Source organism: Mya arenaria, chromosome 11, assembly GCF_026914265.1.
Source record: "Mya arenaria isolate MELC-2E11 chromosome 11, ASM2691426v1".
In the NCBI taxonomy this organism is placed as follows: Eukaryota; Metazoa; Mollusca; class Bivalvia; order Myida; family Myidae; genus Mya; species Mya arenaria.
The window spans coordinates 58,043,065-58,187,243 of NC_069132.1; the positions used below are offsets into that span (position 1 = coordinate 58,043,065).

Consider the following 144,179-nt stretch of genomic DNA (forward strand, 5'->3'; position numbering starts at 1 on the left):
AATCATTGGCAAGGTCACTGCGCTAAAACACATCACCGTTACATTTAAATACCCTAGATTCTTCCTTGTCAAGGTCAAGTCCCTAAAATACATCCGAATTGTAATTGTCAAGGTCACCTTCACATTTAAATACCCTAGAATCTTCATTGTCAAGGTCACTCCTCTTAAATGCATCCAAAGGTCACTCATTTAACATTTAAATACCCTAGGAGCCAAGCCCAGTAGTCAAATATTAAAAAAAAAACTTGCAAGGGGGTAAATGACTATGAACTAGAGACGCAAGCATATAAACACCACATAACATAATTATGTATGTATTTCTTAAGACCAAGGGGTCAAGGATTAAACCCGTGAAAGTGCAAGCACTTATTTCCAACGGGGTCCTTTGCTTTTGCTGAAGGGACAGCACGCGGAAGAGACAGTGGTGGGATTCAAGGAAGTCCGGGTGCGATACCCTAGTTCTTTTTTAAAGAGACCCCTTGGTTCTTTTTCATGCTCAGTATATAGCACCGATACACGGGGTACAACTTTCCTGGGTTAAACCAGTACTGAGTACACCATTTCTCCAAGCACTACCCTTTAAATACCGAGCACCAGGCAAGGGAGCTACTTGTACCAACTTTTAACATCTTTAGGTATGACATCCCCAGGGATCGAAACCACGACCTCCCGTTCCGTAGGTGGACACCTTAACCACTAGGCCACGGAGACGGTATATGTTTCTATTAATTGTTGTTCAGCAAACGTTTGCAGCAACAAAAGAAACAACAACACCACCAGGATTCAAGACAAAATATTTATTCAATTTTACATGTACTTGGTACTTTCAGAAATGACATGCACACACAAACGTAAATACATAAAAAGCATAACTAGTAAACGTGAACGCATCCAATGCATTCTACATAATAAATAAGGCACATCGAAGGACTAGGCTTATTATGTTGCCTTCTCTCCATTTTATGGTTTCTCCAATACCAAATATTGTTATAATGTAAATATTATGGAGCTCCTGTGTTAAAAAGTAACAATATCGCTAACAATAGATATTTCAATACATTGTATGTTAATGAATGAGCTGTTGTAATTTTTCAAAGCATAAATATGACACTTCTGTTTTAACAATAAAGATTTGCATATGATTTGCCATGATGTAAAAATATAATTGGCCTTAACGAATGAATTATATGTAAGTACGTGTTTAAGACATATTTTTTCTCATGGAGATCATCCTAAGTCCCTCTTGTGCATGAAACATAAGTGTAAAAATAATATCTATCAAATATATGGCACAAATAAATTGCTTACTAAGCATGGAAATGTAAGGAGGGGGTCATGTGATTTCTAAAAATAGAACAGGTTACATTACACCAAATCACCGGGTTGTCATGAGTCACCTGTACTGGATGTGATATCATGACATGTTGTGACATCATAGTCACAAGATTGATGATGTCACCATGTCCTTATAATTCCTCACACTGGCGTTGCTTGTTCATGAACAAAACATTTTATGGTATAACATGGTTATGATTTTTTTACGTTACTGGCAAATCAGTAATAATTTCAAAATACGAAACAATAACTAAATGTAGCTCTTACATCTAAGAAAGCATATTCTATGGCACTGCAATTAATGGAAGAGCATTTAAACTAAGTCTTCAGAATGGCACCAAAGACATTCTTGATGTACAAGAAAATGGCACAAACTTGTATATTAATAATTATGTTCTAACAGGTATGTAAAAAGTCTAGAACATGTTTTTATTTCATGGTATGCCATTGTGGAGGAATTATTCAACATTATGCATCTTATAACCACATGGCCCTGACACTCCCTTAGCTGGCCTTGCTTAGCACTATCAAACTTGGTAGAAACATAGAAAATAGGTCATGAACTGAGACAAGAGTTCGAACTTCAAATTCTACAAAACGATTCATCTCCTTAGTGCAAGAACTGAATAACTGCTTCTTCTTCATTCGCAGTTTTTGAGTTATTGTACTAGGATGACAAATAATTATATTTTATAACATTTTCTGATATTTTCAGAAAAGATACAGTAATAGTTTACCATCAATTTTTTTAATTATTTACATTAAATGAGGTTTCTTAACCATTGAACAATAGGCAATCCAAACTAATGGAAAAAAAAATATTTCATAGTACATGCACTTAAAAAGTAGGCTAAAAAAACAATGTTATGTAGCCTCACTTAAAGTTTAAAATTACTCACGTAAAAAAAGAAAAACATATGATTTAAAACGAAAATGCTATTAAATTGAAAAAGTGAACTTATCATAAATATTTTAAAACTATTTTTGTAAAATATTTTAATAATTCTTTAAACAAATGTCCATATAAGCTACACTAGATTGTTTTTTTGTTATCACAACCAAAAAATGAGATATAATTTACAATTTTGACAGAAGCCAAAAACCATTGGAACCCCTGGTCAGAAGAACAATATAAAAAACCAATACCATCTTAGCAAATTCAATTTCTCAGGTCAGGAAGTTTTTGACAGTTACAGATCTTTTACTTCGTTTAATTAATTCCAGGCCTTCTGTGGCCGTTTTCCATTGCAAACATCTTAGATCGGACTTAAAGATATCAGAGAAATCTGGCTGTTTTGATTGGACTATCAGGATTAATTGACCAATTGGAAAGATATCAGAGAAATCTGGCTGTTTTGATTGGACTATCAGGATTAATTGACCAATTGGACTATCAAGATTAATTGACAAATCAGAATACTAAGATTTTGCTCCTAAGATTAAGACCAATATAAAGTGTATATTTAATATGTTGCATTTTCAAAATCAGACTACCAGTTTCTATTTCTTTAAAACGGGTCGTATTTTAAGTCAGAAAAATTAGAAACCTTATGGCCGTATCATATCAACAATTGTTGTTGTTATTAAATGATATTTCAGGATAGTAATAATATCTATTACCAAGAGAATGTGGTACTTCTTAGTTAACACATAAAATCCCACAAACTTTAAATCTTTATATCTTGCTTATTATTGCATAAAAACGGGAAACCAAATTTGGTTTTAAAAGTTATTACACTTGCTAAATTATATATTAAATGCAAATTATACAAAAAATGTCCGAATTTCCTGGCCCGAAATTGTACTTATAATAAAAACTGAGTCATAAGTTGAGTTCATAAAATGGCCTTTCATATTTGGACTCTTCTTTTTTCAAAACTTAAAATCATATGTAAAATTTAAATCATTAATCAAATAGCTCTTTGTGATAGTTTTTAATATAGATATTGTCTTTAACTTTGACATTTTATCAACAGTTAAAACTAATTTCCAATTTCCTACAAAAAATAAACATTAATGATGTAAAACAGAAAGAACATGATAAATAAGGTAAAACAACAATATTATTTGCACCAAAATTTGCATGGAAAATGAAAAGTTGTAATGAGTACAAAAATTGAAATCACACTTATCTGTAGTAAAACATATTTTGTGTCACAAAAAATGGAATTATAAATTGCAAAACTAGAGAAAAAAACACCATGAATAATAAACGTTGAACATTATATGTATCATGTACATAAAGCACCAAATAGCCAGGTTAAATAGTTGTCATTTTCACAGAAAAATACCTATAATAATTCAATGTGTTGGAGGGTTTTAGCTAGTGTTATGAAAGGGTGCTGCGCCCTGCTAATTTTTTGTAGAACCCTTTTGTCCTCATGGGGACCAGCATGGGCACCATTATGCTGTCCTAGAATGAAATATTTTCTATTGTTTTTGATAAAAAGTTAAAATATGATTAGAATTACATACAAACTGAACATATTTGGCAGTTGAACCCTAATATTAAATCTTACCTTACCCTAACCTTAAATTAAACAATTTCTAACATTTCCAGTCAAATTCATAACTTTCATATTCTTCACAGCCCCATCAAATTTTCTCTTTTCTATCCTAGCCCCTAATGTCCCTTTTTTGCAGCACCCTGCCCTTTTTTAAAACTTGGCTAATTACCTATCACAATATTACTTAAAAATCCCAATTTTGAACAAAATTTACATGTATTAATTTTTTCATTATACATTGTAAATATCAATTGAACTTAGCATTGTACAATTCTTTAAACAATTTCTAAAACAAAAAGGTAAATTTCTGTGAAAAAAAAACTGAGATATATCTCGAAAAAAGAGGAACATTTATGGCAGCCTTCAATAAAAGCAATGCGTAGATGAAACAAATGACAATAATATAAAATATGGCACTCTAGATTCACGGAAAGTCCTCTTAGAAACTTTCAAGTATAATAATATTTATGTTAACAATAAACACTCAATATAATCTCACTGGAAAGTACAGGTATTATGGGGGGGGGGGGAATGGAGAAAAATACAGGTTTACATTTTTGTAAGTATTGACTTGTTGTTTCTTGATAATCATTAATTTTATTATAAACAACACATGAATAAGGTTGATCTTGTATTAAAAATTACCTACTGTAAACAGCTAGCTCACTGGAGATAAATGACCTTCTTTGGTCTCCATTTTGACTAAAAGACCCTGATGACCTTTTCAATATCATTATAAGTCTTGTCCTAAATAGACACCCTGCAGCCATTGGTCAATTACTTTTACAGTTTAATCAAATCACTTTGGATTTGTGTGTATTTTAAACTTGCATTATTAGAGGAATAACATAAATTTCAACAGAATTTTCAAAAAGATTTATCTAAAATTTGTCAAAAAACATGAATGTTTTTTAGTATTTAAGTTATCATTTCTGAAAATATTAACTTTCATTTAAGTCCAGAAATTTGTCCATCAGAAAAAAAAGTTTTAGTCGAGTCTGCTACACATTTTGAATTTGCCTCCAGGATGATAGACAGGCACTGACTTGACACACAGTCGAACCCCATAGGCTCAAACTCACTTTGCTCAAAATCCTCGTGGGCTCGAACTCAATGAAAAGGACAGATTTCTTTATTCTGAAGGTAAGCATTCTCGCTTAGGTTGATTTTTTTGAGACTTGGAAGTATTTTTATCGGTCCCTGGGAGTTTAAGCCAGAGGTTCGACTTGAGCAACATTATAGATCAGTTCTTGTGGATCCCTTACTTTGATTCTGTAACAAACATGTAGGTCTTGATCTTACACCAAGGAACTTTAACAGTCATAATAAAAATAATAATTATGTAATTGCTATTTCCAAAGTCTGTAAGATACATATAAATACAATATAAAGGTTCACTCAATCATGAGACCGCTAGGTGTTTATCTGTAACAGTTCAACAAAACTGGGTTCGAAAAGAAATTATAATCAAAATTAATCATTAACATAGCAATCATTTACACTATTCAAATACACTGACTTTTACATCATCATTTTGTCAAATAACATAGCTAAAACACAGTACAATCTAGAAATGTCTAACAGTTTATCAACATCAACAATATAATGAACTAAGGTGTTTGTAGACACAAATCTAAATTATTTAGTGTGGCTAGTCATTTTCTCATATAGAACAATTTATTAGACCACAATTAGTAAAATGTTTGTTTGGCGGTTCCCTTCCCACATATTTAGGTGTGGGTAGGTTAGTTGGTTGGGGTTATTTCTTTTGTTCTTCCTAACTAACATGATGAAAACTAAATTATTACCCCCAGATGGCTAAAAATAATTTTGAGTTACATGTATTTTTTTTATTTAATTTCAACTATTTTGGAAAACGTCAAACAAACTTTTTATCAATTGTAGCCTTTAAAGTTTCTGATTTTACCCTTTGAAATAAGTATCATTTAAAAAAAAAATCAGAAGAAAACAATTTTTTAAGAGTTTTCGAACATTCAAAAAATGAAAAAATCTGTTTGAATTTACACATTGTGTGTACGATTATGCTGTAAAAGATATGTCTGGATTTGTTATATACATTTGTTTTCATATCCTATCAGTTCAATTTTTTTTTTAACCTCAAAGCATTCAAATGCGGTAAAGTTACTTAATTTAACAATGTCATCAAGTTGTACGTATTTTTACAATAAGAATTACAGATAATGAGCACGGTGATGAATGTCTTTCATTAAGTGCTGTATTATAATGACCAACGATGATAATATACAGTATGTATTCGTTTTTTGCTGCCCTTTGTCCGCCATGACACATTTTGTTTTATTCATAATTTGCATAAAAATAAAATTTTATTTTTGTATATTTTTTCTGATGCAGACACATTCCAACATTTAGATGCAAAATGATTTCATCAATTTGAAATGTTATCATAACTTAGTTAATTTGTACTTTATTGACATATTTGATTCGTTATGATGTTAGACTGGTCAAAAAAGAAAATCATGTAAAACAAATGTGGAAATTTCTTGTATCAATTAAACAGTTAAAATGTGTCTGCATGTCGCCAAATAGTTTTTGTTTTTCTTCAATCACATGAATATTTTCTCATCTTCAATAAATATTCAACAATTTTTCTCCTCTATGTATTTTTTGTAAAGCACTGAAAAATATACGGTGTCGTTCTGCCAAATAAATAATATAATGCACTTTCACAGTAAAAATATTGGTGTATTTCTTACATCTGTTTATGGCACGGATTAAAGTGTAATTATTTTTTCCTCCAAGAAAAAATGAAAAAAATAATATAAATTTGTATTTTTTCCTCCAAAACCTTTCAGGTAAATACAGTTTTATAATTCTGCTCCAAAATGTCTCAAACAGTTCGATAATACAGACAACAGCAACAATTACAAAGGAAAAAAGTAACGAATGGATTTTGTACACTCCAAGGGAAAAAAAACATGTTTTTTGTTTAGAGTCAGCATTCTCCAAAATGCTGACTTCATGTATTCTTTTCCGCCGAGTATAAAATGGGTTATTCTGTACAAAAATACACATACATGACTTTACATGTAACTAATATTACAATGTGTGAGTGATAATTATGCTGAATTCACATTATTTAGTATCTTATAAGATATACTAAATGATTTAACAAAGCCATTGCAACAGTCGTAAAGTAACAATAGACCATGGGTCAAAAATGCCGTGTGATTTTTAAAAATAAAAAACGATAAAATTTGTTAATTAATTTTGTATGATGTCGTTCCATAAACAACAGAATATTTCGAGGACTGCCTGCAAATCTGTAATATCTACCTGAAATTATAGAGAGATATACTACAGTCTTGCAAGCACCACTTGAATTGTATGTAAATTTGACATGATTAATCATATTTATTCATATTTCTGATTCTGCATTTATTATCAATTAAAATTAAATGTCCGATTTCAAATATTTGCAATAGTAACATATGTTTTTTTGTTTGAAATAACTTACAAAATTCATTAATAAAATATCGAAAATTTTAAAATTCTTCATCACTGAATATTGTTTGATAAAAATGATACACACAAGTGACATTATAAGTCAGCGAAAATGAGTCCCATGGGTGAAAAGTAGACATTTCATTCTCATGCAGATAATTCTCGTTGTCTCTTGTAATTGTAAAAATATTTCTATATTTCTATATTACTCTTTATTATAACGCTTGTTTTGTAATCCCATCTCTTTGTTCAATTTTGTTTCTTTCGTTAACATGAAAATCCCTCAAGTTCAATTTCGTTTCTTTCATTAACATGAAAACCCCTCAAGTTCAATTTTGTTTCTTTCGTTAACATGAAAACCCCTCAAGTTCAATTTTGTTTCTTTCGTTGACATGAAAACCCCTCAATAGCACGCCGTTTTCACTGACCAAGTCACAATAATGTTATACAAACATTTTGGGAAAATATTCTAATAAATAAAGGCAATTATTGACCCATGTCTTAAAAGCCATGAAATTTTAGTTATCAAAGTCTAAAAACAAGGTGAACATGTCTTACACATAACAACAGTGTCTCATTAACTAAAAACGCTTGTACACACTGAACAATTCTAAACTGCCAAGCATACTTGGGTACAAAGTTCGCTAATAATATACACAAGCACCAAACAAGAAAAACTATGAAAAAAAACATAATATTTACACATCATGAAAATATGTGAAGTCATGGGTACAAAACAAATAAGTTTCATGCAAATTGATCCAACTTGAAAGAAAGAAACAATTTTGTGTATGAAAATGTTATAACTTATGGCAAAATGAGAGGACATTGAAAGTGTCTACACCTATCGATTACTGACACACGTAAAACACCCCATGACAACCATATAAATAACTTTGATTTTTTTTTCATACGTAAGTTTTTAAGTAACAAATAAATTCCTATCGACGAAACAGGTAGAAGTAATATCATGAAAACATCACAAGCTTGTTGAATTGTGTTTTTACCCATACTTCACAATTATTTGAACTATTTTCATAAAACTAATCCCTGTACAACAAATAATGTCTTGTCCATAACACCGTCTTTTCCGTAACATTGTCTTTTCAGTAACATTGTCTTTTCCGTAACATATGGCATCTCTATTTCCCATCTTTTCATTGTATGGCACATTAATGTCTGTACATAAACGAGGTTAAAGTGTACTAAATTAGTATACTTTGCACTTTTGAGCACTGTCAGACATCTTGTCGACTATACAATTATAATTTCAGTCTCATGACAAAATGGCAATATGTATCTATATAAATAAAGAAACTGCCCTTTAAATATTTTATGGCACGCTCAATGTTATGAGGACACACAATAAAAATTCTCAATTTCACAAACAAATATGATGTGAAATAATGTGTTAGGAACTGCGCAAGTTTATTTTACTGTTGTTAATAAAATTACTCACTAAAAATGAAGTACAAATATTGAGCAAAAATTTTCTACCTGCTACTTTTTTGTATAACAAAAAAGAGAACAAAAAAAATTGGCCAAAAGCCTGCAGATTATATCTAGATATTCTAATTGAAAAAAGAAAATATCAATCAATTAATTGAAAAAAAAAAATCTTGACCATTTTCAGTTTGAAATCAAACTATATTTTACTACTTAAAATTATAGAAAGCAACAAAATAGAATATATATATTATGCTTCGTATAGTCTCTGAGATTTCTAGCAAAAGAGGTTTATATATTATGTGATGGGGCATTTAGACCCGGCGAGAGGCCAAGTGGTAACCCTGCACTAGCAAGACCGAGTGAAGACGCTAACGAGAGTGTAGGACTGGAGAACGCTAGCTGGTAACCAACCGATGATGACGGCACCTCGATACCGGAAGTGACGTCGTTATTTGAACCCTCATCACCGTCCACAGCATTCTCCACATGTCGTCTGAGATGACCGGCCAGTGAGAATCCCATAGGAAGAGAAAGCGAGGCTGCAGTTAATGGCGTTGATGGGAGCGAGATAGACGCGCTTGAAATTGCAGACTGACTGTCTGAGACGGAAGCAGAATCACTGTTCGACCCTGTATCATCCCCATCACCGGGGAGCAATGGTCCTCGGTTGATATTCTCCACGCATTTACGCATGTGTTTCTCGAGAGTGCTTGCCACAGAGAACGGCATACTGCAGAACTTACATTTGTAGACATCTTTACCAAATCTACCATGGGTTTTCATGTGGCGAGTGAGTTTGCTGGATTGTGCACAGGCATATGAACACAACATGCATTTGTATGGCTTTTCACCAGTGTGCGACCTTCGATGTACCGTCAGGTTGCTGCAATTCTTAAAGATCTTGCCGCAGTATTCGCAGGTGTCATTCCTGGATCGCTCCTTGCTTCGCGGGGGCGGGTTTGGCGTGGAGCCGTTTGTAGGAAGAGGTGTGGACGTGGTGACAGAGCTTTGAGGTGCACTGCTGCTGTAAGAATTGTCATGATGTAAAGACAACCCAATCCCATTCGAGGTTACTTCTGGACTGCCATCGTTGACTAACCGAGCCAATGGAAACCTGTTGAACATCCCTTCTATATTTGGAGGTGGAAACCACATGTTTGGTAAAAATGATACTGGCGGCGTTGCAACTTTTTCTAACTGAGGTTCTTTCTTGATCATTTTTGAGACTGACATTATGCTAGAGTCATCCATAGGCCTTTCCCTCTTTAACCCAAGCTCCCTTTCATCTGTGTGTTTTTCAAAGCCTGGATTCCCTGAAGGTTCTGGATTGCTTCTTGGGCGATAATCACGTGGCAAATTGATAAATGCTTTTTCAGCCATTGCTGCTTGAAGGGCATCGTTGTACTGCGGCAGACTGTTTAACCCAGAGTTCTGGATGACTTCAGACAGAATTGAGCTTGACTTTCGATTACCCTCCTCATCTTTCGCCAACTCACTAGTGATCGTTTTTGCTATTCTTTGTTCAAAATTAAGCCGAGCAGCAAGATCGCCACCAGCTACGTACTTATCTCTGAATTCTTTTTGATCTTTGTTTGGCTTGTTTTCATTACCTGGCTCCTCTTTGATCCCCGGCATCTCCTCCTCCTCCTCTTCCTCTTCTTCCTCTTCCTCCTCCTCTTCATCATCATCAGCATCTTCGTCGTCGCACATTTTGTTAGAGTCCGGAGTACTACTGCTTGAGGCGTGACTTCCTTCAGAGTTGTTGGAGCAGGACATGCCTGGCTTACTGTGGGTCTTCATATGCCGCTTTAGCTTGCTTTGTTGAGTACAAGCGTGTGGACACAGTGGACATTTGAATGGTTTTTCGCCTGTATGGGAACGCCGATGAACTATCAAATTACTTTGGAATCGGAATGTCTTCCCACAGAATTCGCACGATTTCTGATTCCCAGGGCTTCCTTGTCCTTCATCTGATTTGTCAATTTCTGTCGGAGTGGTGGCCCCTTTGCTGGGGCCTCGATTAGGAAAAGGACTGGTACTACCGCCTCCACTGGGTGTGTTTGAAAATGGCGACAAGTGCTTCCTCCCTGGGGAAGGTGAAGTTGATGATGCTAACTGGCGTAAACGTTGGGAGTAAAAGTCGTCCAAAGTCATATTTGGGCGTACTCTGTTTTCAAATGGGTGAAATGGTCCATGATCGAACCCCCCTGGTATGCCAAACAGATTTCGTTGGTAGAGGTCTGGTGGAAATTCTAGACGAAGGTCACCGGGGCTTCGGGAAGAGAACGGACCAATACCGCTCATAGGGGAGAGGGGATGACGGAGGTCAGTAATGCCAGGAATCCTGGGAAACATGAAAGGGTTATGTGGAGATGGATGTCCTGAGTGTGGCCCATCACTACTGCTCCCACTCCCGACCGACGATGTCGCCCGCAGGGGCTCGGTCGAGTCACTACGGAGTCGATCTTTGTTGGAACTGTCATTTTTATCTCGTTTCTCATCTCTTCCTTTATCAGTGTTTCTCATGAGATCATCATACTTTCTGCTTTTCTGAGAATTAGGAGTTGTGTCACGGGGTGATTGTGCAGGAGTATAGGCCTCTCTGTTGTAGGTCTGATAGATGCGGAGCCCATGGTCCTTCTGGGCGTGCTGGAGTAACGACCATGCGGAGCCGAACTGCTTCCCACATGGGTCACACGTAAACTTCAGAGGTTCTGGAAATATAAATCAGAAAAACTGATAAATAATAAAGCAATGAAATAAGTGGCATTCTTATATTAAAGACTGTGAAAGAAATGTTATATCATTAGAATAATTCTTGTTGTCTCCCTTGGAGTGTAAAATTGCATTAAGCTGAAGTCTTGTTAACATTGAAAAGAAAAATATGATAGTTTCAACAAGTTATTATAGATGTCGGTGATTAACAAGCTATTTATGATCTTGTTTTCTATCATCTTTACAGCATGTAGGGCATGTGTCATTGTGTTCAATGTCAGCAGACATCATTGTCAAAGTTAAAATAGCGTCCCGCTGAAACCTAATTATACATAAGCTTTTAAGTGGCCTAGCCTGAGTGACCCTTTAGTTTTAAGGAAACAGCTACAGATAACAGGACATTATCTGACCACTTTGGCGTATGTCCTTCCTTCATGTCCTTCCCGATAGCACTTGAACATAAAGTGCAACTACATTATGTAAGGTCATTACAAGTAGTGTTAGAATTTTGGACTAGCTAAGTGTGGCATGTTTGTCTAAATTTCATCTATTGTAGTTTAATGTCAAGTGTCATTATTATAAAAGTCAATAAGAGTTTGCTACCAATCTGAGTCCTGTGTGTAATAATAACAACAAAATCATGGAAAAGTCATTGACCGTTGGGCAAATATATGCGATTAAACACTGAATATATTCGTTAACTTGGCACACAGCCAAGACTTTACAGTATGAGGAAAAACCAAACAAATACATAGTCAATATTACATTGCTAGCCGCTGGCGACTTACTTAACAGTCAGGTCAACTTTTATGGTCGAATAATGTATATACACCTGAAATCAACCAAGCTTACTGACATTCGCTGACGTTTTTAGGCCGAATCACTTCAACTTATAGCCCTTAATGGTAAATATTATAATAAAATTATTATAAACATCTCATTTGCAAATAATGAAAGTATACTGGTGAGATTTTAAACATCAATACATGATTTAAATAAACACAAGGTCTTATTGAACTAGTGTCTTATATGCTTTACAATTTGACACCTTGAAATTGTAGACTGAAGACTTTAAATTAAACCACATTCATGTAGGCAGAGATAAATAGTGATGATTTTCATTGGAAACATCTTCACCATATAAAGGCACCATAATAAATTCACAGGAATGTTACAATGTAAATAGCCAAGTAAGGTCAATTGTTTGAGCCCTTCTCATGGGAATGGCTAGGATCTAAGTTCAAGACCACAACAGTACTAGGACTCTGCGTGATATTTGGCGCCAACGAAATGTTGAATAAACTAAGCTAAGCTGAGTGAAATTAGCGCCTCATAAGTGATCTTAAACTCAGCTTAACTGATTAACAAGCAGCTCACAAACAAATTCAGCAGATTACCTTAGCCTTTATTTTTCTGTTATACTAAGGGAAGTTACCCTCTTTAAGTTTCGTTTCTCTAGCGTCAAATTCTGGCCCTGATTTTAAAACATTTGCAAACATGTATATTATGAAGACAATTTTTTTGTTTATGATATTAGATAGAAAAAAAATATAAATGAAAGGGAAACCAAGTTCAAACTTAAATAGCTGGCCTGTAACCAGAATTTAACAAGGTAAATGATTTCTGAGGATAGTTTCATTAATCTTACTGTAGCAGCTCAGTACACAGGTTTACCAGGTAGATAATTTGAAGTAACCTGAATGTATCTCAATTAATCACATGTCATTCTGACCAAACAAATCAACAGCAGTAGTGGAGGCCAATTATGCACGAGACTTTGTGCCAGCGATGTCTGCGCTGGGCAGAAAGCTACGATAAGACCACGATATTACCCCGGTTACTGGAATCTCAATTTTTTTTAGCAGAATGCCAACAAAAATAACAGCCATCATGTGTTACGCCATATCATTATGTTTCCCCTTCCAAAAAATATCTACAAGTGCGGAATAAATTACTTGTGCTCGAAAAATATACAACATACTTGCTGTATGTATTCTGTCCAACATACACAGGCAGTCATTGTTAAGTGAAGCGCTGAAGGCTAAATGAACTAATCATTGATCTGAGATTGAATCTGAGGTAGACATTTCATTAACATAATTTGATTATTATGGCATTGAGCGCTTAATGTTCCTACTTACTTTTTCCCACTCTGCTTTGGTCTTTATGAATTCATTAAAATACGATGTATGACCTGTGATCATCAATTATGGACCTAATGTCCCATTAGCGACAAACAAAATATGAGCTGAGGGTATACTTACTTAATTAGTTACAAAAAATAAACACCTTTTCACCAGGGTCGAACCATCAATATTTAATGATGTAATTTACTAAACTGTCCTGATTTCAAACCTCAGACAACAAAATTTAAATGAATGCACATATGGACTGAAAGAAATGCCGAAAAGACTGGAAGCTGCACTCTCACAGATTGACACTTTTGACTTATATTTTTTTGTCTCAGAATCAGCTGATTTTGGTATCAATGCCTTCGATTCAATCATATACGATAACTCACGATGAAACAGATCTAAATTGTTTGGGAAAATGCCTAAAATTTCATTTTTCTTAAAGCGTTAGTAAAGCTTTTAACCATAATCTGTAAAAATAACAAAAAAAACAAAACTTAAATATGGAATATACACTGCAATCTGATCTTATGTCCACAGTTTTATATCACTCAGATTTCAATAAATCAACTCTTAAATTGGCTCATTCCAATACAAAAAGTTAAAAAGTTGTCAAAACAGTCAATCTGTGATAGCGCAGCTTTAAAATAATGCTCTGCAGTCATCACTCTAGGGATGAGTCGCTAAATATTGATACACAAGAGGTTAGTTCACAAAGTTCAATCAGGTACTCAATAAATGGTCAGAGTGACCAAGTTTTACTATATATTGGTCAAATCCACTGATACTGTGGTCACACTGACAAAAATAGCCTACAATATTGGTCAACAGAGGCCAGAGTGACCGGTATGTTGACAAACAAGCACACCTTGACAAATCTGTAAACCTGCAGGTCACAGCGAACTATCATAAGGTCAATATTGGACTTGACCACAGCACTAATGGACTTGACCAGGGCACCATGGGTCAATGTACTGTCCAGTGTGGGTCAATATGAACTATCAGCTGGTCATTTCAGGTCATCTAAGTAAAGCTATGAGAGTAATGGATTGCCAGTAATGCACAGCTAGTGAAATGATTTATAATAGCATACTTTTAGACAAGGAATACAAAATGCAGTGTAGGTATTTAGTAAAAGCTTTTTATGTAATATTAATTATATCTTTGTAAGAGGTTTATTTACATGTGTAAGTAGATTGTTTGCACAATTAAGGGTTTTACTAATTAACTAAAGGCAATGCATTTATTGTAAAAGGATCTTTTAAGAGCTAGATGTACTTTTAACAGTGCAGACGCAGTTCCAGGTGGGGATGGGATGAGGGGGGAGGGGCTGTATAGCATTTATTGTCAATATGGTACAGAATAAATTGCACAATTTTGGACTTTTTAGATTTTTCTGTGGGGAATACAAAAATCCCTCTTGCCATGCTTAGACCCTGTTTTGGTGGATCTTAGAGAAGGGGGGAAGGGGGTCAGCACACTGCCCAAAGTGTGCCCCTTAAAAACACCCCGACCCCACCCCCTTATGTCAAATCCTGGATCAGCACCCATTTCTGTTTCTTAACTAAAGGAATGACCATCCTTCAGTTGCTAAATCTATATAGTTTAATACATTACAGATTCAATGGATATGATGAACTTAAAAACTGATCTGCCAGGACAAAATCTATTTTACTTCCTCCACAAAGGCAAACAATTCATTATGGACACAGGATATCAGTTATAATATTCACAAGTGTTCCTAGATTTATTGGAGACCAATTACCCCAGATTGCATTCACTCGGCCAAGTGGTGGCCAATGATAATTCATGTATTATCAAGAGTTGCAGGCTGATTATCTCTGGCATGAATGACCGCAAATACTTGGCAAGAGTCCAGGTCAAGGTAACAACGGTCATTATCAACTGCGTCCTGAATAAACATCGGTCAGGCTGTCCTCAAATGACCAGAGATAAAGACGGTCAGGCTGTCCTCAAATGACCAAAGATAAAGTCGGGACCTACAATATGTTTGTTAGGAGATGAAGTAATTAGTCATTATCAACTGTGTCCTGCATAAACACCGGTCAGGCTGTCCTTAAATGACCAGAGGAAAGGGCGGGGCTTAGGATATGTTTGTTTGGAGATGAAGTTATTCGGTGTCAGTTTTTCAGGCAAACGTGACCATAAACATGGATAAAAGGCTTTATTGGTCACTCAGGTAAAAAAAACTTAAGTACAGGTCATACACAAAGAACATTTCGCACAATGATTAATGTCAGTGACCAACATATGTGGTAACATGAAGTTTTTAGGGATGAAATGACATTGTAGAATGTCAACGATAATCAATTATGGCTAGCCGGGAGAGCCGAGGTATATTATGACACTTCAAGCGATCAAATTCCAATGAAATTGTAAAAGTTTAATAAAATTTGTTTACATAATATCTTAAAATGTGAAATAAAAAACTATCCTGACTGACCAATAAACTTTTAAGAAGGCTTGGGACTTGAGACATAATTGTTTGTGTTGATTTATTGTATGTTTTTCTTGTCTCATATTTTAGCCCTTAAAGTTTTTTCATGCTTATACTGCTTGCTTTAAATTCATTTTACATTTTATCCATTAAAATGACAAAAGGCTTTCAGACGGAATTAAAATTATCCCATTTTCTCGGGAAATAATTTAGACGTTCCCTTCAGAATAGTCACTTGAGTAATTGTGGTCAGGAGCCAAATATGCAAAACTCCTTATTCTTTCTATAAATCTTGATTCTTTCCTATATTAGGGGGCGTTTTAAATAAATTCTTATTTTACTACGTATAGTTCACATACAGCAGCTGGTCAATCCAGTTTTGAAATAGAAAAGGGAAATTAAATATCTACCATATTAAGTTTTCAGTTATTTCTACTATTTGATGACATTTAAAAGTGATGCAATGCTGCCTTATTTATTAGACATGACTTGCTATTAAAGCTGCACTCTCACAGATTGACCATATTGACGACATTTTTAATTTTTGCCTTGAAACGAGCAGATTTTTGCGTAAAGGTCTAGAAACCAATGATATAAACTGCTGACAAAAGTTCAGATCAAGGATTTTCATATTTCCATACGAAAATTAATGTTTTATGGCTAAAAGCGTTACTAATGGTTTAAGAAAAATGCATAAAACATCAATTTTTTAATTAAATATGAAAATCTGTGATCTAATCATTTATCAGCAGTCTTACATCACTGATTTCCAGACCGTTACGCAAAAATCTGCTCGTTCCGAGACATGAAATAAGAAAGTTGTCAAAAAGGTCCATCTGGGAAGTTGTCAAAAAGGTCCATCTGGGGGAATGCAGCTTTAATCGGAGTTAGCCCAAAATAAATAATACAAGTACGTTATTGCCTTAAACCATTAAATGTCAATTACATCCATTTATTGAATTATTCTATCAGCAAAACCACCAATTATTTCAATGTCACTGCCCTCAACAGTTCAATAACACCAAATATTGCTGGCAAGTGGCTTGAATTTATCCTCAAGTGCCCCCCTGAAACTTGACCTGTGGTGGCCCAAATACTCCACCTTAACTAGGTCAGAGGCTGGTCTGTTTGAAGGTCAGTGTAGTTGATGTATACCTGACTGGTAAAGCTAGTCACTAATTGCCCACATGTGGTGGATATTTTCCAGCCATGCCCTGCCAAACTTCCACATAGACTGGCAACTGTCAGGTTAAAAAAATATGCTTCCAACCCGGAAGAGTATTTTGTTCTTTGGACTGTCAGTTAGCAGATTGGAAACAAATTGCAAAAAACTTTTGTTTACTTATGTATTAATCAGGACCAGAAGAACAAAAACTTTCCTATTTAGCTGAAAAAGAATGCCCAAAATCAAAAGAACAAGTACTTTCTTATCCAATTGAACAAGAACTTTATCATTCAATTGAACAAGAACTTTCTTATCCAATAGAACAAGAATTTTCTTATCCAAAAAAAAGAGAATTATCTTATCCAAAAGAATAAGAACTTTGTTATCCAAAAAAAAGAGAATTATCTTATCCAAAAGAACAAGAACTTTGTTATCCAAAAAAAGAGAGAATTATCTTTCCAAAAGAACAAGAACTTTCTTATCCAAAAAAAAAGAGAATTATCTTATCCAAAAGAACAAGAACTTTGTTATCCAAAAAAAGAGAGAATTATCTTTCCAAAAGAACAAAAACTTTCTTATCCAAAAAAAAAGAGAATTATCTTATCCAAAAGAACAAGAACTTTCTTAACCAGAAGAAAAAGAACTTTCTTATAATCCAAATGAACAAGAACTTTCTTATCCAGTAAAACAAGGACTTTATTATCCAATAAAACAAGAACTTTCTTAACCAGTAGAACAAGAACTTTTTTTAACCAGTAGAACAAGAACTTTCTTAACCAGTAGAACAAGAACTTTTTTTAACCAGTAGAACAAGAACTTTCTTATCCAGTAGAACAAGAACTTCCTTATCCAGAGGAACAAGAACTTTCTTATCCAGTAGAACAAGAACTTCCTTATCCAGAGGAACAAGAACTTTCTTATCCAGTAGAACAAGAATTTCCTTATCCAGAGGAACAAGAACTTTCTTATCCAGTAGAACAAGAATTTCCTTATCCAGAGGAACAAGAACTTTCTTATCCAAAAGAACAAGAACTTTCTTAACCAGTAGAACAAGAACTTTCTTATCTTCGTTCGCTGGAAGAATCAGAATTTTAAGATAAAAAAAAATCATTCTCTTATCCTGATGAAGAAGAACTTTCTTAAAAAGGAGAACAAAAAATTGCGCATTTCTATAATTATGTAATTACTGTAAAACTTCACACAGTACATAATTAATACTATGAGATTGAAAAAAAAGATAAATTGTGGCACCAAGTAAAATGTCATCTTGCATCCGCATACAGCACATTAGGCTTATTAACTTACGGCAATGTCTAAATTGACTGTGTCCATCAATTAACATTATGTACTAAAAGGAAGAGATTGCGACTTGAGCATGCCAGCGGTGACTCACTGCCTCCAAACAACCTATGTCTGTGTAAGCATGTGCCAGTCTAGCCCAGGTCTTAGCCACAAAGACTACCAAGGTCACCCCAGGACATGGGAAAACACTTCACCAACACCAACGGCTGAGCCCCTAGCTGGGAAACTGGGCCCTTAGCCCCTAGCCGGTAAACTAAACCCTTAGCCCCTAGCTAGAAAGCTGGGCCATTAGCCCCTAGCTGGGAAACATGGCCATTAGTCCCTAGCTGGGAAACTGGGCTCTTAGCTCCTAGTTCGGAATCTGAGCCCTAAGCCCCAGCTGGGAAATATAGCCCTTGCACATCCACTAAATAGTCAAAGATGGTCCACCCGACAGATTATATCAAGGTCCAGTATGATTCATTTTGGACAAAACAGCCCCATTCGCAGTACTGTGATTATAACTTTCACAGGTTAACCTTTCTTATTTTCCAACTGCAAACTAACAATTTCCTGAGAAAACTTAACTATCAGGGGTCGACACTAACCATTTTTCCAAGGGATCCCGAAGGGACACCAACATTTGAAACCAGGTGTCCCTTCCTGAAATAAGGAGTCCCTTCCACTGTTAACACTTTTTTCATTAATGTTTTAGTATTATATTTAACATACAAATACAGGGTCTTTTACTTTTCAATTTGTAACTCAAGTATACACCATATTGTATGTTTTCAACAGCATGTAATGACAAGTTTGTAGCACAATGTCAGACATGTGAACCTCTGGCAATGGCAGAGAGGAAGATTTGGGTCTCAAGTCGGTAGATTGGGTTCAAAAGCGGTAGTCCCTTTTGTTTTCAATCAAAAACAAACACTTGATGTTGTTACTATTGTTACTATTTTTAGATTTTCAGAAAATACACATTAAATATGCCATGGTTCAGGGTCTTGTCATATGTCATTGCTTTTGATTCAGAAACAGAAGGAATATTACATCTGGCTTGTGAATCAATCAGACTGCCCAACAAGTGGAGCAGACGACTGGAAAATAGTGTATGCTAATTTTCAGGCCAAAATGTCTAGTTTTTTTACACATTGATTAAAGATAATGATTAAAACTTTTTGAATTTTATTTCTATAATGTTTTGATCAAAGCATAAAACAAAGAATGCTGAATAGTAGGATGCCAGTCTTTTCGGCCGTAAATGTTACTGTAACAACTCGATGGTCCCATCATTAAGGTATCAAAGTCAACAGTTTTGGCATCTTTTTTGGGCGGTTCTGACACACGCAAACTAGTTCACCATAATTATTGTACCGATAATAAATGTCTGTCACCTCTGACCTTCTTGTAAAAACAACAAAGTGGAAGCGTTAACCGGCATGCGCACTGTGAAATGACCTGTTTATTTATAGAATCATGACGTAACTATAGTCAAAAAGTCAGCCATACTTTTGCTTAAGTGTGTGCGACGTATTAATATTAATATCATTTTTACATGCACTGCCAATTTTTTTTAGGGGGAACCAAAATTAGATAATAAATCAATAAAACGCTATTTATTAATTGATATTTAGCTTTTGTCAATGAAAATTTCAGTGTCCCGACAGAATACCGGACTTCGAAGTTCAGGTGTTCCTCCTGAAAAATTGGTGTCCTCGGGATCCCGGGACCCCGTTAGTGTCGAACACTGAATACATTCATAGAGTCAGATGGTACTTATTTATTCAGATATACATCTTCATGTTTTCTGAATAACCCTAACATTACTGAAGTAATTCTCAGGGAGTACCTTGGGCTTGTGTTATGAAGCATTAGAAAACTAGAGGTGTTGTCAAGTACTCAAACTTCCAGAGATTAAACTATTTTCATCTCAGTTTATGAATCTCTTAGAAGTAAACAGTACATAACCGCAGCCGAAAACAAATAAATGGACGATTTCCCTTCCTGCGGTGCGAGTTTCTGGAATTTTATGATATACAGATTAGCCACACAGAACGGGGCAGCATGTTTAGCCATAATAATGATGTATGTAATAACTGGAAAGAAAACATGGCACAAAGTAGTTCCACTACTAGTATTAGGCCTCAAATAATCATCTGTTCTTAACTTGGTAACTATATTGTTATAATGTAATGAGGTCAAAATGATTTGACCTATTTTATCTGACCTTAACAGTGGTCGAAATTAACACAAGCCCACAAGCCCTGCACTGGTAAAATGTCTTCTGGGCTTGTTAAATTCTGAATTTTATATAGCAGGGCTTGTTAAAAAATTTGATGCCAAGCAATAGTATAAGAATTCCAGCTTGTTCATCCCAAAGTCTAATTACGATGACTGCCTTGTCTTGTCTTGCTGCATAAATTCTAATTATGTTCATGGTCAAAACAGTTTGGCCAATTTCACCTGAATTAAACTTTTTGCATAAATTCTAATATGGTTCATGGTCAAATCGGTATGATCTATTACTCCAACCTTCACTTGTTGCATGAATTAATAATGTTCATGGTAAAAAATGTATGACCTATTTCACCTGACCTTTATTTGTTAAATTAATTCTAATAATGTGCATGGTCAAAAATGTATGACCTATTACACCATCCTCAGGGATGTGACTGACCTGGCAACTGGAGGGCTGAAACCATTTTGGCCATGGGTTCTTGGGGTACTTTTTGGGTCAAAAGCACACTGCCGTAGAAGAAAAACAGGCTTTTTAGAAGCTCTTTTGGGGGTTCTTCTGACTTCAAATTTGAAGCAAACTGGAACATCAACACTAACAACCAAAAGCACTCTAGTAACTTTTTAAATCAATTAAATCACATCCCTGAACCTTCACTTGTTACTTGAATTATAATACTGTTCATGGTAAAAAATGTATGCCCTATTTCACCTGACCTTCAATTGTTAATTAAATTATTATTACGTATGAGGTCAAACAGTTGGACCTATTTTATCTGACAAACTTATTGCATAAACTAGAATAGTGTACATGATCAATACCATTTGGTCTATTTCACCCGACCTTAGCTTGTTACATAATTTATTATAATATACAAGGTCGGATGGTATGACATAATTCTGCATGTCCTGATATGGTCACATTGACCTTGGAGCACTCAAGTCTCAACTTACTGCTATTAAGATCATGACACTTAGACCACTCTGAACTGGGAAAACAACAGCAGGCCCTTAAAGAGTTCTGCAATCGGTTCAAAAATAGCCATCCTAAGACTATACTACAAGGAAGAAAGACCAGACACTTACATGACAAACATCACTGATACCACACCAAAAGCTGGTCCTTTATAGGGAGAGTTCTACAACTGATTCAGGCCTTTTCCTCAGCATCTCTCTGGCCAAAATTTCTCGAAAACTTCATTAGCCAATCAAGCTTAAGTAGCTTATTTCAATTAGCCAAAATACATACTTAAATTGAATTTTGATAAATGAAAAATGGTTTATTGTGATTATTATAACAATAATTCTTATCTTGAATATAAAAACTCTTAAAGAAGTAAATATTAAGCAAATAATTTAAAACAAAGGTAGTGAGCTTAACTTAATCCTGTTATAAGGAATTTAAGTCATTTAGAGAAATTGGGGCCAGGTCAGGTATTAATTGGCATGGCAAAATTCTGGGTGTGCCCACTTCGAAGTAAATGGGGCCTATATAGCTTTGTAAGTGTCCATCTGTTGGTTAAAATCATGCAGAAATTGATATTTTGACAGATAACACATGCAATTTTTTATTCCCAATTAAAAAAAAAATCAATTAAATTTGCCAAATTTGGGGGCAAGTTCTCATACCCAAAAAGTCAAGAAAAAGCCCTGGAGACACATCTGTTTACTTAATATTTACAAGCAAGCTTATGATTATTTAGCAAACAAAAAAATTGTTTGCAATTTTCAGCTACTGATAAAAATTACTTTTTAAAATGTTGGCCGTCACCAGCTTTGATAAATATATATATATTGGATATGTGGCCACATTCTTTAAATATTTAACTCTGCCTCTTAAAAGGCAATATTTTAAACAATATGAGTATTCATGTATGTGCCATATTGCGATGTGCAGGCTGATGCATCCGATAAATTATTAATTAAGTTCCATGGTTGTGCTATGAAATGTTGACAGATAGCTAATGAGTAATTATCATTTTGTGGAGCATTTTGAACAGTTTTGACCCTGTAGGTATGTTTCGCCATTGGAGCTAGACATATCGTCATTTGAGTGATATAATTTTCTGGCTATTGACTTCAACCATATGACCAAGGGGATATGAAATACATTGAAATACTTACAAGATAAGCCTCCCTTGAATTTGTTTTCATTCCTATGAGTCTAATTCAGTCATATCCCATTGGCTGGATCTCAGGGAGTGGCCAAACTACTCCAAGCCTTGGGAAATTCGGGCCAAGCGGGAATGCTATCGTTCAGTTAAAAGAAATCAGTCCTTCGCAACCACTTTGAGCCAATGAGGACGTCGAGCCAAGCGAGTTGGAGCCAATTGGGGTTTGACTGTACTTTAAAACGATAGTCATTTGTGTACCAGTTGCATTTGCTGTGTGGATAGCGTATCAGATTATGGATCAGCCCGTCTTGACCTCAATCCGGCCACTTAACAGTTTCTTGGATGATTAATTAGTTCTAATTATTACCCAGAAATGGAAAATGTTTAATAATCACATGAACATATAGCAGATTTTAAAACTGCACATGTTTGTCGCTATAAAAGCTCTACAGAGCTTATGTAAATGGTTCGACATTGCGACATAAAAAAATCTTATCTTTACCTTCACCTTTAAATTTTAAAGTTACTGGAAAGTCATTGCTTATTACAGAAAATATTGGATAAGGTGCTCGTCCAATTGAATGAGCAGTAATTTCTATAGCATCTTGATGTTCCTGTTGATATTGCCGTCTTTCAAAAACAAGTGCATAAGACACTAACACAATATAATTCTATACGCCATTTAGAGACCTAAATGTACAGCACTTAAAGAGCACCATAGATCCAAAACCAACCCTTCTGGTGTTTATTTATCAAAAAAGGGGCATAACTCAACAATTAATAAAGTCAGAATTATGGGACATGAGTTACAAGAAAATATTTTCTCCGGTAACATTTATACCAAGTTTCATTTGAGAATCTTGAATGTTTTTCAAGGTTAACGTTATTGCGCAATGACATCCTCACCAATGACACCAAAGCTAAGACATTAACACAACTTTTTTTTCTTCAAAAAACATGACAAAAAGGCAAGCTTAAAAAACTAAATCTTCACCGTTCATTTTCATTCATTCTTGTAAATTTTGTACTCTGAAGATGCAACTGACCCAGGGCTCTGGTAGTTCTGTGCTTCTCTGCACATTTCGATTTACTTACAGGATAAACACTGGGCTATCTGTTTCTACTGCATGGATGCAAAAAGAATCTAATTATTACAGCAGGTGCTCTGTATACAATAAACTGCATGTCAATTAACAGTCCATTTATAAACATGTACAACATCTGGTGTGTGATCCACCCTCAGGCCCAGTGTAATCACAGAATCACTGCTAGAATACTGAAATGCCCTATATTTGTATATTTTTTTTCAATTTTTCATTTCGAATTGCAATGCCTTGAATTTCATGTTACCACTCTTGCGCACAGTGGTCAAAACTTGGCTCGGAGGTGCAACAATTCTTAATTTGCACTCATGCACACAGTGGTCAGAAATTGACTCCGGGGAGAGCAATATTTTATCAGCATATAGATGGCTGATTTTTCTACATTCTGTACCCTTTGTGTAGGAGTGTAACACATGGTATGTATATGTGTAAGTGCATATATCCTAGGATTAAAGCTGGAAGGTATCAAGCGTCATTAATTTTAATATTATATTATATGAACTATAACCAATTATAGGTTATTGTTAAAACACAGATAATAGGATCAAGTATGATGCAACGGCCTAATATAAGAACTGACACAGTCAAATAAACCAATAACCAAGATAGAGTGAAGGAAACTTGTCTAGACTGTGATTGGCCAGTTTGAAGCAATAAATCGTTATAAAACACTGAAGAAGTCGCAATAATGGTCAAATTCAATATTTTAATCAAGTACTTTCCAAAAAATGCAACATAAAAACTATGATCATTTTTAACCTTAAAAAAAATGACACTACTTCAGTGTCGATCTATAATTCATATCAGAGACATACAGGACAAAAATTCACTACCAGAAAACCTGTAATAGACAAAAATTCACCCTCAGCAAAGTTAAGACAAAATGTTGTCATTTATTTACTCCATTATTTACAGAATGGTTTAAGATTTTCATTAAAAAAAAAACATCCTCAGAGGCGACCATCTTTATAAGGAAAAAATACTCATTTTACACATCTTGTACTTGTATATTATTTTCTCAGCTTTTATTACACATTTTTACAACAGTTTATATTTCCATTGAGAAGCAGTGAAGAAATTCATAGGAAACGAGATTGCTCTGATGCAAATTGTTTGAAGACAGAAGTTCTAACAAAGATCGTAAAGATTTGAATTCCCTGTGTTCCCGAATGACAATATGAAAAAAGTTTATTGCGTTTTCACAACTGCGACTGGTATATGTAATTCTGCGATAATAACAAAGAGTAAAAACTGCTCATTTGCCGTACATTACAATTTTCTCCAATCAAAAAGCATAATTGATTCTCGCTGAAAGAACTTTGAACGTCCACTGTAGGTCAAAGAAAGCGATAATGTCGTCTGCATGTTGCACGATCGATATAACAGTTAGGCCAAAAATAATTAAATAGCAGGCTTCATGTAGATATAGCAAAAGAAGGAGTCCTAACAAAAGCCTTGTGCTTTACCCTTTTCATTTCACTGCCCCAAAATAGGGCAAAATAAAATTAGTTAGGTTAGGGTTACATCCTTTTCATAAACAGGTAGTGTAGGAAGGCTTTTTTATTCTATTTTGATTAGGCTTTATATAGGAATGTTATTGTCAAGATTGGGGGAATGGCGTTTCAGCAATCTTCTGTATAAAGCTTTAAAGGTTTTAAACTGCATATTAAAACACACACTTAATAAAAAAATAAAATAATAAAAAAATACAAACAGACTTTAAAAATGTTAGGTTCAGTGCCTATTTCTTAGGAAGGGTCGGGTAACCCGAACCAAAAGTAAATTTTTCAGGCCAAGGGTGGACAATCAATAACAATAAGGCCAACATAATAATAATTTGCGAGCTTATGATCTCACTGCCCCAAAATAAAAGTTGCAGTAGGGCGGGATTTTTGTTTTACTTAATTTAAAACTTTTGCCTAAACATATCACTTTCAAACTTCAAAACAGTATCATTTGGTCTGGATAAACATTTTCTCATCTCTCTACCATAATAGTACATTTAAGCGTCTTTAGGATAAACTACGGAAAAGTACCCATATGGAGAAAAAATAATGGTCAGATTTAGTCTGGATTTACATTTAATAGAGCCCTCTATAAAAAATAATACATTTAAGCGTCTTCAAGAAACATCGGAAGTACCCAAATGAAGAAAAAAAATAATGGTCAGGAAAAAATAGTCACATGACAATAAAAGTATCACTCGGATGGAGAAAATCAGGATAAGTCGGGAATCCAGAAACAAACATTTTTTTGTAACATCAGTAATGGCCGATCAATGGAACAGTAATGGACAAGTATATTTTCCTTATTAATTAAGTAAGTCCCCTGAGCATGATAATTTTATATCATATTTTACCTGTGTATAATGACTGAAAACATCGAGCATCAACTGTCAAAGTGAAATTCGAAACAAAGGGCACTAAAGCATCAATTACCCTACAATTAAGGACCAAAAAATGCTCAGGCATTGTTTTATGAAAATCAAAACCACCTTAGTTGATTTTCGCCTCGAGTGATTTAGCTGTTACCGATTGAGGCTGCAGTTTCAGTATTGTTTTTAAGAGAAATGCACAATGAATAGTCAGCGGACAACGATCCGTCTGCTTAAACACATTATTAATTAAAATTATTTAATAGCGTGTCAAAATGTTGCGAAGCAGTCAATACATCAAATTAGCATAAATCGTCGTGGTTACTATATCAAATAGACGTGGAGTGGACAGTAAGTGTGTCGCTCCGGCAAGCTGTGACATTGTGTCATTTATTATGTATCAGATTGGGACACTTTCGCTATTAAAATACCGGTTGCCATGGAAACAAAAATAGTCAGTTATTATGCTTATTATAATATCAAATGTGTTTGAATTTATTGTATGAATTATAAGTCTTACTGTATACATGTGTCAAAACTTTTTTTACGTCCACTTAAAAGGGCCATGATATCCAACCCCAAACATGAGAAATGACCTTTGATCTTTACATTAGGACTAAAAAGAGGAAAATGCTTATATAGGTGCAGTAAAAAGCAGGGTGCTGCAGGAAAGGGACAGGGCGCTTAGGATGAATGGGCACATTGTAGCTGGCTGTGAAGAACTTGAAAATCATGAATTGTGTGTTAAATTGAAGAAATATAAGGTTTCAACTGCCAAATATGTTTATAAGTTTTTATGACCATATTACAACTTTTAATCAAAACAATAGAAATAATCAATGACAGTCTTATTCTTAAGCATTTAATTCTAGGAAGGCAGGAGGGTGCCCATGCATGTTGGTCTCCATGAGCGCAGAAGGGTGCTACAAAAAAATGAGCATGGCGCAGCTCCCTCCCATAACCCTTTAGCTATAATAGTATAGGTTTAATAAAGGTATACAATATCAGACTCTACCATAGTGTGACCTTTCACACTCACTGATATAGGCATAATATGTCTTTTTGAAAAAGCCCTATCATTGACAGCTTTGAGCCTGAGCTTTGTCCGTCAATACCCAGTTCATCCATACTGAGTTCATTTATGTCACCAAACCCATAAGGTTCAAACCAATAAATCAAGACATTCAATCCAAAAGTATTGTGCTAACTCACTCGGTCAAATATATAATGGTCCAAGGACAGACATCTGACTATGTTGACATAATATATAACATTAATATTCATAGGTTCGAGTTATGTGAAAATGTTAAATTGATTGTTTTCACAATTCACTGTCTGCCTCGCTTTCATTAAATCGCAAAACAAAGCGACGTAACCATCATAACTCCTGGACATTCAAAATAACAACCCACCGTACCAAAGCCATTAAAGTTGTGCTTCAGTTACATTCATTAACACAAATGCATTTATGTCAATAGCTAAATTAACACTATTTATTATTAATGCAAACTTAAAACCGAGGATTAATTAAGCGACCACTGCAGATTGCAACAAATCATGCATCAACATGCTCTCAAAGATTACTGCGGATGTTCCATTACAACAGATTGTCAGTCCAAATGCATAATGTTGATTGAGAGAACTTTAAGCTGACTCAAATGAACGTGAGAGAAAGAGAATTTCCGTCTAAGAAAACCAGCAGAGCCTTCTCAGGACAAAGATGCCTTCGACTGCTAACCTTTTATTTGAACTGACACTTACATTTCAAACTTGGACCAATCGTTGGATAATTTGAAATTAAAATTCTTCTAGACTGGTTTTTCAATTCCAACCTGTCACAGGCAGGTCTTCTGAGGAGAAAATTGCCTGCCGCAGTCTGGGAATTAAAGTTTGTGAAACTCCAGACCACCTTTTAAAATAAAATCAAAATCAATTGTAATCTTTAACTTTTAAAGTATTGGCCTGTTCCGGACTGACCTGCGTTTTCGGAATTTGTTTTGACCAGTGTTTCAAACAGTTTCTAGAAAGTAAGCAAATATTTAGTGGCATGTAACCAACCAGGTATTTCGTCTGTTATTTTGGAAAATGGGTATAACTTAACAATTATTATGACGGAGTTGTGGGCCTTGCTTATAATGTGCATATTGTCTAGTAACATTTGTACCAAGTTTTTAACAATTTAAATTATTTTTGAGTCATGATCAAGGTTAGGATAAAAGTCTTTCTACAACGAGGACGCCTTCTCAAACGACAACAACACCCAAGGCTAGTACAACACTGCAATTTTTTGCTTATACAGACAAGCTAAAAAAAAAAAAGATTAGTAAAAGTAAGAGGACACACCAAATTGATGCTCAAATTTTTAAAACCTTAGGTTTCTTGCTAACTCTATTAATATCCCAGACACTAGAAAAAATGCAGTTTTTTCTTCTAATATTCCCAGATTTATTCACTTAACAAGGTAAGGAATACTTCAAACGCAATTATGAAAATAAGACTAAGATGACTGAATGATACAAGGGTTAAGCATTTAGGAAATTTCCATATATATTTGAGAATAAAGCCAACATGTTAAAGTTTACAATGATTTCAAAACATAGGAGACAATTTTAGAGTAGCATCTTCCACCTACATTTGTGACCTTTACGAGCTGAGTACAATGTCATTAAAATTGTCAAGTTCTGCCCAATTGCTGAGTCTTTAGGGAAATGAACAACAGAAAATCATTCAAAGGCCACAAAAGACAAAGTTATTATTCCAGAGTCACAGATCATAAAATGGTGCAACGTGGCGAGTTCTCTGCTGGCTCTCCTCCGGAGAATTTAAATTTAACCTTACAGCAGAAGATGATAATTGTATTATTGATAACCAGTAATTATCGGCTGATCATTTTCCACGAAGCCAGCAGTACTTTTTTTGCAGCATTCTGCTACAGGAACTCATGATGCACTTTGCTATAGAAACAATCACATTGCTATGGCGATAATGAAATCTAAGTAGATCTTTAAAAAAAACGTTGATCTGTGAAAAGCAGAACAGGTCTTAAATTTGAACTAGTGCTGCCAAGGAAATGAATGTCGACATGTTGAATGATGTCATAGTCGCAGAGTAATTAGTATATAACAACAATAAAAAAAATCGAGTGAGACATCTGGTTGCACGGCCGACTTTTTTATGCAACTAACCTATCGATAACTACATTTCATGTGTTTAATAAAACTTATCTTTAAGTAGATATTGGTACGCTTTGATTTATTCCAAACAGCTTTGAGTTTTTTGGAGGACAGATAATATGGCAATAAATCTGGCAAAGAATTTTAAAATATATGGCAAACTACATATTTTAAGCCAAAAATTTAAAAATTTTAAATCATATTTTTGTCATAAGCAAATCTATAATAGATATCAAATGCCCTTTTTAAGATTTTTTTACATCGTAAAGAATTAGAATAAATCCATGTCAGTCCAAACTTATGCAGACCCAAATTGATAGCAGGAACGTAATTTTACTCGTCCTTTTTGGGCGGCATTTTTGATGATTATGAAACAGTCATATTCCTTTTATTTATTTATTTATGTGACAACATTTCAGAATGTTTTGGCAACACTAATGGAATGGAAAGACATCATTTGCTTTAATCATTCATGTGCAAGTCAGTTTAAAGTTTTTTGGTGAGTTTATATCTAATTCTTTTTGGATAGATTGTTATGGAGGCTGAACAACTTATAGAATCACTCTTGAAGTCTGCTTCCAAGGTAAAAAAAGAGAAGTGCTGGTGTCAATTTAGAGAGGCCATGAGAAATGTCCCTTGGTGGGGATCAAACCCACAACTTTTTGGGCCAGAGGTGCACACCTATACCATTACATAGACCATGTCTTACACCCTTGTTGGGATCATATTCAACCTCTTAGGCCAGAGGTAGACACCTAAGCCATTAGACCACTTTCACCCTGATGGGGATTGAACCCCCAAACTCTTGGCCTACTGAGGTGGACATCTATACCAGTAAATAAGCCACTTTCACCCTGCTGGGGATCAAAATCATCCTATTTGGCCAGAAGTGGACACCTATACCACTACACCACTTCTCATGTGCACTCTCACAAATTGACGGTTTGACCACATTTTTATTTTTTGTTTTGAAATTCTTAGCATAAAAGTCTTGAACCCAGTGATTTAAGAAAGCTGACTTAATATAAGATCGCAGTTTTTCATATTTATGGTCGAAAATAGATGTTAAATGGCTAAAAGTGTTACTAACACTTATAAGAAAATTGAATTTTTTGGCTGTATTGCAATCAATTTTTAGATCTGCTCTATTGTGAGATATCTTATATGACTGAATTGAAATCATTGATGCCAAAATCAGCTGATTCTGAGACAAAAAATTGTTGACAAATCCGTCAATCTGCGAGAGTGCAGCTTTAAAGGATTGCAAACCCTGGACCAAGTTGATTTATGAAGTTTGGACACAAACATGGATGAAAATGGAAATTTTACGATACATGAATAATAATGACCTGACATTTTAGACCAGTGTGTTATCAGAAAATTCTCATTAATATTTAATATTTGAGACAGCTGTCAAAGATGCTTTTATACGAAGCATAACTTATTTAAATCCTGTCCAGATCGAGAATAATCGGTATATCAAAATTGTCGTTTGGATTTTTTGAATTATGGACACAACACCAAGACATTTTAATACAGACAACTTCCAATAATGCAACACTCAAAATAAAACAGAAAAACTTCATATCACATAACAGTATTGAGGAGGAAATCTTCAAAAGTCTGTTTAGTAATAAAAATTCTGACAAAATATCAGATTTACTCAAGTATACAAAGGTTTGGAGGTTTTTAGTGAATCCATACAATATGTAAGATATCAGATTTCATTATGTATATCCGTTGTCAGGAGGTTTTTAGGGAATGAAACTTTAGATTTGTGGGTAAAAAGCTATGTTACATGTTTTCTTTGTTTTTTCAACACTTGTGAAATGGCCAATGGTCTGTTAAAACAATTAACGTAGTTTATTTGTTGCCAAAACATTTCTCCACACAAGTTTTCCCGTTGTGGATCCTATCCAGATCGCGCCCTGGCCAAAACAAACAGTTCTCATGGTTTTCTTCAAGAAATATATCAATTACGCCACTTAAAATTTAGTTAGAAAGCTTATCTTTGATCCTCATGATTTTTTAATGTATTCATACGCCATTCTGAGTGTTAACAGTCTGACCAAAGCTCTAACAATTAGTGCGATTTTTCGCAGCATTTTAGTTCTTCAGGAAAAGCAATTATGCCGCTAGCTATATGCAGTGCCGATACAAACTTATCATTACGAGGGTTGGAAAAATTCTCGCTACCCACAATCCTAATTACTTTCGAGGTTGCTTCAGACATAATTGCAAAAAAAATAATATATATATAAAAGCACCAGTGGCCCTCAGCCAGGCCAGGTGGTTCAACTTAGCATAAAGACGGTGCTTTTTTTCGAAAATCACCAGTTTTAATAACCAGTCTGGCTAAATACACGTGTGGCTTCACCATTACGCCTGACCTACGGAGGTAAACCTAGCAAAGTAATTTCCTTCAAGTGCTTACGTGATTCTCAGACACATTTGTAAAACTCATAACATCAAAGCGCGCCCCAAGAAGTGGGAAAATTGCCTCGTGCTGTCCACCCTATGTTCAAGTGTTGCCAACTGCCATTACTGCATTTATATCCTAATCATGGTCTTTAGTATGTTATCTCATCTTTGCAGCCAGATGATTTTCCATAATAGACATATTTCCTCATTAACTTATTAAGCACATCAAAGGCAAGAATCTCTGACCAGTGTTAATGGCTCTGAAAAATGAGTTAATTATATTTTTACCTTTATTATTACACATACCAATGTGTATTTAGTATTTGTCATTATTTTTTTTATAATTATCAACATCATTATTATGATAAGTTCAACTTGTATAACTTTTATCATTATCATTAATATCATTATCATTGTCAATATTATTCTAAGTTCTAGTAGTATAACTGTAATCATTATTATTAATATTATTATTAATATATTAGCATTTTTATTATTATTTATTTTATAACTTTTATCATTATTATTATATCATCATCATCATCATCATCATCATCATCATCATCATCATCATCATTATTATTGTTATTATTATAAATCTTATAATCATCATCATCATCATCATCATCATTATTATTTATTCATCATCATCATCATCATCATCATCATCATCATCATCATCATCATCATCATCATCATCATCATCATCATTATTATTATCATCATTATAATTATAGATCAGTTAATTTGGCTGAACAATTCATGTCATCTAGTTCAAAGATATAGACTTTTCCTCTACTAAAACCTGTTATAAACTGACAGCAGAGGTAAATGACCTCTCTAAATGAAACCATCCCAATCTGGATGGTCTGGACACTATAATTGGTCACTGCCAGAGCTGGTCACTATATCAGTAAGATTCCACAAGAAATTCTACTATGTCAACAGTTGTCAAGTATGTCAACATTTTACAAACATTTTTAATGACTATAATAATACTGTTATCAGTTGAAGAGCTAATGGTTTTCAGATGTGAACGTACTGAAGGTCACTGACCAGTCTGTATTATGACTTGAGGACACACTTGTAAATGATTTACCGAAATGAATATCAAATAACTTTGCATTGAAAAGCTTGAAAAAAAACAACCTAATCTTCCCATATGCTTAAACGTAGACACAAGCTGACATTTGCAAAACCTCACAAACTAACAAAGAGTGTTAAGACTTAGCACTTGAAAAGAAGATGAGATTTGCGCTATGGATGCTTCTACAATCTGATATTTGGCCGATTTTGCCACTCAAGCCAGCAAAGCTTATCATGGATTGGTGGAGTACGGAGTTCTGACAAAATCTGATCCTATCGCCAGTCTCAATCTGTCTATATGCTTCCATCCCCTGTCGCTATGCAATGCAGACTCACAAATAAATGAGGTATTTACTTATAGGCGATCCTGCGGGTGGGTGCTGGATTGCTGAAAAAAAATGTCTGAACTTACATAATGGCGAACTGTGTAATGACTTAGTTAAGGATCGTAATAAAATCCAGTGTTTATTATGAATGTTATGGTCTTTAATTAAGTACGATTTTTAAAGAATGTCTGTAATCCAAGAGTATTAAATTCTACCTGTGGTTCACACTCCATGGACAGACTTTATATAAGAATCGCCTTATTCTTAATTTCATCAGCATCCAAGACTTAGTCTAAGAACCCACAGGACCTCTATTTAATCTAAGAATCGAGACAAAGTAAAACAAGGAAACGTCTTTTGAATGTCAGTCTAACATTTTATTTATTTTTATTTATAATACCTACTTACCATCTGAAGGTCAACAAAGTGAAGTAATGGTAAAAATGTTTTATCTGAATCATGTTAGTAATTATCTGTACAGGTCAATGTCTTTGAAGATTTCCTGACATATTCCGGAATAGTTTCAGACAATGCCAACATGATGAACTAACAATACGGTTGGCCACATTACAATTACAGTTGCAGCATGAAATAAGTAAAAACATTTGTATGAATTCTGGCTGCATTATAAGTGGTAAAGATGATAAAAATAGCCAGAGCAGACGGCGCATCAAGCACTTCTTTGATGAAGCCCTCGGCTGGAAAGTGGAGGGAAAAATAATCACAAACTTCCAGATTATGGGATCATTTTTATGTAATTCTTGGTACCGTGCCATTGCAATCATATGTCTAATGTTATCTTCACAAGTGCCCCCTAGTGGCTAATTACAGATCCATGTTGCACCCCGTTCAAATCTGCCGAAAAACAAACCTGCATGGAATTAAGCCGCAAAGCTATTTTCAATTTGGCCCCGAGTCTGAGACCCGGGTTGCTGAGCCAAGGATGGCTTTGCATTCCATGTTTTATAGTCCTTCCGAGCCAACACTTCGTGAGAAAGGTCAGAATTTCTATTAAGAATCTGGAGGGCAAAAGTTTATGGGCGGCATAATTAAAACAACCATGGCGCTATGATATTTTTACAGTCTTTTATCGTATGCTTTTATGATGGTAAAATAATGGAAACACAATTATATATGCTGCATTATATAAGCCATAAACATATTCTTAATTGAGTGATATGGTCGTCAGATTAAGGGTATGCAGAAATGGCCATGGTAGCTAGGGCGATGCCAAGAACGGATTCTTAAGAATATTTAATGTCCTATTCCCTACGTCAGAAGGGGAACGTGCATTGCAAATGCATTTCCTACATTTAATTAATATGTCTTCGTTTTCGAGTATTACCAGACTGTACTCTTTGGCGTTTGGGAGACGAAGACATTAAAATTTTGTTAACAGAACCTTTTTCATGATTAAACCGTAGACAATAAATTGACGGAAAATAACGTATTCATATGTGACACAAAATTCCATATCAAAATTTATGAGTATTCTTTACCCAATAATCCTTAAAATCTACAAGTTCAGTGGAATCCTTAAAACTGAAGAATTCTAATTTCCAGTCCCTTGTGAAATGTAATACTAAATTCAGAGGAGGCCCCAAGTGCATTAAACAGGGATCAGCGGTAATGCTCTTCCATTCAATACAGCCTAATGGACTTAATTTCGCATTAAACAAGTTTCATCTAAAAATGGATTCTGATCACACTCGTTCCCTCAATCCAAAGCATAAGGCATGTCGCAATTGCAAATAAATGCTAAAGCCACTGTAACCAAATGACTTTTAAATTTTGTACCAGGATCACATTATCATGCAGCCGCGTAGCAAGGGACCGCCTTAAGAAAATTAATGCAATAATGCACACTTATTTCTTGTAACCGGTGGGGAAAATGAGGAGAAGGGGGACTGTTTGTATAAACATTTACCCTCAAATTAATAAATCTAGCTTAGAACCAATGCAGTAACTTGGAAATCCCATGCAATTTGATGATAGAATTAAGAAAAATTTACAGATTATTTGATAAATAAGAAGGATTCTTCCTTGCACCAATTTTTGTGAATTCTGATGCATTATTATTTTTTTAGTACGAAAGTTGACTGTAAAAAATATTAAAAAAGCTGACATACAATACAAAAGTTTCGGACTTGTTTCCATTTTTTGCGTTGCGGTCAACGATCCTTGATCCATAATGTTTGTTAAACTGTCTTCAATAGAAATTATGTCTCTTAATTAACCAGACGCTCTTTACATTAAAAGCTTAAAAGTTAGCTTCTTGACACGTGATTCTTGTTGTGGTATTACGATCAGTCGCATAGCAAGGCATTCCATTTTGGAAATGAATAAGATAATGAAGCACTTCAGTTTTTTTAGTTTTTTTTGTAACCAATGAGGGAAATGGGAGAGGCATGGTGTTCCCGTATAAAAAATTGACCCAGAAAATAAAGCGTGCAAGCAAACTGCAACCTCTCGGGACATATCTGCTTCGAACGGCACTTGCAGCCTTTATCAAATTTATGCTAAATATAAGACATACCTTTTGTCATGATTTTCTTGGAATGGATTGAAAATAAAATGCGTAATTGGGTGAAAAATTTACTAAAGACCTTAAGGTTGAAATTTAAACACAAAAAATCAATTGACATCACTCTGATATGCATGTACAATAGTGTCAACTCTTCACCAGTAGCTCCCAGATGTGCAGTTTTCTGCCAGCGCGGATGCAAAAGTTTGTGGCCATAATACGATATTTTGACATTAAGGTCACAAGAGACCAACATAATTGCCTCTCACTCGTGATGTCTTGTCAACTAATCTTGCAACAGTGTAAATTTGTTTTACTGTTTTTTTACAAGTTGCGCAATATGCAAAAACAGGCCAATGAATAATTTGTTGGTGTTGATTGCCTCTTTCACAGTATGCAAGATTAAAGCCTGTTGAACAATTGTTCCTGTACAAGCAATTTAGTTAGAAGAGGGGTCTTGCACGTTTTCTAACTAATGGAACTAATCCATGACTGCAGAAACCAGCATCTTTTACAACCTGAACTTGGATGTGCTTTTCAACTTTTGTTAAGCCATAGTTTAGTTAACACTTCATTTATTTTATAACCATTGTAAAAAAAGTGAAATTATCTTATGCTGTGGCATTCTTGTTTGCATAATGTTGCTAGAGATTGTGTAAACGTCTTATGTTGTGGGGGGAAACCATCATAAGTGCCAGGAGAAAACCCATTTGATGACTGGCTTGATGACCATCAACCAAATTCACATACGGCCAGGCCGGGGAATGGAATCAAGGATGCCTTGGAGCAAAGCGCTAACCAGACAACCCCCTTATGATTTAAAACATTTTATTTTTCCTACCATTTAATTATCCCTTACCATTTATTTCTAGACTACCAAATACTTATTTAATACTGCATTATAAACTGAAAAGGCAGTAAATTGGACATCAAGGGTTTTTTTCAGACCTTTTGGGCCCCATTCCCCCTCTGAAAAAAAATATATCTTTCCATACCCAGAGTCCCATTTAAAATAAAAGGAGCATTTCTGAGGAGTATTGACATCATAACATTTAGCAAATGTAGCATTTTATAAGCATGCAATTCATAAATATCTTGTAGTTTTGTTGAATAAAAGGTTTGAAAACAAGCTGAATGATGCTATTATTTCCATATCAAAGGGCCCTGCCACATGATTGATTCCCTTCAGAGTGGTGGAAAAAAAACATGCAGTCATATTGAAATAACAAGGGCTGTAACTCCTGAATTGTCCACCATTCCCTTCAGAGTGGTGGAAAAAAAACATGCAGTCATATTGAAATAACAAGGGCTGTAACTCCTGAATTGTCCATCATTCCCTTCAGAGTGGAAAAAACATGCAGTCATATTGAAATAACAAGGGCTGTAACTCCTGAATTGTCCATCATTCCCTTCAGAGTGGAAAAAAACATATGCAGTCATATTGAAATAACAAGGGCTGTAACTCCTGAATTGTCCATCATTCCCTTCAGAGTGGAAAGAAAACATATGCAGTCATATTGATATAACAAGGGCTGTAACTCCTGAACTGTGAGTTTTTTTGTGATTTTTCATTGAGAATATTTAAACAGAGCCTCTGGTCCAAGAATAAAAAGTTCTGTTTCTGCTGATAAAAAATAATTACCCTCCATATAATCACAAATAACATCTGGTCTAATTTCTTGTCTCCCAAAAACATTCAAAACACCGAAAATGACAAAATGTGGGCACATACTCATATTTATATGTTGTAGTTTTCATATAACATTTAGCTATACGTCACAAATTTCACCAATAAAGCCTTAAATATTAACAGTTACAAATCTATTTCCTTGGAAATTTCTTCCAATAAATTCCCCACAGCGCTTTTTCAACATCTTTCTCCTCGATGAGACGAGCTTCCCTCTGATATTCTCCCATCATGTTTTAATTTCTCTCGTCTAACTTTCTTACAAACATAGCCTGCTATTACTAACTGCAAAACATGCCATTTTCTAGGTCGCTCCGATGACCAATGAGCATTGGGTGTTAGGAATGATTGGAAAATCAATGGGCTTACATAACGCGCGGCAAAACTACCAAAATAACGGACCATAATAAACCAGCGTATTGATTGTAGTGGCTTTTCTCTCTCTCTCCCATTTAGGGTCATCCTTAAATATGCTTTGTCATCGGCAAATATTTTACGGTGACTTTGAAGCAGAATTAATGATCATAATGAGCGCAAGTCGCAAGAGAGGGGAGTAAACATAGATACAAGGCTGCTGTTTAGTGCATGACAATGTTGGGGGTGAGGGTGGGGTTTGGTAAGGAGGGGGGGGATGCACAACAATGTAGGAGTTGGAGGTTGGGGGCTTTTGGGTGTGCTATAATGTAAAACATAACTTATAATGTAAAAAATAACTCAGAGAAAGGATTTCACAGACCACCTAAATATTTTTGGACCATCAAAATAAAAAATACTTGATATTGGATTTAATCGCTGATAATTAAAACAATATTGATACCAAAAAGAACAACAAAATAACAATATGATGATAACAATATGATGATAAAATAATACCTCATCATAATCATCAAATTTTTGAACATTTTTATCAAAAATATTTTTCGCTAATTTACATATTCAAATGATTTGATTGGTTAACCTTGACGTTTATAAAAATTGGCTGCTGGATATCATTTTCGTTTGGTCAATGTTAGCCAAAATGTTTATTGATTGGTCAATACTTATTCAATAAAAAACTACCAACCATACATATCATTTATATGTGCAAATCAAACTAAAAGGAACCTCGCTGCTGTCCACTTCAAATCAATCAGTATCAATGTCTCATTCAAAAGGCTACACTGCAGCATGATGTCCTAAATTGGTCAAACGCTATGACAACCGTCCATTACGGCCTTGTAAAATTCAATCATTGGTGCTCCGATAACAATGAACAACGGTTTTGTTGACTTTATAATCACATCAATAAAACATGACGAGTGGGGCTGATTTGATGTCCAAGCGGCCCTGTCAGATTTTTATGACAGTATTCGAGACACACACGTTTCGGTTATGGTTTTGTAATTTGTCACATTTTTTTTTACAGAAACTCTTGATGTTATAATGACCCACTGTGGGGTTGAGACAGAAAAATAAACATATGTAATTTCATGGTCCTGATTCGAAATAAACGGGGTTTTTTAACGTATATAATGTATCCTAAATGCACAACTATCTATATTGCTTAGGCCCCTAAAAAAGGGTTTGGTCTAAGGGTTTCATCCTTTTCAAAAACAGGTAGTGTAGGTAGGCTTTTAATTTTTGTATTTTTTTTATTATTAGGCTTTATATAAGAACGTTATTGTCATTATTGAAGAATAGTGTTAAAGTAATCTTCTGTATAAAGCTTTAAAGGTTTTAAACTTCATATTAAAACACACACCGAAAAAAAAAAAATAATAAAAAAAAAAGATAAATAAAGAACAATTTTTTATTTTTTTTTAACAACTGACTTTAAAAACGGTAGGGTCGACGCCTATTTTGTAGGTAAGGTCGGGTAACTCGAACCAAATGTATTTTTTTAGGCCTTACAAGACGTGTGCTTTCACTGCTTAGGCCAATACCTGAACAGAAAGATTTAGTCTTACTATGTTGTTCATAGCTTGTGTCTTACCAATGTTAATTTTGTTTGCTTCTGTTTGTTTGAGTTTGCAACTTAAATACTAGGTAATGTTCAGTTCTCAAAAATATAACAAAATTTACAAATATATGACAGTAAAATAATTTCACTTCATGGCTTACATCTTTAATGAAACTGGCCCCGGATCTTCTCTGATCTTCTTGACAAAGTATTAGCTAGTTTGAACGAGAGTTTTTAAACAATTGCAATATAGACTAATTTTCATACAATATAGACTAATTTTCATATTTCTGAAACAAGATTTCCGTATAGAGCGTAACTGCTGGCATCATGTGAGACTGTTAAAACTTAGTATAGAAAAAGAAGACTTGTGTGGCAGTCTTTAAGACAAAGCCCTCCTGTTACAAAAATACTTTCAATTAAATGGTATGAATATGGAACATTAGAAACAGACATGAAATTATTCGCGTACAAAGTCATATCATGTGTACAATAATAACGCATTGTTTCCAGACAAACTAATTAGAAGCTAAAGAAAAGTAACCCATATTTAAAAACGTCCATGTATACCGCTATGAGATACCAATTTTTCAGAAGATTTTTGAAACTTAACTCCTCTTTAAAGAGATTCGACAAGACAAAACTGTACGTTGCAACTAAATATGCCCCTGGGTGACACAGAAAGACCTGTTATTAAAGAAAAAGGAAGGGCCTGTCAGGGAGAAGACATGAAATAGCGGACATTTCTGGAGTATTGAGTGCCGTCTTTGCAAGGTTTACGCTGAATGAGAGCTTAACAATCACATCTGCCTTACGCAATACGAGGATCTTACAAATTTCAAGAACAACTGGACAAATTAGGCTAGTATTCCCTCCAAAAGTGTCCAAGGAGTGATACATCTTCAGAATGGAAATCAATTTTTCTCACTGCGTGAAGCGTTCCACGGTTAGAAGTTCACGAAGGGAATGACATGCTTTCATTTTTCGTTGAAAATACAGACTTGAAGAAACAAATTGGACGGAATACAGATTAGCCTTCGGAGAAGAAAAGAAATGCAAAAATGACAGAATTATCGTCAGTTGGTGTCAATCTATATAATTCAATCCTATACTGTATGTCTCGAACTTAAGACAAGTTAAAATTTATCTGAACTTTGTTACGAAAGCCGCAGCCTAATTGGACATTTCCATTTATTTTTAGGATTGTTAAGACTGGAATATTTTTTTTCTCCTGAAAATGAATGACAAAATCATGTTGATCCATTGTTGACCTTGAAATTTACCAACAAACAATTTAAGTTTGAAGTTCCAAGTTCTTTTCTGCGGCATTATAAGGGATTATGTAACCATGGTCACAGACAATCTAAGATCATATAATAGCATGCGCCCTGCAACATTCTGGTAAATTATGGTATCGGGGTATAAGACGCCGGGTATATGACATGAATTATGCAGCACAGAAGTATTAGTGCACCTTAACAGCTGAACACTATTATTTATGATCCATTATTAAATTAAGAGCATCTCACTGATTGTCGTAATAAAGGTAACAATGTGCATCGTTCCTATTCATGTGAAGTTGTCGACCCAAGAGTGCATTGACTCACATTATTGAGGGGAGTGAAAGAGCTGGCACGTGAGAATATATTGACAGTACAAAGTGCATATTTATGAAAGAAAAAAAGTTCAATAAATTTTTCTTATTTTTGGCATTGTGATTTTTAGTTTGGAATTGATTATAAGTTTTATTTGATTTTCCAAAAAAATAATTTGAGCTTGAAAATCCAGTGCCTGTGGGTGAAAGTCATGTTGCCAAACTAATGATAATTATTATTTTACTCCTATTGGTATCTGAAATAATGGTACTTTTACTGGAAAATAGAGACTTAATTACTATAAACTATTGTTTATGTATTGTTTATGTCTAGGACATTATTAACATAAATACAGTTCAAAGATATTATAGATAAAAAAATTAGCATTCGTTGAATTTTTCTTGAACATTTTATTTCAACATACATTTCATATTTCAATTCATATTTATTTGTCATTGTTATACACATTTTTTTTTACAAAATTTAAACTTATTACAAATAACACTACTTGTATCTTGGGGTTAATTGATATATAGGTTTATTTTGGCAATGGGTGGACCAAGTGAAATCAAAAAAATCTTTCGCCCCTCTATGAGTTGTCCTTGACAAGCCTCTTTACGAAGTTTCAAGATTCGGTCACCGGAATAAACTCCTGTACGGTTGTCATGTCACATTATTAACATGGAAACGGTTTCCATGGCAACACCATGGATGAAGTAATATAACAATCTCTTCGAAATATTTTTTCGTTGATGTAATCAGTTGCAAACAGTGATTTTGGTCTTGCCCCGCGATTCCATGGACTATATTTTACCGTATGATGTACGAGCAAGCAGTAGCATTTGGTCATACTGTTTTTGCACTATGTTTTATTTGCAGGCCTCCATAATTGGGCAGGATCGAAGCAGGATGGCGGACAAGACTATAAAATCCCAATAACCCGCAGTTATGGTGTCAATTTGGAGGTTTATTAAAGTCATTCTGTGTACCGAACTGAGCAAACTAGAAACTCGGGGTGTTCATCAACGATTACCATATCTCATACCAGGGTATTACTTATTGATCATCAACCAAAAGATTATAAACTAAATTTCCAGGAATTTTCTTTAATGTTGCCCTCGAGCCATGTTCTTGACGAAGTTACATGGAAATTTTGCCATGAATATAAAACATTTAAATTTGAGATAAAAACAATGTTTCAAAAACAAACTTTCAAACCAGTTTTTTTCTCTGATATTTTTTATTTTTCATGTTTTATTTATGGTCAGACAATCATGACGAGAAGGGTTGGAACTTTGTCATAAAATCTAACATTGTTTAAATGAAATGATGAATATAACAGATACAAAAAATGACAAGTTAGATATAGTTTTCACGTTGAAATCGGCAAAAGACGGCTTAAATTTATTGATGTATTTTCTAGAGACGATTGTATGTTTTATTTTATTTTATGATCTGATATGAAATCATGTTTTCTTATATTGAAATACATCATTGCATACATTAAGATATGAAACTACATTTTAAAATTAAATGCTCAAATAAACAAATTGTTATAAAAAATGATATACAATAAATATTCAGTTATTTTTAACTAGAACTTTGCTTTGAAAATGCCCCAAAAGTAGTCCTAACGACATTTAATTGGGGCTGACGGTTATTATTCATATTAAGCATCCATAAAGCATGTAAGTGAAAAAAATCAACTAAGTAGAAAATTTTCTTTTTCAAGTTGAATTTAAAGAAACTGACAATGTTTGTACCTTAAATATATATGAAAATAAGGCAGATAATAGTCTTATAACTATATGCACATGCATAAATTTGATGAAAAAAGAGGGGTTTTAAAACCAATCAAGTTCACTAAGTTGAACAGTTTTCATGCAGATGCTTTATGAATTCAGCCCCAGGAATTAAGTTTGACCTTCTGTGAAAAAAATCAAATAAAACAAATTAAGATCATTAACAACAAACAAACTAGTATTTGCTTTGGTTAAAAAGACCCCCCCCCCCCCGATAGGCCAAAGTAACTCATCGACATATGATCTAGATTCAGTTGTTAACTTTCTGAAAAGCCATCACACTAAACAAATTGAAATCATTGAATAATCATTAACAACTGTGCATCACCACTTAATACTCAATTTCCCTGAAGTTTGCTCAGTCCGTTACCCCTTCCATTGTAAACTGTGAGAATCTAAATTGCGTGAATGGAATCTAAACAAACCCAACATTGCGATGGAAAAAAATGCATGTGGATCGCCATCAACCGCACAAAAAAATGCTTTTAATCTCACATTTCACACTGTCTCTGATTGCAGACCAGATAATGACAAAAAATACCAGTTCTTGCGCCAAGGCAAACAATGATTGACATTTTTCTGCAACAGGGCGATACCAAAACCTTTACAGTAAACCATTTGGACATCTTTGTTTATGCCAAATTCTATTTTCGGTCCAGTATCATTTGAGAAATGACTCTGATGAACATATGCAGACATCAGCATCATCCTGGCTTAGAGATTATCTTGACTGGTTGCAACGGTTTAGAGATTACAAGAGAGGGGGCTAAAATATTTACCTCTCCAAATCATCCTCATCATCATACTTTTTGTTAAGATAAGTCACAGCATCTAGCCAAAGCCCTTCCAAAACCTCTCAGACAAAACATTACGTAAGCTGGAAATATTCTGTTAGCAATAAAGTCAGTATACCTGGATAAAATATAGCAAAAATATGGGCTATTACTGCTTTCCTTCCAGTCAAAATGGCCTAATAACTCTCCAAATTCAAAACTCTGTTTCTGGCGAGGTCAGTTTGCAACAATATTATCACAATGAAGAGGGATATTTTAGACGAAAGATAATTATAATGTAACATCATGTGCTTTGGCGTAATTAACTTCTGCCTAGCGGACCGAGTAATGCATGTGTAACATGAACCTTGTGGAATAGGCATAAACAGGCCAGAGAAATAGCAGTTATCATTCTCTTGTTCCAAGACAAGGTCTCATGGACGTGAAGGAAGTGCAAAATATCGCTGGGCAGAAGTGCCGAGATTATAATCACTTGATTTGTAGCTAGCTATCCCGGGCTGCGGAACGTCTTATGTAATCTTGCGTTAAGTGCCGAAATATACATGCCAGATGTAAAACACATATGGCTGTCCAAGTTGGTTGCAAAAAAAACTCTAAACCAGCCAACAGGAAGCGGTGTAGGTAAATTTGTAAACCAGTCCAAGAAACACATCACCTCTGGGGTATTCTTGCAGGAGCGAGCAGCCGAACCGAATATTGCCGTGCACATATTTGCAGGAATGATGTGCTGCGGCCAAATTTTTATCATTATATGCACCCGTTGTGTGGCTTACTGGAAGGGAAGGGTTTTACAGTAACACCCAAGAGCAGCTTATCAGTTAATAGTGCAAATCTACTGATGAACCATTTTGCTTTTCACTTATAATACTTGAATTTATTACCGAACTATGAAACAAAGAATGCGACAGAAATGAAAGTTGTGTTGTGCCTACAATACTGAACAAATAAGTATGGCAAAGTAACGACTTTCTAATGACCAGCTTTTGTTGTTTTCTTATGATAACTATAATGTCTCTGCTGTTGATAATATATCTTGGGTGCTATGATGGCAAACTATTAATGCTATAATTTCTGTGATTTTCTTTGAAATAAAGTAGGTTTTCTGTCTCTCTGTGAAAGTCCTTGACTGCTCGCAAGACCTCTCATAGAAGAGAAGAATCTTCAGTCCTTTGTTTCTTAGTCTAATTCTAAGACAATTGCTAGTCCTTTGTTTCTTAGTCTAATTATAAAACAATTTTAAGTCCTTTGTTTCTTAGTTTAATTCTAAGACAATTGGTAGTCCTTTGTTTCTTGGTCTAATTATAAAACGTTTTAGTCCCTGTTTCTAAGTCTATTCATATCATAATTTTAGCGCATTGTTTCTGTGTCTTATTTTTAGAAAATGCTTAGTGTTTTGTTTCTTATTCTAATTAAGACAGATTTTTTAGTCCTTTGTTTCCTGGTCTATTTATTGTATAATTACTATAGTCCCTTGTTTCTTGATATATTTATTACAGATTTTTTAGTCCTCTGTTTCTTTGTCTTATCATAAAAAAATCTGTAGTCCTTAACTTCTTAGTCTTATTATAGGATAATTTTTAGTCCTTTGTTTCTAAAGTGTAATTAATATTAGAGAAATTCTAGTCCTTTGTCTTATTATAAGAACATTTTAGTCCTTTGTTTCTAAGTCTTATTGTAAGATAATTTTTAGTCCTTTGATTCTTAAGTCCAGTTTTTTTTTAAATTTAGGCCTTTGTTTCCAAGTCTTATTATAAGAAAATTTTAGTCCTTTGTTTCTTAGACTTTTCATAGGAGAATTTTTAGTCCTTTAATTCTTAAGTCCAGTTTTTTTTTAATTTAGGCCTTTGTTTCCAAGTCTTATTATAGGAGAATTTTAGTCCTTTGCTTCTAAGTCTTATTGTAAGATAATTTTTAGTCTTTTGTTTCTTATGGTCTAATTATAAGATATATCTAGTCCTTTTTTTCTTAGTATAATTAATATATATCACATTTTTTTGAAAATATATGATATTTGAGAGGACAACTGATTTAAGAATGTAATCATTAACGCTCTAGTAAATCATGTATGCCTGCAGTAAATACTAATTACAGTCCATCCGATATCCCTACAAAAAGTTAATAATTGGAAGAGGCAAATCTTCCAGTCGGTGGAGTTTTTTTTATTTCAGAATAAATGGTTGTGCAAGTAATTAATTTCAACATCATACACTGATACCATTCAGTTTTATGACAAGATTTTGAGACGAAATCAAAGAAATATTAGGCCTATGCCTGCCAATTTAATCATAATGATCCGACTTTAACTGTAATTATGTCAGACTTTCATTAATTCTAGTTTATATACATAAGGGAAGTTCTCTGTAAATTAATCTCTCTGATCAGTTCCTGACCGTTCATAATATCACTAAGAGAAACTAGCGTAACTAAGTCCTTTGTTTCTTAGTTGCCTGATCAGTTCCTGACCGTTCATAATATCACTAAGAGAAACTAACGTAACTAAATCCTTTGTTTCTTAGTTGCGTTTATATGACATGAAATACCCACGGTGGCATATTTGACTGCCTACCAGACATGGGGGGAAAAAAACAGAGAGTAAATATTTGCTGTTGGTATTAGTTTATTTGCACATATTTGTCCCTGAGGGTAAATTTATGCTATAGGTATGCACATATTTGTCCATGAGGGTTAATTTATGCTATAGGTATGCACATATTTGTCCCTGAGGGTAAATTTATGCTATAGGTATGCACATATTTGTCCCTGAGGGTAAATTTATGCTATAGGTATGCACATATTTGTCCCTGAGGGTAAATTTATGCTATAGGTATGCACATATTTGTCCATGAGGGTAAATTTATGCTATAGGTATGCACATATTTGTCCCTGAGGGTAAATTTATGCTATAGGTATGCACATATTTGTCCCTGAGGGTAAATTTATGCTATAGGTATGCACATATTTGTCCCTAAGGGTAAATTTCTTCATATAAATGTGACATAAGATAAAATAAGAAAAATGTAAAAACCTTAAATCCACCAGTATTTATAGCTCATCGTTTCAAAAGAACCAATCAGAGACAAGTATTTCATGCACTCTATTTTGGTCATTGGCGTACATGACTCGAGTCAATTCATGAATTGGGTAGTGAAGTCATATTTAATTATCTACTATACGCTGGTCATAATTCATGTATTATGAATTAAATAAACTTCTTTGCCAGTTATCGCTGCGTTCCTTTGGAAAAAAATCATTCAATTTGTAAAACAGAAGCTGTAGGTTTATCTTTATGTATGTATCTTTATTTTAAGGGACTTTTTCATGGTTTGTAAAGCGAATTAGGAGTGTTATAAACTAAGAAAGATACTAAGGGCCAGAATCCTTCAACAAATGTTGATATATTCTAAAATATTGTCTTTGGAGTCAACAATTTTGAAATGCTTTACTAATAGGATTCAACAAAAGACTGTAGCGTGATTGGTTGATTGATATTATCACATGGTGCTACCAATGTTTTAGTAAAGGTTTAAATATCCATCAGATTTGTAGGAGTCTGTGTGGTTCAGTGAATACCGTATCATTTTTATAAAAAAAAAAAGGACTGTACCAGCATTAAGGTTCTCTCAATATTAAACTGTAACAACCAAGTAATTTTTTTTATTTCAATTGTATTTTTTTCCCACAATCTCGGTATCAAAGAGAAAATTATTTATAAAATAAGTGTTTTCAGATGCATTACCTGAAAAATTATTTTGGTGCCAAAAATTGAGCGAGTCCCTTTAAAGAACAAGGTATCAGGTTAAATTCTGATATAAGATACAAAATGACACAAAAAAAAAAAAAAAAAAACTTATCAGAAGATTTGGGAATGTGTGTTAACGCTAGAAACAAGCTTTACAATGATAATTCCAAATACCGTAAGACAAAATCTAATTTTCCGGCAATTTTCAAAAACTGCAAATGTAATTTCTAAAAGCATGTTTCAGCTGATATTTACATAATAAGTTTTCTCTTGGCATCAAATATTTCCTTTACCGCCATCACTCCAAGGGACACTAAATAGATAAACTGACAGCCTCTTTAATTTCTGTCTCGATTGCAACATGTTCATATTCCCCATATTTTAATTACCGGCAATTTTGAAAACCTAATAATCCGACTTTAGTACATTGACATGCGATTTTCTATTACTCCTTGAATTATTGTTCATGGCTTTTTAAGGAAAACATATTTATCCCTCGTTTCTTAAAATGGAAGTAAAACGAAATGTTGTGTCACAAAAACGTGTGAGCACGATGAAAGCAGATCTTTTGGGAATAAATTTGGTGTAATTTATAATATTCATCTAAATCTTCTTAGTCTTAGCCATTTCTTTCTTTGAAAACAAATTTTATACTTAAATACATCATTACAAAGTTGCTGTAACATTTTCAAGACACAGAGATGAGAAATTAAAAAAAACACTCGCAGTAAAAGAAATACTTCCTTAAAATTACAGTTAAATTTTTCGTCCATATTATAAATAAGTACCAACTCTTTTACCATAAAATGATGTTCAGTTAAATTGACAGGAAGGATTTTTCATTATGACTTTTTCCCTTAAAATCACTATTTCCCCCCTATTGAAAATGACGGGACTTAGACTTAAATCTTTTACCCATTTTATACTCAAATAAATTAAATTTGAGAGCAATTTTTTCTCAATACTTTTGTTTAATTTTGCCTACGAGGCCATTACGTAGCTTTCGGAGGACATAGTGGTAAAATCGCCTAATAATCTCGGAAAGAAATTATTTACATTTCCTTCTTAAAGAACCTGTTACTTTTACAGGAGTAATTATCTTTCGAACCATGTCATGCGTTTTCGTATGATGTCTTATAACTGTGAAGGCATTTTATGAGAGCACTTTTTCCCAAGTTAAATTTAATGGCGTTCAAAAATCAATACAAAATTACCAACTGTAAATTAGCCTGCACCACTGGGTGAGCTTGAAAATGAGAAAGAAAGCATAGAGAAACAAAAATGTTCGTTAAAAATACAGGAACTTCAAGAAAATCGCTGGCGAAAATTTAAAAGACAAAAAAGTCGTGGATAGCACGAAACTTGTACCTCGAAAATGTGCCAACTAAGTGCATTGAAAAGAAGTTTTTTGAGCAGTAAAATTAGAATGTTTTCCTAAATGGAATTGCTATGCAATTATAGGTATTAAAGAAACAGAATTATTCTTATAGACTGTTTCGAAAATTTGCAAAAAAACTGCGATAAAACTGCAATATATTCCCTTGGGAAAAATGAAAATTCACGCCAGTGTGATAGGGGGGATATTAGATAAATGTTTACCATGAAATTAATTGTTCTGTGATTTATAAGACAATTTTCCGACTTTCCTAATAAATTTATAATGCTATCACAGAACTAAGAGATGCAGTTATTTGCAAATGTGATTCCAGCTATCACAAACAACAACTTCATCCCATTTTCAATCTATCAGTTTAAATAATTCATGCATTAATGTGACCATTTTAAACTAATAGAAATAAAAATCAATTTCTTACAAAGCCGTAAAAGACAAATATTTGAAGCTTAGATTCAAAATGAAAAAAAAAAAATCAGAGATAAATGTTTCCTTGACGTTCTTAGATCAGTTTCTTAGATACTTTAGTTTTATCCAACAGTTTTTTTTGCCCCCATACAATTACAAGTGAACCGTCAAATTTATTACAAGCTTTAAATTGCTTTTTCATGGCAGAGGTTCAAGAATCTACCATTAGCAGCGTGCACATTTCTTTTTTTAAGATGCACGCTTTAAACATATGATGAAATCCTTGATTTTTTTTATTATTGTCACTCGGAACGCTTACATTAAGCCGCTAACTTAAAATAAAACCCATCCCGTTAACACACAAACCTACACACTACCAGTTGAGTCCACTTTTTTTGTAGGTATCGCTTTCCGGGAATTTAGTTTTTTAGTGGAAATGTTGACATTTTAATCAATCACGGTTCACCCATTTTGCCTCTCAAAGGAAATGCTGCCGTATTCGGCAGCACTTAAAGGGTTCCGTCTTGTAACATACTTTCTGATTAAATCGGAGGAAAGGTGAAAATTAGTTCAGAAATTTAGATCAGTTTCCATTACAATGTAAAACTTAAAGTCACGTCAAACATACCCCATTATACTTGGCTTTTAAATGGATTTTCGCAACTTTTAGCCATCAAGCATTTTAAGGGCAATTAAAATAAGAAAATCCAAATTCTAGATTACCCTTAATTCTGTTATTGATTTAAAGGTCTCGGAAACTGGCAATTCTGAAAGAAATTTAAGATTTCTGCCAATCTTTCCCCGTTTAATACAAAATGTAAACCTGAAAAACGCACCGAAAATCTACGGGCAATAGATAACCTAAGAAATTAGATGCTGGCTTTCTGAGATTCTTATGAATTTGTAATGTTGAATTTTAACTGAAAATATTTGAAATTAGGCAAATATATATCTTGTATAATTACCAGTATGTTCCACGGTTAAAAAGGCAGGCTTTTTTATTTTTGGAAACCAATCAGATGTCTTACCTACATTGTTTGTACTTCTACGGACAGAACTGTGGCTGTTTTTGGTATATAGTATGAAATTCTTAACGGAATATAAACCATGTTAGAGAAAAGTCATAGTTTTTATCTTGTTATTCTTAATAGAATATAAACCTTTAAATAATTAACGTAACATTCTAAATGTGCACTTTTAAATGGGGCCTAAAAAAAAAATACATTTGGTTCGGGTTACCCGACCCTACCTACGGAATAGGTGCCGACCCTACCATTTTTATAGTCAGTTTGAAAAAAAAATGAAAAACTAAAAAAAAAAAAAAAAAAATTCGTTTTTTTTTTAATTGCTTTTCAATATGTAGTTTAAACCTTAAATGCTTATACAGAAGATAGCTTTAACACCATTCTCCAATGATGAAAATGATATTCTTATATAAAGCCTAATAAAAAAAAAAAAATAAAAAAAAAAAATAATAAAAAGCCTACCTACCCTACCTATTTTTGAGAAGGATGTAACCCTAACCAAACAATTTTTTTTTTTAGGCCTGGCCAATATTACTGTCTTATTTTTTTGGGGGGAAAGGGAGATAACATTAAAATACCCAATTCCTAAACATAACAAACAAAAAATATTTGTACTTCTACTATTCATCTTAAAGATCAAGTGGTTTTAATGTAAAAAAATGTATACAAATTACTGGAAAAAATACTTTGTTTTTTTTTTCAAAAAAAGAATTATAAACAGATCTTCTAGTATCTTTTTCTTCTTACCTGAATTTGTTGTATTCGATTCTGCATCGGCCACCTGCTTAATCTTGAACGGCAACCGATCTTTAATGTCTTTAACATCATCAACGTCATTGTCATTTTTCTCTGCCTTGACCTCTTCGAGTTCCGCAACTCGGGGCGACTTAGTGACTCCGTCGAGCGACTCTTTACGGGTTATAGGGGCAGATATGGGTGTACATTTTGTGCTAATGACCGCACTGGCATCACCATCACCATTTTGGTTGAAGCCTTCCCGGTCATTTTCATCAAGTTTATCCTTAGTGCACTTGTTGACCTTGTGTCTGATGAATTTTGTGATCTCCCGCAGCGGGAAGTTTGTCTGGCAGTCGCCACATACTAGTAGATCATTTTCCTGCTCAACTGAAAATACAAAGTATTTATTATATACCCATCATAAATCCACACGCAATACATATCGCAATATATGGTAGTCCCTATTCCACTCCAGTGCAAACAGCCGTATTCCATTCTTGTGACGTCATGTCATAACAAGTATCATTGTGCAATGTTAAAATGATGTCATAAAAATATAGCGAGTCGTTAAAATGACATTTATTATTGAAACATGTGGCTTTAAAGTGATCTAACCAGTAATGTATATGAAAAAGAGTTATTAGTACTGCGTTTTGATCTGGAATGTCGTATTTGAATCTCGTGGATTATGGGCTTGCGCCTCGTGAAATCTGAATCTGCAAAAATCCACTCAAGTCAAATACTACCTCCCAGATCAAAACGCAGTACTAATAACCCTATTATATTGAAATATAATTTTAAGAATCCATTATCTATTTAACTATTCATTGACGTTTCAGCCATAACGCTTTTTTCAAAATACTAACAAAGACATTCTTTTTACATTTTCAGACATAACAGAGCTAATGTAAGATATAGAATGATGTTTTACTGGAAATGACTTTATAATATCAAAGTATGCCAACTTTATAACTTTCAGGTCAGCAAATACATTTACTATCATTTCTTTAAGACCTTGGTCACTATCTATATAAATTTGCCTGTCATATTATACATGAAAAATGAACACAATTACAGGGTTTAAAATTAAGTATGTTAAAGAAACCAAGAATTCATCAAAAAAACTTGGAAATTTGGAAATAACTTTTTTCGTTTTAAATATATGTTTTTATAAACACTTAAGTGTATTTCATAGAAACACATTTTGTAAAAATATTTGTTGATGCAAGGGGGTGGGGGGATGGGGGCGAAGATACTTAAAATCTATAAAAGCTTCCTCATTTTCCTTATCCATCCTACTCAGTGAAAAATCACATTTTTTAAAAATATTTGTTGATGCAAGGGGGTGGGGGGATTGGGACAAAGACTTAAAATATGTAAAAGTTTCCTCATTCATATGACTGATGATGATTCTGATGATTCTGATGATGATGATGATGATGATGATGATGATGATGATGATGATGATGATGATGATGATGATGATGATGTTGTTGACGATGATTCTGATTCTAATTCTGATTCTGATGATGATGATGATGATTCTGATGATGATTATGATTCATCAGATTCTGATTCTGATTCTGATTCTGATGATGATGATGATTCTGATGATTTTGATGATGATGAAAATGACCATGAAATTTGTTGTGTCAGGTTAATTGAAATAATGTATTTTATATATACCTAGAGGCTACAGTTATCAAGTATATTTAAATGAAAAATACTTGTATTCACATGCACTTATGCTTGATGTAAATGCTTGAACCATGCATACTGACAAATAATATTTGATATCTAAATTTTAAACTCCTACACTTTAAATTGAAAAATTACTTTCTGAAACAAAAGTTCTATATTTAATTTTATGCACCGGAAAGGACTCACAATAGCAGATGTATGCAATGTGGCTAACACTTTTAGGAGCACATAATATTGAAAATAGAATAAACAAATCTTTAATTCATTATGTCTGTCGCCCACAGTAACCCTGCTTGGCTAGTATTATTACAAAAGTGCTATGGTCTAGCATGTACAAGTTAAAATATGCTTAATACAGCCCAGTGCAACCCGAGATATTTCCATATAATTGTGGACAAGAGAGCGCGGCTATTCAACGCCTTACTGCCATATTTGCTTTTGCATATCAGTAAATTTGACACCATTTAAAAATTTAAAAACGCCTAAAGTACAGAATTGATTTTTATAATTAAAAGGCAGAATTAAATGTGATCTATTGAAAACATTAAGTTATGAAGTAGCTGATGAAAATCTGGCTTGATTTAACATATAAGAATGACCATACTTGACCATGGGTCAGTTGAAAATTGTGGACATATTTTTATTTCATCATTTTTTTTCTGTCATATTCAAGGAACTGATGGCATCAAAGAGAAATAACTTCTAAAGATAATTTTGTTGAAAAAGTACAAAACCATATTTGTATCAAAATTGCCAAAATCTATTTCTACAATATTTTGCACTTTAAATCTATCAATGCATTTGTAATATCCTATTTAAACTTTTCAGATATTTTTAAAAACATTTGAAACAAAAATTTACATCAATGCAATCATTTATTAATACAAATTATTTCATTTCTTGATTTAAACACATCTGTGTTCACTTAAAAGTCTAACAAGAAATTGTAACTATTTCAATCTGATGAAAAACGGCCTCTTTACTTGAGATTATGCAAATGAGCAGGCCACAAGTCTCTACCATTGGTCATTCACATTTGCATTCTGGGACGCTAAATGATTAAGAGAAGTGCATTTACTTCTGCACTGCACACCCATCTTTTCTGAAGCAATAAAGCTTGCAATTTGATAAAGATAATACCTAACTAAAAGCCTTGATATAAATAGATTCATTAACAAAATATTTTTTTTTAAATTGTCTTCGACACAAGTATGAAAATAGCACTGAAAATAAAAAAAGTATATGAATTAATTTATCCTTACTTTGTGAAAGATTTTCTATCCCAGAAAAATCACTGCAAATTGAAACATCACATCCTTCAAAAATATTTTCACACATAATGTAGCAGGTTTTTTATCTTATTTCATACCAAAGCTGTTTTTTGCAATTTATCACTTGTGCTTCAATTTTTCTTTGGGTTCAAATAATAATGCATGCTCTTCAACACTGAAGTCTCTGTGACAATCAACACATGATGCAAATCTTCATGAATTTGTAAGAAAAAGAAACACACACTTCATTTAACTCAGCAGTCCTTTAACAAGAAGGTTGCGAGCTCTTCGAAAATTTAATACTCTAATTCCACAGTATAAAATTCTAAATCAATATCAGGGCTTCGAAGCACCATAATTCCTTTAAAAATGAAAAAAAAAACAATTTTCAATGAAGGTTCAATTCCTCTTTAAACCCTTTCTTCAGCAAAAGCCTCTGAAATCTGTAAGAATTTCCATTCGAGAGTTCACAATTTAAATCATCTGTGATTTCCAGCCCATATGTCTTAAAGTTATGCTCAATAGATAAAGCTGAAAAACTCATTTTGGACAGATAATGGTGATATGATTAAATTTCAAGGAATAATAATTAAACTAAACCTTTAAGAGTCATTTACAAATGCCATAACCCTTGACACCAACTCCCATTTTCTCGATGGACATTCGTAAACATACATTATCTACCCACTTTCCAATTGTCTCTAAAATTCAATATTCACGGCAGCTTCCTTTAATTTGGGGTTACATCCCACTATCCTATTTTGGCAAAAATAATTCCTTAATAAAATTCCAGATTCTACTGTCGGAATGTCAAAACTCAAACGGCACGTAATAATTACAGTTTTGTGACTGATGATAGCCAATGTTTTTTCGAAAAGCTGTCAATACCCCGTTTTCACTATTGTTAAACTCCACGAAACTGTAAAATATACTTCAGCTTGATTAGGGGGTAACGTAATCCATTTTAGCCGTTTTCACTTTCCACTTTTGTTACAGATCTTAAAATGTCATTCTGCACACACACTAATATTAAGAATAATTTTAATCAAAGTTAATAGCAAAGAACGAAGCTGTTTTATAATACATGTCCTTCATAGATCACAGATTATTAAATGAACCTATTTCAAGAGTAATACAACTCATTTTCCGACTTTTTTCCGCTTTGATATGGAGACAGGTTTCATATGTTGATTTGACAAATTTTAATAACACTTTCTGCTCTTCATTCGCTTGTCATAAAAATATGACGAGATAAAAAATATAAATAAAAACGAAACATTTCTGATCACAGCAAAAAGAGATACATCCATGAAATTAAACTACAATCACATTTTGAATAAACAAAAAAATGTTTGATTCATTTGTACAAGAGAGGATTGTATTGATAATTCTTAAAATTTATTCCTATCGAGGTGTACATTTCAAGAGAATTATTCCGCCAATCACTGATCTTGAAATATTTCTTTTATTCGAGAGCCTTAGCTTTTATTTTCAAAACTTAGCAACTAGCGTCAACATGCAACAAAAGAAGAGGGTAGAGGCCAAAGTGACCACTCGGACTAAAACCGCTGACCAAATCGTGTCACTTTCAAATCTGCCCTTAATTGACACATCATGAAAACGCTGCACAGCAAATCGCCTATATCGAATCTCGCTGTTTTTAATAAATATGCATTTAAAATGACCACTCTTCAATGGAGATAGGGTCAGGTGGTCAGAAACTTATCATGACAATGAGCCACTTTAAGTGCCCATTTAGAAGACCCTTTCACCCCGCAGTAGGTTTTCCCAGGCCAGGATTGACCACTGGGCAGTGGTTAAGCTAGCCACTGGTCATTAAAACATCAACGGGCATTGTTTGACTTTGAATGGCATTTCCTATCAATGAGTACCTTTTAAGAAGAAAAAACAACCCTGCTTTATTGTCTTCTAATATGTTTTTTGAAGGTTTCTAATATTTTTTCTTTGCCAGCGACAAATACCTCAACTTTTTTCTCTGCTTAAAACAGACAGGCTTATAGATGGCTCATGCAATAAAAAATTGTAAATTGGAAAATAATGGATATGTCTATATAATAAATCTGTTATAATCTTCTATCAAATTTAATACAAACACATTTTATCTCAATTCATAAGAAATATTAAATGCAAATTTATGGGTCTGCTTGGACGAAACATTTTTCTCGAGGGACAGACAGATTCCTGATAAAAAGATCATAAGGCAAATAGCGGTCAATTCCTATTTTAAATATTTATTGTCAATTCCTATGTCTTTTACCTTATTTTTAATGGTCAATTCCTTGTTATTAATGTTCCATTCCTATTCTTAACTGGGCATGTTCAAGTTCTTAATGGTCAATTTCTTGTTTGTAATGTGACCATTCCTTGTTTATAAGGCTGGCCAACTCCTAGTTCTTAATGGTCAATACTTTGTTCTTAATGTGACCATTCCTTGTTCTTAATGGTCAATACCTTGTTTTAATGGTCAAGGCAAATGCAATATCAAATTGATGCAAGTCTGACATAATTATTGCAAATTATTACCTAAGAAATAACCTAACATGTTCACCAGAAAATATCATAAAATGCTACTTACATTTTGGAACCATTTCAAGTCATTCAATCCATTCCATAACAAACAAATCTTCAGCAGAAAGTATAAAAAGGTCTGTTTAATAACAATATCAAAGAAAGGTCAAGGTTATTTCAAAGAGTCTGTGGATTAGTCATACTAATGACCTTGACCTTAGGAATATTTTTTTGGCAGATTCCTTTTTTGGGGGCATTACCCTTTTAATTCAAGACCACTCAACAGGCTTAAAAAGAAAAATTCAAATTAATTTCCTAAGGTCTTCCTCCATCCAAGCACACAAACTATTTAAATTTTCCAATTTTTTTCGAAGTCATACTCAAAACCTTGATCTACCATTGGTCAGATTATGACTAATGAGAATTAGAAATGGCAAGTGATTCGTAAGGGTATAACACAAATATGAGCAATGTTCACTTAAGGAGACGTCTACTTGTTTCATTTCATTAAGAGGATGTACTTAATTTTAATAAATCTTTAATTGCAAATGTACTGTTTAAAGTGATAATGCTCTTCATGTGGTAGCATCGAGTGGCTGCTGGCTCTCCTATTGTTTTAAACACTTAATTTTGCAAGTTTTTCCTTTAAAGGGACTCATCACCATTTTTTTTTAGTCAGACATTGAGAAAAATAACTTTGTGTTACATTTGAACAAAGTGTGTACTTTAAGTATAAAACATAATCAAAAGGTATAATTAAAGCTTCATTGTTTATAAATATTGAAAATTTGACGGAAAATGCTCTTTTTCAATAAAATGAGTAAGCAACACTATTGAAAATTGGTTTATAATTGCCTTAAAGGCTTAGATTAACGAAATTAAGTTTATTTGAAACTCATTGGCGTGATTTAACGCGAGAGTGTGGTCTTGTGTTGTGGGGAAAATCGTACCCAGTAAAAACCCACTAAAGTCTTGTCCAGCTTGATGACCACAAACCAAACTCACAAGCGGGAAATGAGCTGGGTTGCCTAGGTAAGAAGCAAGTGCGCTGACTTCAATCAAAATTACAAAAATACAAAATTCATTTCGAATGAGTATAGATCTGTGAGTTGCTGTTTGGTGTTTGTTCATGAAAGTAAGTAATGCACCAGTCAATTGTAACCACGGCCCCCAGGTTCGGGGGGGTATACCAGGGATAGCGGGGGAAATGGGCCGTGATTTTACCTTTCAGGTTGCCTCCCAGGGCCGGGTGAATGCTGTAATTTTGTCTTTGCACCCAAAATAGCGGGGATTGGTCCTTTAATACCTAGGGTCCCTGGGGTGCGGGGCCTTTGGCAGGAATTTTACCAGCAGTTCGTCCTCGCAGGGCAGAGATTTTACCGTGCTTGACTGAACCGAAAGTCAAAGTCCCTGCGATTCCCTGGACCTTGGGGGGTTTATGGTTACAATTGACTGGTGCATAATATAAGCAAATTTCAACAAAGTTTATAAAGGTCAATGCAAATATAAAATCTATGAGTGGGTCCCTTTAATGGAGCGCTTAAAAAATGAGTAATCTTAAAATTGGGGATATTTCAATAAAGTGTCATTTTTCTTTTATCCGAGATATTTGGCGACCTTGAAAAAATAAGGAAGCTGCAGATCTAAAGAAGTTGTCTAGTGCTACCATACAACTTCTTTAAATTTTGAAGATGGTGATATTCCAGGGATTTTTTTTTTAATTGTCAAAGCTGTTTTTTAACATAAGATTTCCTTGCATTACTCATTATAGTTCAGATACAGATAAAAACATATTAAAACATTCATTTAGTTTATACTCTCTTCTTTCAGCTCAATTGCGCAAAAAGCTGATAGCTTAAAGAATCTCTCCTTTGTAGAAACCAGTCATTGAAATTAGACTTTCGGATGAACAAGTCCGAATTCTTATACTTTTGCTTGGCATCAATTTTTTTAACAAGCCCTGCTATATAAAATTCAGAATTTGAGCAAGCCCGAAAAATATTTTACCAGTGCAGGGCTTGTGGGCTTGTATTAATTTTGACCACTGAGAAACAAGTACAGGGTCAGTAAAAAAAACATCTTAAGTCATTTCCTATCTTAAGTCATTCTCCTAAGTTAAATACCTCACTGGTCATCTGGCCCAAATTTCTCGAAACTTCCTAAGTCCCTTATAACAGGATTAAGCTAAACCCATTATTTTTGTCTTTCAATATATTGTGTTTTATATACTCCTTTAAAAGTTTTAATATATGAATTATCGTTACGATTACCACAATAAGCCATTTTTCATTTATAAAAAATCACTATGAGTATGTACATGTATTTTGGCTTATTGAAATAAGCAGCTTAAGCCTGTTAAGCTTAAGAAGTTTCGAGAAATTGGGGCATGATGTAATTACTTAATAATATCTGAAATACTTGAGCATCTTTTATTTTATTATACATACTTTAATTCAAAACACTTATACTTTTCTTGAAATTTGACAACTAAAAAATTAAGAAATCGACTTAAGTTAAGAAATGACTTAATATGTTTTATGAATACCATCCCTGGTCTCCATTTTCAGAGGCTTTGAGAAAGTACCCTCTGTGGGGATCGAACCCATAATCTCTTGAGTGAGAGGCGGACAACTAGACCACTAGACCAATTTTGCCTTCTCTACATTTACTTGTATCAGCGAAAATGGTCGTAGAATAATATAACACTTTTTTGAACAACCATGTTGAATTCATCATAAAAACATTTTTGTAAGAATTATATTATAAAATAGAACACTGGTATAAATTTGTATACTGAACATGGCTTACAAAATGATTAGAAATTCCACAATCAGTCTGGGTTCTTCATTAGTTTGGGAGGAAGGTCAGGGCGGCCTTGACTGGGAAAAATGCTTTGACTTAGTTTGTGTACCTCTGTTTTTCCTAGAAATTAACAATTTGTTATGCTATAAAAAAACTTGAGAAGCAAAAATCTTTAAAGAGGTTTAATTTTAATAATAAACACATGCATTTTTTCTTGCAAAAAAAAATATTCTATTGCAAAACTCTTCTTAATTCTTCAAAAGAGAAATTAAATTTGTTTATTTTTTGTTGAAAAAAGTATCATATGGCATAGGGAATAGAGCCCGATATTTCAGCCTTGGGTAGAAAGAAGTAGAAGTTAACACTTTCAATTAAGAAAGATTATGACAGTAACCCCTGGTCAGGAAATTACAGCAATGTTAACAAACATAACACAGAAGGTGAAAGCACTGGCAAAATATGAGAAAATATCAAGTGTCCATTAGTTTTTTTGAAAGCCGCAGACGGAGGGGACGAGTGGCAAATGGCCTTCATCGAAAGTCCGCACTTGAAGACGAAAACTTCTGGTCATTTCTGGAATAATTCCATCCCCGAGGCTAAAATCAATGGACATGGGTGTGTTTAAAGGTGGCTTTCACATCATTCACCGTAACGAGCCATCAAAACAAACTGGATTACGAGGGTCACCGTTGGTCTGGACGTGACAAAGTGTGATAATTAATGCCTGACAAAATGTCTTTTTGCTTTTCAACGAGATTGCCCAATTTTTAGCCATTGAAAAGTCCACTATGTCCTCGACAAATGAGTGGTCACCATGTAATCATATCGGTTCCAGTTGGAAAATTAATTTTTTAACGGCATTTTGACCCCAAGTTACCCTTTTTCAACTGCTCAAATTTCATTGAATTTCAATACTTAACTTTCACTGACCATTGTTAGGAAAATTAATTAATTTTCTTGCCTTAATCGAATGGTCAAGATTTGCCATGCTCGATTTATTGAACCACAATAACAGGACTACATTTAATGAATATAATTTATGAAAAGTAAAATTTTCTATTATTTTAATATTATGATTTTTCCGTCAAATACAATGAAGCGGTCATTGTTTATGAATATTTTGAATGGTCAATGATCGTATCGACACCAACTAATGTCCGATATAATTGACCATTACTGGCAGGCAGACTTTTCCCACCATTTCTGGACCAGGTGATGGGGGTCAGTTCAGGTGACCATGAAAAGTGACCAATGAATGACCACTGGAATATGGACATTAAAATATGAAATATGACAAAATAATGATGTTTATTTTCACCATTATAATACCATTATAATCAATATTATTTTTTCATCAAAATAAATTTTCAATCATTCTAAGAAAACTTGACATGAAAGGCCACAAAAATAGTATTACTTGCCTTGTCAAAACTTTGAAAATCACAGGTTAAGTTTTTGTTTTATTATAAATAATTTGATATTTTTATAAAAGCCAAACAAGTTATTCAAAACCATGATCAACACAAGAACTATTGTAGTTTCAATGTGAAAACTTAACAAAAACAAGCAAAAATTTGATTCCTAATAAAACCAAAAAAACATTTAAGTTAAAGTTGTCATGTAATCTTGTCAAACTGCTCAACCCATCCCATCTATTACATCGCAAATTTGTTGAATAATATAAAATTGAATTTATTATGCAGCGTTTCCTCTTGGCTGGCCAAGTGATATTTACCCCCGAGCGAGCCTCATCAATGTCCGCGTAATCATTGACTTGAGGTCAGTGTTATGTATGTTTCAATCGATACTCTTTATCCAATGGCAAAATGTATTAATAGCTGCTATGTATAGGTTTATGCATCAGTGATCGAGATTTACAAATTAGCCTGACAAAATGATGAAGTTAAACGAGCATAAAAAGTACTTAAAATCACTGTCATTGCGTTCGACATTAGAGGCTTTTTACAGTGTCAACATTGCTATTATATAATGTCTAACGAACAATAAAATTGAATCAAAGTTGCAAGCGTGTTCCAATAAAAATGAATATAAAATCGAATTGTTATTTAATTAAGCAGCCAGACACTTGTTTGAATATGATAAGTAAATACTGTTGCATCATAGAAAAAGTTTTATTAAATAAAAAATCAATCGTTGGTTGTCTAAATTCCAACAGTTTGAAGTGTGAGGCGTTAAGAGATAGTATAACGCGGTAAATCAGACCCGTCGGAACAATACATCGACCATTGGACAGGGTTTGCATTCACTTCCTGATAAAGGCTTTTATATTTACAATACCATGAGAGTGCAGTGGTTTGTTTAACTTATGTCGGGGCTAAGTTGACCCGAGATAACCTGTGAGAACTGCGGAGGGTAGACACAAGCATGTGCTACTATCGTGTGAAACTCTAGATGGACAGTCGCATTATTTTAAACCTCCGACTTAAACCTCCCCGTCAAATTCATATTCGGTAATCATTTTGAAATTAAAGTTTAATATTTACTCATGATGGTTTTGAATAGCTGCGGATTGAGAATAATAAAAGAATTTTTCTTTACGACCTGAAAGGATAAATATTGATCAGTTTTGAGGCCGGTTTTACCCATGCTGCACCCCTGTATAGACCAATGGTCCGCCAGACGGTTTTCTAATTGACCTTGACGTACAGAGTACACTGAATGTAGGTCAATAGCTGGTTTGTCACACCTGCCTCGACTACCTTTGCTTCCTTGTACCCAAAAGAACAATATTGGAACCAAAAGAAAGTTATTCATGCCAAAGAAAAATGACCATAATAAATATATATTTTGATAAGATTACAGTAAGCCTGTTTATGTCGATAAACAAGGCTTTCTTATTAGGTTTGATTTCTATTTCTGCACTTTGGATAGCAGACCTTTCTGAAGATTCAACAATCGATATCAAGTTTAAATCCAAACATGCCTGATATGACATTTGAATAGACCAGACTACCATTAAGCATAAACAAATACTCATTTTGACCCAGGCATTTTTTAAACTTGAAACAACGGATATGACCCATCACAATAAATCCTGTAATATTATCTACATGTGCAATGTAAGTGCTCAGGAAAGGATAAAATGACCAGAAAAGGAGAAAACAATTTTAACGAACCGGATCTTGTCGAAAAAGTTATCGATATCTTTATTAAAATGCGTTGCAATTATCTGTGAAATCATCTTATTAACTTAAGACTGCATCCAAGCGAACACCTACACACTTACTCAATCTACTGAGGAACATTAAAGAGAAGACAAGTTCGTAATTAGGTTCCATTTTGCCTCCGTTTGCATGTCATGCAGATGCAAGTGCAACGAAATGTAGGTTATTACAATTTTTCATATTCATACAAATTCATTCCCTGCAGTTAGCTATTCTGGGGAGAACTTTCTTTTTGAAGAAAATAGCGTCATATGTAAAACATAACAATGCAAGGGCCTTTGCAAAGTTTACGGCACACAATATAGGCTGATGCAAAAAAATAATAATATTAATCATAATGCATTAACTCATTCGACTTTTAAAATGATAAAAACAACTATAAAAGTATATAATTTACGTAAACAGATACAAAAATATAAGCCTTTATAACTGTTTTTTTTTTAAGTTATAGCTATGTGGCCACAAAACATCAGCTAAAGAAGCGCCTAAATATCGCTTATATTTTGTTACCTGTAACTAAATCATATGCATTTTTTGTTCTCATCGTTTTAGTCAAATGAGTTTAACATCGTAATATAATTTAGAAATAATTTTCATAGCATCAACCTCTATTGTGCGCCTTTAACTGATCTTTGGATTTTTATGTAACAAGAGTACTACAGAGGGAATGACAATGCCCGTCTGTTTTTTTCTCTTGGTCTAATAATTTGTAATTCTTAAAGAGACGCTCTTATTCAAAATCAATACATACACATGTATAACAAAAATAAATTATGAGTGATAAACCTTTAACTACTTACTAAATAATACATTGATGGAAAATACTTATTACTGACAACAAGACTGTAAACATGTATTTCATAGCTGAAAAGGCAAAAATATTAAATAATTGGTGATTGCTAAAAGATTTACTGATTCATCCCATAAGGTAGAAATACCGTGTTTTCTGCACCTTTCTTAAAATTAAACTCGGTATCCTTCATAAGACTAATTGTTTCGACATTTATTCATCCTTTTTTATTTATTAAAACAATTGTATTAATTGTGTTAACTATTTGGGAGTAATTTTAAGAGTGCATCTTTGACTATAATTTAAGCCACAGTTTTTGGCCCTGCTTTACTGGAGCCCGTTTTAATGAGATAGCTTAGTCATAATTCTTAGGCAGTTTAAGAGTACCTAGATACTAACGTAAATAACAGGCCGAATCTATGCGATAACTATCCGAACAATATATTTATTGAAACACAGTTTACGCCAATATGAGGTTACACCTGGAAATTTACAATCTGAAGCCTAACGATCTTTTGTGAAATGGAGCCCAGAAGTGTATTATTTCTGAAAACAAGTATACCAAGTTTCATTTGAATAGCTTAAGGATGGCTTTTTTGAGTAATCGCCAAACCCAAAGTTTTTTTGCAGAATGTCGATGCCACAGTTGCTGATGACACAATGGCCATCACAATCTTCCAAAAACATTCATGCAAAAAATTCAACTGAACCTTACCGTTCAGTCAAAACATAAGGATTGTTTCTTGCATATTTTTCTGACCATGATTAATTTACACCGCTAAAACCATTCTTCTTCTCTCCCTTACATACCATGAAAATTTAAGACGCCCAAAAGGATATACAATAGAGTTATGGTGGTGTGGTATGGACAAAAGAAATCAAATTTTCCATGGACAAACCAGACAACATTTATGATGATAAATTGATACTAATTTGCATTTCAATACGAGAATATCACACTGCAACATTTTCCGGTAGTATGTAACTCAAGATACATTAATTTTGCGCCAGTTTGTTACACCAGGACAGTTAATGTGAACAGGTAGTTATGATTGGCTAATATGCAAATATTGTCACCGAATAGTCTCGTGGACGTAAAGTTACTGTCTAAATAGCCTTGCGAATATCGAGGTCGCGAAAATAGCAAAAGCAGAAAATGAGCCATTAATCTTACCATGCAAATTCACCAAAGGTGTCTCACAGTCAAAACGATTACAAATGCATGTTTTCACAACTTCTTGCATCAATTGTTTAATTGTTGTTTGCGTTATGATGCAAAGAAGACGTTTGATCGTCATAATAAATATCTGTTTACTGAAAGCTCATTCATTAAATGCCCAATTTGAAAATTTTGAAGGAGTTTTAGAGGTCCTTAAAGGGTTAATAAACTGGAATTAACTTGTTAATCTTATAAAATAAGTTTTTTTTAAGTAGTATTGGATATAGAAATGTTTAATTATCAATCCCATAAGATATGAGTTTAAACATTCAAGAAGTCACGCCTTCTGATTATGGTCGGTCACCGTGAATGCAATGTCTACTTTTTACGAATGTACGCATTTAGTTTGCCCACAAAATGGTCGGATGTGTCAAGTAAAAATGTAATATATACAGCGCATGATGTTAAGGTCACCTAGCCATTAGAAGGTGTCAAGTGTTGAGGCTACTAAACAGGGAAAATATAAATGGTAATTAAATATATATGGAAAAATTCTTCTTCTTTTTGTAGAACAAAGAGTAATGACCGAAGCCATGACAAATTAGTTCAGTATTGATAATGTACTTTGGATCTGCATACTTTTTTTGGAGTCAATGTCTTTATTCAAGGAATTAAGAACGAAAAGAATACCGGTAATTGCACACAAAAAAATGGTTAATAGCTGTCTGGAAAAATATGGTCACTTTCAACAGCATTATCAACATGAATTAATAGACTTCCATGGTAAATCATACCATTAATTGTCTGTCACACGGCCATCATAATATCATATTTAGCTTGACTGTCAAAGAAAAAAATATGAGATATGTCAAAGTTCTGATGTTGTCAGCGGATGCAAGTCGTGTCAAAGTGATACAAAAAACTTCAGTAAACAATATCTTCAAAAAAACATTCAACATATTCCCATGAAACTTTTTACACATATTACCAAAGCAAATGCACATAATTATCTGTAGCAAGGGCACAAACTCTAGCTAAAATATTGGTCAAGTTTTGCCCCTTTCATCAACTGAAATCAAATGTGCGAGCTTTAGCGTTTGCTGGCGGTGATCCTCTTGAAATTACTCTGTAACAGAATTTGTCTAAACGTTGGATTAAACGTCATTGATTTAAAAAAAATACTTGATACAAAGAACCAACCATCATTTGGTGTCTAAAAAGAGCTAGCTTGATAACAAGACAGCCAGTCCTTCCATTGACAGAACTAATAATTTGACGGCCCGAGAACTTGACGAAAATAATCTTTGTATTTTTTTGTTCTGGTGTCACAGCCCTGCGACATTTGAATAAGGTGATTACAAAATCTTTTAAACTCACTTTTCAAAACTGCCAGCCTTAAATTAAAAAGTCATGACCTAATATGTGCAGCGGGATTTCTAATCAATTATCAGAAAATTAGCTTGAATTTTTCAAAACTACTTGAAACATTGAATAATTGTTTTATTACAAAATAAGTTTTCACACAAGAATCAATGCTGTATTGTTTCCTAGGCTCAAAACTGTCTGAAATTCAAAATCTCATCTTTTGAAATTTGGGGTCAAATTTGCCCAAACCCTTTGTAACTTGGGAAGATCAAGTTATCCATACATTTAGCCATTAGCCTTTGTTAAGTTTCAAGTCCCTTTTCAGTTGCGTCATCAATAGATGGGACGATAAGGCCTTTTTTGTAAGACATTACCCCACCCACTATCCCCTAAGACCTTTCGCTTCACGCTAAGGATGATCCCTAGAGCATTGTCCGAGCTGACAACCGGCTACTGTTACGCAGCTGAAGATATTTTAATTCCCTGAAGTTCTAAACTTCAAGCCTGCTACCCTTCAACTTCGTTACATCATGGTAAGATCTCCACAACCATTGTCATTTAATTCTAGCCTATGTCCATAACAAATGTCTAAGGTGACGGGATTGTATCATTTTGTTTGTTGAGGAAATTTATTCCGCAATGTCTCGCCTGGGACAGCTGCTTTGGTTTGAAACATCATCTTTCATTTTTAATCAGCATTACGTATCTTAGGGCCTGTTATTTCGCGGACAGAAAATAAAATTTTAATTTGTTGGACACGCGGGACAACGATTTTAGGGCATAATCTTAAACTGCATTTGATTGGATAATATTGGACAATGGAGTTGGTGGGCTTACACCTTATTGAATATCACCCTATCAGACAATGGTCCCCAAATTAAAATGGCTAGAAATTTGACATAACTTTCCCTGGTGTAAAACCTCTTTAAAACCTTTAGAAAAAAATTGATGGTCCGGCATCTGCAAGTCATATCTTCTGGGGAAACCAATACCTCTCAGCATTGTGTAACAGTGTAACGCTGTAATATCAAATAAATTGAATACCATTGTTACAAAGTCGTCTTATGGCGCAACTGTCCGTGTAATTACTAAGCCCTTGTGCCAAATAGTGCTATTGTTCAACTTCTCAACAAATAAACTGGCTATTTTAATTTTTCTTCACCACTGTTCATGGCTAGGTCTTTTGAATATTAGTTTACGGCCAAAGCAGTGTGTCGATCCTTTGGTAAAAATTCAATACAAAATTCATGTTACCAAAAACACTTTAGGCTATTGTATTCTGTGGCGTAACTCTGCAAAATCAACGACCCTATAGAATTGTCATCAAATAAAGGAAACCATTGCACGCTTCTTTTGAATTGGTCAGGACCGTTTTGCATTATAGAAAAGGCCAAACAAAATTAAATATTCTGGTTCAGGCTACCTTTCCCTACCTACAAAATAGGCGACAACCCTAACATTATAGTTCATCTGAAAAAAAACACACACATTCTTTTCGTCTAAAAAAATAAGTAAAAAATGGAGTGGTTTACAATGTAGTTTAAAAAACTTTATGATACTCAAGATTACTTCAATACCTTTCCCCAATGATGAAAAAAAATATTCTAACTTTGAAGGGGTTATCAAAGCCATATAAATAAAAAAAATCCTTCTCATCCAACAGTCATTGAAATTAGACTTTTGGAAGAACAAGCCCAAATTTTTAAACTATTGCTTGGCATAAACATTTTAAGCACGCCCTGCTATATAAAATTCAGAATTTGAGCAAGCCGAAAAGACATTGTACCAGTGTAGGACTTGCGGGCCTGTTATAATTATGACCACTGTTCCAACCTAAATTTTTTGGAAAGGATGTAACCATAACCACATATTTTATCATTTTTTGTCCTTATTGATAATTCACGCAGCTAAGGCCATGTCATAAGTTTGTGCCGATCGCCATAAAAGGCCTTTCTGTCTGGTATATAGACTTTCAAAGGCTACTTATTATATAAAGTATTGATTTTACTATTCATCAAACAAAATACAGATAGAAGGACAGTGCAATTTTTTTAATTACTCCCCTAAGGAGACATCACAATACAAATTCCTTTGATGTGGTATTAAACGGCTCGAGAATTTTTCTTGTATGTATACCTGAGCATTCAGTTGATATACAACAATTAAATAATAATATTTCTGCAATAATCTTTATCTGGAAATTCATAATGAATTGGTGATGATAATAGATCATTTATATTGAAATAATATTCTCCGGAGAGCAATCACATAGCGCAAAAGAAATTGCCGACTGCTGTACAGAGAAAATAGCATGCATCTTCCGTGCAACGGGAAATAACAGCATCCTTCGAGCCTGTACACTTGTTTTTTGATCACTGTACAGCAAACCTACTGTTATGTCAAGTTTCTGGAAATTAAGACCATTCAAGCCTTTTATGTATTCCTAAGGCATATCCACTAGTTTGTCACAATAAAAAATCCAAGCCAGTTTCTACGAAAGCAAGCTGTAATTGGTCCCAGCTTATCAACCCCGAAGAAACAAGGCAATCAGTCGACTTCGGAGGAAAACGAAAACTGGTTGCCTAATTTAGTGAAAATTTAATTTGTTTGCAATCAAAACTCACGGCATGTCCCTCGGAAAGAAAGAAAAGTAGCCAAGGCCTTCCGTCGTAAACTTAAATTCAATTACAAACTCTAATTTACTGATATATAATTTTGTCAGGACCAAAATTCAGTTTTGGACATTGAAATTCTATTGCTTATTTCCCTCCTAGCCAAATTTATCGGGAGCCACATATTTAATATTGGAATGTCCCCGTCACTTGTAATGGCCAATTGCTTGTCTCCGCAAAGAAAATTGGAACTACGCGAAAACTTTAGACTCAATTAATTTCCTTCAAAAATGCAATTAGAGATAGATATTTTTCTTCATTACTTTGCCATCCATGTACAGACAGAAATAATTTGGACTAATCAAAACCATAGACAAATTAAAAATACAATTATTTTTGTTCTCGATATTTTCACCACAGTCGCTAAACAGATTATAAATTGACTAACGAATTCTATCCAAAATATTTTTACCACAGTGGCTTAACAGATAATAAATTGACTAACAAATTCTATCCAAATTGGTCGATGGATGAGAACCATATTGCTTTTGTGACTGCAAGAAGTAAGTTACAAAGAAAAGACAACTCTTCAGGAACTGACCATTTACTGACCACTGCATTATACAAGAGAGACAGAGTTATCTTTCTGTATGTTTCTTAAACATGCTGTACATAAATTGCTGAAAGTCTCTGGTTGTAGTAACGTGAAGGGTTAAACACGTCAAGGAGTCCAGGAAAGCTAATTTAGACCAGGGCCCATACTTAAGAACATTCTCAAGTCCGGGTTTAGACTCAGTCTCAGATAAGCAAAACAAATCGTCTAAATTCCATTTTGTTTTAGAAAAATGAATGCCAAAAATTGTGCAATTTCAAATACTTTTTAATTTCAGCAAATTTCATTTACTTATTAACATGACGTAAAGTTACAATGAAATGAACGTCTTGCAGTTTGGCCACTTGAGTCTAAACTTTGTCAGTCTGTTAGAAATAATGGCCCCTAAACTCCCAGATTTTAGGGTTTGGGAATCAGTCAGACCCCTACTAGTTGACATGCAAAAGGTTGATTTGCTGTAACAAATGCCATGCTGCATGTATAAAACCGTCTGAAATATGGTATTAAGTTAAATCTTGCTGAAATTGTACATCAATTTTTATTTTTATTTTTTAAAAATATTTCTTGTTTCTGTTTGACGAAGAATTTATCTTCAACTGCTGGACATCTTGAAAATGACTCTGACTCCCTAAAGTTTGCAATAAGTAGCGAGTCCTTCTGTCACAGGCTACATTGCAATAATAGTTTGCGCCCAACACTGAGTAAGGCATTAATGTTTCTATTTTTGATAATAAAGATTTTATTACGAGTACCTCAGCTTTGACCTACAACATTTGTGACCCATTTCCGGCTTAATTTCGTAATTTCTTTTGAAATGTGCCCTTAAAAATAACCTCACATCTTCTCCGAGATTTAATCCTCGCTGGGCAAAAGTCCTGGGCATCTTTTTATTCAACTAAAACTTATTATTAACTTTCATTCAAATTGATGCAAATTTGATGTAACCAGCTCTGATCGGTGAAATTCAAGCTTAAATTATTACAGAAGAATAACTTGCAGACCCTACAAATGGATGTCCACAAATTAAACAATGTATCTTATATCTTTGCCTGAGGTGTTGCCTTACCAGACAGCCTTGTTCGCTCTTTGTCCGCTCTTTGTCCGGCACATTTATAAGTATCGGGTTGATATTTATTTGTTACGACACTTTAACTACTACTGCGAATTCACTATAATCAAAAGAAAGCTAACAATTGAATAGCCATGATTATTCAAGCAAGTGAAAAGAAGATTCAAAGTTATCATCTGTGTGATAAAAGAAACTTCGTTTTTTCACAAAAAAAAAAAGGAAAATTGGAATGGATGCGACTTTCACTTCATTAATGTTTAGGCTAAGTTTATTCAAGTAAGAAATAAATTATTTCATCCAACCTTTAAACACCGGTCATATATTTTGGACGAGGTTTCTCTCATTGGCTAATACCCAGTCAGCTGCTTTTCAAAGCTTTGACTTATGGGTAGATACAAAATGGATGATTTAACTTTCGGGATCATAATGAGCTTGCGAGTCTTTGGTGTTAACAGGTAAAGGTCGGGTGAGGTCAGGCATGGCTTTATTCGCTTGAAGTATCAAAGATGTCACCACGATGTAATCAGTTTTCCACAAGTGCAGACATTTTAAATCTGAATACAAAAAAATAATGGTGATTCAAATTTACGAAATAGAATTGGCTATTACTGACAGTTAATTTTTTTGACAGCACTTTTAATTTAATATTTGATCTTGAACTGATGATGCCAGGTTGCAAAATATGCAGAATGTCCATAAAATAGAACCCTTACCCTGAACCAACCCCCTTTCTAAGAACAAAAGGCTACACTACACTATGCTTATATTTCCTCAATTACATAATTATGCAAGTTAATCGTAAGACAAAAGTCAAGGACCCTTTTAGCAGAATTTCATCCCAAACCATGATATCTTACGTTTTTCGTATTGTTTGGTCAAGACTGTACTGTCTGTCCTCATGCATTTAAAAGACATGCATCAGCGTAAGGGTTGTTGATTTCCTAAACAAGCCTGCGGTCAGAGACACAAAAACGGACCTCATTAATGAGACAAACGATTTTTAAATAACTGTGCTCTGCAATACAACATGCCCCTAGAAGTCTGCAGGGGCCATGATAACTGCCCCGTGTCATGGCCAAAACAATTGAGTGGACGCTTGCCTGGACTGACCCCCAGATGGCCAATGGTCATTTATGATTCAAGATGTGACAGCAAGAACAGCTGGAAATTGCAGGATTAAACAAACATGGTCAAAAAACCTCATAGATGTCAATATCTGAGAAACTTCGACCACAAATGTCCACATTTGGCCTCAGTGGTCATCTAACATTATCGCACATTAGATCATGATAAATGGAGCACGGCTAGCCAGTGGTCAATAGGGCAGATGGGATTCAATTGAGAACAAGTGCATTATGGGAAATACAAACCAGTGAATTATGGGTAATATGAGTCACAGAAATAGCATCATAGATTCCTGCAGAATTTTTTTTATGAATTCTTGGTTCAGTAATATGGGCAACTACTGGTATCAAGTTTTTGTTAACGAGAATGTTTTTCGGAAATGCAATTTGGCCTAGAAATTAACAACACTCCTCTAAAAAACAAAAGACAGAAAATATAACATATCGTGATCAACTCTTCCATTCAATATCTATTAGGGTCCAATTTTTATTTTCAAAACATAAAATTGGGAACATTGTTTTCGGTTTGGAGAAAATATAACATATGTTTTAGCGTAGTGAATTGGGCCAAATGACGGCCCCAAATTAGTTGTAAAAACAACAACACTGGTACAAATGCATTAAAAACAATACTGGCTTAAACAAAGAACATATACACTCAAACAAAGCATGTCCTATTACGCCTGGACATAACCAAATCATTTGACTCTGTAATATTATTCATTAAAATCAGTAGTGAGAGACATTAAACAAAATTGATGGTCATTCACTCGGCCCTTTTTATGTCCAGCGATTGGTCAGAAATAATGAGGTTTCATTAACATATAAGGGCCCCCCTCAAAACCCTCTGACAAACACAATTATTACTCTTTAATGGATGTCTTTCATAAACCGTTACATGAATTCAGTTTGACTGTCCGAGGAGACAAATTCCTCAAGGGTATAAAAAACTGTCCGGTCTTTTTTCCTACTGAAACCATGTGTAAAAAGCCTTTTTAAGGGTTGGTTCAAGTGCTAATGATGTTGCAAAATATAATTACGGGGAGAGGAAAATGTATTCAGCAGAAAATTATTTGACGTTAAAATGGTCACACTGAAAAAGGCACTGACAATGGACATCATGAAAGGACACTTAAAGGCCTGGCTTAAAATGTTGGCAATATTGAGTACGCAGTGAATTGAGTTTTATAGCTTTTTTACACTTTTATAAGAGAATATTATACCATTGTTTATGAAATTCCTGCCAAAGTAAAAGATTTTTGCTACCCATAGCAATTGAGTTTCTACCACTTTACAGTCTCTAATATCATGTGTAGTCTCTAATGTGTTACTGTCTCAAATGTCATGTTGCAGTCTCTAATATCATGGTACAGTATCTAGTCTCATGTGAAAGTTGGTCTCTAATATCCTATTAAGTCTCTAATATGTTACCATCTCTTTTTCATGTTGCAGTCTCTAATTTCATGTGACAATAACTGTCGGTCTCTTACATCATGTTAAGTCTCTTATATATTATGGTTTCTTATATAATGTTGCCGTCTCTAGCATCATGTTAGAGTCTCTAATATTTGACAGTCTCAAACACAAAGAGGTAGTCTCTAAAGTCATGTTAAGGTCTCTAATACATATGTATGAAAGTGGTTTGAAATGTTATGTTACAGTCTCAGATATGTTCTCCAGAACTTTGTTCAAGTTAACACAGTGATTAACTTTGTCGTTGTTAACTTTTAAACATTAAATATTTGATGATGTGCTCAACTATGCAAATAAAACATTCTTAGCTGATGCGTTTGCCTGTCTAGACCGCCCCTCGTTTTAACAATACAGGGGCAATAACTCCTAGATACAGGCCTACAGCGCTCCGACTCAGTCGAGATATAATGCTAATACGGTAAGCATTGCAGCCAATATAACCTATCTGTCCCCTACTAACACCTAACCTCATGCTGTCCATCGAGGACATTGGTCAGGGCAGATAAGGGAAAAGGTTACACAAATATAAGACCACTGAAAATAGCAGACTGAAGTTATCTAGGACATGGCAATCATTAACTATTTGAGTGCCAGATATATATTATAATCGAATGTACATACAATATTAAATGCTATGACTCTATAACGCAATATCAGAAGTCTCCCAGGGGTTCACATTTTTGGGACTGTTTACATTCAACCATTTTGTTATTTTTTTTGTTTGAATACCACAGAAGTCAATCTATGGGTCTGAGTGGAAGGACCCGGCTGTCCTATTTTTGCAACCTCAGTGCCGTCAGGGTTAACTGATTTACTTATCACAATAACTGAATGTCAAATAAATTTACAATATAGTAATATGCCATCGTTATTAGTCATTTGTATTTCCACAAGTTTGCTCAAAAAGGCAAAACAATGAATAATTTATGCCAGAAAAAGGCAATTGTGAGCAATTTCGTCACACCCGCCATTTCGTCAATCTTTGAAACAAGGGTTTTGACCTCACAATTAACATGCTAAGTCAAAAACAACCAAAAAACACACAACAAAACGAGGAAACATGACGTAATTGCAACAATGTTCTTTGTTTGGTTTTTACTGGTCTGCCATCAAAAATGAGACAGCGTGGACATTTATAGCATTCGCCTTTCAACAAAACTTTGACTTACGAAATTACATATTTTCTGACATGACCTGCAGGATTTACACCGAAAACTCGTTTCAAAGTCACGATGTCTCTTTAATGCACATTTAACCTTCAACATAGTTGTAACATCACCATAAAAATGAAATGCTGTCCATTTTAGTTTGATAATCGAATACGAAATTAGTCAAATTATCAAAAACTGGGAATAATGAATCGTCTTTGAATTTTAATCCTCAGATCAGAATTCTTCCTATTTTTAAGCCGCAAAAATGTCGCATTAAAGCTGCACTCTCACAGACTTACAGTTATGACATTTTTTGTCTCAAAATCAGATGATTTTGGTATCAATGCCTTCAATTCAATCATATAAGATAACTCACAAAAGAAGAGATCTCAATTCTTTGCGAAACTGCCGAAAAATTAATTTTTCTTAAAGTGTTAGTAACACTTTTAGCCATAAAATATCAATTTTCGAATGTAAATATGGAAACTGCAATGTTATCTTGTGTCAACATTCTTAAATCACTGGGTTCCAGTCATTTACGTCAAAAATGGGCTGAAAAAAATGAAAAAAGTTGCCAAAATGGTCAATCTGAGAGAGTGCATTTTTAACTTTCAGACCAGCAATCCTATATATATATATATGCATGAGAATTATATGCTAGCCATATAGACATGTATGGAAAATGTCAAAAACCATGGCACCTCCAAATAGCCTGACACAGCTGACCCTTGGTTGTCGGAGGACAAATGGTAGACAATGGTGACATTTAAATGTTGACTTAAAACCATTGCCTAAAAAGGTCATGGCGTTGACAAACATGGAGTAATAAATCCACAAAATTCTGGGGGTCACTTTCACATACAGCTTTGTTTTTCTTTCCAAAATTGCATCAGACTCCATAGCAGGTTCAAAATGCAAAGATTTCCTGTTAACAAAATTTACTGTAACGGATGGCCATATTTAATAGTAAATGAATTTAGGGTTTTTTTTATAAACACCCTCTCCCACTGTGTCAATTGACCACCCCTTTATTTTCTACCCAAAACCTTTGTAACAAATAATATTCATCTATTTTGATACCCAACGTCCCTTATAATGCCACATGTTGAAATTTTGTGTACAACTAAGGTACCTCCCACTGGATTTCAAAGTACTCTGAAATAAGCACCGTGAATATTGCATATCCAAAGGATGAGGGTGGGAAGGGGGTAGTGGGTCTAGCCAAATTGAGGTTCATTCATGAACTACCAAGAATCTAAACATTACTCTATAGAAATCTCCTCGATCCATACAATGATACATGTTTTATATGTGTTGTTGTGGTTGTTTTTCTTTCTTGTTTTTTTTTTTTTGTTGTTGTTTTTTTGTGTTTTTTTTTTTTTTGGGGGGGGGGGGGGGGGTAACCATTCAATTGACAAATACCTTGGCTGGTATTCAATATTGCCCTCATTAATGGATCTAAGAACGGTGTAGCTAAGCGGATTACTGGTTATTAATAACTGACCAATAGAGTGAATGAAGTCAATGATGTATGACCATAAAATTAACATAAGTTGTATAATGAATACCACCCAATGGAAAACATGATTCCCGTCTTTTTTTGTGCTGCAGTGCATCTACTAAAATTGTATTCATAACTCAAAAAGATGCCTCCCAATACCAGTAGAAATCTCTCACAGGTAACCGGTTTGCTTTGTTTTACCACCCTCTCTACCTGTAGAACTTTCAATAACAAATTAGAACAGAAGGTGCAGAATTCACTTTATTTTTTGCCCCGCTAATCACTTTTTATCAAATGTGTTGAGACAATGAATAAAAACATTATCAAAGAAGAGAAATATTTTTTTTGCAGCAGTCATTCTTAATTCTTTTATATATGTTGTCCTGTTTATCAGTTCGCTTGAATATATTAACAGCCATATCTGTGCATACGGATAAACCATTGTACAGTTGACTGCATGCTGAATTTTTTTACTACGATTTACAGCCTCATATGAAAATGCTTAAAATTAATGTGGCGAAACGTCTGGTTATGGTGTACTATATGTAGTGCAAGTATATACACTGGCCAACTTCATAATGGGTTCACAATCGCCTTTAAAGGCGATGTCACGAAGAATCACTGGCATAGAAGCGACTCAACCATGGCCTGATAAATTTACTTTCTTCATTATGTAAGTATTCATATATACTTTTTCACCTAGACCACAATTAATGAAAGGTTTGTTTAGCGTTGCCCTCACGATTAAAAAAATAACCTGTGTCCCAAATTTTTTCTAGCCTCAGTGGTTATATTTTGTTTTTTGGTCTTCATTCTGGAAATACCGGGTTAGGAAGAAAAACAAAAACATAAAAACTCGTAACCTACCTACCTACGCCTCAAAAGGTGGGCAAGAAATAAACGTCAAACATACTTTCTTATAAATTACACGTCAAACATACTATCTTATAAATGTGGCCCTAGACTATTCATAATTTGATACATTAATAAACTCGTTAATTCACACCATCTGGTCAGAAGCTATTTTAAAGGGGCTCGTTCACGATTTATAGGGCGAGACATAGAAAAAAAATAATTGTGAAATGTGAAAAAATGCTTAATTCAATGGTAAACATCACAAAAGTGCAAATTATATACCATTTACTTCGTAAACATGCACCATAAAATGCTCTTTTTAGCTGAAAAGTGTTTATAAGTTAGAAACTAAGATCATTTCAGGCTTGGATTTTGTTTGGTATTTGTTTAAGTACGCAAAAGAAATCAATTTGAAGAAATAAAAAAAAAATATGTGAATGCATTCCTGAGCTGAACTCTCACAATCGAAAGGTTCTTTTTTACATTTTTATTTTTTATTTTTGTTTTTGTCTCAGTATCAGCTGATTTTGGCATCAGTGCCTTCCATTCAGTCATATATATAAGACAACTCACAATAGAACAGATCTCAATTGTTCAGTAAATTGCCGAAATTTCATTTTACTTAAAACATTAGTTAAACTTTTAGCCATGAAACATCACTTTTCAAACGCAAATATGAAAACTGTGATCTGCTCTTTTGTCAGCAGTCTTACCGCTATATCACTGCTTTCCAGACAATTACACAAAAATCTGTTTCATGCCAATCTGTGAGAGTGCAGCTTTAAAGTGAATAATAAGAGACTTAAAGTTCAAGTCAATACTGTACACCATTTTGAAATGACATAAAAATATATAATAAATGCAACCAATAAACACCTTTAGTGCACTGTTTCTTATATATATTTACTCTTATTTCAAGTAATGATGTATTAAAACGCATGATAATGGCGTTACAAAAATAGTTAATGTTATAAATGATCTTGGACATCAAACGCCAAAATTAGCCCTGTCATTCCATTTAATACGATAAAAATATTCAAATTAAGACCAATCTCTTTCACGTAATGAATGCATGTTACTGCGAAATAAATTGGCCACAATTATGTACATTTTTCGGGCAAAAAAAACCTGCAGAGAAGTGCATGTCTAAAAAAACGCAATTAAATATTACATAATTTTGCCCAGAGTACACATAAGATCTACCGATTCTTAGACAACAGTCCTTACGCCAAATCTAGCAGCCACTTGAATTGAGTGAAGTGTTTTTCGTATGATAAGCAAAGCCCCCTGGATGCCAAGGGATGCCGAGATGAGGGGAGTATCGGTGCGGACACTGGGTGCTCAGTGCCGCCTTATCTCTGGGAAGACTTTGCCAAGACAATTTGCAGAAAATGGCCGACATTAATGTGGCTGCATACACCCAGCTTGGCTTGGCTTGCCAATGTCAGTTACTGTGAGGATTCAACAAATTCTATAGGACGTTCAAGAGTTGATTCATACAGGCAAACAGGTCCATTAAAAACATAACCGTCAGTTGATGGTAATTATAAATAGTCAGATTGGTTACATCTCAAGTTCCCATTAGAGGTCATTTTCATTAACACATCAGATTTCTTTAATAATAAATGCATGTATATAGTTGAGAGATATCTTTCATCTTCGCAGGCTTTAAGATTCTTAAGAATTATTTTCGAATCAAGCTAACAAAATATTGTTTGGTGCCCTTTCTTTCCAGACACGAAACAAAGACAGTCTAAAAATAATCTAAGTTCCTAGAAATTAATTTAAACTAAGGCAAGCAACAGCCAAAGGCTCATCAGCAATGTTTTAATTGGACACAAAATACCCATGATACCTTTCTGCTTTTTGTCGCTCTTTCACACCAGGAAGCTAGCATCCTCAAAGAATCATGGGTAATTCTGGGATAGAGTTATTCCAAACGTAATTCCTACGCCTAATCGTCAAGGCAAAAAGCAGATGATAAGTGGCTTTTCTTTGAATCATATAGTAGCACTCACAGGATTTATGATTACAAACAGTACTTGATTGCCCGGAGTGCACATTTTGTAATAATTTGAAGTTTGCGTGTAATGAAATATTTAATTTTTGTAAAAATAGCTGTCGAGTGGAAATTAAATAGGATGTTGAAAACATGGCTTAAAAATTTACTATGAAAACTAATATTAGCAAATTCTGTATTTAAAAGCAACAGATTTTTAAAAAGTCTTATAAAAGGGCATTTCAGAGCTACTGTGAATGAACAGACGGGAAAATGGAAAAAAAAGCATTCTTAACAAAGCGAATGAATATGAAATATTTGTACCCTTTACAGCATTCTTTGGTGGTCATTTATTATGAACCAAGGCTAATATTCACAAATTGGTCACTTTCAGCTAACAATGAGGTTCAATTATATGACAATTATTCTCTGTTAACTCTTTCTGTTTTACGATCAAACAGAATTTTACAAGCTTTCCGAATGGCGAAAGGAAATTTGTCCAGTTGATCCCTTGTACCTTTTTACAAACGCTGAATAAATTTCACTGAAATCACACAAAGAAACTCATCTTTAATCTTAAAACGAAATGACTGGTCACATCTTAGGGGGAAAAAATCGTTAGTAGTCAAGGGCGACTGTGTTGACACTTCGACAATGAAAATTAAGAATGATGTAAACTATGGACATTTGAGACCACTTAAACGAATGAAAAGAAATGTTTTCTGGACATCAAAGTCGGAGAAAGTGGTCATAGTATCGATCCGAGGAAACGGAAATCAACAAAACATGGAAAGATTTGTCCAAGATCGTCTTTTGTCTGAAAGAATATCTGTATCCAATTACTGAACATCTATTGTTAATTAAACAAATTGTCCCTTAACATCTGATGACCATATAACCAGATCTGGAAATAAAAGGAAAGGAAATGTAGTAAAAACGTCATTGCCTTCTAAGAATTGTGTCATTTTAGCTTTGATCATTAGGAGACAAACACACAATACAGTTTCCATTATGTAATTAGTAATTAGTTTGAAAAACATGACTTTCAGTGGTTGTAATAAGCACTAGTCGGCAAGCACTGACCTGGTAATGTATGCTTGATTTCTTAGCATAACTTTTGTTGAAGTTTTTTATGCTTAAGCACTTAAACTTAAGAATTTGGGCTTGTTCATTTTTTTAGGTCTTACTTCCATTGCAGATTTAGAGTGACTTCTTAAAATGCTACAATAAACTTTAATATGAAAAGCAAATACATTTCAAATTCACTTTTATGGTCCATGTGTTTATGCCAAAAAGTAAACAGATCTTTATCACACAGTTAAAAAAGCAAAATGATATTCAAGTTATATAACAATGATTAGCATTTTGTTGATCAATGGTCTCCAGTTTTATTCATACATAAATCATTTTTCTAACGCCCGTCGGACAATATATTTAACTGCACTATCTAAATATAAATCTTGTGTCAGAATTTTAATCACCGGAGCATTAAGTTTAAAATTTGAACAAGGTCTGGCGGACTTGTCCTATGTCATGCTGTCACTAGGACGCAGTCAATATTTGTCTAGCTGCCAACTGTATATCATAATACTGACCAATCATTGCACAGCTTTCTATTTGCTGCAATGTGAAGGGTGTATTTAAGTATTTGACCCAAAATGACCTCAGCTTATATGGCCGTTCAGGACTTGATGTGTCTACGCAATTCAAGCTGGGTTGGATTCAATATCGGGCTAAAGTCTTTCTTATCTGTGAGGACATAATGGCCTATGATATTACGTCCAGTCAAATGAAATGTGGTGATATTTGATATTGCGCTACTTCGGCAGGTTTGCACAATACGAACCATATACCCGAATGCACTGCGATCAATGCAGGACACAGTAAACTGACAACGATCATGTGCATATTTAACATCGCCTTGCAGAGATAACTTTTACCATTCACTAAACAAAATGAAATAATTGAAAAGCTTTTTAACTTGTCCAAACGTAGAGTGCAGGTTTAATGTGATTTTCAAATTTTAATGAGCTTTATCGATTGAAGTAGACAGTATGGTCAGATTAACATTAAACTTTAATAAGATTTAGACAAGATTATCAATTTCAAAACATGATTTTAATCTATAAAAAAAACGTTAAATTAACAAAAAAAGTGTTTAGTCTCCCTACAAATCCAGTGGTTTTCAGAATTAAAATATTCCATACTTTATAAAGTGTACAAGTTTTTTTTATCAATTTAGACTTTTGTGCCAGAACTACCAAAAGACGATGTTAACAATTGATAAAAAAGAATTTAAAATATTGGTAAAATTATCACCAAGGTTGGGACTGTTTGCTTACTTCATGTGTACATGGGGATTTCATTTTTTTGGGTGCAACTTGCCAATTTGTTTACCCAACATGCATTGTGCACACAACACTCTTTAAGTTTCTTATCAAATAATTCAGCCATAGCTTGAATAGGGGGGATGGCTCTTATAATTCTGCTGCTCTTTTTCTTTAATTTAATATTCTATAAACACATCACTTAAATACCCTATACAGACATATTTAACTGCTTGTTTCTCATAGCTCAGCAAAGGTCACTGAATGGAATGCAAGGACAAAAATTGTTTGGGGTAAAAAATTACAGACATGATGGAAGTAATTCCTCATTAGACAAAATCTTAAATATGTGAGGTTAATGCTAAAAGATACTAAGCAACATTAAAATATAGACATTTTTTTGTATTTCTTACATTAAAGCTTCACTCTCTCAGATTGACCGTTTTGACCACTTTTTATTTTTATTTCATCGAAGTAACAATTTTTTTTGGTGTTAATGTCTGGAAACCAATGTGTTAAGACTGCTGACCAAAAATCAGGTCTCAGTTTTCATACTGACATTCTAAAATTGATGATTATAATGGCTAAAAGCGTTGCATCAAGGCTTAACGAAAAACGAAATTTTTAGCAGTTTTCTAAACAACTGAGATCTTTTCTATTGTGGGTAATATCTTACATGACTAAATTCAAAGCATTGATTCCAAAATGAACTAATTCTGAGACATTTTTTTTTATTTTAAAAATGTCAATCTGTGAGAGTGCAGCTTTAACTCCATGTAAAAACTGTTTCTTCAACCAGACATTTCGGTCCAAAATCTATTCTATATGTCCGGGATGTTATAAATAGCCGCAGCTATTCGGTCATATATCTTCAACTGCTCAAGTTGGGTTAAATTGCCAACCAAAATGCAGGTCACTACTTTACCACACTTAACGATGGTCCATGTCCTGTGTTATCTTTCAAGTATTTCAAGCTTTAAATCACTTTAATGATCGACCAATGCATAATCCCTGCACTGTGTAAATAAAGGGCTTGTTGAAGGAAGAAGGATTTCTTCGTGGGTTTGTAATTACGTGATCGAAGATAAACATGTACTTCATGAATAGTTTGACAATTATATATTTTGTTTGAAGGACACTGCATAAACCAAAGCTGAAGCACTGTTAAACGAGGAAAATGACCCATAGCAAGGCGGGCGCAAAAATCAGTAATCGGAGTCACCGGGCTTTTGTCTGTTTGCACTTGGGTTGCTTGTACAAATCAAAGGCTAATTAGCAAACAATTTTAGACCACAAATAAAAGTAACCAATATACAAATACCATTTCAGATTAAAGCTTCTTTGTGACTCAATGAGCTGATTGTTAAGAATTTATGTTAAAGTTAACAACATGATTAATGACATTATTGTTAACTTTTATTAAACATAAAAAAATTGCTGATATGCTCACATATTCAAATTTAAACATTAACACCTGAAACAGTTGTTTCAAATCTTTTTGGAAATATGTAAAATGCTCTCATATCCATTTAACTTCCAGCCAGGGCAGTAACAATATGAAAGTTAACAACATTGCTGTTACCAATGTTTAACAGAATATTTATGGTGCTTTTTGTGAATATATATAAACTGTTTCCTACTTCTTTGTAAATGGTTGAAATGTTTTGAACAGATTCAACTTTTTTTTTTAACTTAATACTATCTTTACATGGTGGAGATTAAGCCAAAAGCTAACAAAACTGCCTCCATTTTAATGTCACTTAATTAGTACCCCACCAAGTATAATTCCTACATTAACTGTTAAAACTATGTCGATTTTTTTATTCTACCTTATTTTTGCCAACCAACTACTGTCACCAATGACCTGTATTGTGTAAAAAAATAACTACCGACCATCTCTATTTTATCAATCCCACCCTACACATTTTTTAGGTGTAGAGTAGATTCATTTCCCCAAAATATTACCTAAAACATGTGAATTCTGAGTGAACAAATTTGACCATATTATCTTTCAAATTTTCTACAATAGTGATATACCCTCATATAGGTCAATTTGGTACAGAATCCCTCCTTCCCCCCCCCCCCCCGCCCAAAAAATGTACCTGCCCTTTTTTCTGGAGATGTTAGTGGAAACAAAGAACTATATTTTGGCCTAAGAAAAACTTACATTGTATACAAATGTACATGTACAGCCAATAAAGGTCAGTGGCCCATAGTCAGACCAGCCAACGTACAGATATCTGGCCTAAGACACCTGATAGCCTTTTGTTCTTTACAATGTTTGGTCAATTTTGGACAATTATAAAGCAAACATATTGGCAGTGTACTATTGTGTACCTTGTACCATCTCTTTTGTTAAAATGCCAAACATTTTTTGTGTAGAAATACCGTCCAGATTTATATATATATAAATAAGATAGGATTAGATCTAATCAAGCAAATGAAGCCACGTTTTTATTGTAGTTCACACTTTTCAAAATAGAAAAATTACAGAATGTTAGAATGAATTCTCAATACTTATCAACAAAAATATGTTGCTATAATTTATAAAGTAAACGAAAACGCGTAACAGAAATATTGTTCGTTAGTTTTAGGACAATTTCATGTATATAGAAATTTCCAGCGGCTGAATATAACTTTTTCAAACGTTTAATAAAGGAACATGCCATAACATTTCTCCTGGATAGGGATTTTCATTGCTGCCAACATTTGCTCTTTTTTAGCGGGAAAACGTGTCGTCTACTTTACTTTCGTTTTGAGTCACACTTGTTTGACCATAATTTTACTAAACTAGTTCAATGGTAAATGCAGTGTACAATGGGAATAGGACACACACCACTGTTACTTTTTAATCGAGTATTTTTTTCAATGGAGCAGCATATGAACCAGTTTCATTCACTTATGAATGTTGTTGCCACATCGGGGGCTAGTGAGGGGCGGGTTGGCGGGGGGATGGACACACCCAGGGGATTTAGAGAAACTGCAAATTTCGTTGTCTAAATTCCATCGAGAAAGCGGAAAAATAAATCATACTTCTTGGGTCGGAGGTGTTCCAAGCATCCAAAAATCCATGTCCCAGACGGTGGTCTCACCAGGCCTGTCAAAAATCACGCCTGTCGGGAATCACCTGTTGCGTTAAATCCCCTTATTCAGTGGGGTAAAACATTGAAAGGTCCAGAAACTACAATATATTTTTTGAACAGAGAATAAGAAAAAGTGGTGGTCCCCGATAATCGGGATGTTGACAGATCTGACGTTGCCTCCACTGGGGAAATACAGGTTTCGGGTAGAAATTTGGGGTGTATTCGGGTGAGGCGAGGGGGTGTACACCGTTTTGACTGAAATATATCTGTCCCTAGGAAATTTCGATAAAACTCAGCTCTATAATTGGATTAAGACACACAAAACAATTTACTATTTGTCTATTTCTCCTAGTGTACCCCAACATCCCACACCCTCTGATGGACAAAGCATTGCTTCACTAAAGTTAGGTTCAATATTCTAATGAAAGCTGTTCCAGTACTAATATAAAAAAATCACAGATGTCATCAGATTGACACACATGGGAATATAATATAACTATTTTATTTTGTACATGTTAAACTACATTTTGTACATGGTGTAGTCTTCAGTTGTTCAAATATTATCTTGGTCAGCTCTTTTTCCCGAGCTAAGACTGTGCCTCGTAGTTCTGCCAAGTTTCTCAACTGTTTTTGTACTTTACTCACATTTATGATGTTTCCTTCGTGATTAATTACCTTTCCTGCTAAACATTTCTCGTAACCTTGGCTATTTTCCACGTCATGTCCTCTTCCGACCATAATTACAAAATAGGATATAATATACAATTATAATAACATAATTAATAAATTAGCCTACTCAAGTATTAGTGCCTTGAATATCATCTGGTCAATCAAATGTTTACAACCGAAGGAAGAAGAGAAATAGCTTTATCAAATCAAAATAGCCAGGGCTAACAATATCTTACTACTTAGTGGCTATTTGCCAAGCTCTCCTAATGATTGGGCAGTGACCTGAAAAAGGTGAATGGCCGTGGACTAGATTTGCTGGACCAGCGATAAAATACTGTACAGCAATACTCATAAAGGAAACCATGGAGTGGAAAATAATATTTACCTGTGAAAAAAAAATATGGCAAACACATTAAGCCCGGGTACCCAGATACAATATGGAGGCAATTCGCATCTTTGTGAGCAAGACTCAAAATGTTGGTATGATTATTGGGCTGTGTTATTAAAGACACATTCAAAATAGTGTACTCTGAACACCGATTACCATACATCATAATTTATAAATGACATCATTTTAATCTTACAAATCATTCTAAATTCAGTTAAGATATTTAGATCAAGTTATCTTATATGACTGCGATTTCTCGGCAGAACTAGTACTTTAAAAGCTCTTTCCGTACATTTGTTAAAGTTCATACATGCTATTTTAACACGACCATGCAAAAATCCCTTGCACTAAAGCTCTCATGGAATGCCTCATATAACTATATGGAGTGCTAACATCACATAACTCAGCTACCTTCTCGGCCGTATCCCCAGATGTCCAGCAATCCTTCTACCAAGAACTGAGGACTGGCTGTATCGATTTACTAATGGTCAATATTTTATGGCCATGCTTTGTGTTTTATTTCTAATAAAGTTTGTGATTAGATCGATAACCAGGTGAGAAAAGGAGACGTGGAAACATCAGACCCATAATGAGACAGAGAAGTCAATCATTCCTCCCCCTAATTGGACTGAAAGTATTGTCTGAGCCAAATCTATCTTCGGTTGTCTCCTTGTTAGCGAATAATAACATTATACATACTTAAATAAAATTGTAACTGTATTTGAAACAGTAATGTTTTGAAAATGATAAGTCAAGGATTTGTGCGTTTATTTGTGGTCATCCACTGTTATAATTTTCCAAATACAGTCTGGAAAGAGATCATTTGGAACTTTGACAAGCAACAACAGCTAAAGAATACAGAATTAACATTGTTCGATAGGTCACTGTTGTCGAGTTGTTTCTTTTGAACCCCTTGATAAGCCATACTTGGATGGTAGTTGCAACCCTGTAACCTCCTGCAACCGGCTTGGCTATGTTCATTATTGTTACAGATAAGATAAGGTGGATCCATCTTCTTCGTGATTTCGTGTATGTATGTCCTTAAGCTTGTGCCTCTAATAGGTTTAGTGTGTGTAAGCTAAACTTGTGCTTCTGATAGGGTCTTTGAACTTGGCTCGTCCAGTTTTATAATCCTTTTACATTAATGAATACACTTTTTGCCAGATCATGTTAATGATAAAACAACAGTCAACATATTAAGTGATCCAGTCATTCATTCAATTATTATACGTATTCAATATACCAACCTGTATGTACAGAATGTCAACATACATATTTTACGTTGACAGTCAACGTGAAACTCTGTTAAATATAATTATTTTGTATATATTCTTTACGTTTGATTTCACTTAAATGGCGTGAGCTACGATGTAGGAGTTTGGTAGTCTTACCTCAAAATTCATTTAGTATATATTAGACTAAAATAATGTATTTTGGGTTTTCTATGAATATTATTATATAAAGTAAAGTATTTGGACTACCCACATATTTAAGATTCGTTTATTACACTATCCTTGACTTAGTATGTTCATACGGTGACCAATTTTATGTCAACGAACTTTAACAAAACCCTTATACTAGTAATCGTTTATAAAATAAATGTGAGCAGATATGTGCATTCCTTATAAACATAATCAGTTTTTTAAGTAGCGCAAACCTTCATATTTTAGTTTTAATGTATTTGTTTCCTGATTGATAAGTAACATGTAAAAATACAAAAGAAAGTGCATCTTTTGTCAGTAATTTTAATATTTCTTTGACAGATGACTTTCATGTGTACATACGGTACTACCCACGACCACATTTTGTCAACACATGACAGAAGCTTTTGAATAGCGTCATTCAAAATGTGTTTCCAATCTGTGCAAAAACAGCCGCAAAGTTATAATACAGAATGCATGATTCGTGCATTTGTGGTTATGGCTATTTGAACAGTAAATTCATGTTAATAATGACGCTATCAAGAGTTCTTATGGTAGCTATGATATTATTCCAATCTTGATCCTTGTAGAATAAATCATAGGGCCGATTTTAAACAGCGCACCATATATGGATAAATAAATACAACCTGGTATCTTATTTGTAGCTATTTTATATTCATTAGTAACATTTGACATACTAGTTTTACATCATTTATACGGTCGGTGAATACTGGTGCACACTCTCTACTCAATAAGGTGCAACAAAGCACATTAAGGCCTATTTGCATATTCATCCAATCAATTATTTATTTCGAAAAGAAATGTACAAAAAGCAGACCATGACACAATTGGTAGTATAAAGTAATAACAAACACATATATGTGTGTCTTGAATCTTTGTGCACATATTTTTATGATCATACCATGCAAACAACAGGACCAAGTAGTAAATGTTTTAACGATGGCCCTGTTTAGATTTCAATTAATGACAGCACACCAAAGACAACAATCCAGTATAGCCAATGTATTAATATGTCGTTTGTGGATTATTACGATATAGACATATCGTGATGAGTAGAATGCAATACTTTTAATAAGATGTTTTTAAATGTGATGTCCATTAGCTAGTATAGCTCTTGTCTGTGTTATCATCTTCAAGCTTGTGCATTCACATTGTATGTTGTTATAATTCACAGTCTTACAGAGACAGTGTCCTTTAGTCTTTATTTACCGCTTGGCTTGTCCCTGTAATTGTATACTGTAGTATTGATATTCACATCAGTTTTGTCGAGGCCATAAAATGTCGCCACGTACTTATATTTTATGTTGCTGAAAATCACAGTCATACAGACACTGAGTCCGGTAATCCTTATTCACTAATGGGCCTGTCCCTGTAGTTTTCATTGTATCTTAAGGGTCAAGAAATTAGACGAAGGTAGGTGTTTTGTAACTGATTTTATATCTGCAGTTGCTTTTGTCTATGACTGGGAAAAAGGGTTGACAGACCCCACGTTTTTATTAATCCGGTACAAAAGCAAACATGGCAGGCAAGAATTAAAAGTTGATTCCAAACATTTGTTTTTCAGTTTTGGACTTGTTACACCATGTCAAAGAGAAATAGGCAAAGACCCTGTGAAGAAGCAAGGCATGTCATGAGCCCAATTATACGTCCCTGGCACTGTGCCTCCTTGTTTGGTGAAGAAGACCTGGTTAGTCATATCACAGAGATCAATACCCCTCCAATTGGCTTGGAGCGTACCACTGGCTAGCTCTTATGTAATAAGAAACACGCTTTGTCCACAATCCGATACGTGCACTGCGTTCTTGTGTTCAATTAAAACCTACTGTTTACAAAATCAATATGTTAAAACCTTAAAAGTAAAACAAAATCACCATAAATTCCTCCTTACACGAAAATTGTGCGTTTTACACATTCTGAGAGGTCTAACTTTGATGTCAAGACATCGACTGTTGTTCAATATTTATCGCTTATTATAAAGATGGGCTTCTTATGAAAACAATTATGTTACGTGTACATTATTGTGTTTATAATAATAACCATCCCTTTTAAAACATGCATAAGGTAATATAAAGTTGTCTACTCAGTTTTCAAGAATAATTGTCGTGCTTCCTACTCGACATTGAGCTTTTCAACAATACGAATATCAATTACTTTCTAAGAAAGAGCACAATTTCAGTGATGTTTGCTCAAAATGTTTGAAATGGTTTTCAATGCAAATTTGAAAGAATATCAGCAAAACATGCAAACTATCTCAAATATCAACTGATAATTAAAGTTAGCATTATAAGTTAATGAAACAACTCTAGACCTTTTCTTGAAGGATATTACAAATATATTCCACGGATGCTTTTTAGGCAGGAATATAAAGTAGGTTTCTACGATTTGTATGTGTGTAGAACATGCAATAACTTTGTAAAATAAATGTTTGAAACGTATTTTATGCGGTTTATGTATACGAATAAGAGTAGAGATGCCTTTCAGGATATAATTTACATAGAAACATGATTTATTTCAGAAAGATGTAAATCTAAATGGATTTACTGATTTCTAATAAAAAGGGAAATTCCACAAAAATGTGATTTATATTTAATAAAACCTTTTCTTAAATAACTATTACATCGTAGTGTGTTTTTAAACCTTTATTAGAATTTAACACAAAAATATCAACTGAGCTTAATTGTAACATAATTTCTAATGATTTATTTAAATAAAATATCACATATTTAATTTTATAAATATAATACAAAATAAACCAAGAGTTTGGCCATTCTTGACAGTAGCTTTAGTTTATTAAGTAAATATACTACAACCATAGCCATGACACATTTACTTAACTTACACCGTTCTTCATAACTTGACATATTACAGTTTTACCCCCTTGCTATTCCCCAAGTTTCAGGAGTTTCAGGATTTTCCCGCGAAGTGCCTCGCCGTTACAGCATATTATCTCTGACTGCCTACAACAAACTGATGTGTTTTACCTAGATCTCGGCATCAAAATACCCAAAGGTCACCTCCTTCTGGTTTTATGGAGGTCAGAAGCCGAGGAAAGAAAGATGAACATCATTAAGTGTTGTTTAAAATGGGTGTACATTTGCTCGAAAACCTTTTGGGTTTTACAATGCTGTTATAACTTTTCAGAAGTACATGTTTTATTTTTTCAAGACTATAACTTTACATAAGGCATTAAAAATTATTGTTCTTGAATCGACTATTTTTGCTGTTAACATGTCATTTCCTTTTGATAATTAGTTCGGGACAGTTATTTATATTTATCAAACCATTTTTGGTTTGTGTATAATTTCTTACTTTACTTAACTTATTGTGAAATTACATGTATGAATATTGTACTTATATTTAATTTCTTTATTTTCATTGAATTATCCTTGACGATGTGTTTTCTTACTTTGAATACAAGAACAAATAAATATACATATAACTCCTCTTGCAGTCAATTTATATGTACCTTTCTTTTTGTTTGTTGAAGACAAATTTACATAAAAACACAGCCACCCTTACACAAATCCATCTTCAAAAAAGATCATATGAAATATTATCTTACTAAAATGAGAACTGATCACAATTGAAAATTTCAGATTACAACTTTTATTTCAAACGTCATTTTGTATTCATTATTTATTCAAAGGTGGCTACATGGCTATGCTTGATTGATCAGTCTGTTTAAAATTACTTGATATAAAATTCTACAAGACTCTATATTCGATAAACATTTGGATTAATGGATAACCAACACACCTTAGTTCCACTTATTCCGATGTCCTTTACATAGAACTGTCATTTTCAATACCCCATAGATCATGTTTCTGATAGAGACGAGCTCATGGGAAAAATAAACAAAATAGTTGCACAGTTTTTTGTTAGCAGACATACAGAGATAACGTAAGGAAAATGTCAGTTTATCTTGTATTATTTAATATCACCTTTTGTTTCATATAAAGTATACTTTTCCCTGGAACTCTTTGTTTATTTACAATTTTCATGTGCTCTTTGTCATATGTTTTCTACTTTTGTTTTTAATGCAAAAACAAGCAAAAACAAACATAAACAATATATTTGGTTTAACTATTTATATTATATCTTTGATATATATTCATTTTGTTGTGAATTCGAATATAAAGATATACAACTACAGGCGGTGAAAAAAGCAATCATTCAATGATAAAATGATAGTCTTGTAACCCTAGACGCGTGAAGTGTGTACATGAATTATTAAGTTACATGTATTACTTAATATACATGTGAGCACGTGGTAAAAGAAACAGATTTGCCAGCTTCATTCAAATTTTCATTTAAATTTGAAGAAATCATAATCATGATTTTTTTGCTTTCTTTAAGGTAAAATATATTTATTTATTTAAATCACAACATACTTTATCAGTTGATTTTTAAATTTGAAAACAGAAAACAATAACACGATATTTATATGTTAATAAATCTAATTAATATTTAAAAATTCAAATTTATTTTGTTTGTCTATGAATGCAGTTACGTCATAGTTAGTAATTATTACACACTTCGACCAGAAGAACGCTGTGAGCCTATATGGACAGCTAGCGTATTATGACCAGCCTCGTTTGAAGTAGGTCAGGTACATTGAGGAAAATGAGTTTTTCTTTATAATCAGGTGACAATATATCACAAAAATGGTACCAACCGGAGTCCAGGGTCAGTCTCTGCACAGGTCGCCCCTGTTTTCGACGTGACATGATTCTAGGTTAGACATTAAACCTCCGATCACTGCTGTATATCTTCGGACAAAGACAGGCAAGATGGCGGATAGTCGCTCCACTTTCATTAAACTAGCCAAAACATTCGCTTTTCACCATCCAGTGGTCAGTTCCTTTTCTTTCAAGACCGGCGATTGATGTATACTTATACGGTATTTTTCTATCTCTCTCCTTTGGTCACTGACCTACGTCTGGCGGTTCAATTTAGGTCATTCACGTCCACTATCTTAACTGACCACTTCCAATTCCTATTTTCTGACACTTAGTGTTTTGTGATCCCTTGTGTTTTATTTATTTATTAATATTAAATTATCATCACAACCTATTTTCATCCTTATTACTGTTTACAAACAAAGCTCTGAACAAGTTACTCCTGAGTCTCACTCACTGTACTGTATGTATACAAGTTTAAACACCGATTCATATTTACAAATCCATAAACCGCAGTGGACACTGACCTTATCTAATTAACAAACTAAGTACACAACTCATGTCCACTAGTTGGTCATGAAACAAGGTCCACCATTGATTTAAGTTTTTTTAAGTCAGAAAGTTAGCGGTCGCCCTCTTGGCTTAGATGTATTTCCTCTCGCCGCGATCTCTGTCTGCCTGACCACTGAACCTTCTCTCTATAGCTGGTTGTGCGAGCAGCCAATATAGTGATCACTCGTACGTGCTAGCATTATTTAGCCCGTAAAAAACATGTCGTCACTTTGGCCTAACATTGCGCGTCGGACAAATGAACCATGCAAGGAGGCCATTGGTATAAGCTTACCTTTTGTTAAATTGACCCTTGTGAATCTTTTGAAGGCATGGCTGGTAACTCGATGGCGGGCTTCTAGTGTGTTAGAACTTTTCAAAGTTTTTGCTGATACGCGCCTTTTTACAGATCAGTCTGACGCGATATTCTGGAATTGTTTCGCAATGAAATTTTAACGATGAGAAAACTTTGAAAGATGATACAATTATTTGTACATGTACTGGTTTAAAATAAAACAGTTTTGAGCTGATTTTGTATGGGCAATTGTGAAATTTATTATTAAGGCGTTTGTTTTTTAATTATCTGAACCGAATTCCATGGGAATAAACTTCTGTACGCATTATGTATCTGAATTTCTTTTAAAACAGTGGATCATTACCGCTATTCTCCGCCTGCTTTATCTGAAGAGCATCTATGCGTCCTTGTCCCTAAATAACCTCTCCGCGGCCAATATGGTCAGTTCACCTCAGATAACCTCTCCGGCCAACGATAGTTTACATACACCACCGTGATAGCTATAGCCTCACTGGACATAGAGGTCACCTCAGGTGAAAGCTCAGATCAACTATCAATGTTTTCTGTGCGCTAAGAGCTAACGCTATGTTGATTTCATAGGGCCGTTATTGGCGGTGATTTCAGTGTTGGTCAGTCAAAAATCACCATCGACAAGAATTGCTTAGCAATGAAAGTGGACATTAATTTGAACAATTGACGTGACGAGGATTGTTCAGATACCTTTTGAGAGGGCAATAGTGAAATGAAAGGAGAACTGGTCAGGGTTCAAGGGATTCATTTGAATGTGGACACATGGGGTTAAGGGCCAACCGTTAATTGGGTGTCCCCGATTGGACGGAGGCGTTAAACGGACTGCTTGGTATTGACCACGTGCCAGATAAATTATAACCTATGGCTAGCCTCACTTAACAATCTCCTGTGTGTGATTTATTGGCTGGTCGGCAGATATGTTTTGAAGTTAACAGTTCTTTGTGCTCTTATTGATGTAAGGGAGGAGAGGTAACTCCTATTTATGTAATGTTGTGTAACCCAATTGTGACCTTATGTGTTATCTACCTTTTGAATAATGTGTTTTTTCTCATGGGCAAACATATGCATAATGCATTTGAGTATAAAGCTTCCAACATAATTATAAAGTATATGTTATCTGTTCCAAATTCAAACTCGCCCAAATGGGTTTTCTTATACGTAGTGTTTGCATTCATTTGATTGTTAATATAGATTTTCTCAAGCAATTAACAATTGTCTTAAAATTTCCATACGATTTTTAGGTGAGCGCGATTGTTCAGAAATAGACGGAACACCTCTGCCAGTTTCCATCGGTAACAACCTCGGATGTATATGGACGGTTTACAATGTCAGAATTCTTTACATTTAACGACACTGAACATACATCGCGTTGAAATTTCAATTAAGGACTTTACTCTGAGGCATACTATATTAATTGTAAATGTATACAATAATGCACTTTACTGGGAATCAATTTGAACTCAGTAATACGAATCATAAGTTATAACACTACAATGAATTATTATAACAACTTATCGAAAACGCTTTAGCCACGGTGTTTTAACATTCGGAGCTCCTCGGCCATTTTATCGAAAACAACCTCGGATGTATGCCGGTATATCAGTTAAAGTAGTTCGTAATTTTTTGAATTAAATCATTTTAGAAATGTAGTGTTTTAGAATTGTATTTATTGATCTAAGTTTAAACTGATTGCCAGTGAAGTATATCATTGCAAACACAATTAAGATTTCCAAGAGTAAAGTCATAAAGTTTAACTGCTAAATAAAATCACTACGCGATCTACTTGCAGCGGACTTAAACGTACCTCTTTTTTAGTATGTAAACCGTCCAAATACAGGTTGTTTTCGATAAAAATGGCCGAGGAGTTCCGAATGGGTGTTTTAATTGACCACGTTAAAACTTAATATGATCACCTATATACCATTAATTGTATTGTTAAAATTGTGGTTATTGTATGTTTTGGAATGTTATTTGTTGTCTGTCATGCACGAAAGGTCATATATATGTATGAATATTTACATATGTTTTGTACTTGTCGCCATTTTTGTATGATATTCGGCCACATGGGTCTATGATCTTCTGGTAAATAAATGATCTGTTCTGTTCTGTTCTTATTCAGATATCAGCAAAACGAACAAAAGCCACACAATACAGCACAACGACTCATCAATGATAACACCGGTGAAAAAATGAAAATGTATTTCTTGATTTCAGGAGAGCATTTGATTTTAATGTTCACGGAATCCTTTTGTAGAATTTTAAACTGTACTATTTTCAGACAATGCACCAGCGTTTATTTCGTTATACTTAACTTACATAAAACAGATAGTTAAAGTTGGAAATAAAAAATCTAACCTACCTACTCAGTTACTTCTGGTGTGCCTCAAGGGTACATACCGGGGTCATTATTATTTATAATCTATATTAATGGCATTGTTTTATGCAATGATAAAATGAATATAAATATTTTTACAGATGATTCGAAAAAAAAAACATGAGGCGGGCACTAGTTTGTTAGAAATTGTACATAAGCTTCAAATAAATCTAAATTGCATAAACGAATGGTGCAAGATAAACAATATGGCATTTCATCCAGATAAATAAAAATGCATGGTCATTGGAACAGTCTTTAAAACGAAAAGAGCACCCAACTTGCATCTTGCAATAAATGAAACTTCATTAGACATTGCAAATGCCAAAAAGCTACTTCTGATTTATATTCATGATAATCTCAAGTAGCATTCACAGACAGACTTTGTCTGTAAAAGTGGACTCAGAAGAAACATTATGAAAGGAAGTTTTTTTTTAATCTCACTAATGATATGAAATACATGTTCTATAATTCAAATTAATTTCCGTTGTTCGAATATTGTTGTAATATTTTGGACAAAGGTAGTGGTTCCAATATGATTAAAATAAACAATCTATAAAGAAGAGTGGCAAGAAAAATACTTAAAAGACCGAAACGGTCACAATTTTGGTTTGTTGCAAGAGCTAAAATGGTTAAAGATAACAATTTATGAACTTAATATTATTATACTGCCGTACCACGGTTTATATTTTAAAACACTGTATGATATGGTACCATCATACATGTCAGAACGGTTAACATTTTCAAATGATAAATACTATACTCTCAGGTCAGTTATTACAAAAAATGACCTTATCTCTAATATGTTGCCTCGAACAAATTGTTTGTATTCACTAACGCATTGAGTCTGAGTTTGAGACTAACAACGCAAAACTGCTATTAAATCTTTATTTTATTGTATAAGTGGTTTTATATGAGCACTATTTGTTAAGCCCAAGTCCAACCGACCTACCGGACTGTCGGCCGTTCATTGATCAGATCCGTGTTGGATTCGAGTTGGGTCCAGGCTGATCCGGACCAGTCCGGGATAACCCTGGATGGTCCGGGATACCACCCGGCAATTTTAAACTGTTTAATACTGCCGTTGTGATCCGGGAATGTCTGGGACCATCAGGGATAGTCAGGTAAAGTATGTAGTGTTGATCCTGGGCGATCCGGCATGACGTGCTGGACACAGATCACCAATGTGCGCTCCGTTTAGGTCCGTGGCTGATTCGGGCTGATCCGGGATGTCATTCGTGTTGACACCGTGTTGGTACGGGATTGTCCGGGTCATTCCGGAACGGTCCAGGCGCTGCTTGTGTAGTACCGGGTAAATCCGTGTTGGCTCCGTGTTGACTCCGTGTTCATCAGTTAAATTGCCATGTTGGGTCCTTGCTGGTCCGAGGACTTGGGACCGTCAAGGAACCGTCGATTCATTTTAAACCTGGACCACCCCGGATGAAGAGATATCCTGAGTGTTCCCCGTTTGTCCGACGTGGTTCGTGCTTGGTCCGGCTTTTGTGTGACTGTTGCTTTAAACTTGTCAAAGAAAATTTCAAATGCAATGTTCCACAATTATTTACGCATTTCTATAAAAAATACTATATTAAAGATGTCAAATTAATATGGTCATAATTCAGGTCATAATTCAGGTTTTCAACTCGTTGTATCTTGTGTAAATTTAAGGCCACTGGGCTAGACCTTGTAGACTTGATTATTTTTGGGGTGATCATCATTACCAAGGTTGTATTGATCTAATGAAACCATGAGCATATTAGGCTTTTCATGGTTTAACTTAGACTAAAACTCCAATTTTGCAATCAATCGATTGCATTATAATTTTCCAGCAGCTGAGATGCGGTAATCTCAATAAAACAAGCCAAACATTCAAAAATAACCTGTTTAGATTCACAGAACAAGGACCCAAACGACAAACACAAACTTACACACCACAGCCCTACCACCCACGCATCACATTAGTTTTACCGATATATAATGGGTTTAAAGGGACTGAACACCAGATGGTCCATAAATCGGCAAATAGGGTATTCCCTGAAAAGAAGCTTAGAATTGTCATAAACAGCTAGTATGATGCCGATATTACATCATTTTACATGATTAAAATGCTATTTTTGTCGTTGTGTTAGCTGAGTTTACCCATTTTAAAATAGCGCATAATGGTTTGCCAGTTTATAGTGTGTATATTTAGCATGTAACAGTGACGTGCTTAGTATAGATAAATAAACCGACGCCATTTTTAAATTAACTGGGATTTACGTGGTAAACAGACCCAGTAAACTTCAAATTGGAAAAATAAGCAAAAACTGCGAAATATGCATATAATTTATGTCTTAAGCGATGTCGGTACACCATTAAGAAAGATTCCATGCGTTGTACGCAAAGAAATCAATTTTCTAATAAAATCAATTACTAATAACCCTTTTTTAAAATACATTACTGTTAAGATCACTTAAAGCCACATGTTTTCAAAATAAATGTCATTTTAACGACGCACTATTTTGTTTTTATGACGCCATTTTAACATCGCGCAACGATACTTGTGATGACGTGACGTCACCACAGTGATATACGGACTACCGTATTTTGCGATATGTATTGCATGTCGATCTATGATGGGTATATAATAAATATTGATATAAGGCCGCTATATACACATACTGAGGTCACCGTCTTTGCATGGCCAGCGAAGCAACCACTTGGCTTGCAATACAAATAAAAGAATATTTTCCAGAACATCTGAAACAAGGATAGTGTCAACATTTCGGAATGATCAAGCACTAGACTGGAGAAATTGGCAAGTGGCACCAGTTGTTGATTAACTAGGACGGGGATTATCCACATTTATTCTCGAATGCATAAAATGGTGCAGGTTGCAAATTACATTTTCACAAACAGCTACATAACATGGTCATTACCGCCTGCATTGGTGTTAAAACACAATTCCACCGCTGTCTGAATTATTATAGGAACCAAATTAAAGCCAATTTATTTTTACCAGTCAGTAAGGCACAACATTTTCACCAATTTAGCTAGTTCTGAGAACATATTCTGAAAGACTTTAAAATTGATTATTCCCTGCAAGACACTAAATTTAGGAAATTATACATCGGCACATCGTAATCAAGCCTTGCTGTTCGAGGTTTGACGGTCATTTAGTTAGATTAAACTTCAACAGAGGTTAGTGCCTTTCCAGATCTTTAGGCATGCAAAACAGTTTTCGAAAATAAAACAAGTTTTACGACATCAAGAAAATGGAGACTATGTTTTCTGGAAGCTAATTCGAAAATTCTTATTGTTTGTTGTTGTTTTTTGCCTTTAAATCATGACAAAAATACAAAAGTCAACCTTAAATTAAATTAACAATTCTTAATACGCTGGAAGCGTCTTTTATTTCATCACAATAAAGTTTATGTGGTTCACTATTTTGAAATATTACCCACACAAACGTCCAGATGAAACGTCAGCGCCAAAAGGGCAAGAACACAAATTCAACGAAGTCATTTTGAAATGACGTTAAGTTGGCATACTGGTCAGAAAAAAATCCTTAAACAGCATCATGACTGATTTTGGAAAGTTGACTTAACTTTTGACTTATGTAAACAAAGAAAAAAACTTATTTTTTTATAAGATTTTATTAGATTTTTGTTGTGATAAGATTCGTGTTACCTCTTATCTATAAATATATTTATACAACTGGTTATCTACTTATGATATGCGAATTTCACTTAGTAAGTGATAACACGAATGTTATCTAGTTAACCAGTAAGTATGTTACTTATTAAGTGGAATTCGCAAACCATAGCTAGATAACCTGTTAGCGCCTGAATCTGGAGTGCATTTATTGGTAACTGGTAACACGAATCTTATCTAGTTTACCAGTTAGTAAGTTACTAATTGCAATTTGAAAACCATAACTAGATAACCTGTTAGCGCCTGAATCTGGAGTGCATTTATAGGTAATTGGTAACACGAATCTTATCTAGTTTACCAGTTAGTAAGTTACTTACTAATTGCAATTTGAAAACCATAACTAGATAACCTGTTAGCGCCTGAATCTGGAGTGCATTTATAGGTATCCGGTAACACGAATCTTATCTAGTTAACCAGTTAGTAAGTTGCTTACTAAGTGGAATTTGCAAATCATACTAGATAACTTGTTAAAAGCCAAAAAACATCAATAGGTAACTGGTTACACGAGTCTTAACCAGTTAATCAGTTATTGTGTTTCTTATTAAGTGGAATTCGCAAATCATAACTTGTTAACCTGTTAATGTTGAACAGCTAAAAAGGTAATAGGTGGCAGTTCTTGGCACTTTCAAGCCTGTTTTTAGTCTTATGATATTTATCTTACCAAAATCGTATCGCAAAAATTAACTAGATAGCCAGATAATAATCGCGAAAATTAAGTGGTTTACACAAAAAAAATCGCTAACGTTAACTGGCCCCAATATCACGAAAATACTTCTAAAGTCAAATCCGCCACCTGGTTAGACCCATCAATCCTGAAAGTTAGAACCCCTGGTTTCAGGATCAAGCCTGAAAGTTAGAAACCCTGGTTACAGGAGCAATCCTGAAAGTTAGAACCCCTGATTTCAGGATCAAGCCTGAACGTTAGAACCCCTGGTCATAGGAGCAATCCTGAACGTTAGAACCTCTGGTTACAGGAGCAATCCTGAACGTTAGAGCCGCTGATTTCGGGATTGAGCCTGGACGTTAGAACCCCTGGTTTCAGGATTGAGCCTGAACGTTAGAACCCCTGGTTACAGGAGCAATCCTGAACGTTAGAACCCCTGATTTCAGGATTGAGCCTGAACGTTAGAACCCCTGGTTTCAGGATTGAGCCTGAACGTTAGAACCCCTGGTTTCAGGATCAAGCCTGAACGTTAGAACCCCTGGTTACAGGATCAAGCCTGAACGTTAGAACCCCTGGTTACAGATTCAATTCTGAACGTTAGAACCCCTGATTACAGGATCAAGCCTGAGCGAACCCCTGATTTCAGGATCAAGCCTGAACGAACCCCTGATTTCAGGATCAAGCCTGAACGTTAGAACCCTTGGTTTCAGGATCAAGCCTGAACGAACCCCTGATTTCAGGATCAAGCCTGAACGTTAGAACCCCTGATTTCAGGATTATTTACTGAATGTTAGAATCCTTGGTTTCATGATCAATCCTGAATGTTAGAACCCCTGGTTTCAGGGCCAATCATGAACGTTAGAATCCCTTGATTCAGGATTATTTACTGAACGTTAGAACCCCTGATTTCAGAACTAATCCTGAACGTTAAAACCCCTGATTCAAAGTCTAATCCTGAACGTTTAGCCCTTCCCCTCCTCAAACCCCCGAATGATTTTGGACCTAAGAACTCCTGATTCCAGGGTCAATACTAAACGTTAGAACCCCTGGAACATATTTATCTTGATATCATTGTCGCACTTTCAAACACCTACACTAAGTTTGCCATATAAGGCTTTTTCGCGCATTATCAGCCACACTCTTGATCTTATTATCACACACATTTTCTAAATATTAGGGATGCATATATCGAAACAGATAGATTAATTGGGCAGTTAAGGCAATTTGTATAATATTTTTCAAGTACAACGAGACACTCCTTTTACATTTAACAATATTCCACATGTCATAAAGAGAGGTAAACAACGTCCGAGGTTGTCCGATTAGCGCAGTGGTGAGCGCCCTTGCGTCTCATCAAGGTGAAGTGAAAGCACACTCTCAGACGTCGGGTTGTTCGGTTAGCGCATTGGTAAGCACACTCTCAGACGTCGGGTTGTTCGGTTAGCGCATTGGTAAGCACACTCTCAGACGTCGGGTTGTTCGGTTAGCGCAGTAGTTAGCACACTCTCAGACGTCGGGTTGTTAGATTAGCGCAGTGGTAAGCACACTCTCAGACGTCGGGTTGTTCGGTTAGCGCAGTAGTTAGCACACTCTCAGACGTCGGGTTGTTAGATTAGCGCAGTGGTTAGCACACTCTCAGACGTCGGGTTGTTAGATTAGCGCATTGGTAAGCACACTCTCAGACGTCGGGTTGTTCGGTTAGCGCATTGGTAAGCACACTCTCAGACGTCGGGTTGTTAGATTAGCGCATTGGTAAGCACACTCTCAGACGTCGGGTTGTTCGGTTAGCGCAGTAGTTAGCACACTCTCAGACGTCGGGTTGTTCGGTTAGCGCATTGGTAAGCACACTCTCAGACGTCGGGTTGTTAGATTAGCGCATTGGTAAGCACACTCTCAGACGTCGGGTTGTTCGGTTAGCGCAGTGGTAAGCGCCCTCTCAGACGTCGGGTTGTTCGGTTAGCGCAGTGGTTAGCACACTCTCAGACGTCGGGTTGTTAGATTAGCGCAGTGGTAAGCACACTCTCAGACGTCGGGTTGTTAGATTAGCGCAGTGGTTAGCACACTCTCAGACGTCGGGTTGTTAGATTAGCGCAGTGGTTAGCACACTCTCAGACGTCGGGTTGTTAGATTAGCGCAGTGGTTAGCACACTCTCAGACGTCGGGTTGTTAGATTAGCGCAGTGGTAAGCACACTCTCAGACGTCAGGTTGTTAGATTAGCGCAGTGGTTAGCACACTCTCAGACGTCGGGTTGTTAGATTAGCGCAGTGGTAAGCACACTCTCAGACGTCGGGTTGTTAGATTAGCGCAGTAGTTAGCACACTCTCAGACGTCGGGTTGTTAGATTAGCGCAGTGGTAAGCACACTCTCAGACGTCGGGTTGTTAGATTAGCGCAGTGGTTAGCACACTCTCAGACGTCGGGTTGTTAGATTAGCGCAGTGGTTAGCACACTCTCAGACGTCGGGTTGTTAGATTAGCGCAGTGGTTAGCACACTCTCAGACGTCGGGTTGTTAGATTAGCGCAGTGGTTAGCACACTCTCAGACGTCGGGTTGTTCGGTTAGCGCAGTGGTTAGCACACTCTCAGACGTCGGGTTGTTCGGTTAGCGCAGTGGTTAGCACATTCTTTCTCACTAAGGTGTTTCGGACTTTCCAGTAAGCGTAGTTATTCCCGCACTCGCCTCTCACCAAGGCCTCCCAGGTTGTCTGTCAATAATGTGTCCAAGGTCGTCAGATTAGCTTAGAGGTTAGCGCATTCTCAGACGTCGAGATATTCGATTAGCGAGGTGTTTAATGCACTCGCCCCTCAATTGGGCGTTCACTAAGACGTCCCGAATTATCCGGTATACACAGTGATTAGCGCACGCGATTCTAACCGAGGCGTCGCGGGTTGTCCGGTAAACGCAGTGGTTAGCGCACACGATCCATACCAAGGCGTCCCGAGTTGTCCGGTAAACGCAGTGGTTAGCGCACACGATCCATACCAAGGCGTCCCGAGTTGTCCGGTAAACACAGTGATTATCGCACGCGATTCTTACCGAGGCGTCCCGGGTTGTCCGGTAAACGCAGTGGTTAGCGCACAAGATTCTTACCAAGGCGGGCCGTGATTTACCTACGATAGCGTAAAAGCCGTGATTCACCTACTATAAGGACGTAGCCGTGATTCACCTACTATAACGACATAGCCGTGGTTCACCTATAATAACGAGGTAGCCGTGATTAACCTACGATAACGAGAAAGCAGTGATTAACCTACGATAACGACGTAGCCGTGATTCACCTACGATAACGACGTAGCAGTGATTCACCTACAATAACGAGGTAGCCGTGATTAACCTACGATAACGACGTAGCAGTGATTCACCTACGATAACGAGGAAGCGGTGATTAACCTACGATAACGAGGTAGCCGTGATTCACCTACAATAACGACGTAGCAGTGATTCACCTACGATAACGAGGAAGCGGTGATTAACCTACGATAACGAGGTAGCCGTGATTCACCTTCGATAACGACGTAGCCGTGATTCCCCTTCGATTACGACGTAGCCGTGATTCACCTACGATAACGACGTAGCCGTGATTCACCTACGATAACTAGGTAGCCGTGATTCACCTACAATAACGAGGAAGCGGTGTTTAACCTACGATAACGAGGTAGCCGTGATTCACATACGATAACGAAAAGCAGTGATTAACCTACGATAACGACGTAGCCGTGATTCACCTACGATAACGACGTAGCAGTGATTCACCTACAATAACGAGGTAGCCGTGATTAACCTACGATAACGACGTAGCAGTGATTCACCTACGATAACGAGGAAGCGGTGATTAACCTACGATAACGAGGTAGCCGTGATTCACCTACGATAACGACGTAGCATTGATTCACCTACGATAACGAGGAAGCGGTGATTAACCTACGATAACGAGGTAGCCGTGATTCACCTACGATAACGAGGAAGCGGTGTTTAACCTACGATAACGAGGAAGCGGTGTTTAACCTACGATAACGAGGTAGCCGTGATTCACATACGATAACGACGTAGCATTGATTCACCTACGATAACGAGGAAGCGGTGATTAACCTACGATAACGAGGTAGCCGTGATTCACCTACGATAACGACGTAGCATTGATTCACCTACGATAACGAGGAAGCGGTGTTTAACCTACGATAACGAGGAAGCGGTGTTTAACCTACGATAACGAGGTAGCCGTGATTCACCTACGATAACGACGTAGCATTGATTCACCTACGATAACGAGGAAGCGGTGATTAACCTACGATAACGAGGTAGCCGTGATTCACCTACGATAACGAGGAAGCGGTGTTTAACCTACGATAACGAGGTAGCCGTGATTCACCTACGATAACGACGTAGCATTGATTCACCTACGATAACGAGGAAGCGGTGATTAACCTACGATAACGAGGTAGCCGTGATTCACCTACGATAACGAGGAAGCGGTGTTTAACCTACGATAACGAGGTAGCCGTGATTCACCTACGATAACGAAGTAGCCGTGATTTACCTACGATAACGAGGTAGCCGTGATTCACCTACGATAACGACGTAGCCGTGATTTACCTACGATAACGAAGTAGCCGTGATTCACCTACGATAACGAGGAAGTGGTGATTCACCTACGATAACGAAGTAGCCGTGATTCACCTACGATAACGAGGAAGCCGTGACTCACCTACTATAACGAGGTAGTCGTGATTCACCTACTATAACGAGACAGCCGTGATTCATCTACGATAATGAGGTAGCCGTGATTCCCCTACTATAACGAGGTAGCCGTGATTCATCTGCGATAACGAGGAAGCCGTGATTCACCTATGATAACGCAGAAGCCTTTATTAACCTCTGATAACGAGGAAGCGATGATTCACCTGCGATAACGAGAAAGCCGTGCTTTTCCAGAGTTGCCACCGAAGTCTTGCACGGCTAGATCATCACGAAAAGCTTCCGATTCAGGCTCAGCCAGCCTGGAAACCTTTTGCATGGTAGGATTGTTTACAGGAATGGCCGGAGTTTTACACAACTAGTTTATGTCATTAAGCCTGCTAGATATGAAGTGAAATTAAATTAACAATTGTAGCTTCCGATTTCGAATCATTATGAACATTTCTTTACAAACATCATTTCCGTTTTCCTTTAATGATGCTGTTTCTTCATTAAGCTAAGCAAATTTATTGTTAAGTTTCTCGGCCACTATACTTTATTTTATTTCCTTCATGTTTGTATCAATTATTTACCCAAAACAGTCAATACTTAATAAACGAACCTTTTCATTAGGTGTTTAAATACTGCAAAATGGTGCTGTATGCGGGACACCGTTACGCGACCTCAATGTAGTGATATATCTGCCGCATACTGTATGCGGCGGCATGGTGCCTCCATGTCGCGCTGTATATGGCAGTGTTTCTGAACTCTTCAAAATTCAAGAGTTAATCTATCATTTTCCGCCGGTATACAACCTACAGTCATATTTTCATTTACGGCCATATTTTCGCACATTTCATTGTGATGGCCAACGGCGTTACTGTATATCATTGTTATTATAATAATACACCTATTTATAGAATAGTTAATAATAATATAAATAGACTGAATAAGCAATAAACGGAAGGCATACAAATAATACCAAATCGCTAAAATAAGGCAATTAACTAATTTTTTGAAGAATTGTCAATCCAGAATAGAGCTCTTAAAATATATATTTATAACATGTGCTGTTTTTTCGTACAACTGCATGAGTTTATACAAATAACATTTCCACGGAAATGTAATATATATCTGCCATTTAAACCTTCAATTATTGTATTATGTCAAAATCCCAGGGTTTCAAATCTTGGATGAATTTGTACGGGAACTAGCGGTGCTGGTTCTCGAGCCTGGCTCTCAGAGCCACCGCTCGTACGTGTGGTCGTGCATGGTACGAGATCTGTCTCCTCTCTTCTGTCTTTCCTTCTGGCTCTTTGAGCCACTATCGTACATGTGTATGTGGTCGCACATGTTTCGAGATCTATTAAATCTCATTACATCTTAGCTTTGCCTCACTGCCCCGCATTTTCTCTTCCTTTACACACCCTCCTCTCTTTTCCTCTTAATCTCTAAAACTTCCTTATGTGCCTTCAACCTCTGAACTTCCGCATTTTATCTCCTTCCTCGCTTTTCTTCGCCTGTCGCTTCACACTTTCGCCTATATCTCTCCCATACCGCCATCTATTTCTTTACCACATTCTCTTCTCTTTCTCCTCTCTCTCAATTCCCTCCCAACTCATACCTCCATCCCCGATCTTTTCACCTTCCCTTTCTCTCCTCTCTTTTCCCCTCCCCTTTCTCTCCTCACTTCCCCTCCCATTTCTCTCCTCTCTTCCCCTCTCTTTCTCACTCCCCTTTCTCTCCTCTCTCCCCCTCCTCTTACCCCCTTCCCTTTCTCTCCTCTCTTTCCACCCTCCCACTCCTCTCCTCTCTTTCTCCCTCCCTTTTCTCTCCTCTCTTTCCCCTCCCCTTTCTCTCCTCTCTTTCCACCCTCCCATTTCTCTCCTCTCCACCCCTTTCTCTCCTCTCTTTCCCCCTCCCTGTCACTCCTCTCTTTCTCCCCTCCCCTTTCTCTCCTATCTTTCCCCCTCCCCTTTCTCTCCTCTCTTTCCACCCTCCCATTTCTCTCCTCTCCACCCCTTTCTCTTTCTCCCCTTCCCTTTCTTCTCTCACCTTTCTCTCCTCTCTTTCCCCTCCCCTTTCTTTTCTCTCCTTCCACCCTCCCATTTCTCTCTTCTCTTCTCTTCCTCCCCTCCCCTTTCTCTCCTCTCTTTCCACCCTCCCATTTCTCTCGTCTCTATCACCCTTATCTTTTTCTCATCTCTTTCTTCTTCCTCCTCTTTCTTCTTTCACTTTATCACCCTATCTCCCTTCTCTCTTCTTACTCTCTAAGCTTTTCCCCCTCCTCTTTCTCTCCCTTTTCTCCCCCCCTCTCTTTCTCCTCCCCCTCTCCTTCTAATCCTTTTTCCATATATATTACAATTTATCTTTAGTCATACAGATTCAATGTTAGAAACGCGGAAAATCATTTTCGTATCATATTGTAAAAGGTGTTGAATACACGCATAACTAATAAATTCTAAAGTATATGGTTTAAAAAGACACTTCAAATATGGACAGATTCAAGCATGAAGAGTTTAGACAGTCAATAATTTAACGTCTTAAATGTAGTTCGTCACAACTTTAGTAAACACTATTTCAATTAAGGATTAACCGTATATCCCTAACAATATAACCGCCAAAATGTGATGAGAATTCTTCTTTTAGCATGTAGTTTTGAGGTTCTTATCAAAATGACTCTTCTGATACGTGTACATATGTATACATGGATTAAAATAAACAAACGACGCATTTTAATGTTATTTCAGTGTGTCAAATCAAAAAGATTAAGGATGAACCTGGGTTGTAAAAATGAACAGAATGAACCAGTAAGCATTTTCTTAAATGTGCCGATCAACTCCAAAACTGGCGATCTGCACTCGGAATACGATGATAATACCCTTCGTTGACCAAAACAATGTATCGGATAAGATTAACACTAAGAGAACGGTATAAAATCGTTATTTTGAAGAATAAAGTGCATTGAATGTGTCTGTAAGCCTAGTAAGAACGTGCATTGTTTTCACGAGATATTTGAATACTGACATGATTTTCATCTTAAACAAGCGTCATCGTAAACAAGCAATTGTTCGGTGCACATGTCCATTCAAATATAATCATTTTAACATATTGAAACCAATGTTTATATTCATCGAATCGAGGGTATTTTAAAACCCAAACAAAGAACCAGGAAACCTGGTCTCACCGGATATTACTGCATTACTGCCCTGGTGTCTTGAAGTGCCATCCTCTTGTCTTTTAGAGGAGTTTCAAAAAATGCACCAAGTTTTCATTGCTTGTAATATTAAGAGAAGCTTCAACGCTACAACTGACATATGAAAGGGAGACAATCCCTACAAACGCATCATAAGTTGTCAATACTGCTTAAGCTATTTTCATTCGGAACTCCTCGGCCATTTTCTTTCGAAAACAACATTGGATGTACAGCAATATAAGTAGTTCGTAAACTTTTGAAAAATATTACTTATTAAATGTAGTGTTTTAACGTGTATTCTTAAATCTAAGTTTAAAATAATTGTCAGAGAAATTTATTATTGCAAACACAATTAAGATTCACATGAGTTATTTAGTTTAACTGCTAAATTGAAATTACTACGCGACCTACTTGCAGCTTAGTTTAATGTAAAGATTTCTGACTTTGTAAACCGTCCAATATACATCCGTAGTTTCGATGAGCTTTTTTTCTTTCTATTTAAGTGTGCTCGATTAATTTAGCGCCAGAGGCCGTTTCAATTCTGATCAGAATTTTGTCGAGATTATTTAGTCGTAAATTGGAATTCTCTAAGTGCCGTAAAAAAATTATTGGGGAAATAAATACAATCGATTTATGTCAATTGTGACGTAAATACATGTTTAAGATAATTGAAAATATTACTAAATTCCTGAAATACCTCCCCCCCTCACACACACACCTCCTTGGTGCGTGCATCGTTTGCCTTTCGTACACGTTAAAGGCCTTTTTCAATCGTTCTTTAAGTGACCCCCCCCCCCACCAAAAACAAAACAAAAAAAACAACAACAACAAAAAAAACCGTATTGTTAACAATTTCTGTGTATTGATCTTAATCTAATTGCCTTATTGTCTTATCAGACCTCCGATCAGAGTATCCTGCTGTGCAGCTTTGGAGATTTTATAATTGAAATAGAGCCTAAATGGCCCTGAGCCAATAAACAAATACACGGGAATTGGCCCCTACTGTGACATCAGTGCAATTTTCAGGAGATGCGCAGCAGGGGATTGTCAAACGACATGCATCGAATAGGAGCTTATCTTTGCCTTGTCAGTTGCCGGAGGTTGTTTGTCAGAGGCAGTCATTGTAATCCATCATTCGGAGCTCCTCCGCCATTTTTATCGAAAACAACCTCGGATGTATGCCGGTACATAAGTAGAAGTGGTTCGTAATTTTTTTATTGTTTTAGCTTGTATTTGTTGATCTAAGTTTAAATTGATTACAACTAAAGTGTATTACTGCAAACATAATTAAGATTCCCAAGAGTTAAGTCATTAAGTTTAACTGCTTTTATTAAATTACTACGCGAACTACTTGCAGCGGACTCAAACAGTACCGATTTCTGACATTGTAAACCTTCTATTTGCATCCGATGTTATTTTCGATAAAAATGGCCGAGGAGTTCCGAATATGTAATCCATGGGATTATTCCACAATTACGTCATTGATTATTATCGAATGTTATCCATTTATTGGTCAATTAAATGTGTGTGTATACCATGTGATAAATAACGTCATATATGCGACGTCGGAAGGCAGCATTTCGCTTTAAAAAAAGACTTAAATCAAAGATAACTTTTCTTTTACTACTCCATTTTAAATAAAACAAAGGGCAGTCTATGCCGCTTAAGAAGCGACGCCTTCGTTTTAGAACCGAAGTTTGATAAGGTGATTAGTTTTCTCAAACACTTCGACAAACCTGTTTCCAAAATAATGTTTGACAGTGCTCCGTCAGACGGCCGTATTGTGAACAGGTTTGTCGAAGTGTTTTAAGAAATTAAACTCTCAATCAACCTCTGGTAAAATACCGAAGGCGGGGCTCCGTAAGCGGCGTAGACTGCACTATGTTTCATATAAAATGGTGAAGAAATAGTGAAGTCATGTTTGTTTAAGGTCTTCATTCGAAGCGACATTTTGGTTTCCGACGTAGCATTTATGACGCAATTTATCACGTGGTATACACACACTGACACACAATGCTGAAATGACAAACAAAACGGACGTTTTTGTACAATCTACAGTGGACTCTACAACAATAAGAAAACTCGCAAGTTATAAGGGCGTTATCCCTCCCCTCTGAGTCCATCGGTATACCTCGGCCATTTTCAATCGAAAACAACCTCAGATGTATATGCCGACTCATAAGTAAAAGTTGTTTGTAAAATAAAATATAATACTTTAATTAAGTGTTTTAACGTGTAATTTGCATTACTTACTTCAAATTGATATCCAGTGAAGTGTAGTATTGTACATTAATATATAATTAAGATTCCTAAGTAATGTCCGGTGGCTTAAAGGTGAACTGAACTGTAATTTCTAGTTCTTAATTTTATTCATTGTTTCTACTAAACGCGCTCAAGTTTAATATACAAAACGTAAATTTTGCTTCTACGGTCTACCGTTACCACGGAATCCGGCCTCTGTTCTGCCCATTCTATGGTTGCTAGATGAATTAATGCCCTTGAAATGAGTGGACACTGTGTTGTCTCCCTTTGTTTTAAGTGCGCATGCCCAGCGAGTACCACAATGCATTGCACCATTTACCACAATGCATTGCTTTAATTTCCCGGAAAATGTAAGATATTTCAGGGTTTCTGATATCGCCTACATATTGATATAAGAAATAAATCTACAAAATCTACGTAGTCGGTTTGAATAGCGATACGAAGGGTTTTATATGAAGTCAGTCTGTATCCTTGCGATAAATATAAACGTGTTACTTCCCTTGGATTGAAATAAGCCATTTAAAATGGAGGCCATGGCAACACTACTTTCAGAAACCATCAATGACAGACAAGTCAGTGGCACAAAATAAGGTAGCGATAATGAAATGCAGACGATCTTAAACTTTTACGACCGTGCTCGTATGTTGGGGCAGCTGGTTGAAATGGATTGATTTACCAAACAATAATTGCAGTGCCATTTAATTAATACTTGCGAGGACTTGGACAGGTTATACACATTGGAGATTTTTTGATACAAGCCGTAACAAGGAAATTGGAACAACCAGCATTCCATAATATTGCTTTACATTTGGCTGTTTTAAGTCAGCATTTTTAATGGAATGCTGTGTTGCACTCTACTTAAGAAGATAAAATTATGAGTGATAAAGGTGAGTGATTTGATAATTACTTGTATTTTATCAAAGAATGACCTCCACCATAACAGTTAACAGTAAATCTGTGAGGAAAAGTGGGCCCAATGATGGGCTCGAACCTATGATCACTAAAACACTAACCGATGCCCCATGTTCTTATAGGATTACCCACAAACTTCACCCCTCTCCCTTTTATCTAAAGACTTACCAAGACACCCTTGCATTTAACATAAAAGTTAACCTTGGATGAACAGTGTGTCCGGTGTTGGACTCTATCCAAAAAAACACTCAAAAGTTAGGATGGAATTCTTATTAACTTAACTAACCAAGCTGCTGCTTCCCCAAATACAATGCACACTACAACAATAAGGCAACTATCAATTCATTGCTGGATTTTCATACCCCGACATCCTTTTTTTTTGCCGCCACTTTCAAATATTGACTCAAATAAAAATGTTGATCTAGTGTACCAGTATGTATTTGCATATCGGTCCAGAACTGTCTAGGAACTGAGTTTATTCTTCAATGTGAAACATTGACTTATAAAAAAGGAGAAATGTTATGATCTTGATTGTGGTTCGTCTAGAAACTCATGTTTATGGCCCCTTATGCATTAAGAAAGAGCATGAACATTCATCTAATGAACAACAAAATACCCCATTTAAAAAAATGGTTGAAAAGCAATTAATTTATATTGGCCAAAAAGAGACTTTGAGATTTTAAAGACCGTCATTCACATTTTAAATACAACAATGGTTGGTTTTCATTTAAGTGATACTCACTTATTTTGCCTATTTATTGAAAGTATGTTGTATAATAAATCTGTAAACAAATCATTGAGCTAGAGTTATGGGCCTTTATCCCCCATAATCACATGATTTAACACTTTTAGGAACCGCTTAAAAGGGAGTTATCCATAAAAATAATAAAACAAATAAAAACAAGAAAGACTGAAAAAAATCATAAATCAACAACTTTAGAGTTTGTGGAAAGTTCAGTTCATAATTCTGGGTGAAAATAAGGTTCAGTGATTTTAATAGAAATTTGTACTATTTACAGTCATCAAAAGGCTGTTAATCCTAGCTAAAAGGCTGTTGATCCTTCAATTGTGCAATTGAGGCTTGATTTACAATGGGAAATTCAAGGGCGGATTCAGTATTTGATACTGGGAGGCATAATTTAGGGGCAAAAACATTTTATTTGCAGCCCTCCATCAGAACTGAAATGTATTTAGTTAAAAGCATTGGCAGTGGTGTTTGAAATTTTCACATTTTCTTGATCGAAATGGTGCATTTTGGGGATATTATTTTATAACTCTTTTTCCTTTTTCTACTATATTGAAACAAAACTGATCTTAGATATTGGGAGGGGGGGGGGGGGTCCCCATCCCACTGGATCTGCTTGTGAAATTCTCTATCAAATTGTGACAAATCAGACTACTTAAAATATTAATGCTTTAAGACAAACTTCTTATCATTCTAAATTTTTGTTGTACAGCAAACTGAAAAATCTTTGGGTTTTTTTCTGAATTATTTTAATTAAACCCCACTTGAAAATATATATGTTTACCATATTTACAAGTATACAAGTCATTTTGTGAACAAAAAGCAATCAGCTGCTATAAATGCATTGAGTAATTTCTGTTGCAATTAATTATTATTAAGTTTGTCAATTTCTTCATTGTCCTGATCATTCAAAACAATAAAAAATCTTTCCTGAAAATTTAAAAAATAAAACTGCTTGTTGAAATGCATTTTTTTTTGCATTTGTTGTATTCATACATAAAATAGAGAATTCATTTGATAAAACTTGTCACAAGTTGTGTATGATTTTTAATAATACTACATGTATTAAATACATTGTATTAAGATACTGTTTAACTTGTGCTCATAGAAATATAAGTTTACACTTTTCAAATAATTAATAATAGTTATGTTTCATGACCATTTTTATGAATGTTGTCAATGTCATTCAGAAGAACTAAAATAAATCAAAGTTTAAGGACATTAAATCTGTATGCTGTATGTCAAATTGTGTGTTGGTGGAGATTCGTTCTTTATGTACATGTTATGACCTACTGTTGCTTTGTTTATGATTTTATTGGTGAAATATTCTGTATTCAGCATTTGATGTTTACTTTTATTTTACTGCTTTTTGTCCTTAAACTGTAATTTTATAGGATTTAAAAAATACTGTAAGGTTAAACACTGAATCAAATTTCAAACATATTAGAGTATTGAAAATCAATTACATGCAATATTTTTATATCAGTATCTTTTTCAACATTTAATATAAGTATAAAAACAAGTATCAGTTATATTGTTTATTGTGTATAACTTTGATTGGATATCATGAAGATGAATCAACCTAAATAAGTCAACATCATAAAATGCTCATGAATACATGGAATACTCATATGGAAAATCAGTATTGTGAATAATGTTTTTTCAAGACATTATCTAGATCTGCGCTAAAAACATTAATCAATGAAATTTATAATCACATCATAAAATTAAAACTGCACTCTCACAGATTGAACGTTTTGACAACTTCTTATTTTTTTCCTTGAAACGAGCCAATTTTTGCGAAAAATGCACTGAAACTAGTTATATGACTGCCGACAAAAAAAAAATGATCTCCGATTTTTATATTTAAGTTCAAAAATTGATGTTTTATGCATTTTTCTTAAACCGTTAGTAACCATTTAACATGAATTTTCGAATGGAAATATGAAGTTCTATGATCTGATCTTTTGTCAGCAATCTTTTATCGTATATTTGCTGATACCTACGCAAAAATTTGCTCTTTCCAAGACAAAGAATAAAAAAGTTGTAAAAATGCTATATGTGTGAGAGTGCAGCTTTAACATGTCTTGACCACTTTGATGTTTAGACTCTAGAGTTGCAAGTTTGTCCTTAATCTTTCCACATGACTTCATTCTTTGAAATCGTATCGCACTTACCTTAATTTATCTAGTTAATATGTATAACTCTGTCAGATTCCGTGAATGGCAGATTGTGACTAAGCATTCCATAGACTACAAATGCACTGGTTTGGAACTGCCAGTGCATAGTACATTCATGGCATACTAATCATGTTCAGATGTTTGTAGTAATTTCACCAATTTCCTATGTAGAGAATACATGTGTTTTGTCAAAGCCAGCATGAACCATGATGAAGTTCTCTCACCTTTAGAATGAACAACATATGCGCTTTTTTGCAAATTTCACAATAGATAGTTTTGCAAAATTAATGTTATAAATAGATGCATACATTTGAAGTTTCTGCTAAATGATTTAACATTTTGTGCAGGTTTTATCTAGCTAACCTTGATGTAAAATTTGGTTGACATTTGAGAACTTTTGCTTAGCAAATAATCTATTCCATGGCTAATTTACATAAAAGGGATGTTACTCTTTAGTCAAGCCGACGGTTACAGACGGCCTTTCTTTAGATACAATCTTTGATAGTACTTCATCGATAAATACCTAGGTTTTTAAAGCCACTTTTGTTGTAACATAGCACGACATTCCTTTTGTCAGTCAAATGACTGCCACTAAATCAGCTTGGCATTGCCATCGTTTTGCGTGTCACTACTGTTATGCCAAGTTTTTCATGAGAATTTAAGTGCCTAAATTTGTAATGGCTGCCAATTTTTTTCTTGGTCTTTCAACATCACATCTGGTCTGGATTGGACAGAGGCAAAGCTGTTGCCTATTTGGGCAAACACACCGATCCCCAATTGAAATTGTATTACCGCCCCTGCATATTATACTGATACTGATACACTAAATTATTCACAGATTCAGACTTCAGCCGGTTCAGGAACACAGGATTTATTGTCAGTTTGAAACTGTTTCAAACTTTCTGTGTTTGACTTGGTTGAACATATTGATTCGTTCCATTTCTTCTGTTAACTTTCAAATTAAAAGCGTCCACTTCGGAAGATTAAGCAAAATCCATATGTTTTACTCGTTATTTTGGTGATAAAACATGTAAGTGGACTGGAAACCTCGGAAAGTCCATGTTTTTTACTGAATTTTCGCGGACGCGGAAGTTGATATGTCGATTGACTGGCTCCCGTTTCATCTTCATTCTCAATCAAAACCGAGAGGCAGTACCAAGGGAAGCAACTACGCATGTATAGCAACGCCAAGGGACGCAAGTCAGTTGAGTTTTTCGGAAAATGCGGAACAGGGGGTAGTTTGTAACAAAATTGCCAGCTTATGAAAATGATTTGAACTGAATAACATATCGTATCAAACTTGAAAATTATCAGTCTTTTATATCGTTATGTAATAATTAAATGTCAAATATCAGTTCAGTTCTACTTTAAATGCGAATTTGAAATTACTACGCGATCTACGTGCAGCAGAGTTAAATGTGAAGACTTCTGGCATTGTAAACCGTCCATATACATCCGAGGTTGTTTTCGATGGAACAGAAATTTATTTTATGTTTTGTCAGGAGGGTTTGGGTGTACTTTCCTCGAAATTTTAATAATTTCTAGAACGAAATGGTGCATTTTGGGTGTATTTTATTCGTTACTTTAATCTCCTATATTGAAATAAAAAAAATAAAAAAGTAAACTTTTTTTCTTTGGAATGAGGGGGGGCGGGGGACGCACCTGGATCTGCTAGCGGACTTCATAACTTGGAAAAAGGGTTACAAAGAGGCATTTTATTTGAGTGTGCGTAGTCAAACTTCATATCAAAATAACAAATATTTCATGAAATATAATTATATATTTTTTTTCAAGCGGTTTACAATATTATACGAAGCCTCGAAATTGTGTTATTTCAGAAAAACTGAAACTTGGTTACCAACTTGGTAAAAAGGCAACACCCTGGGATTAAAACTAAATATGCGCATTTACGCTTGATAAGGCCAAAAATGGCATGACCTTTTTTCTATTTTTTTGGAGAACCCGAATTTCTGTAACAAACCGACCTATATCAGAGTATATCGTTATTGTAGAAATTTTTAAATATAAAATTGTCAAACTTTAACATTTTTGCTCAAAAATGAATATTTTTTAGGAAATTATGAACAAAAATCCTCACCCCGGCAAAGAAACTAACACTTTTGTTTTAGACCTAACAAAGCGGTCCGGAAAATTCTAGAAATTTCAAAAATATTAGCCTTTATTATTTTGTTTTATTTTAATAAATAGCTACGTGGCCAACTATTCCCCAGTTGAAAAAGCGCCAAACTATCGCTTATATTGTATAAATGTACACAAATCGTATGTTTTATTTTGTTTTGATCATAATTTAAATTGTGCTTTTTTTATCGTGAAACCGGTAGGGGACTTAATTACATTTCAGTTTTTTTTGGTTTAACAACAGTTATGATGACGTCACCCTTCTTTAACAGAACCAATGCGTGAAACTCAATTTACTGGTGTGTTCGGTAGGGTATGGTACTGCTTAACAGATCCTTACAAGACTGTTCCAGCACTATTATAAATTACAAATCCTTTTCAACATTTTATTGATACAACAAAACTCTTTGTTTTCTAAGTTCGGTGTCGGGTGCTTATCACAGATGTTCCAACCATCTTGGGTCATAATGACGTAATACACTCTCTAACAGGTCAGAATGGCTTAGGGATAGAGTGTCTGCCTCTAGAACAATACGTCCCGGGTTCGATTCCCGGTCGGGGAACGTTCTTGTGGCTACTCACGTGGACACTAAGTACTGTTGCGATTGACCAAGGAATCGGACCAAAGAATGTTTAAAATAGCCCTTAGTTTTATACACAATCGAGATTAAAGGCCTAGTTTAAGCCTTCTTTAAGTGACCCCTCCCCCCCCAAAAAAAACAAAACAAAACACAACAACAACAAAAAACAACAACAACAACAAACAGCAACAACCAACAAAACAAACAAAACCGTGTATTTGTACACAACCTCTGTTAATTGATCTAAATCTTATTGCCTAATTGGCTTATCAGATCTCCAATCTGAGTATCCTGTTGTGCAGTTTTGGATGTTTTATCATATAAATGGACCCTAAATGGCCCTGAGCCAATAAACGAATACACAGGAAATTGGCCTCTACTGTGACACCAGCGCAATTAGCAGAAGATGCACTGCAGAGGATTATCATGCCGAACATTCCTTAATCTAGGCCTTTAAATGAATTGGTATAAACTAAACTAAACTCCCTATTGGTTACGTAACAACGATTCCCGGTGTGCTCGCACCAGACTAGCGTTTGCCAGCGTGTCAACGTACGAGCTAAGCTTAGCACTGCTTTGTAGAAGAGTCTTGGTATGCGCCTGGTGCTGTCGGATGTTCGCCTTGATAGAGACGAGCTCCTGGTACGTGATGCAAGGAGAACGATAGGAACGTAGACGTTCTTTAGGAGCAATCGTTGAGGTCCGCGTTTTTACGACGTATCCGAATATTTTGGACTTTTTGGAGTAATCTTTGAGGAAAGTTTCAGCTTTTTCCGCAGATACGTGGAGCAAATCAATCTTTTCGGTTTCCTTAAATGGAATTGCACTTTTTGCACCGAGTCTGCTAATTGTGTTATCGTTACCACGGTAACCGGTGAGCTTATTAAGATGTTCATTATCGTCATCAGTTAAGGGAATTAGTTCTTCCTCGATGTGGTCAAAAGATGTGTCCGGACGTGGAGTAGCGCTGTACATACCCCGATCATGTTCCATAGGTGTGTCAGCTACTGTTTGCGTAATTCTTACTGATATCGGCGACTTGTGTCCTGTCGAATCGAGTCTTGACTCCGTAACCACTGTCTTTAATGGCGTCCCAGAACGCCGTTGCGGTAACGTGGAATTTGCACGTAACATTGGTTTACCCGGAACACGAAGTGTTCCATCAGCAGAGGTCGCCTTTTGTTCATGGTGAAATTGACCATCAACGTCATCAAACGGTTCTGTGTTGAGAGATGAAGACACACGTGCCGGGATTACATGTACGGACGGTGTGTTGGCACGGTAAAGATCCACTGATGTCTTAGTAGCCGTTGGCGTAGTTCGCAAAGTGTTACCATGCTTACTTGGTATTGTTGAGGATTTCCTAGATTCGAGCGATTGCCCTGGAGAAGTAGATAACGCAAGCTTTTTTGTGAATTTGTTGTTCTCTTTGTCAATAGATTCAAGGAAATTGTCTCTCCCCGGGTTATCTTCCTTTTCCTCAAACTCGTACCGATCTTTATTTTTCTCATGTTCAAACACAACGTTAGAGTTATTTTCACTCTTCTCCTTAAGTGATTTCGTTCTCATGAAACGTTCCCGTCTTGTAAGACCAATGTTCATTCCGTCTTTGGAAAAACTGTACGACTGTGTGTAAGTCTTTGCTGACATCGACAGTGACAAAGCTGTTGCTGGGCGCTTCGTCATATCCTGGGCTAGCTCTGGATTTTTTGCAATCTCAAACACTGAATAAGGACGAGTCGGCGGTGGAACCGACTTTGCGCCACCATTTTGGCGCACTTTCGATGCCGATATTTCCGGGGGCGGTGTTTTATCCTCTGTCGGCGGATTCTCGTCTTTCTGCCTTTCTTTGGAATAAAGAAGTAACTTATAAAGGCTCTCGACGCATTCTTCTTCGAATGCTTCTTGTCGTCTGCGAGAAAATCTGAATCGCCTTCGAATGTTCAGGTATTTGTCCTCTAGCTCCTTCTGCAGGCTAAAATTCCGGCCAAACGCCACCTGGGAACGATGACTGGTCATAACTTCCTGAAAAAAACACATCAAACAAATTAAAGTCTTTAAAATTTTGTTGTATTTAAAAGCTGCACTCTCACAGATATACCATTTTAACAACTTTTTTTTATATTTTTCTTGTCATTGAAATAGTAAAGTTTTGCGTAAATATCTGCATACCAATGATAAAAGATTGCTGACAAAAGATCATATCGCAGAATTTCAAATTTCCGTTCGAAAATTAATGTTTTATGCTTAAAAAAATGGATAAACTTTTAAAACTTTTTTTTGAATTTTTGAACTTAAATATAAAAATCTGCGATCTAATTTTTTGTCAGCAGTCTTATAAAACTGGTTTCAATTGTATTTCGCAAACATAGGTTTATTCCAAGGCAAAAAATAAAAAGGTTGTCAAAACGGACAATCTGTGAGAGTGCAGCTTTAATATTTTGAATGTTGAATTATTTATCATCTAGCTTCGTCTGCAAGCTAGAGTTTCGGTCAAAAGCCACCTGGGAGCTATTACTGGTCACATCATCTTGCCGAGACTTTCTGTTTTTGTTAAAGTGATATTCTTGTTTTAATCAATACGTTCACATGTATAACGAACATAAGTTTTGAATGAAAATCATTTAACTTTTTACTAAATAAACCATTTATGGAAAATATTATTTACTGAGAACTCACATTTGTGCGGTTTATTTTATTCATACTCGTATATTTCATGAAATATGTATATGTTTTTGACAATATACTATGTACACGTCGTAAAAAATATTTCTGTCTGTCTGTCTGTCTGTCAGTGTGTGTGTGTGTGTGTGTGTGTGTGTGTGTGTGTGTGTGTGTGTCTTTCTTTCTGTCTGTGTCTGTCTGTCTGTCCTGTAATTATCAATGCCGTAAATATTATCTTGTTGAAATAAGCAAAATATCAGTTAATCCATCTGCAAGTCCTACCTTATATCACATCCAGTTCTTTATTTTTCCTTCAAATATTAAAAAGATTTTGCGCGGCAATTTTTTAACAAGATAAATTAGCAACTCCTTGATTTTTTTGTCTTGTTATTTATACGTTTTATGAAAACGGTGTTAAATGTTCTTTTGGAAATGAAATGTTACTTGTCGATAAAAGATATGCGTCTTTTTTATTGTAACAACCGTGTTTTATAGTGTTAATAGGGATAGCCATTCAAAATGTGAACAATAAGGAGTGTTTATATTCAATTGAAATCATTTTCTCACGTAATATTATGAACATGGCTTTTGTATATTGAATATGATACCATTAATTTATGGCATATAAAGTAAATATTTAACATACAGACATTTAAAATTGATGGCAAAGGTTTAGCCTACAGAAAAACATTTACAAATCGCGTCTGAATAAAATAGAGTCCCTTTTGGAATAGAGTAAAGATATTAACAAAATTTATACTCAATATGGAAAAATAATGTTTTAGTTTGAATAAATATCTCCAACATTTCAGACATCAGATCAAACAAATCAATCGCAATAAGAAATAAGATTAAAAATATTTTTTTGAAACGCCTGTTCATTTTAGTTGCAAAAAGGCTATCGAAGGCTATATTTCTTTTCTTAAGTCAATAAAATATCAAATACAATAATAGTGGGTTAAAGTAAAATGAAATTCAACGCATGATCCGACCAATAAATATGTGAATTCCAGATGTGGGATGACCTCGTATTACTTTGGTATCATTTGAAAGTTTTCTGTGTGCCAAAAAGGAAAATGTAATTATTTTGTATAAAAGAAAATAACAGTATCAGCAAGCTTTTTAAGCCATGAAAGAGTGAAAAATATGCCATTTAAGTCCGATTTATGTTAAAATGAAGAGCAAATATTCAAATTGTAATAACTTAATGTATGATTCACTTTCAATCGCTTATTCTACTTAGAGGTCAACATTATATTTTGTCCATTGAGATGGCAGTTTTCCAATTTATCTATTTACAAAGATAAGCAGTCAGCCGTTATTTATTTTAATCATGTGAAGCTGTAGTTATAAACGATGCCTGGCCCAACAAGAAGGTAGTTTAAACAATAATAGTACGCTTTCAAATGCTCACTTCAAATCAAATGTCAGCGCACACAGTACTGGGACACAATTTCAACGTCAACGTCATTTCCGAATTAGCGTTACATTCGCATACAATTTTGCGTTATTTGAATAACGTTTCCCTTTTGCAAGTCACCCAGGGCATTATTGTGTATACGGAAGACAATTAAAGATGCACTCTTACTCCCAACTTGGATTTACCACAATTAATAATATTGATTTAATATTCCAAAAATGATGAATAAATGTCGAAAACAATGGTTCTTATGAAGGATACCGGGTTTAATTCGAAAGAAAAGAGCATAAAACACGATATTTCTACCTTATGAGACTATAGTAGAACACTGTAAATCTTTTAGCATTCACCAATCATTTAATATTTTTGCGCTTTCTGCTATTAAATACACGGTTACAATCGTGTAATCAGTCAGTTATTAATAATTTCCATAAAAGCGTTATTTAGTAAGTAGTTAAAGGTTCATCACTCAAATTTTGTTTGTTATACAAATGACTTGTATGTATTGATTTTGAATAAGAGTGTCACCTTAATATTACAGCAGGAATGAGCAGAGCTATCGTCTTTTTCACATAATAAATTTAAATTTAATCATATAGTTCTGTTAATAACTTTTTATTATTTCATTTTGGTCAAATCTCTGTGCTAATTTTGTTGGAAGATATCTGATATCTTGTTACAATTACCATTATTAATGAGAGCAATATTGCGACATTTTCATACATTTTCATGCAGTTGAAATTACTTCAATCTCTTTAATAATTATTCAAGGATATACAACACCGAACAGAAAGAAATGATTTATGCTATTTTACACGTTAAGTTATTAATACAAATGAAAAATAAAGTAAACACGCAAGTTTTCTGTTTTGATTAATTCGAGAAATAAATAAGAGATCTACTTACCAACTTCCGTCACTGGCGGTATTTTCCTCTCAGTGTTAGGTTTAATCTACGTTATCAATTTCCAAACAAAAAATGTAAATTACATTCATTTACAAAACTGTGATTCCACATAAGTAAAGCATATCGTTTGCTTGTTTCTTCCTCTATACATTTTTGTTCCCTCAGTTTTGTCATTATAATAACCTTCGTTTTCTAATTACCGCTCTCATACAGGTAGTTAGATATATTAACAGATTGGCTGAAAAGATAATTGGAAAAAGGATTTTAGAAATTGCTATAATATTTCGTAACATGGCTTTCAAAATTCTTAAGCAACTTAAATTCCTAATTATAATATTTTTCTGTGTTTATATACTTGGATACATGTTGATAAAGCGGAGATTTAATTCCGCCTATGATCTTTTAAGAAACTTGGCGATTATTTAAGATAATAGGTTCGTCCGTGATTTTCAAGGTTCATGTTTTAAAATTAATTATACCGAAGATCGTTGAAAATTTCTTTATCTGGTTTTTTATACGGGGATAACAATTTAAAAACGACATATGTTTTTCCAATTTCAATGATCAGATATTTAAATTGTCCATTGATTTGTTTTTGAAGTGTGTATCTGGTCGACCTTTATCACTATGACAAGACAATATTGTAGAACATCTAACAGGGGTGAACATCTGGGTCGAATACCGAAGCTGTGTCCAGCTGTGCCAAGAGCTATAATAAGTCTTCAGAAGGCTTGCTTATTATGATCTGTTTTATTGAAAAATCCTTTTCTTGATATTATATAGTTTTAAAGCTGCACTATCATACATTTTATGGCCGGTATCTTTAGTCATTTCCTAACTTAAAGCTGCACTCTCACAGATTGATCATTGGTTTGCAGATCTTTACCCAAAGATTTGCTCTTTCCAAGACAAAAAATAAAAAAAAGTTGTAAAAGCGGTAAATCTGTGAGAGTGCAGCTTTAAGTCATTTTTCTAACTGAAGTCATTTACGAACTTTTTTATCTGTCTTATTATATGATATTGTAACATTTTTATTTATTTAAATACATTATTTTCAAATATTTTGTAAAATGACTAACCCTTATGTCAAGAACACATACTTTTCTTCAAATTTGATTAAAAAAAGTTTTGGAAAATGAGTTAAGCTAAGACATGTCTTAAAAAACTCTATCAATACCGCCCAAGAATTGCCACTCAATACCGAATTCCACACAGCGGTTACATGGATGCGAAATAGTGGCTCCAGCTCTTTATTATAATTATACAACTCCTAAAAGAGCTGGAGCCACTGTTTCGCATCCGTGGGTTACAAGGGAAGTTTGCGCGGCCAGATCACACCTCTTAGGCAAAAACAACAACAAGGGGTTAGTGCAGAAAACGCATTGCATTCGGAGCTCCTTGGCCATTTTTATCGAAAACAATTTCGGATGCATTTGGACGGTTTACATACTCAAAAAGTGGTACATTTAAGTCCGCTGCAAGTAGATCGCGTAGTAGGCGTGAGACCACAGTTATTTTTACTATATGTTTCATATAGACACTAACCTGGCTTTTGACTTTATACACATCCCAATTGAAAAACAAGGACATGGCATCTCTAGAACAATTCAAGACACAGAATATAATCACAAGAAAACACCATGTTGACCATTGACCCGACAGTCAAAATTGAGTTCAAATACATAACCCTTCCGCCAAGGAGTCAATCGGCTACAAACAACTAATTTTCAGACTTCCACACGCTATGATTTTTCCAATATTTACACTGAAAACTATCAATTTCTGCAATGGAGTGTCAAATTCAGTCAAGTTCTCTGCAAAAAGAACATTTTTTGCTTCTTTTTCATTCAATTTTAATAAAATATTGATACTTGGACACAAGCACTCTTTTTTTCTGTATTCACATCCGGATCAACGGGGGGGGGGGGGGGGGGGGGCAGATTACTGTGGTCTTGAACCAGTAATTTTATTTAGTAGTTAAACTTTAAGACTTAACTCTTGGGAATCTTAATTATGTTTGCAATAATACACTTCACTGGCAATCGATTTAAACTTAGATCAATAAATACAACTCTAAAACACTACAATTAATTAATGATATTATTCAAAAATTTACGAACTACTTCAACTGATGTACCGGCATACATCAGAGGTTGTTTTTCGATAAAAATGGCCGAGGAGTTCCGAATGAACACACTGAAGACGGATTTTTCATTTTGACCAATGCAATGATGCAGCAGGATGAATATTTATAGAGGAAATAGTAAATGCTGTGTGTCACCGCCATTTATTGCATTTTTTCTGACTCACTGTGAAGGTTTGATTATAATTATGAAATATCTTATCTGAGATTAGTATGATTAACATTTAAACGGCACACATTTTTATGTTTCCATGAAACTTTGTCTGTGAGAGTTTCATATTTATTTCTGGACTAATACATATTACCCTATCCTTTACTATAAAATGGCATTAAACTTGTAAGGGTGTTATAGACTTGGTTATATCTTAGGTTTTTGTATTATTTGGGGGAAGAGGGATATGTATGTGTATGTGTGTGTGTGGGGGGGGGGGGGAGCATAACCAAACACACTACCCCTGTAACAGCGACTACTTCCCTTTGCTGTATTAATGCCATGAAAGTGGACTAGGGTATACAGGAACTAGGGTTGAAGAAAGACAGAGGTATAATGTTATGTTTTTATTTTGTCAACAATGAAGAAGATTATCTTTTTAAGCTCTACGCTTTCAATTAAATTCCTTTTGCCATTTTTTATTGAATAATCAGGCCGTTTGAACCTGTTCACGGAATTTCCGGATCATGGATCATCGCATAAAATAACAGCTATGTAATAATGTGTGTGTGTGTGTGTGTGTGTGTGTGTGTGTGGTGGCCGGGGGTGGAGGGGGTAGGCTGGGGGCGTCTCTGAGTCAATGGACGCACTCGAAAAAATATGATGCTTTTTCCTGCATATCACCCTGTCTCTTTATTATTAGTTTAAAACTCGACAAATCATTAAAATCTTCATAAGTAATCTCAGGCCTTGTTAATTTATTAATAGATGAATATTTGCTTTGTTAGAATAGAAGCCTTAAATGTATTAAAAGACAGTGTGAAGAATCACGTGACTTAAAAGGGTCACTACGGGTCACAGCCGACAAAACAAACAAGTGAGTGACGTTAATTTCTAAATAACTTTTTGGACGGAAACTATTTCTTAGCCTAAAAAAGACTTTGCTATTTTCTGCTTTTACACGTGTGATTAATTTTAGATTTGCTTGTATTTTAATAATGCAATCCTTCACCAAAAATTCATTTCGACGGAATTTTGTAAAACGATGCAACAGTGAAATTTTGGTTGATTGCAATCTTATTTAGCATTCGGAAAGAAATATCTTTATTTAGAACTTTGACTGATGCTGGTGTGTAATTTCTCAACTCATGGCAAAACTGTTAACAACCCGCAAACCAAATGACTCTTTAAAGGTAGCTATTTACAAACATTTTAGGCTAATTTCAGCTGTTTCAAAACAGATGCAGTTGTGGTTTAAAAGCCTAATGTCACAATGGCCGGTGCGCACGTTCGTCTGAGCTCGCCGAGCGACCCCAAACACTCAAATCACCAAAGGATCTTTTGCGTTTCTGAAAATCAAATTTCATATTCAAGTATTAACTACTACTATAGTAGATTATAAGATCCTACATTTCCGTATTTAACTCAAATATCATAACTTCAAATGCTCAAATGCTTCTATAAACTGTTAATATAGATAAATGGTCACATTTGGACACAATAAAGCCTATTATTTATGTGAAAATCATTTTTTTCCCAGAAAATACCATACACATTGATAATTTAAAAAACAAGGCTAGTTTACTTTTCTCATGCCAGCATGAGGTCATTCCCATGCCAACATGAGGTCATTCCCATGCCAACATGAGGTCATTCCCATGCCAACATGAGAACATTCCTATGCCAACATGAGGTCATTCCCATGCCAGCATGAGGTCATTCCCATGCCAACATGAGGTCATTCCCATGCCAACATGAGGTCATTCCCATGCCAACCATGCCAACATGAGGTCATTCCCATGCCAACATGAGGTCATTCCCATGCCAACATGAGGTCATTCCCATGCCAACATGAGGTCATTCCCATGCCAACATGAGGTCATTCCCATGCCAACATGAGGTCATTCCTATGCCAACATGAGGTCATTCCCATGCCAACATGAGGTCATTCCCATGCCAACATGAGGCCATTCCCATGCCAACATAAGTTAATAACATTTAAAAAGGCCTTTTATGTTTAATATAGTCAATTTTGTCTAAAAGGAGCACCACATGCCAACCAGAACAGAGTTTAATATTAAAAGAAGGCAGACACCGTTTGGAACACAATGGTCACATCCACTAAATCTAACAAAGTGACTGTGTAGTATACCCTCCATCCATGTGTATTTACTAAAAAATATGGCAGACTGGTGTTTAATGCAGCATGTTACTCACTGAATGATACGCTAACTGTATATGATGTGTATTATAGATCCTGTTAATATAACACAATATGAGGGAGTGGTGGGAGCCAGTTTTCCGTCAACTATGCTATTGAATTTGCCACTTACATGAAACGCCACGCACTGCCCAAGCAAAAGAATGAGAGACAACTCCATCCTACAATAATGGTGCTTTGGTGCTTGAAAGTGCGCGAGCGGTGCACAATCTCCCAGTCCCCACATGAGGAGATGTGCACCAACTCACCGGCCTCAGGCATTCCCCTCTGTCGTATATGGTCAAACAGGTTAAGCGTTTACTCAGACTCACAAGTGGCGGATCGATGGCCTGGTGGTAAAACACATGACTGTGAACTCAAGGGTAGGCCTATTCGACCCCTCCTTACCAATAAATACTGTCTTCTGGGAGAAACGTCAAACAGGGGTCCCATGTGACAGTGATGTTCACCAAACGCACATTGAAAAAAGGGGAGCTCGAACCAGGGTTATATTTTCTCTTTACTCTTTGCCTCACAGCTTAACAAGGCCATAATTTTCACTAGTGCCCATAGGTAGGCTATTGGCGTCATTAACTAACTGTACCGCGACACATCACACCCTTCTCACCCTGACTCTATAGACAACATCTTTTTGCAGTTTTTTTAACTGAATAGCTCTTAGAAGTACTGCTTTAATATGTTCTTTATTTGAATAATAACTGCAATTAATAACCATAACTGAACATCCCAAATAAAAGATCAATATGTCGACCTCCTTGAAAACTATATTTTTTGATATAATCTTTGCAGATTTTTTGTTATGATTTATATAAAAGTAAAGAGGAATAAAAGTATACTGCGAGCCTAAATGCAAATTTACAAGTTGTTTCCCCTATATCATAATAATAAATATTTAATACCCTTAAATGTGTAGTTGGTCATTCAGTGAGTTTTGACTGTCACATTACAAGATTGTGTTAGCTCCTTTTGTTTATTATATTAGTTTAAGACGGACATGTATATTAACAATGTTAATATATATATAATAGCAACGCTATACTTATAATTTGCATAAATGATTTTTTTCATCAATGAATAATATTGAAGCTTATTAATATATTATGAAAATTATCCAAGCAAATTTTCTAGGTATGCATTTTACTATGGATTGATACATTTTAAAGAACACAAGCTTCCTCCATCAAATATTATGTATAAGTTAGATCATGTTGTCCAAAATCTTAATAATAAAGAAGGGCGGATCCGGAGTACAAAACATTAAAATTAACAAATATCATTGAACTGAATAAGATTATAACGTGATTTTAGTATGCTGGAATCAAATCTTTTGTAGTCTTGTACCACGCCCCGTTTATTTGTGGATTCTGACCATCATTCCCTGAAATAAAATCATTTTATTAAATAATAAAAATAACGACATTTCAACCTGGTTGATACCAAACAAAGAAGTAGGGAAGGAAGCAACTACAGCCATCACAGGATGTGATAAGGGCTCCGAATGCACTCGTTTCAAAAACGTACGTATGTCATATCCTAACAGGGGAGAAAGGAGCATTTGCAGGGAATGAGGGGGCTCCGCATGTTGCACTATAATCGTTTTTTATCCTTTCCTTTTATCACATCAAATATTTGTTTCAGTAACAAATAGTAAAGAATTCAACAATAGATGTAGGTATTTTTGTTATTATTTTGTCATTCACACATCACTAGTCTTTTTACAAGATTCCCAAGTTATGATATTTTTAACCGTCTCCGTGGCCTCAATTCTATATTCTTTAAATTTCTTGTTTCAAATCAAACTTGAGCATTGAAATTACGTGGTTTGTTTGTCTGTTTGTGGTGATTGTATTTGTGTATGTGGTGTTTATATGTGTGTGTCTTTAATTTATTGTGGTTTGGGACCTTGCTGCGTGCGCCCCCGACAGGGTTTATTTTTGGATGTTCGAATATTGGGCTTGTCTCTGCAGTTTCAATTGTATTATTGAACTTTGATGCAAAAAGTGTGTGTTTACATATTTGTTAGTAACAAGGAGAAGTCGCTCAAAATATATTATACAGTACTAATTGCCAGTGACTGGTACAGCTCAATAGCACTTATATGATGATAATCTTGTTTATATAATTATTTATTTTGTTAACAATGCCATGTAATAAACACATATGGAATGGTCAATTGTCAAATCCATAAAAAAATGCCCTCGATCAGGGAAGGACAAAGTAAACTGTCAACCACGGCTTTTGGTCTCTAACCTTGAATTGTCTGCTGGTCCTTCCACGACATCGGGCAAATGATTTTGACTATTGACTTACAAGCCATAAAATAAGTGTATACTAATGAATAAAGCAGAGCTATAACCACTCTGTATGTTCTTAAAGAGAGAAGACGAACAAGGAAGCCCAATAAACCTCTATCCATTATACTATCAGGGTTTTTAGGGGATTTTTTAACGAACTAACAGTTCCCAAAATAAAACTCTTATCTATTGAGATTATATTATATTGTCCCTCTAAATGAGACATATTGAAATTACCAGGTGATATAAAAATTACGGAATGTTGATCTTACTTTAAATCAAAAATGAATAATTGCATTAACAAACTACGAGGCGGTAAAATGTTGTCGTCAAAGAGCAAAGTATAGACACTGATGGAATTAATGATTTGACATTACCTGTAGCACAGAGATAAAGTGTCATATTACAAACTTTAAACCCATTTCAATGCCAGATTTTACAGGTATACAACTTAAACTTCAACCTGAACGTGATTTTGAAAGTAGAACTTGAAGGGAAAGAAAGCACTGATTAACATTTCGAAGCTTAGTTCGAAAGCTGTGTTTATGCACTTATTGATAATTATTTACGAAAAACCAAGCTATGGATAGTGATATGGAGAGTAAAAGACTATTTTCCTTGCGACTGTCCCGGGTGATGGGGGATATCGGGGTCAATAGCTCGATGATTGCCAGGAGGAGGAGAGCACACCTGATGATTGAGACTACACATAATATTAGATCGTTTTTGAAAGATAGAAATATGACTTACTACTTTTTTGGCAGTCAGAGTGAGGGCACGCCAACGCCTGGGATGAAATATGATTATGATGGAACTGACTGCTTTCATTGTGATAACGATGTTCACGTGATCAATGACTGTGCCCACTGCTGCTGTGAAAAAATAAACGTTAGAGTGTTAAAATCTGAGCTCATTTCTCCTGGGAACTGTTACTTGCAGATAGTGAGAATGAACAGTCCAGAACCAAGGATAACGGCAGTCCACCCTTACGAAATATTGGATGTGAATGGGCGAGTTCTTTTTAATGGCACTCAATTCAAAGATCCTTTACAACTTCTCATTGAATATGGTGGAATAACTCAAAGGGGTCCAGCACTAATACATGCTCAAACGCGTGACTTTTGCCTACAACTTCATTGTGACAAGCTGCCAGCGGAATGCAAGTTCATGTTCCACAGACCACGCCCTGGACACTGGCCTAGACCTGACACACTGAACAAGGCAAGACAGACTGGGGTATTCCTAGTACCACAGGGCTACATTGAGAGACCATATTCAAAAGGGCTGTGGAAATTTTCAACTTCATTGATGGAAAGGCTTTTAATGTTCGATTTTAACACTATTCAACTGAAAGTATATGTTCTTACCAAAATGTTGAAAAAAACATATTTCAAACCTGTGTTTCGAGACAGATTTAGTACAATGCTTTTTAAAACTGCAATGATGTTCACAATTGAAAACTATCCACCAGAAATATGGAGGGAAGACAACATGGTGCAATGTGTGAATCTATTTCTGACGACACTAAAAAGATGGTTGAAACAAAAGTACTGTCCCAATTTTACAATATCTGGTGTGAATCTACTTTTGGGGAACTTGCACAAATGGGAATATCCTGTATTATGCATGAAGATTTCAATGCTCATCAACACTGAAATGCAGTGTTTGTTTGCAATCAAAATGTACAATTTTAACTTGAGACTACTGCAAAGCAAAGGTCATGAGTATATATCATGTCAGAATATAGCTACACAAGCCCAAATAAACAGACACATTCTCCAGGACTTATTACATGAAGAATTTATAGGGCTTAAAAATACTTTGGATGATTTGACTGCTAAAAAATCAGTTGATGACATCGAAGTCCACTGGTTAAGGCTAAAGAGTATGTCTAATTCCCAGAGTGACATTAAACAGGAAGTATTCCATCTGCTGATCCCGTTCTTGGCCAACACTGTTGCCTCAATGAAAACATCAAGATGCATCTCTCTGGGACGACCAATCACAAACGATATACTAAGATTGTATGAATCGTCATTTGAATCTGACCTTATGTCGAGTAGGCTAAAGTTTGCCTCCATGTGGTACTGCAGAGGGCAGTATGATGAAGCTGCAGATGTTCTGACTTACTGTGAAGGACTGCTGGGAACAGAAGTGTGGCAGTTTTGTGGACATAAAGGAAGGAAATGTCAGACACCAAGCAATGAGTTTCTCGACAAGTTGGTCACCAGTTCCCACACAACAGTACAAAGAAAATACACAATGTTTTGTATCACATTCACAAAACAAGAAATAAACTGTATTCCTCAACGTCTGTTGAGATATCATCCTGACATATTACTGACATGGACGAGAAATATTGTCGTTGACTGCATCCCATTCCTGTACTACCTGCAATACCTCACTTACATGGAACTACAACAGCCAGAGAGAGAACTAATAGCACTTATTAACCTACATGAGTACACAATGGGAACGAATCACGGCCACATTCGCATGGCCCTCGAAATGCTTGACCAATGCTTCAAACTTCAGAAATGGCCTGGCCTGGTTCGGGGGAAGTATTACAGCTGAATATACATGACTACGAAAATGCTTCCATCTGGATACTGCATCAGTTTGTACATAGCTGACAAGTGTAACTTTATGAGACATAATCATTTAGTGGTTAAATGTATATAGATATGTCGAGAGGAATAGAATTGAAAAAGGCAAAAGAAAATTCTGTGACATATTCTGTGTCTTCAAAGTTAATAATATTTATTTCCTTTTGACTTTCATTGAAAACATAGAAGTGAGTTTATAAAAAACAAAACAAAAAAAAACATGACTTTTTTATTCATATGAAATGCATGCACATTTTTCTTTTAAAATGTAAGTGCACTGTATTTATTCTTTGATAAATGTTCACACTACTTTATTTGTTTATACTCGTACAAGGATAGCATAATCTTGAAGTGATGTATTATCAGTCCAGCCGTCTGTGTGTTGATATTTGTATGATTTTGAATAAATGGTAATATATATGTTGGAAATGTGGGTAGGTCGGTCGGTCTTTAGGCCATTTCGTGTCAGGAAAATAACGAAAATGCAGTAGAAGGTTGCCATTGACCATTAAATGACCCCTATATTTTTTAAGTCAGTTGGTTGAAGGTCAAGGTCAACAATCTTATGAAAACCTTTGTCCGCCGTAACTTGTGTTTTAGGTTGCCTTTGATCAGTAGATGACTCCAAATGTTTTCGAAATCACCTGTCAAAGGTCAAGGTTTATAGTAGGAAACCATTGTCCGCACAATAACATAGAAATCATGTTTTACCTAGGACAATAAAACTTCAGTGTTAGTTTGCCCCTGAAAAGTAAATGAACCCATTAGTTTTTTAGCTCTGAAAGTCAAATGTCATTATCAACTTTCTTAATATGAAAATTTGTCCCACAATAATGTTCTGACCTAGGACAATGATACTGCGGTGGAAAGTTGTCCTTGGCGAATTGAAAAACCATGATTTTGGTCAGTAGGTAAATATCAAGGTCAACACCCTTATGAAAACTCTGTTCGCAGATTAATAGAAAACGTTTAACTTTAGAAAGTGAATTTCAATTACTGTCTGGCAATGACCGGTAGATAGCCTCTTTGACTTTGACATTACTAGGTTAAGGGTCAAGGTCACATTTCACATACTTGTAAAAACTCAGTCCACACATAACGAATTTAACTTGGCTGATAATACGAGGGTTAATCCAGAATTACGTGGACTTTTTTAATAATTCAAATATCGGACTTCATCATATAACTGTGGAGGTCAATATACCATTGGTCAAGGTCACGGTCAACAGTCACATGAATTCTTTGTTTGTTTAATCTTTTCTTAGGACTTTGTGAACTCATTAAAATCAATGCATGTCTTATAAAACATTATACACCTTTATTCATTATTCAATATGTTTCTGACAAAACGACGCCCATGAAGTTTAATGTTTCACAAACATCCCTTGTCTAGCATGTGATCCTGTCATGTGTAATTTAAGTAATCATAATACCGGTTGTTGTTGATTTAAGCGTTGCAAGAAATGTGGTTATTTGTCATTTAATAATGTCTTTGTATTCCCGTATTGACTGGTCGTATCATGTGATCACCTAAGATCGGCAGGCAGGCAGCTGTTCGAGAATCAGCTGTGACCGTACTTTTTTATATGAAAGCATAAATAGCGTATCTCAGGTTAATGTCATTCTTGTGAAAATAGTCTGAGTCTTGACATTGGAAATATCAAGGTCTATCTCGTTTAGGTTTAAAACATGATGCACTTTTTAAATTAAAAAGGCGTATTTCTCTGCTAAGAATAACTATATCGTTAAAGAATTTGGGACATATCTCATCCTGGTAAAGATGGAATTCACTGAAAATTGAAAAAAAAAACATCACTGTATCTAACTCATGTAGTCTGAAATATTATGTTGACAGTTATGATTCAAAGAGTTGCTATTCAGAGCTTATAGAATGAGTCATATAAATCTTTGTCGTTGAATGGTTCTTGATTAACCATTATAATTTGCTGTTCTAGATCACAATGAATGGTTGGACAGATTTTAAAAGTAATAATAACATTTTGGAAAAAAATGGTCAGTGGCATAGATTTTAAGTCAATTGAAACCGCTGATTGGCTTACCTGTGGTTAATATTTGTTTGTTTTCATTTGCAGTGTATGTTTTTGTTTTCATTTTACTCGGAAACCCGAGTTTTTTGTGCAAAAAACAACAACATCTTCATTACTTGGGAAATTTATTTCATGTAGTATTTGAAGTATAATAAAGAGACGCAGGACAGATTTTATGAAAGTGAGTCTTGCATATAATAACTTGTTGTACACATTTGTTAAAACGTGATTAAAAATAACAACATCGCCAGAAGATAACTGTCATGTTGTATCGATTAATAACATGTTCATAAGGATGAAAATAAAAGGTCACAAACATCGAGAGGTGATTGAGCTAATTAGATTTTGGGTTTGATGATGCAAATACTGATCAAGCAGTGGTAGAAAGACTAGCCAATGAAGAATTAGTTGAATTGAGGTAACACATACTAATAAATATGGGTCACAACAGTTAGCTTATGAAGAAATAGGGGTTGAGGTCCATCAGGGGTCAAAATTCTAGGTAATATCAATTAGAGGTCAAGGTTACATTAGGGGCTGTGTGTTTGGGCAGAAGGGGCAACATGGCCGCCGGTGTTTTCAGTGGAGGGACTCAGCGACCCGGACTTGGTCCTGTGAGTGGAATTTTTTCGCATAATTTATAAATAAAATAAATATAGTTAAAGCTAATTTTATTTATAATTATTATGATTTATTTATGGATACAATGGAAGTAAGAAATTTATAAAAACAATTTGTGATATCGTTTGTGTACAATGTAGTTGACATGGACTATTTCACTTATGCTTGATGTTTTATGTCTAATGTAACCATGTTTTATACATTATAAACATAAATAAATCAATCTATCTATTTATCGGTTACTATATCTAATGAGAGAGTCACCTTACCACGTATTCTTCATTCTACAGGGACCTACATCAGCTCGGGAAAGCACAAACAAGCCTGTAAAACCTACATGAGTACACATTGGGAACAAAGAGTGGCCACATTGACATAATCATGAAAGTAGCAAAGATTCAAAAAAAAAAAAAATCTGTAGCTGATATTCATGACTTCATCAGCTGTCAAGAGGAAGACACCTTTAAAATGATGAATTTCCCTTAATAATAATGTGAAAGGCCGTCATGTACATACATTCTTACTTGTTGACTATTTGACTAATTTGAAATGTCTAAATTATGTCTAAATTACTCATTTTTAGTGTTTGTTAAAAGCAATACCAAGAAGTCACAATGAGTATGTATTAATGATGTTTTGATAATAAAAAAACATGGAGTATTTGTTAGTACTAATGTAAAGAAGATAAATAAACATTTTTTGAACATTTTTGCGAAAAGCTTGAAGCCTTAAAAAAAAAACAATTTTAATCCCACATTTCACTGTTTCAGGACTATTTTAATAACAATTCAAATCAACTGTTCCACTTTCTATTTACTAGCAACTGAAGCTTATAAAGTAATTTAATCATGGAATACGTTTCACAAAACGAAAAGTTTGACCGTGACGTTTGACCTTCTCAAGAGAACACTTATGCGAAGCTATTCTAAAAAACAACAACAAAAAAGTGACATAAGTACTGCTAGAACAATTCGAATACAAGGACATTCGACCGATGGGTTATAAGTGTGACATTTGAACTAGGGTCATGCGTCTATAAAACCTAATATATTACTATTTTAAACCTAATAAGGAAAAGCTAACCAGTAACCAGTATGACAGAGGAGATAAACAAGCAAGTACAACGAACTTCCATCATTCAAACTAAATCCCAAGTTTATGCTAGCTATAATTTACCTATAAATCTGTTCATGCTACTTAACTTATGATTTTAGGTTTTATATTTAATTACTACTTTATAAAATGAAATCGAAATTTCTACCTATGCACGTGTAAACAATTCAACAATCAGGGTAAAGTAAAAAAAGTAAAATATCTTGGGTGGGTGCCAACTGTCTAATCATCAAATACCAGAAACGTTCAAGTTTGCCTGACATGGATAAAATTCGGGAATAACGCAATGCACAAACATATTACGTACAGTGTATGAGCCAATCTGTTTAATCTAAGCTCTTTATCAATCCGAATGAGTCATATTGAGCTTCTCAAGGGATATTAAAAATCAGGAATGTTTATCTTACTTAAGAAAAATCAACAACTTTGTGGCAGTAAACTTGCAACCCAAACTAAATCTATCACATTTCACTATTTCATTACTGTGTTATGACCATTCCACACAACTGTTTCACGTTTTACTTTTGATATACAATCAAATAAATTTCATGAAGTGTTTTCATCCGGGAACATTTTGACAAAAAAGAAACTTGCGATATATATTTTTACCTTCTCATGGGGGACATTTATGCAGCATTTTATTTTTATAAAATACCCCATTGCATGACCAAAGTACAGCCAGGACAAGTCAAAATACAATGACTGTTGACCAATCAGTTTAAAGTGTGACTGACCTACGGACATGAGCTTTGCACATGAAACGGCTTCCTATAGTGAACATTTATGCAAAGTTAATTTAAAATCCCTTCACTGGCCAAAATACTAAAAATGTTGACCCATGAGCCTTAAGTATGACCCTGATTTTAACCTACCAACATTTGTCTGGCACATGATAGTGAAAATTTATGGAATGACCAATATACGTACTGCCATGAAACGCAAAATTACAACGAATGCCTAATGACCTATTAATATTTTGAAAAGTTTGCATGCTGATTGCTAATAAGTGTAATAAATGACCAAGAAAGTGTTTATGAACGTTATTACAGTTTGAATATTAGTTCAGAAATCAGGCTTTAAATGACTTATTTTGCAATCTTTGAATGCTCATCAAAAAGCCTGTAATAATATCATTATAAATTTCACATATTCTTTCTCCACTCATAAAACCTTTCAAATAGTTCTAAAATTTTATGAGATTGTCAGGAATCCCATTCACATAATTGTACAGTATATAAGATACCTTAAATTATTTATTATTACTAATAGTCTTAAGCAATATATTAGTTATTATTTCCGTACAATATAAAAATAAACAACACATTTGTCACGAGAAAAATGTACAAATGAGAAAAAAAAATCATTCAAATATTTTTTCATGACTGTTAAACCAATGGAAATATTTTCTAGTCAATGGTAACCCTGGTCAAACTAATGCATGTGGACTCGGATTCAATACAATAGGATCCGGGAGGTTGTATTCGACTCGAGTGGATTTTTGCAGATTCGGATTTCTCGAGGTGCGAGCCGAGTGAAATCAAAATCTGCCAAAATCCACGAAAGTCGAATACGACATTCCGGATCAAAATGCAGTACTAATAACCCTTTTGTTATATACATTACTGGTTAGATCACTCTAAAGCCACCTGTTTTCATAATAAATGTCATTTAAACGACGATTTTGTTTTATGACGTCATTTTAACATCGCGCATCGATACTTGTTATGACGGTGACGTCACAAGAGTGGAATACGGCCGTATTGCACTAGAGTGGAATACGGACTACCGTATTTTGCGATATGTATTGCGTGTGGATTTATGATGGGTATATAATAAATTCTTTTGTTTAACAAAGAAGGTTATTTTCGAGGACGGTCATAGCAATTATAACAGGACTAAGGCAAAACTTTCCTTTACTGCGTTCTTTCTACAATAAAAAAGTACATGTACATGTATGTATGTATGATCAATAAAACAAATCAATCAATGCTTTCATTAGTATGAATCATGTGTTTTATATTCTCTTTATTTTATATTGATGTGCCCGGACATTTGCGGCCGAAATGATATATTGACATCCATGTTTTCGTGTGCATTGTTTAAGTAAGAAGTGACTGTTTTATAAACATACACACGTTAATTTACTTGAAGGAGTAATATTGAGACTTTGATAAAGTGATAAACCGTACATACCACATTCCATAGTCATTTGTTCAAACGATCTCCGGAGGGGTAAACGTATATAAACTTACTTTCTATAATTAACCAAGAGTGCAATTTACTGAAGACTTTACCCCACCCGGCATTAATAACTTTTAGCGAATTTTGTTCTGCATTTAATATCTTGATTTATTACGACTTAATTGTGCAATGCTCACTTTGACTAACATGTACACTTCTTTTTTGTGTTATTTTCTTACTGCTGGTGCATTTATATATCAATATTCGAGTTTTCACTTTGTGCCGATGTCAGCAATATTTGTTTTAAATTGTTAATCTGCGCAACTGCCGTTGCTGAAGAGCGGGATTCGTAATGGGTATAAATGTGATCGACACTTATTTTGTTTACACTTTGATAAAGGAATCACATTGTCAATAGCAAACGGCGATAACAGGCTTGTAAAACTTGCCCGATCATGTATGTGTTACCTCACAAAGTTTTACTACTCAAGGGAATACTACTATCTATAAAAGCGCATCAGCCTGGATCGATGTTTTTGTGTTAAATAACGTTTTAATTGACCTTACGACAGCGGCTTCTAAGCCACGCCCCCTGATATCAAGGGAGCTAACTCTGTCTATGTCCGTCAAACAAACGAGGAAGTAATGGCGTCTCGCGTCGTTTCGCTTTCCGATATTCCTGACAAATTATCATAAATGTGACATTACAATGCGAAAAAAATAGAAGTCAAAGGAATTTGTAACTGGCTGCTACATCGGAAGGCTCGATATATCTTTAGAAAATGACGATATCTAATATTTACGGGGTAAAATCTATCCAAGTCAGAGAAAATCGGATAGCCGCCTAGTCCAAATAATTGTACGTTGACGGATGTTTTTTAGATTTTCGATATGGCAAATCCTTCACGACGTTAGGGATTGGAAGAATCCCGTATAACACGTCTAATATTTTAGACTAGATAGCCGCCATGTTGTCAATATTGACATCGATACAAAGGAAAAGCGTGTGTGTGACGCATACTGTAAATGCAAACAAGGGTAAGTTTAACTTTTAATAACACCGGATCCTTCTTACAGTATTGTTGAAACAAAGATTAAATCATCGCACAATATGAGTAAATCATAAATGGCCCGAATAGGGAACCCGGAAGTGACATTAAATAACAGTTAAATGCCAGCTATACACTATAACCTTGTATTCTATAGTATGAGCAGAAATGGTTTATTGGGGTTATGCATAAAAAGTTTCAGTTCTAAGCGATTGAACACTCTCCCTTATGAATAATAATGTAATAGTTGACAAGTGACAATCGTGGGTGATACCAATCTGTAACTTTTGCATTGCTCAAACATTCACATGCTTTGATTTTTGTTCTTACAGAAATTGTGGAACATGTTCACACACTCTGGCTGTAAAAGTAGACCTGGGAGGAAAAGTGCCCCCGGTGTGGGGCTCGAACTCACAACCACCAGAACCGCCCGGCACTCTAACCAACTAAGCTGACCGGGCAGCTGGTTCTAACCCACACACACTACCCTCCCCCCATTTACCGGTTAAGGCTGGTGGAGGGTCTCCTGCTATTTACCGTTGACACCATTAAAGTATTCTGATTGATGGAGATAAGGAAGTCCCCTTATTATTGTCTTCAACAAGCCTACCGCCACAGGGGACCTAGCATAAGACCGGAAACCGCCCCCCCACACACACACACATGATATTTGCCAGTCCAGGCAATGTCAACCGCAAGAGAAAACCAGTGATGACAAGTTTTACAAATAATCGGTAGGACCTATTTTAAAGCTTTTTATAACATTTAGTTTTACTTTGCTGTACAAAAGTAATGGACTATTTGTCCAGAGAAAAACAACAACCACAAAACATTAGCTATTATCTTGTCAATATTTCATTATGATATACATGTAGAAAGCAAACATCAAAGGCAGTAGCATTTACAGCTAGTATTAAAATATTTAACAATACATGTAACTGATTTATTTTAATATTGGCATCTTTTATTTATTTCAGGAAAGTGTGGTCTTTTGAAGAGAGTTCTTGAAGTTGTTCAGCATGTTGTTTTGATGGATTCTTGGAAGGATGTACCTCTATGATGTTAGCTTCAGTTCTGGAGTATAACACCAGTTGTTGCATATTTAATATCAGATTTATTAAATACATTGTTGTTTTTGCAAACATTACTTAAACTTTGATATTTCTTTGGTGTTTATGTATGATATTGTAGGTGAATATCTCTTTATTGCAATGGCAAATATATTTTAAAATATATAGCATTAGCAGAAGTTATTTTTCACTGTTAAAGCTGCACTTTCACAGATTGATCACTTTGACAACTTACACAGGATTCGATTGCATTTATCATATTTTGCTCGGAGAAGTTTGCTTTGTGATTTATATATTAGGTCTTAATTTAAAAAATGCCAAAACAAGCCGATTCTGAGACAAAAAGTGTCAAACTAGAATTCTGTGAGAGTGCAACTTTAAGAATACTGTTAATCGAGTGTGCATGTGATCCGGACTCTGAACATTGGATGAACTATCATTAAATATTGTAGATTTACGTAAATGGCCCAAAATATAAGAATAACAATGAAAATATGTACATGTTTGACTTGTTCTTTATTCATAATAAGTCTAAGTCTTTACAGCACATGTTTGGCAGAATCAAGTTCTAATGAACATAATAATTGATTTAAATGTACAGTGAAATAAATTGTTTTATACAGAAAATAATACCTTAACGATTCAGACCGATCTGTTCTCGTTTTGTTTTGGTGGCTCAAATATTTATCTGAGTTTTGGAGGAGGCCTAGCTGGTGTGAGCTGGTCAAATACAGTAGCTGCTTGAGGGTCAGGGTTTTCTTGATTGGATTTCCCGTCGACAAAGTGCTGATATGAAAATAAGAAATCTATGAAATGTGTCGGAATGACAGCTACAAAAGCCATTGTTTACATAGGAACCATACGAGTAGATGAGATTCGGAAGCATGCGATGGTTCGGACAAAAATTTAGTTGTACGATATTTCCTGATTTACTTTGAAAGCAAAGCAGTTTATAAAAACTACATAACGGTATCAACAAAAATACCTCTATCTTGAATGAAATCAATCGTGTCCATGTTGAACCTAATATTAAATGGCCATTAATGCCGATTTGACAACACAAGCCAAAGCATAAATGTACGATGTTTATAGTTTAAAAATAGTAACACTTATTTAGGTCATGCACGGACAATTTCAGTATTAAATAAATTTTGAGTGGATTGAAATAAGTAGTTTTGTTAAAAAAAATACTTTTGTACCGACGTATAGATGTTTCGCCTTTGAACGATCTTTCAAAATTTCCAAGTTCAACTGTTGATGAGGTCTTCCACAGAGTCTGATACAGCACTTGCATTTTTCTAAATAACTCGCTGGTTTCGAATACGGAACGAATTGGAAGCCATCTTTAGTCGGCCTGGCTACCTTGTATCCGAATTACAAGTGCCATGACAACACCTTTTTACCATAATACTTAAAAAGGCGAGGAATTGCCAGCGCATGTATATGACGGACTCTGGTCAGTTTGACGGACAAAATGGCGGATAGCAACACGGCTTATCAGCCCTACATTCTGATTGGCTGATAGGACCTGTCAATCAAATCCTGTCGTAAGGTCAATTATCGGAACAATTAAATAATTTCATGTTTTTGATCTTACAATACTCTCTATAAAACTGTTTACTTCAATCGACTCTCGTCCAGATTTCAGCTACACAAATGCAGCAGAAAGGTCACAGATGGTTTAAAGGTGAATACATAACCATAGCTAGGAACTAGTGTCTAGTACAGACGAGTAATAGGTGTCTAATAAGCAGGTTAGGGAGCTCCCCCCCCCCCCCCCCCCCCCCCACACACACACACCTAACATATGGCTTTAGTTTTCTTGCAATAAAGTATTTCATGTGGTGACAAAAATGAATATTGATTAAATTTACAATTGTTTAATACCCGTTTCACATGTAACTTATCCTATTAACATTAAGACCCGTTTTGTTTGTAGCGTTTCGCATGTATTGTACGTATAACTAACGACAACTCACCGATGTCATCTGATTTTAACACTCTTCAAACCAAATAATTCTTTGAAAGTAGCCAACAATAAAACCATCATAGTCTCATAACTTTTTGAAGAGATCTAGTAATTAAATTCAGCTGACTCATAGGAATTCCTTTTGGATTGCAAAAAAGCATTAAGATGAAACAGATTTGACTGCCACCTAAAGGAAAAATATTAAAAAATAAATTTGATCTTCAAATACAATTTCAAATATTAAACAAAGTGTATGCCAGTCCCATACAGTTTATTACAGGAATGTTGCTATTGGTGACTTACAAGCATGTATCTTAATGGTACGGTAGGCGACTTTGTTAACCGATCCCTTTTAATTTCAAGTACAATCAAAGTCTAGAATATCATTAATTCTAATTAAATGAACTTTAACACCGAGAACAAACTTGTTCAAAATTACATGACGTATTTCCTCAATACAGCAATATATTTTGGTTAAGGTTATTATTACAATACTATTTATGGCAACGTTATTTCAATGAAAGAAATGCCAGTATAACACACACTAACTTCATAGAAATGACTTGGCTTTGCTCGTGGCGCAGTTATTTTGAAGAATATGGAAATATATACCAAACCCCGTACATCCAACTTGTTGATTCGTCTTAAAATTACTCAAAAGCGGTCATAATGGAATAAAATCTTACACATAATAACATAGCAGTTTTACATTAAGTTTCTAAAAAAGGAAAATATTGTCAAAAACTCTCGCCTTTTCTAAGCATACAAGATACGCTTTCCATATGCAAGGAAACTTGAAAGTAGCTGCTTCAGTGTTCTTAAAACACCATTGAAATAATAAAGACAAGTTGATCCACGTGGTCCACATGGTCAGTTTGACTGTACTGCTCCTGGTACGAGTCATCACAAATGACCATTTTGACCGCTGGTCAGTCTAGGGTCAGAATGGCCAGTAGGAAAGTTGTTCTGGACTCGCCGTACGACCCCGAACACTCAAATCACCAAAGACTCTCCTGAAAATAGACAAGTTCATATTTAGGTATAAACTACTTGTACTATACTAGATAAATAGTATTAGATCCTGGTTTACCGAATATGAGTTCTCTTCAACATTATAATTTCAAAGCTCAATTGCACCAACCGTTTGAACACAATAAAGCCTTTATTTATGTGGACATTATTAGCTTTACAGAACATAGAATGACACAAAGGTAATGGAAAAAAAATCATACGGTAAATTCAAATGGATCAATCTATTTTAAAAAATTGATTGGAATGGCATGCAATTGTTTGCAATTGTTTGCAGTTGAGCCACAATATAATATGATGAGCCTCGCAAGAAAACAATGGACCTTACCATGAAACAAGATCACATCTGTTTGTTTTTAATTATCGCATGTCAACCTAGGGTAAAATCCTTGCCAACTCAGAGCCATAACATATAACAAGGCTTGTTATGTTTAATATAGTCCATCTCATCGAAAAGAAGCCCCGCAAGCCTGCAAGAGTAGAGTATAATACAAAACGGCAGGCACAAAATTTGGATCTCCATCTCCATGAAGTCCCCTAGATCTAACAGCGAGTAATAGACCCTACCACTTTTATGTATAATCCATAAGACATACCCGATTGGTGTTTATTGGAGGAGGTGAGACAACTCCGGTGAGGGGGTGATGTGCTTGTGATGTCTCCGTATATTACTTTGGATCTTTGGAGGTGTAGCGTTGCTGTAAAATACACATACAACATGCAGCAAGTTCTTATATAAGGTTTTGTCGTTCTTTCCATCTTTTTCTTTGGATATATTTGATTTGAGGTCAAAATAATAGAATTGTTAGCATATCAATAAGGCCATTCCAAATTGAATCCATGTTAAGCATCAGGTTCCAATTCCAAAACCTACTCAACAGTGCCATAGGAAAAAATGCTATTATCTTTACCAGAAATGGTCTTTGTAGCAGATTTTGCCAAACCTAACTGCCCGGTTACACTTAACATATAATCAATTTGGGATTGACTAAGCAAAAAAACAACATTTTTACTGTGTTAAAGCCATTAGTTCAAGAAATATGTAAGACTAAACATTTCAAAAACATAATACTGATTGAATCTATTATCAAATGGAGTTGAACTTTGATATGATCCAAGTTGAATTCACAATATCCTTCGTTATCAGTGGGCGATAAATCTAATACATACAGACATGTTACATGTGATATCCTCACGAAGGTAGAAGGGGGAGGGATTTGCCGGGGTGGGGGAGATGTTAATCCCCCCTGTATTTCACAGTGTCCGGATAGTAAGCTTATGTGGTATTGTATTTTTATTTGTCCACATGGGCTATGACATCTGGATATTCTGTATATAAATTTTAATCTCAATCTTTAAAACCTAAATTGTCAATTCTTCGAATGATAGCCTAATTGACAGGGAGAGCCATTTGGGTCAAATGCCAATATTGGCCATGCAGTAAAACTGTTGCTCTTTGATCTTGAATGTGATATATTTTTATTTGTATTGAACTAAATACAAAGTTGCACAGTCATACCAACTACTTACTTCAGTATATAGACCTCGAAATAAAAGGTACAGTATTTTGTAACTGTTTTGTCATTGTCGATGGTCTTTAATAAGATTGTCAAGTTATAAAAACTATCTGGGTTCCTCTTACAGCACTATGCAATTTCACGAGAAAAAAAACATGTTCTTTAATGGCACTGTATTGAAATTTAATGTTCTGTTTGCCATTACTAATGTTGACCTTCCGCATAAAACAAGCAAAATAACTTTATAATTCCAATATACTAGTATTTTTATTACATGAATTCCTAAATAAGTAAATAGTTGCGTTTTGGCCAGTCAATGGTTCAATAGGCAGTTAACAGTTTTGAGTGTACAGTAGTTTCGTTTGTTTTATTGTGTACTTAAGAGATGTTAACTAATGTCATGTACTAAACACATTCAATAAGTGTATACTTTTGAGTAAAGCAGAGCTGGCCTCTTGGACAGAGGGGATGGACAAGCAAGCATAGAGAGCCTCTGTCTATCAAACTATATCCCATGTTTATGTTAGTTTTTTTTTAGTTATATATTAGCTCATGCTTTAACTTTTCATATCTCATATTTCAATATTACCTATTAAATAGTGTTAAACCCAAATGTTAACTAATACACATGCGAACAAAATAAACAAACAAAATAACCACAAACTGTCAAAAACTAGGGTTAATTTCAACTGGCTATTTATCAAAGAACATAATGGTTCAAACATGCGTAAATCTAATAAGAAAATTATTTTGGGCACCAACAGTTCACTTTATAAAAGCCAGTTTTCTCACGTGGTATTATACTTATAAGTGCAAAATGCAGACGTTGATGGAATATGTGACTTGGCACTACCTGTTGATCAGAGATAAAGAGTCATATTACAAAACACATTCCAATACTCGATCATAAAAGCAAACAGCTAGAAGTCGGGCATTCACATTCAAAACGTAAAACTACAAACTGAACATGTTTTTGAAAGAAGAAATTAATTGGATAAACAACATTGAATGAGAGTTCATGTTCTAGTTGACAATTATTAACAAACAAACTATGGATAGTGATAGGGAGAGTGAGAGACTGTTTTCCCTGCGACTGTCCCGGGTGATGGGGGATATTGGAGTCAACAGTGCCATGATTTCCAGGAGGAGAAAAGCATACCTGAGGATGGAAAATGTTAAAAGCTTGTTAGGAGATGTGAATTGTACTTCTTATGTATTTGGCTGTCAGTCAGAGGCCACAACAACACCTGGGATGCATTCTGATACTGACTTCTTGCACGTTCATAACAGTACTCCTGTTATCTTCAGCTACAGTGACTGGCAATGGGGAAAGCCTCATCTTCTGGTAATAAAAAATGAGCTCGCTCCTCCTCAACACTGTAACTTGCAGAGACTGAGAGATGACAGTCCAAAACCAGACCTTCAAGCAGTAGGTCCTTATGATGTAGAGGATGCGGAGGGTAGAATTCTAGTTTCTGATCTATGGTGTGAAGAAAATGATTTTTTACCAGAAATGTTTGAATTTGGTGGAATATTTAGTCATGACCAATCAATGAGACATGATAAAAACATTCACAATGTCAATGTATACCATTGTGACATGCTGCCGTGGGAATGTCAGTTCATGTTTAACAGACCACGCCCTGGACACTGGCCTAGACCTGACACATTGGCCAAAGCCAGGAAGGCTGGAGTTTTCCTTGTGCCACAAGGCTAGACTGAGAGTCCAGATAAACCATCACTGTGTAGATCAAACGCATTTAAGGTTCCTTCAGACTTAAAAAGTTACCCATATTCAAAACGGCTATGGAAATTTTCAACTCCATTGATGGAACGATTTCTCATGTTTAGTTTTAGCAAAGTTCAAGTGAAAGTCTATACCCTTACCAAAATATTAAGAAAAACATTTCTTAAACCTGTGTTTGGAGACAGATTCAGCACATATCATATAAAAACTACAATGATGTTTACAATAGAAAACTATCCTTCAGAAATATGGAGGGAAGACAACATGGTGCAATGTTTGAATCTACTGGTGACGACACTGAAACGATGTTTGAAACAAAAGTACTGTCCCCATTTTACAATATCTGAT

The 144,179-nt window shown here is 34.9% G+C and overlaps 3 protein-coding genes and 2 long non-coding RNA genes across 7 annotated transcripts; 1 reads left to right on the forward strand and 4 right to left on the reverse strand.

Annotated features, from left to right (window-relative positions):
- Window positions 1–782: 782 nt before the first annotated feature.
- Window positions 783–91,502, reverse strand: LOC128207383 (B-cell lymphoma/leukemia 11A-like). 2 transcript variants are annotated; one of them, XM_052910262.1, is made up of 3 exons: window positions 90,788–91,502; window positions 51,014–51,391; window positions 783–11,488 (listed from the first exon to the last, which is right to left on the reverse strand). In XM_052910262.1, exons 1-3 carry the CDS (start codon window positions 90,837–90,839, stop codon window positions 9,063–9,065), a joined length of 2,856 nt encoding a protein of 951 aa, XP_052766222.1. In that variant the 5' UTR covers window positions 90,840–91,502; the 3' UTR covers window positions 783–9,062. The 2 variants fall into 2 exon arrangements, with proteins under 2 accessions (XP_052766222.1, XP_052766223.1); XM_052910263.1 differs by lacking the exon at window positions 90,788–91,502 and adding an exon at window positions 56,573–56,806.
- Window positions 91,503–104,685: 13,183 nt separating this feature from the next.
- Window positions 104,686–105,420, reverse strand: LOC128208643 (octapeptide-repeat protein T2-like). The gene is made up of 2 exons (XM_052912190.1): window positions 105,335–105,420; window positions 104,686–105,244 (listed from the first exon to the last, which is right to left on the reverse strand). Exons 1-2 carry the CDS (start codon window positions 105,418–105,420, stop codon window positions 104,686–104,688), a joined length of 645 nt encoding a protein of 214 aa, XP_052768150.1.
- A 9,862-nt stretch (window positions 105,421–115,282) lies between these two features.
- LOC128209331 (uncharacterized) lies at window positions 115,283–120,367 on the reverse strand. Of its 2 annotated transcripts, none has more exons than XM_052913324.1 (2): window positions 120,073–120,367; window positions 115,283–117,107 (listed from the first exon to the last, which is right to left on the reverse strand). In XM_052913324.1, the coding sequence occupies exon 2, from the start codon at window positions 117,099–117,101 to the stop codon at window positions 115,569–115,571; it is 1,533 nt and encodes a 510-aa protein (XP_052769284.1). In that variant the 5' UTR covers window positions 117,102–117,107; window positions 120,073–120,367; the 3' UTR covers window positions 115,283–115,568. The 2 variants fall into 2 exon arrangements, with proteins under 2 accessions (XP_052769284.1, XP_052769285.1); XM_052913325.1 differs by lacking the exon at window positions 120,073–120,367 and adding an exon at window positions 118,029–118,166.
- A 15,717-nt stretch (window positions 120,368–136,084) lies between these two features.
- Window positions 136,085–138,209, forward strand: LOC128209243 (uncharacterized). The gene is made up of 3 exons (XR_008256965.1): window positions 136,085–136,488; window positions 136,832–137,233; window positions 137,477–138,209. It is a non-coding gene; the product is annotated as an uncharacterized LOC128209243 (long non-coding RNA).
- LOC128209244 (uncharacterized) lies at window positions 137,327–138,540 on the reverse strand. Its single transcript, XR_008256966.1, has 2 exons — window positions 138,203–138,540; window positions 137,327–137,573 (listed from the first exon to the last, which is right to left on the reverse strand). It is a non-coding gene; the product is annotated as an uncharacterized LOC128209244 (long non-coding RNA).
- Window positions 138,541–144,179: the final 5,639 nt, after the last annotated feature.

Excerpts from the sequence above, each read along its gene's own strand:
- LOC128208643 (XM_052912190.1), bottom strand. The coding sequence starts at position 105,420 with ATGGAAAAAGGATTAGAAGGAGAGGGGGAGGAGAAAGAGAGGGGGGGA. Across the intron at positions 105,245-105,334 it reads GAGGGGGAAAAGCTTAGAGA|ACGAGAGAAATGGGAGGGTG; the intron begins GTAAGAAGAGAG and ends AGGGTGATAGAG.
- LOC128207383 (XM_052910262.1), bottom strand. The coding sequence starts at position 90,839 with ATGTCACGTCGAAAACAGGGGCGACCTGTGCAGAGACTGACCCTGGAC. Across the intron at positions 51,392-90,787 it reads GAGACTGACCCTGGACTCCG|TTGAGCAGGAAAATGATCTA; the intron begins GTTGGTACCATT and ends TTGTATTTTCAG. Across the intron at positions 11,489-51,013 it reads ATCGAATACAACAAATTCAG|AACCTCTGAAGTTTACGTGT; the intron begins GTAAGAAGAAAA and ends TTATATTTCCAG.
- LOC128209331 (XM_052913324.1), bottom strand. The coding sequence starts at position 117,101 with ATGACCAGTCATCGTTCCCAGGTGGCGTTTGGCCGGAATTTTAGCCTG.